Source organism: Petromyzon marinus, chromosome 8, assembly GCF_048934315.1.
Source record: "Petromyzon marinus isolate PM22_M1 ecotype Great Lakes invasive population chromosome 8, UKy_Petmar_22M1.pri1.0, whole genome shotgun sequence".
Classification (NCBI taxonomy): Eukaryota; Metazoa; Chordata; class Hyperoartia; order Petromyzontiformes; family Petromyzontidae; genus Petromyzon; species Petromyzon marinus.
The window spans coordinates 15,328,106-15,444,687 of NC_133674.1; the positions used below are offsets into that span (position 1 = coordinate 15,328,106).

General features: G+C 44.1%; 2 protein-coding genes across 2 annotated transcripts; one reads left to right on the forward strand and one right to left on the reverse strand.

The window, feature by feature from the left end:
* Positions 1-6,113: 6,113 nt before the first annotated feature.
* Positions 6,114-66,323, forward strand: STOX2 (storkhead box 2). Its single transcript, XM_032949848.2, has 4 exons — positions 6,114-7,042; positions 57,613-57,765; positions 58,066-61,246; positions 63,988-66,323. The coding sequence occupies exons 1-4, from the start codon at positions 6,679-6,681 to the stop codon at positions 64,610-64,612; spliced, it is 4,323 nt and encodes a 1,440-aa protein (XP_032805739.2). The 5' UTR covers positions 6,114-6,678; the 3' UTR covers positions 64,613-66,323.
* Positions 66,324-78,284: 11,961 nt separating this feature from the next.
* On the reverse strand, positions 78,285-113,866 carry LOC116940275 (guanylate cyclase 2G-like). Its single transcript, XM_032949852.2, has 22 exons — positions 113,552-113,866; positions 110,531-110,945; positions 109,416-109,525; positions 106,675-106,857; positions 104,864-105,008; positions 103,193-103,328; positions 102,713-102,816; positions 101,689-101,852; positions 100,506-100,652; positions 99,465-99,548; positions 98,804-98,908; positions 96,380-96,451; positions 95,630-95,792; positions 92,598-92,753; positions 91,283-91,457; positions 90,035-90,175; positions 85,364-85,556; positions 84,596-84,770; positions 84,015-84,113; positions 81,342-81,433; positions 79,772-79,891; positions 78,285-78,897 (listed from the first exon to the last, which is right to left on the reverse strand). Exons 1-22 carry the CDS (start codon positions 113,864-113,866, stop codon positions 78,736-78,738), a joined length of 3,456 nt encoding a protein of 1,151 aa, XP_032805743.2. The 3' UTR covers positions 78,285-78,735.
* Between the last annotated feature and the right edge of the window lie 2,716 nt (positions 113,867-116,582).

Genomic DNA, 116,582 nt, shown 5'->3' on the forward strand with positions numbered 1-116,582 from the left:
ATGGGAAAAAAACTGAAAAGCGAATAATATGTATAAAGTATGTCTAGACTTAAAGCCAGTGCTTAATTGACTGTCTCACAGTTGCACAACCGTGATGCTTGTTTGAGCTTACTTTGCAAAATCTTCCTAATGAGAATGTCGCGTTGCAGAACTAAATTAAAGAATACAAATATAAGCAGATAGATGATAGCTGGTTTATTTTCCTCCTCCCCACTCCCCAAAATAACTACTCGCTGTCAAGCATTACCAATAGAAATAAACCTTTATTGAAGGGTAGCAAATGCTGCCGCAGATTTCTGGTGGCCCAAGAAATGTTCCCTTCTCAGATGTCATTAGAGAAATCTGAGCTTTGGTATGAATACTTCAGCATCCAGACAAGTGTAATAGCAAGGCCCGTAATTTCCCACCATCTATTATCCACTTCCACTATAACTTTTTATCATTCAACCACATTGCTGTTGCCACTGTGGTGTTACAGGGTAACCCTCGTTGTCTCCTATGTTAGGGTATTATGCAAACAATTATCAAACCTTACAACATGGCTCTTGATCCACAATGACCTCGCTATTGTTCAAATGTGTTTTGCGTCGGTGACAAAATTAAAATGTGCCGCACATAGGAAAAGTCACAAACCCAATTCGATGTTTTCTCCATTTTCTCTAAGCACAGTCTGGAAATCCCAATGGTTAAGGTAATAAAAATCCCAGCTGATTCCCAGACATTCCTTTCAGATTGACATCTTTTAGCGGTACAAATTATCCCAGAAGTTCAGTTCCAGCCCAAATTCTTTGAAACAGTAATATTTTGTTTGCGTAATTATATGATATGCTTGCTGTAACGCTATATCGCATTGAAATGACAAGAGTTGGTGTAATTGCTATCATTATCGGCCATTAACTTGTTTTTCGCAGTCTTGATATATGGTTACACGTGTAAATGGCTTTAAATGATTAATGAGCACTGCTGGTGTGCATATCCTTGTAATGGTCTCAGTCAGGGAATGGCACACTACATTGGAAACCAATGAAAATTGGTGGCACATCCCACGTTCTGGAAACAAGGTACGGCTGTAAAACAAAGGCAAGAGCAAATCTATCAAGATAAACCCACGGGTAAAATAAAAAAAACTTCAAAGAGATGTTAAACTACAAAAGGAAGCTAGTTATACTACTTCATTTCTACATTTCTCAATAAAGCATTTCTATGAAAGGTCACAATTTATATTTTAAATGTGCTTCTTTTGGAGTCAGGCACTGCTTCTTATAATAATGCCTGTCGTATATACATATGTGTGCAGTAATTTTTTTGTTACATTCAGTAACACAGTAGACATGGGTTATTATTGCTGTTGTAACCATACATCGGTTAATAAAGTAAATTCTTAAAAATATATATTGTTGCTGCATAAAAAGAGGAAAAGCTTTATTTTGGAGTTCATGAGAAAGAGCAACTGATTAAAAACATTTATTATTTCCTTTATAATTCAAGTGCAGCTCGGCCTCACCTCTCCCACCACACACACATTTAGTATGTCCACTTCATTCCATATTTTTGTAAAATCATTTACAGCCCTTTGTTTATCCACGGTTGGTGATATCGGTCATGGTGATATCTGAACCTGCCTTGGCCCCCTTTACCAACCCACACAATTGTATCAATACAACACGATACTGAAACTATATGTTATCAATAAGCCATTACAGTGTTAGGTGGAGGTCTTTTAGTATTTTGGTCTATTGTATTACGCTGACCAGACATATTGGAAGAGGTGGTAGTACCCACACTTGATCGCACCACACACGATCTGCTGATCGACTAAGATGCCCCCATTTATACAAAGACACAAATCCCCCGTATAACCTTAACATACTTTTGTGGCAAGTACTGTTAGCGAGCACCTACGAAGGACGACATGGCACACGAGGGAGTGGGTGGCCAGCACCACGCTCGGTCGCCTTTGTCTCCCCAGTGGCGATATTTACACACTGCACCAGGAACTCATTTAAGGCTGATTCGACCTAGGGGAGGCCCAGGATCGGTTCAGATAATCGTTACAGGTGTTGACCATGAGCGGGAATCAAACTCTGGTCGCCTGGTTCGTAGTGCAGAGCGCTAACCGTTGCACCACCGCTCCCCACATTGATATCTCCATATATATTGAAAGGCGAAGTTGTGAATGTGTGTCTGTTCAAAATGTTTAGCGTACTTCCCGACATGCAACAAACTTGAAATTTGCCATGTGGGTACTTTCCAGACTGTACACCATGCAAAAATTATAAAAATACACTTTTTTGGGGGAGGGGAGCTCAATAATGAATATTCTTTTGCACGGAAAGTGAGCTGTGACGTTCAATCTGTCACGTGACCCGCGCATGTGGAAGCGTAACGCATTGTAGTGTAGTGGTTAGCGCGCCGCGCTACGAACCCGGCGATCCGAGTTCGATTCCCGCTCACGGCCACCACCGGTGACGATTATTTCAACCGCTCCTGGGCTTCCCCTAGGTCGACTCAGCCTTAAACGAGTAACTGCTGTGGTGTGTGTGAACATCGCCACTGGGGGGACAAAGGCGTCCGGGCGAAGCCGGGTCAAGCTCGTCATTTATACGGCTGGGTGGACAGAGGCAGTGGGGTAATTTAATAAATTTTCCCATATTTCAACTGCAGTTGAAACAGTGGCCTAGTGTGCTGCTCATTCCACCAAGTCAGGATTACAGTGGTAAGTAACCAAGCTTTGCGTTTTAACAATGAATGGATAGAATGGGTAATCTCAGATGTTGGCAAATTTTCAGATACCACCTGGGAGGCTTAAGTGTCACTCTTGTATCAGCACACATCACCCGTGTCTCATACGTTGTCACGAGGACAAAACCTTAGCATCTCAGGAGTGATCCATATACATTTCATAAGTATGCCAATTTTGCATGTTATGCAAGCAAGTAATATCTAAGTCACAAGCTGCATATTTTATTCGTCTTTCTGAAAACTATTTTGCTTTGTTATATATATTAGATCTAAACATAATAGTTTGTTTTGCTTTATTTTTTTCACTCGTTGCTTTTGATTCTGAAAACATTATGTTGCCTCACTCTGTGAACATGAAAACACATTCCTTTGCTGTCTTAACGTGTATGCAATGTTACATGTGAATTAGCTCCAAGTGATTTTGTTTAGCCTGGATCAACACGATCCTGAAATTTGAGCTTCAAGCACCTGAGAAAATAGATGGTAATAATAGGCTAGGGTATATTTTACGTGTTATTTTTCCGCATATTTTTTGCTCCTTAAACGTTGAACGCTTTAAATTCTCATAAGGAAATGTGCAAATAAGTGCCAGTATATTCATTTTCAGAGAACGACACCTGAGGAATTGCATGAAATATTTGTGTTCAGTTTATGTAATCAGCCCTGACATTACCTGGGTCAAGCATTTGCAAAAAAACAACATTCTTATTTATTTTGATTTGTTATTTTAAATTAGAAGCTAATTTATGTTAACGTATTTATTGAAGACTCTATTGGCAATATGTGGGGGGAAACACTTGACAAGCATACTGGTAAATGTAATTAAAATTAGATATGCAGTACAGTACACAGCTTATACGCTTTGCAAAAGAACACTATCCTTACATTCGTTAATTTTAATTTTAAATCACGAGTGAACATTTTCATATATTTCAACACAAGGTCAGATTGATTTAAATATCCAAAAGGCACCTATTGTACAATGTAAAAAACACCAAAGCAGCGTGGACAGTGAGCCCGACTGTCGATTCAATAGACTACAGGCGCATGATCCTCACATGGTGCACAGCGCATGTTTTTATAGACCGCGTTCTGTCCCAGCTATTGGAAGCCTGCCGTCAAAGCATTTTACGGTGGCAGTAGAGTGAGAACAGAGTGCAAAGGGTGACTTACATGGAACATAACATACCTGCGAAGAAGGTGATTGAGAGTCGAATCAATGGCTCATGAAAAGTAATTGGGTTAATGTGGGTTGTACAAGGGTACAGTGTAAAGAATGGAAGAATAGAAAAAAATGTGTCAACGAGATGAGTATGTAATGCCCCTATACAGTCTTGGGATGGTTCTTGCAGTGCTCAGAATTGGGCGATTGCTTCCCAAAACGATGTCCTGTGTGTATGCACTTTGAAGTACTTGCACATTTAAATACAGATTGCTAGTGAACCCTGTATTCAAAGTGTCCACACCTTTCTGTCCATCCCACTTAATGTTACAAAAGGGTGCTCCCACAAGTTTCACTCGTTCGCGAATTTCACGTAGAACACGATGGCATACAAATTAATACTCTGGACTCGGATCGTCCGCCCTGCCTCCCAACCCAAAAACGTATCATTGCCACCGTCTCCTAAGCCTTCCAGGTTAATTTCCAGCAGTTTATTCAACGAGAAAATTCTAATTGTACTTACCCGGCATACTTTTTGCCGTACTTTTGTGATTTTGTTGTTGTTATTGTTGCCTTCTGTGTTTCAGGGCCGTGAACTAGTACTAAAGCGTAGTTCTACACGAAAACCATTCAGCACATCTTCGAGTGCGCTTGAGAGTAGTGGGACAGCTTTAGGCCCGGGGGGGGGGGGGGGGGTAATTTAATTGCCCCGGCATTGTTCGCGTGTTTTAATATGCTAATGAAGGGCCCTGATAAATACTGCCAACGCGGGGAGCTAAAGTGCTTGTTTAGAGAGGAAAAACAAACTGCAGAACTGGCCTAAACCGGCAAGGAATAGGGAGCACACTTCCTTCCCCGTCCCCATTCAGCTCATTCCGTCGGCTGAATGCCCACTTCGTAACATACGAAGTGGGCATTCACATGCTGCTCACACGGACGTGTTACTTCCAAGTCATTGACTACGACTGTATAGCCGCTGCGTATTATTTTTAGTACTGCCTCCTCTCTGGTATGAACGCGTTTGAAGACGATGCATACACATTTAGACTTTACCACACCGCAAGCGACCTGCTTTATTTTCTGTGTCCATGTATACAAGTTACAAGACGTCTGAGCAGCGTAGGAGAAAAAGGAAAATGCCCCCGAGAGGGGTTTTCTAGAGCTCCCCCGAGTGGAGGCCTATCCACCAGCAGTGACAGTGAGCAATTGTACCACGTGTTCCTCTACCTTTTACATGCACTACTCACAATATGTACATATAACGTACTGTAGGTGTACATATGAAAGCATAGCTGTTTATAAGCTACACCATATTGCAATACTGTGTATTTTTAAGCCCCCTTTTCTCTATGTCTATGACACAAAACGATCGTATGGAAATGAAGGAAGGAATGCCAGCTGCCTGTCCCCTGCTGATCAATTAAGTGCGGTATACCAATGCATGTTGTCTGGGGTGGAATGAGGAAGAGGGTTTAAATCAAAACACAAAGAACAAAAGATTCCCATCCATAATAGAGGTTTTTGGGTTAGATCGCGTAAATATATAAATGCGTTGTTAAAACCCGCCACCACCCGACACAGCCAACTCGTAAGGGTTGTCACAACTAGCTTCATCAAGTAATTAATAATTACTGGCGAAACGTCCTACTCAGATTGTAAATGTTGTGGCTTGGCTCTCCAACACACCGGTTATTGCTGCACTAGTGACGAATTGGGCACGTTCTGTTTACGTGACAACCCTTATTAGTTGGCTGTGTCGGGTGGTGGCGGGTTTTAACGCCACATTTATATATTTACGCGATCTAACCCAAAAACCTCTATTATGGATGATATTGGTCGCGAAAGCCTACGTGTTAAAAAATATTCCCATTGTTTCAACTGCCATGCCGCGAGATAGAAACGACCTCTGGATTGCAAGTCCACCGTTGATAATATAATCAATAAACCATGGCAACATTCCTGTATACGGTGGATTGTAACACACCAAAAAAAAAGACCCCCCTCCCCCAAATCAATAAGACATTAGCGAAGAGACGCGTGCAGCAACCGAACGGAAGAAGCGCTGTTGTGCACATCGTGGCCGCGGCGCATCGCGAGGTGGCAGATGAGAGGTGCCAGTGGGGGGAGCCCCAACGTCAGCTGGCGGGCAGTGTGGAGGGCAGACCCCACGCAGATTATTTAAAGGGCGGGCGAGGCGGTCTCTCGGCCATTCATTCGCCAGAATCGTCATCGGCGCCCTCCCACAGAGAGCGCTCGCTCGCACGCGCGCGTTATTATGTAGCGCGCGTATGTGTTCGTGTGTAGTTCTGGCTTTGTCCATTTGCGGTAGTTTTGAAGATCAATGTTCCGCCAAGGCGTGTTCTTTACTCGAGTTTTCTTAACGTCGATTTTTTTTGTGCAATTTTATTTTCAATCAACAATTTCGACGATAAAAGTCCGATTCGTCTCTTTGAACGGTGTAGGCAGCTGCCTGCGCTTTTAAGTGCATGGACGCCTTCATTGCAGTGGGTGTTCCACAGTCAGCTGAGCCAACCTGATGCCAGAGAGAAACACACACGCAACCATCGCACACATACACACACACACTCCAGCCGGACACACGCATGTACACACACACAGGGACATTCGCTACAGCAAAGCACTGCGCTCCGATAGGAGAATAAGACGAATTAGCGGAGGCGTACGCTTCAAGAAAACGAATACCAATTCTGTGCATTCTTACCCGAGCGAGATAGCCGCGCTGTTACGGCACGGCGCGACAACAGAGCTTGCGCATGGCTTCCCAAAAAGCGCGCAAGACGGAGCGCTTCCTGCAGCTCGCTCCGCAATGCGTGGCCATGGTGCTGAGCAGGGAGCGGGCAAGCGCCGCGCCCCAGGGGTCCGGTTCGAGCCCGGACCCGGGCGCTGAGCCTCGGCGCTCGGGATACGCGGAGCTCTTCGCCGAATTCAAGGCGGAGAACACGGCTCGCTTCTGGGACGGGCGGCTGTCGGAGAGGCTGCGGGGGCTCTACCTGCTGGGCTGGCTGCACGGCGGGGTGCTGCTGCTGCGGGGAGAGCCCGCGGAGCTGGGCGCCCTGCGGGACGCGTGGAGCCGCAGGGCGTTGCGACCGCCGCGCGGATACACCATCGACTATCTGGGTGAGGAGTCGGAGGCACGCGTGGTGCACGCTCCCTGCGGCGCATCGACTGTTGCACTCATGCGTACGACGGTGCCCTATGCGTTGCACGATGCATAGTCGGGGATTTATTTCTCACTCGGGATGGGGTGTTTTTTTCGGAACGCTGGTAGGCCTGGCTTGGAGTAGATATTATCGGCGTAAGGCACTACCGCTAGAGTAAAATTTACGCATATTCATAAGAATAATGCTGCTTATTAGTTGATGTTGCGTTGGCAGTGGGGCACACGCACAACAAAAAACTCAACACACTGGACAACAACACTGCCTTAAAATAAACGATATAATCGGCGACGTTTCGGACAATGGCCCTTCTTCAGAGCACTGTATTGATTAAATTGTTTTAGAGTGGGCGAGTGCACGGAATTTACATGCTACTCCAAACACGCACTCACACCTGAGTATATACCCGTGTTGTGTAGAACACCTAGGTTCCTTTCCCTGCATACACGCTACTAAAAACAAATTAAGATCCCCCCTTCTTTACCAGACTTTTAGTCCGGCACGGATCCAGGTAGTGTGGCCAACATCACGCCCGACCGCCTTTGTCTCCACAGTGCTGATATGTACACATCGCACCAGGTACCAGTCAACCTATGGGGAGGCCTAGAACCGGTTCGGATATCACTCGCCACTGACGTTAGCCGTGGCGGGGAATCCGACTTGGAAATCCAGGTTCGGAGCGCAGTGCGCTGACCATTCTACCACCGCTCTCCGCTGTGCAAGGCATACACACAGCAGGAATACCTGTCCTGTATTATGTGAAACGCATGGATGAGTGAACTGCATGCACACTGCTATACACACACAACACACACCTGGGGACACCTGTGTTATTTGGAGCGCATGGGCGAATGCTCGGTGTTTTCCTGCCTTATGTAAATCACATGGATGAGTACGTCTATACCTGTGTGCATCTGTATAGGTATGGCATATGGGTAAGCACGCTTAATTCACTACTATACAGGCAACATATGTGTATACGTGTCTCGAGCAAACGAGTGAGAAATCTTTGTACACAACCATTTGTTCACATGTAATAGCATATGTACTTTGGCACCTGTGTATTCCTATTTAGGCAGTGGTTGCATTGGTATATCACACGGGTTAACACATAATGCATACACAATTTAACATGCATACAGCCCTGATAGATACAACGCTGCTGAGCACATTGCATATGATATACATATAACACTTGTGCACATTACCAGGGGCTTCATTTTCAACCGGAGCTATCCAGGGCTGAGCTCCGGAAAAAAATATGCATACTCCCCGCAAAGTACGAATTCTATGAGAAATGGAATTACTGTTTGTTTAATTAATGACGAAATATATATACTATGTACACTCGATGCCTCGAGGGCATCCTATTGAGCGCACAACAAAGTATGTACGCTAATAAACGTATACCATCTATTGAGCGTGAGTGAGTGCACACTGACGCATGTAGGAAGGTGTATTGTTACCACAACATCTACAGGAACTGATCCGTGTTTACACTCCAACGAGGTCCCTAAGATCTTGGGATCCCCTTCTCCTAAGTACTCCGAGGTCAAGGCTCATTTCCTGGGGTGATCGGCCTTTTTTCCAGTGCAGCTCCCAGACTATGGAACAACGCGTTTTTGCCTTTGGTAATAAGACAATCGGGGTCGTTGGAGCTATTTAAGTCTGACTTTATAACTCACCTCTTTAAACTGGCCTTTACCCCCCGGTTAGATCTCGCCGTTTACCCTGCATGGTTCTGTTTATTTCCCGACTTCCATACACGGTGCCGCATTGGGAATGCGCCTTACAAATGTAAACTCTCATACTGTAACTCACTTTGTGCAAAATACCAATCGCTGGGTTCCACTATGCCATTGCTCTCCCACAAATGCCCATTCACCACTACGGTAATCTAAACACATCTAGTACCACGTATACTTTATACCTGTGTTCCAGAGCACCTAGACGTGCTTCCATACCTACACTACCACTACTACAATACGCATGGATTGCATGTACCTCCAGATATATACATAACTCCAATTTAGCACAGTTGGCTACGTACGGCGCGAAAGAAGTTCAACATACATACTTGGGCCACCTGCATGTCCCTGGGATGTTTACATCACGTTGTTGCTCATTCCTGAGCGTCCAACGGTGTATCCAACAATTGTCCCATCTGTTAACCCCTTCTCGCTCCGAGGGTGCCATGGTGATCTATGTAAACTTAATGCGTGTACAAGGGAAAAAAGACCTTCCCCACTGATATGTTCATTCCCGAGTTGCCGTTGGGCTATTCATTGTTATTGTCGGGAACGCTTCATCCTTCCGACTCCTTGTTATTCATCATCACACCTTTTCACACGGGGGAATAGAAAAGTGGATTGTGCAAAGCAGAATTGTGTTTTGTGTTTGCTGTAAGGGGCGCACAGATGTTTTCATCGCCTTGTATTTTGTCGCTCCACAGTGCTGTGCACACATTGTGTTTCCCATGACACCTTTGTATAGGGGTGGCATATACTCATCTCATGAAATCTCTCTCGCCTGGTTTCAATAAAGCTTCTGAATGAACTTCTTTATAAATCAGTAGACACTTACACTTTATGTCTGAACTCCTTCAGAGTCCGAGTATTGTGCACGTCTAAGCACACAGCATACAAGACAAGGACAAAGATGCCCCGTATAACCTGTACAGACTGTTGGGGCAAGGGCTGTTAACGAGCACCTATAAAAGCCGGAACGGCACACGAAGGTGTGGGTAGACAGCACCACGCCCGGCTGCCTTTGTCTCCCTAGTGGCGATGTTTACACACCGCATCAGGTGCTTATTTGAGGCTGAGTCGACATGGGAGGCCCATGACCGGTTCAGATAATCGTCACTGGTGTTGGTCGTGAGCGGGAATCGAACTCGGGAAGACGGGTTCGTAGCGCAGAACCCTACCCGCTACACTACCGCTCCCCACAGCATACGTACACACACACACACACCTGTTAAGTATAAGAAGACAATTCACACGCACACACCTGTACATAATTGAGGGTCATTTAATACAGGAACGAGCTCATAGCATTAATGCGCAAAGTACGCACAGAATGACGAATGAGGATGACGCGTTACAACGCACGTGTTACCGTAGGACACTTAAAACGTCGGTAAAAGGCATGCGTTTAGAATTCAAGACCGTAGTTCCATTGTCGGTATATTTTGTTTTATTGGGTTACATGTACTGGACGTACGTAGGTACGTTGAACTTTTTTCGGACCGTACGCAGTTAAACCGCGCTGATCGGAGGTGCGGGGCTGGGACAACACGACACGCAAACAGCAGTTCTCACGGGATGGGGGTGTGAATAAAGTAACGTGTGTTGAGTCCATCTTCCCTCGGACATCTGCAGCTGCCCGCACACGGCGGCTGCCCACATGCTGCGCATCGATATGGAAGACGGTGGCTGAGAGTTCTGGCTTTAGTGTGTGGGTGGGTGGGGGGTGGTAGAAATGTGGACTGTTCGTGATGCACCGAATGGTTGATGTTTTATTTACTGAGCAGTAACTAACGGGTAACGTAAACCTCGCTGGCAGCCAGAGTTTGAGAAATTATGGTCTAAAGCTTGTCACGTCCCAGGTCGCTGCTGACCCTTCTCTGGCTCATAATATCCATGTAGAGTACTAGCTCGTTTGCCCATCCTAGGACGGAAGCTGTAACATTTACGATTTTTTTTAGCAGAGTAATAATTGTATCTTGTGAAAATTAAATGGCAGTTAATCTTGCACAAGTATGTCATTAAACACTTTTCACTGCATTTCACTGTAGCACTGTATGTAACTGACCTTCAATTTGTTCAAATTCACTGCTCTGATACTTTATTCTCTTCTGCTTTCGGTTGCTGGGGTTGAAATAAATTGGAATTCGATACAATATCTGGAAAATCACCGAGAAATTTCTATTTTACCATAATGTAGAAGCATAAATTAGACTTACCTTTTGTCTCAAGTGCTGAAGAAATAAATAAAGACACCAAATCCACTTTGTTGCTGCGTAGAATTATTTATTAGATTAACTTTCAATAAACAAACGTCAAACTTAAAGCGAATTTGCGAAAAAAAATATTTCCGCTCGACTTTCTTCAGCGTGAGTGTAAAAATCCACCATTAATATTAATGAGGGGGGGGCGGCATGTGGAGTTACGTCACGCGCGTTACACACACACAGACATTCTTGGCTCATTATAGTAGTAATACCCACCATATATCACGTGTGTTTATAATGAATGGTTATGTCCTTTAAAAAGGCAAACGGGGGGGTATTTGTGTACGCGGTGTATTCTCTATAAGGAAAGTGATGGGAGGTGACTCACTGGCTCTGGAGGCGAAGATCATATCGGAGCACCGTGCTGGCACTGCTGAGACCCTGGTGTCAAACCTGGGCAGCCAAACGTGATTAAACTGGGTTGTCTACTGCAGTGAACTCAGTCTCAGCACGGTCACCAATAACTGCACCCAAAAAAATCGAACAATTCTATTTCGTTCCCTGCTTAATTTGGAAGATTGCAGCAATGAAAAACAAATGGTTGGTGAAATCATCATCTTGGGTCGTTTTCCAAAATAATGGCAATAAGGTTATTATTTATCCAGGAAGCCACGTTGAGTCGTCGGACTGATTTTCAGGAGGGGTCCTGTTGCATTAAGTTTTTTTTATTTTACGATGTTTTCGGTCAATTAGTGAGTGTTTATACAAGCGGAAGGAAACTGGAGTAGCCGGAGAAACCCCCCGAGCGTGAGGGGACAACACTCTATAACCGTACAGATGGAAATTGATGGCAATTAGTCCACTTACTGCACTTCCACCTGCTTGGTGAGCCAGGGTATGGCACCTCGAAGCCCACAGGAATGGAGTTTCACACCGTGTGTGCGGTGATCAACCAACCCTCGCCTCCGCAGTGCTGGATTACAGGCGTGCTTTACGCTGCTTCATGGTGCACTGTTCACTGTTACGAGTTATACTGGTAGGAACCTCCTGGTTACACCAGCCCACAGGGGATTATTGTGTCCGTCCGTCCGTTGTGCATTCAAAAATGGGAGGGGTGGGGCTGGCTGAAGAGGGGAGGGCGGGGAGGGGCTGGATGGGGAGGGTGAGGCTAGGTGGGGCTGGGTGGGGAGGGGCTGGTCACCCCGTGGTGCCCTTATAAAACTCAACGTTTAACCTACCCACGCCGGCATATTTGCGGAATACACCACGCCGCCGTTAACCCTGGCCATTGACCGAGCAACCCAACGTTCCTACCAGCTCCCTCCGCAGGAATGTGTTGAACGAAAACGTATTTGACTTACGTCACCGATAGCCTATTTAAGTAAACAGTAATTTGGAGAGAGAAAAAAGTACAGAGTGAGAAGGGGAGGGGTGGGACGATACCGCAGCCAAGCATGTTGTTGCGTGAGTGCAATGGGTAGGTTTAGCTTTCATGGAAAATTGTACTGCTTCATGCTGTCCTGGAAAGCATGTCATTAAAGTCATATTTTTTTTCATTTGCTAGTTAATTTTTCACTTGCACTGCCATAAAAATACGTATGGAACGTTTACATATAAAATGCACATTAATTATATTTTTTAAATGTACGTGTGTTACGATTATGAACAATCGATGCTTTACATACAATTGTTGTGTACAATATACGTATATAAATAAATACAAACTATATAAGTTTTCAAGGTGGAGCAGTAGTGCAGTGGCTGGCGCACTAAACCAGGCGACCTGTGTTTGATTTCCTGCCAGTCAACGTCAGTGGTGAGTGATAACAAAGTTGGTCCTGCATGTTGGAGCCGGGGCCCTTTACCAACATGCACTGAAGTCGAGTGAAATAACCCCCATGACCGACAGTGCCGGGAGGCATTTACCCAACAGTGGACTGACAAACGGCTATACGTTATCAGTTAACGTATTATACAGGTTATCTACAGTATGTGTTGTCTTGAGCCACTATTGTTTGCTTTGACGCATAGTGGATGTTGATTTGGCCATGGTGCCCTCTGTGCCATGAACGGTTACGTGCGTTACTTGACCTCTGAAACAATGAAGGAATCTTCATTTGTTTGTGCTTGGTTATTGTGTGACTATACCTGCATGCTCAATGCACCCTGCGTCTTTTTGTACCAGATTGCATACACGGTATCTCGACAATACTCATTAACATTCACCCAATGCGATGATGAAGGCGCGTGTCATTTCTGGAGGAGTAAACGTAATTCTGATCATTTGTGCACAATGCTTAAGAGTTCTACGTGGTTGAACTATTATATTGTTTGAGCACTAGATTGAGCAAGATTGGCAACGACTTGTGGTTTACAATTAAGTCTGTAGAAGGTGAGAAGATTCCACAAGAGAGGTATATTATTGCAGTCTCACGCTTGTAGTTGCCTGGGTTGGGTAATTCTTTATAATCAGCTTGCAGTGAGATTCACATCGAAATAATGATAGAACTTAATTTTATTTTTAGGCTTTCCCACCTGATGATGGACGCTTGGTGTTGCGCCCGAAACGTCGTGATTTATTTTATTTTATACCTACGTGACTTTACCGAAAGAACCAAAGAGTATGGATTCCTGCAGTCACGAAAGCTTCAAACCAAGATTCAAATCAGGATTAATTTTATTATGATTATTTTTTTTGTTGGGTGATTGTATTGCTTCATATTGACCAATAATATCTGTTTCGTAGTGCTGTATTATTGTGCCACTTGGCGCATGCATTTACACAGAAGGGACAGCCAAATGTTTTGTGGAAGGAAGTTTTAAGTCTAAGCACATACATAGATGTTGGGTCTGGATCAAATCCAATTCCTGTCAGAGGTGCTGTGTTTCTAAGATGTTAACTCTCTCACCTGGTATGCAGGAGGTCGTGGGTTCCCTCCAAATCCTGACGCCTGTATATTTGGAGTTTGCATGTTGTCTGCGTGGATTTTATTTTTCTCCGAGTCCTCCAGTTTTCCCCTCCACATTGAGAAACATGCGTTTTAGATTATTTGGCTGCTACAAATGTCCACACGATGGGCCACTTGTCACTTCTGAAAAAGAGCTATATAGCTCAGTGGGCCTTACTTGATAGAATAAAAAACAGTTTAGTTTTTCAATATATCGATGTTCGAGTGTTACTAAAGTTAGAATAAGTGGGACACGTTCACTGGTTACCCCGGCAGTCCCTGAGGCTCAGTACTGGTGCTGGGCCCCAGGTTCTTCATACTGGGCTGTGCCTCCACAATGTTTTCCCAGCTCTCTCCTCTTCTCTTCTGAGTTTCTCTGCCTGGACCACTCCAATCCATAGCCAATCCACCCTCGTGTCAGCATTTTTTTAATGAAACACCTTGAGATGAAATTCCATTTAGACGTTAATTAAATTCAAATTGTTGTTTTTAAGAATATGTTTGTACATGGCTGTACCGAAAATCTACATTAAAATTGTTTCGTAGTGTATGTTATTCTCGAAACTTTTAACTATAGCCTTACTTTTAAACATGTATACACTGTTGCCAAAACTTTAACAATAGGCCATAACGTTGAATACAGAAACTGGAAACCCCTCTTAATAGTTTATAAAGTCTTTCACTAAAAATATGAATTTTGCATTCGTGCGTATGGCTTGCATACATTAGTATTAATTTCACATGGTGATTCAGAATGTGATTAAAGCAGCCTATGCGATCACGTCTGCAACTATTTTCAAAATCATTCCAACAGGTTCTGCATTATTATTACTATTATTATTTTCTGTACGTATTACATGTTGGCATCGCCTATGTTTAATGTTATTCCCATTGCAAATATTGGCTTTAAGATCATTATTATGTCCGCCTTACAACACCGTCAAGATTTGCATGTTGAAAAAACTACAAAAGCATTTTATCTTCACTTTATGTTGCCTGCATGCCTTGCAATATTCTGTATCGTCATTGCCCTGTCCACTGCTGGATGAAGGCCTTCCCGTGCCAGACGGCCCCTCCTGATCCAGTGCTGCTACCATCTCACTCCTGCACCCGAATTGATTCGCTCATCTGGATGGCGGCCGTCCTCGTGAACGTTACTTCTCTCTCTCTCCCTTGCCTGCCACCCCCTCACTGCTCCATCTCACTTCATCCTTAGGGCCATCATCTTGCCGAGCGACGTGTCATGCCCAAGCCCCCAATTACAGCAATTTTCACTTTATTAAAAAAAATAAACTATATATATTATTTTACCACAGGTAAGGCCCACTGAGCTATATAGATTTTCTTTTTCAGAAGCAACCTGGCCGCAAATGATAGCTCAACGAAAGTGGCTTCATCATGTGGATATTTAAAGCAGCCACATACTTTAAGCGCATGTTTCTCAATGTGAAGGAAAAAGACCAGAGGACCCAGAGAAAAATCCACGCAACCACGGGAAGAACGTGCAAACTCCAAAAATACAGGCGTCAGGGTCAGGATCTAATCCATGACCTCCTGCATGCCAGGCGAGGGAGTTAACATCTGTCCACTGTGGCGCCCTCTCAAACAGCATATTATTGTCAATGTGTTGTTTCTGATTTGTATTAAAGCCCTAATCCGTGTTCATCTCACCTGTCAGTCTAAGCATGCATTTCTCCTTGCTTCTTTGTGCACCATTCAGATTCTATTCCACTTCGTTAGTGTCCATGTTTATTTATTCACATGCATATAGCTGGCGGTATGTACTCATTGAAAACTCTTTCCCTCACATACATTGGTATGTTTCTACTTTTGGTTATGTTAAAATTTTCAAAGGCACTCCAACCTGCTCTCATTTTGATGGCAGTCTGACAAAAAAATACAATTTCCTAAATGTGCCGTACACTGTTTTTGCCTTTTTCATATATCGTAATTTTATCCATATTGATGTTTTCTTTTTCTTCGGTAAAGTCACGTTGAAGGGAAACAATAAAATAGGGAAACAATAAAATAAATATGAATAAATATGAATCACTGCAGTCACGAAAGCTTTAAATCAAAATTTGATGTGTTCTTGTTTATGTCTGCGTGCTGGCCTCAATCACTGTAGAGCAGTAGAATATTTGCTTTGATATTCTGCTGTGAAATCGGCACAATGGGTGACCATTGTGATGGGTGTCATTGAATCTTATTTATCCACAGTCTAAATAAACAGCCAGGTTAACATACTCTGTGGTCTATACTGTCACGCTGCTGCAGTGTTATTACAGTGTTGGGTCCAGTCCTATTGAATCCCTTAAGGATTGAGATGCGTGCTACCCATAAAGCCACGCTCAGCCCAACAATGTATAATTGTACAATCCGTATTTTGACCACTTCTGTTTAATGTAACAACGTAGATGATTGTATTGTTTGGGGCCTGTAAAAGAACATAATATGATTCCATTGAGCTCCGTTAGGCACAATCGGGCACAACAGCTTAAAAATAGAATCCTTTGGCATTCCCCTTGTAATCTGAAACAACTACATTGCAGTTACTCTTTGCCGCTAATTATTTATTCAGATTTTTCGTATATGGTCTTATTGTGTTCGCATAAGGGTCATTCATTATGGCACACCAGCTGAACAAGGGGCTTCTGTTCAACAATGGAGATACAGTAAAAATGTAGAACATTATACACCAACTGCAGTTTAGTGGCCCACAGACGGTTATATACCAGGCTATGTTTATTGCTTTTTGTAAGAGATAAGCGAAGGTTGAAAAGGGAGTGAAAACGAGTTCACGGATACCATATCGCAGAGTTGAAAAGTAGTAACGCGTTGTGGCAGCACGGCATTTTGTCTTGGTTTCTGCACCGTGATCCGTATGTGTGTTTTGGGTGAGGCCACGTGCTTTTATGCCAAAAATATTGTTGCTTTCGAGTTTTCCCTGCAGCTCCGCTGCCCACTTCTATGAGTCGCCATTCGCAGTCCGCGAAGACTTTGAAATCCGCCGTGGATTACGGAGTCGCAATTTGCCAATCATTTGTGGATTATTGGAGTTCTGCTGTCTTAAGAGTGATATGCTGCACGTGCGTTGTGTTACATACATGTGTAGCTGTCACTGCAAACTGCGTAAAATAAAACTTCAACTGCCAGATTTGTTTCGAATGAGTGAAGCAATCCTCCGTGTCATCTGTATGACTTGAGCGGTTGTATCGGGCTGTTGAGGTCGAAAGCTATTGCGTTCGATTCAACCACAGGGTAACATACATGTTCCACCCAGACATCTGTGAGAGACATCACGTCAACTGAGAAATACATGCAGCAGGTTCATCGCCTGTTCATAAGAGTTCAAATCTGTGACGGCAGAACGACGAAAACACCCGTACACAGTGCAATTTACATCGTACAGTATTTGCTCAGGCTAGGAATTACTGGTATTCTATACCCACCTTTTTGGGGGATTTTTGTTGTTGTTAAAAGATAGGAAATAGTGTCTGGCTTGGAACAATAAAGTGATCCGGATAGAGTGGGGGAGGCCGGGTGAAAAGGGGGGGGGGGGGGTGTTTGTTGTGAGGGTTGCGGAGGAATGGGGGTGGTGATGGTAAGAGTGGTAATTGTCACTGGACTCCAGCAGAGAAGGTAGCCTTTGAAATTCCGCCAGAAAGGAATGGGCTCGTGGCATTTTTTTTAATGATGAAAACGGGGAAGCCGCCATATCTCACTAAAGCACAAACACTGAAACGAATTCATTAGGCATAGGATTGTGCCTTGTTAGGTTTAATATAACAGTGTTGAGTTTCTCCCAAAAAGTATAAGCTTTTCATTTGCAAATCTAGTGAGAGAGAAAAAAAAAGTGCATTCATTCTTGAACAAGGGATACAATACTTCAATGCACATGGTCAGTGTGTTTGAACACATTACTTATTACATCTGAATATTTCTGATCATTGTTTTCCCTTTTTTTACAGATAACTTTACCCCGATCATACATTGCCCGTACATTCAACCCCCAAATAACTTCTTGCCCACTCGTCCTTCTCTTGAACCCTACACACGCACTTAGTTGTGGTGCTTATCGTAAGTTTGAGGACTATACGAACCTAAGAGTGCGTGTGTGCGAGGCAGAGAGTTTGGGTTTGCGCTTGGGCGTTTGTGTTGTGGCTACAATGCGCGCTAAGTAACAGGCTTGTAAACGAAGCTTTTTTTATGCCACTGAGATTATTCTGTCATGGTAGTATCAACCACCCTGGAATACAAATAAACCCCTGTGTTATTTATGCAACGTCATGTAAACTGACTCAGGCGAGGTACCTGCTGCTGCTGCTGCTTGGAAATTTCAAAGGCATTTTCTATACTCGTATAGACAATGATTTACGTTGGAATTGGGGGCTAGATGTTAAATACCTCGCTGGATATACAGGAGGTCGTAGATTAGATCTCGATCCCGAACCTGAAACCTCTATATTTGGAGTTTGCGTGTTCTCCCCGTGGTTGCGTGGATTTTTCTCCAGATCCTACGGTTTTTCCTTCCACATTTAGAAATATGCTTTTAGAATATTTGGCTGAATATAAATGTCCACATGATAAGCCACTTCGTTGAGCAATCATTTGTGGTGAGGTCGCTTCCCTGGTAGAATAAAAAATAGTTTTTTTTTTAATCAAATCCACTGAAGCGCTTATCATTCTGTTGCCGTGATATCAGAATATTGGCTCGTGGGCTTATTTTTGATTAAAATAACATTCAAATAAAATAATAAAGCTGCAGCCCAGCAATGGCTTGCTCACGCTCCTGCTGGCAGGAGAGCCTCCATGAGAGGGACATATTGAGAGCCTCATTCTCTAACAGTTATTTGCCAACTCGTCCATGCCGACAAGACACTTTGTTTTTAAATGTGGAAATTACCTACACATTATTCCATCCCACACATGACATGCTGATTGACTGTGCTGTACCCAGTCATAACTGCTGGGTATACACAGGGCCGGATTAAGGCAGGGGACTTTAGGGGCTGCAGTCCAGGGGCCTCCCCCAGAGATTAAGTAACAAGTTATTTCATTTGTGAATGCTGAATTTTATTTGTTGCTAGCCTTGTAAAAAAATTCATACATTTTTTACTTTGTTTTCCTTTTCAAAATATTACTGGGGGCCTCACAGTACCTGTAGCCCAGGGGGGCTATAAAATCTCAATCCGGCCCTGGGTATACAGAGACGGTTGCCGTTGGAGGGCAATTCAAGAAACTTGCAACTGGCGGTGTAGCATAGATAGATAAACAGAAAGAGGAGACTTTTGATATTGAGACGGAACAATGTTTAAACGGTTACATACGCACACGGAAAGAAGGCTGAGAACTCTGCCACACTTAGATAGCCCCACTGATTTTCACACGTACACCCCCCCCCCCATCAAGTTTGTTTGCTCCGTGGCAGCTGCGGGTATACAGTGCCTCCCCGGTAACCCTTGTGCCACAGACCCCCCCCACACCCCCCATTGCCTCGAAACAAAGGTAACGGAGACGGGAGAATCCTCCTCTCTGCTGGGCAGGAGAGGGCTAGTGCCGCTATAAAGTCTGTCTGCAAGTAGAGTAGGGTTGTGTGTGGTGGGGGGTCCTGAGAGTGATTGAGCTGTAGATCAAGTCTCCAAGGAAACAGTTCCTCTTGATTTTGTGTGGAATTTGTGTGTGTGTGTGAAACCTTCTTTTAATTTCCAAAATCTGTAAGTGCCACAACTCCTCCCCTCTTTTGCCGGCTCAGGGCATCGAATGACCGCACTCGCTTGTACAGCAACGACATAGAACACGGGGTTTTATGTCTGCCTTAGACCAACACGGTTGATGTGCCCAGTCATCTCAGTCACCTGGATCTGCCCGGTGACCTCCTGCCAGCGGGCATTCGACGCTTCACGTGGCCTCAACGTGCACATCGCATGGCACAGGCGCCGTGGTGACGTCACCGCCACCTGGTGGCGAATGGCGGTTGGTTGTTGTATATCACAGTGAGTGAACAATTATAGACTGCCAGTACACTCACTGCAGTCTACATTAGTTTTTTTAAATATATAATTGTATTTTTATTATTTTTATCGACTTTATTTGTATCATTATTTTTCTATCTACGTGACTTTACCGGAAGAACCAAGAATACGTGCAAATGTTGTTTTATTATTGCCAACACTCCCCAACGAAAACTTTTAGAGGAATTGTGAAATACAATTCCGCAGAGTTTTGCTTTATCTGTGCATCGAGCTCCAGAGGATTGTAAAAGCGTCAGTAAGCACATATCTAAATGTTGCGCAATGTTTATGGGTTGGGCGTTGTTTGTCCCTCTGTTTTTGGAGGAAAAGAGGTGAAGTGAAAAAAAAGATTAGATCATATATCAGTAACGGACTCACGATCTACACACTCTCATTTGTTTAAATAGAAGTACAGCAATATTATGTTTGGTCCATTTGATTATGCCTGCAGATGTTGACGGGGTCAGCAATGACCCACTTTGTAAAAAAAAAACTGAGTGTGGCATTTGGCTTAGCCATGATGCAGGAGTTGGGGACATTTTCTTTACCGATTGCTCAAATACATTTGGCGAGCCAAAAACCAACATACACCTCCTTCTGGCCTGTAAAGAGGCCATTTGCCAGTGACAAAATTAGAAGCACGCAGTAGGTCGAAAATGTTTCTCCCTAAGATGCTTTGCGGTGACGGATTAATTTCGCTTGCGGGCTATTTCGAATGGGTAGGCCCTGTGTGGCCACGGGCCGTACAAAACGAAGTCACGGGTCATATACAGTGCACAGGCCGTAGGTTACATGTCCCTTGCTGTAAGGTAATCTTGCATGGCAATGTGCCCATAAATCTCCCTTGACAAAGCGGCCGCGTACTTTTCCCCTTATGTGTGCCTGCCAGCTTCGAATTTAAAGAGGATTGGGACACCTTGGGTGCATCCACGCTGCAGCAATACTATTTAATTTATTATTTTCTCTTTCTACGTGACTTTACCGAAAGAACCAAAGAGTAACAATAATCCTGCGACATTTATGCTCGTGAATTTAAAAAAAGAAAAAGGTTGAATGTTATGAGCGCGTGATGGAATGAGTGTATCTTATTTTAGCCACTTGAGGAGCCCAGCTTTACCCACCAGCAAGGATCCATTATTTAGGATGAGCTTGTTCTAATCCAGCATTTGCTGGCATTGTTAATTCCACAATGCTCTTTGAACATGCTGGGCCATTGTCGTAGTGTCCGGGAAAACTGACCCCGACCCCACGGCCCACCCACCCACCCACCCTCCCTCCACCACAACCCTTCACCCTCCAAACATTACTGCACAGAAATCCCTTATTCCCTTTGGGGTTTCCAGGCCAGGATATGAAGATTATTGTACAGGCGCGCTACACAGCCCGCAAATTACCCGAACACTTCCACGCAGCAGAAAGCGTACAAGACACAAAGCAGTTTGGAAATACACAGAGGCTAATTTCACGCATACCTTTACTTGATTTATTAGTTGTGCGTTGGGTGGGGTGGGCAGGGAAGAGAATAGAGAAAGAAAAGGTATTAATTATTTAACAATTATACTTTTCGTTCATGCATTCAGAGCTGAGAACATTAAACAAGCTGGGTCGGGTTTCATCGAGCTGTTTATGTGATTGCCGTCCGCGGGTGTTGTTACGCAATGTTCGATGCGATTGCCGTCCGGAGCTCGGGTTAGGCTGCACCTGAAAAGGATTAATGTGGATTCTGGGGTATGGGCGTAGTAAATGCCGCTTCTAGCTTTGTGACGACTGTTTACCTGTGCATACACGACGCTCAAAAATCATCCCAGGTTAGCGTTAAAGAGGAATGTGTGTGTTTTGGTAAGAGGTGGAGGTAATAGGAGGATCAAAGTGCAACTTTGGCAGGCTAAAGATTAGCCGTTGACTGTAAAAGAGATTGATTTAAATGGTTGGTGGGTAATAATTACAGCCGTGTTTTGTGGACCAGTCTGTAATTTATCATTGCATGCTCCTGCCGCACCATAATTGGCCATTAATTGTTTTCATGGCTAATTGTGCATGGCCAACTAATATTCAGTGTAATGAATGTGAGGCCTTGTACACATTGATTTTTGCAAAACAACAGTTTGGCGAGTGCTAATTTTGAAAACTTTCTACCGCTGGAAGGAAATTTGCGCTTTGATTTCAAGTGTTTTTGAACCATATTTAACAACAGCGAAATGTAGTTTTTTGTTGTTGTTGTTGCTGTTGCATATACTGTATTGTAACAGTAGGTTCTAACTGGACTTGCAATCCAGAGGGTCGCCAGTTTGATCTTCCGGCGTAGCAGTTGAATCAATGGGCAAGATTCTCAAAAACCCAATCTATGTCCACCGAGCAATATAATTGTGTGCACCACCACAGCATCTGATAAACTCTAATTGGGCCCCCATTAGGGGGAGAACAATCACCCAAAAGGTGCCGCTCCCGGTCACACGTTTCTTCGCACGCAAGTCTGCTTACACCCTGGCGATGCTCGCGCCTGCGGGTTCGGTAAAAAAAAAGCATGATGTTTTAATGCGTCCACAACTGTCAGTCCATTGACAAATTGCGTGTGGTGGGGTAAAGTGTGGGTACTCTCACCTCTGGCCAGCATGGAATAGAAGAACAATTATTTGCTAAGAGGGGGTGGGTGGCCAGCACCACGCCCGGCCGCCTTTGTCCCCCCAGTGGCGATGTTCACACAGCAGAGCAGTTACTCGTTTGATGCTGAGTCGACCTAGGGGAGATCCAGGAGCGGTTGAAATAATCGTCACCGGTGGTGGCCGTGAGCGGGAATCGAACTCGGGTCGCCGGGTTCGTAGCGCGGCGCGCTAACCACTACACTACAATGCGTTACGCTTCCACACACACACAGACACACACACAGACACATACACAGCTTGCTAACCACTACACTACAATGCGTTACGCTTCCACATGCGCGGGTCACATGACAGATTTGACGTTACAGCTCACTTGCCGTGCAAAAAAAATATGCATTATTGAGCTCCCCCCCCCCCCCCAAAAAAGAAACAAAAGTGTATTTTTATCATTTTTGTATGGTGTACAGTCTGGAAAGTACCCACATGGAAAATTTAAAGTCTCCCTTGAGCTCTCTGTAGATCCTTCCTCTGGCAGTGGCACAAGCAAGCAATTGCATGGCTGCATCTTTACTCATTGTAAAAAAAAAAAGCATTATCATACCCCTCGTAATAAAAAAAACATTTCATGCAAATGCGGAAATGAATGTCTTTCCAGTTCAGCACGTGAACTGCAGCAGTTTATATTGTTGCAATACGGTGGCACAATTCTGTCTCCATGTGCGGCCAGGTGGCTGGCGTGTGGTGTCACATTTGTTTGTTTGCCCACTGCCGTCCCCGCCGCAGAAAGGAGTGTTTTTTTGTTGGCAATGACCTGCGTCAGCCTAAACACATGCGAAAACAAGGACTACCTACTTGAAGCGTCCTTCCCACTGGGGGCACCTGCGACTGAGGTGGACACACAGCACAATGCACGCCATTCTCCAAACGGCACAGGGCAGCATTCAGGCCTTCTGGTTCACTTGAGACACCCCAGATGCCACAATGTTTACCACAAGAGCTAAACGTTATTGAGTTCCACTTGGGGTATGTTGTGTGCTCAAATATTTAGCACTCGATAACCAGAATGCAAGTGTGCTCAAGCAGGGGAACATTCGAAAGACAGTACAGTAAATACTCTGTAAGTAACCTAAGGGTGTGTAGGGCTTGTTGTTGTTATTAATAATAGTAGAAGTGCTGGTAGATGACTGAAATATCAAACATTTTCTGTTATGGTTATTTGACATTAAAGTAACATGAACATTAAATGTATAATTGCAGAAATTCTGTAAGTAATTAGAGATGAGGAGAATGGAATCTTCAGCCTTCAAGACACAACCACCCTGAGTTCATCCAAGAACAAAATAAGGTTGTGGAAATCTCCTGCAAATATCAAGCTCGCTCTTCATAAATCAAAAGCATGTGCGACGTTGAGGCAGTTTATAACCCTTGTCAAAATATAGCAGCACAGGCTCCGATACAACGACAACACGACTGCTACCATACCATTCGTAATACATGAGGAATGTTACATGGCCCGATGTATTGGCCTCAGAGGACTCTTAACGCTTATGGGAATGGGTTAAATATGAGACCACACAGGGCAGTGTGATCGCTCAAATGGCAGCATCTCACTGCAGAAGTTGTTACATTTTTGGTCTAAAACAACAGGCCTCCACTGAAGAAGAGGATGACGCCTCATACCTGTGAGAAGGTAAAAAGTGTCGAATTATGACAGCAGTGACAGCAGTTATTTAATTACTTTAATAATTGTAGCACCCTTGTCAATGCCAAAAACGTATTCAGTCTAGCCGTCACCAAGGTAGGGCCTTACCTGGTCATTATATAAGCACAACCTTATGGTAGAGACCACACTGTGGTGATATGTGTACAGTCTTAATTGGGTACTAACGTCCAACTATGACAGTTGTTGTCATGGCAATGGTTTCAATCATTTCCAAATCTTATGGAAAATCACACGGTTAGCCACCGACTCCCTTTGCTTAATTGCACAGTTCAAATGGTGGGCTCCGTGGGAAAACAGCAAAAAAATCCCGAGGCAGTTTATTGACGTAATCCTGAGAGAGCTCTTGCCATATTTTTCACGAGTCAGATAAAATTGCCCCACGTAATCAACCATCCTTAATGGCAAAGCACTGAGATCCCGAGGATTAAGACGGCTAAGCTTCCATCACACCACAGTTCGCACCCAGTCTTAAGTCGAGCTATCGCCAAGATGCTTATTATGCAATAACCCAAGTGTAAGACAAAACGGTGATCCCTCGTTGGTAATAAGCGTAGTTTTTAAATCCTTCAATCAATTGCCACTTTTAATGGTTTAGCTGCTGTAAAATATTGCATGTATACATAATGAGCTTGCTAGCACTTTTTGCATAATTCTAAAATAAATGCCATTTGTATCGTTTTTCTTAGTTACCATTTTATGATCCCTGCCACTCAGTCACTTAAACTGTAACTTGTTCCTCAGAATTTAAATTGGGCTTACAATGGGCACTCAAAAAAATTTAAATCAAGATGCAGAATATTCTAAAAATTCCAATTAGAACCACAGAGCCATAATAAAACAGAATACAGCAAATCGCCTCCGTGCCGTTGGTTACAAACAATGTGTGGTGAGTCCTTGACTACATTGGCACTGTCCTTAAAAAAAATACTTGCTCAACAATAAGCATTTTTTTTAAAGCAAAGAAAACAATTGCCGTGTCATTCCGACAAAAAACAATCTCGGGAGAGGACGCGCAAGAAACATTGGAGATAGCCCTCGAGTAACAAGGTCAGAATTACAAACAAATCCCATCAATTATCTGATGAAACAGAACTTGTAACTGACAAACTGTCGCTTAAGCAATACCTTGCTCTAGTTGATCAATCCGTCTCTCGAAAAAGTTCATGCACAGACAGGCCATACCATCTCAAACTTATGTAATGTCTCCCTAATGGATTCTCCAGAGCCGCCGCCGTAAACAACTCACAAAGCCATGTCTCTAGGGCTCTTTATTGTTTTTGCATTCTTTCAATATCACCAGTTCTCAAACCTTCCGGCAAGCCTCGTGTGAGCATCCTTGACCACAAGCTTTCATGACCACACAGTGGCCACTGTTGCCTTGATGTCCCCTTGAATAGCTGTTTATGTTTGTAAAATTAAAGGGGGGGGGGGGGCGGGTTGCAACTGTAAGGAACCCGTGATTTGATAACAAACGGTGGATTGTGTCTGACTCAATAGCCTAAAGTGAATGCCCAGCCAACTTGGCCGAAGGATATTAACATGAAGCTAAGACTGTCAGTGTAATATTCGAGTCGGGTGAATGTGCCTTCCATGAAGGAATTATTATACAAAATTACATTGTTGAGAGCTGTGATAAAATTAGAACACGAGGAGGCACATGAACTGCAACCATGACAAAAGGATGGTACAGTTGTGATGTGCCTCTGTAAAGCAGGTGGCCACCCAATCCTTACAAAAGATGATATTAGCATGTATTCTTTGGGTAAATTTAAGGGCGTTGTCTGTGCACTGCTAATAAAAAAAAAATTTGGGTCCGCATAAAACACGTCTGCCTATTTAAAGTCACCATCAGTCTTTAGCTACTGATGCATAAAGGTTTCGACATGTTATTGCCATCTCTCACGGTCCTCTGATGCCATAATCCATCTGATGTTGTCTTCTCAAGCAAATGCTCTCATTTGTCTGCCACTGCATCATCAGTCTTGTCTACCGGCCATAATATCCGATGCGTCCTGTTCAATCCCACTTGAAATAAAAAAGTCCATATGTTGGCTCTGACTTTCACTTATTTCCCTAATCCATGGGTTTATCTTTCTGTCTCCATGTGATTTATAGCATGCATACAGTATCTTCATGCGCATTAATGTACTTTTCAGCCTTGGTTACCATTGTTTTGTTTATGTGCATGTTGCTGACCCATGTCATAGCTGGCAATATGCACTGATCTAAAACACACTTTCTTCGGTCACCCTGGTATTCTGCTATCCAAAATCAAGCTTGGCTTTCCAAAGTCCATCCATCATGTTCTATTTCTTCCTTAGTTAATAATTTGACTAAATGATCTCGGTAAAACAACTGATTGTATTGTGTTTGGAAAATTATGCTTATAAAGTTCAAGCACATCTTCTTTGGTTCGTTCGGTAAAGTCACGTAGAATGAGAATAAAATAAAGAACCAAAGAAGATGAATCCTTGCAGTCACGAAAGCTTTAAATCGAAATTTAAGTTCAAGCACAGTTTGATATATTAAGCATTAGAAATGTGTTCAATGATTGCATTCTCAACTAGTTTAAATAAAGAGCATGAATCGATTTAGGACATTAAAATGTCGCAGAGTACCTTCCGATGGAATGGAGCCACATCGATAGCAGTGCATGGTGTGGGTGCCTTACATAAAGTGTCAATATAACAGCACAGGCACCAACTGCACTTGACCCGTTTGCTCTCCCCTCTACACCTTTCCATGGGACCCGCGCGCCCGTGCTGTGTCAACTCTTCACCCAAGCTCCCACAGCCCTCTTTGTGCAGCTTGTAGCGGAGCTTCTCACAACAGCACGTGATGTTCTCTCCTCTCTCTCTCTAAAGCTTGGTTTAAAAATAACTTTCCAATTCAATGTATTCTGGGTCCATATATTTTTTTTAAGTTAGTGTGTGCAAGCTGAAGCCGATTTAATAACACGGATTAGATAATGCAGTATTTTGCCGTGGATGGCAGCTGTAGTGGATGAGAGGTAATGATTGAATCCTTAAATTAGTGACATGATGATGATCTTCTCCTGTGTAGCAGACCTATTGTCATTGGTATTTTTAGAACAGTATATATATTTTTTTAGAGGTTTTGTATTTGTTTTAGTTTCTGCTTGTCTATCCAAACATGTTGGAGGTTCATAGGCATAAAAAGTTGTGGGTATGTTTCAGCAATGACGATGGTAATTCTTTACACTAGTGAGGAAACTCGTAGTTTTACTCCTGCAGTTAATGTGAAATACACGGTTTATACGTCCCTGCTCAATTCGGTTTGATGCCTCTCTGCCTTTCAACACAGATCCCTAATTACATTCTCATTTACATTGCAAAGGGAGGCCCCATGCTGTGCCTTCGTGATTTATCTGTACAACTCCAATAAGTCCCAGTCTCGGCTCCAGCTTTTTGCATCTACGCTTCAGTGTTGGGATTTGCATGTTAAAACATGCCGTATAATTTAAAACCATTTCATAAAATATAACCGTTGCACAAATCTAAAATTCAGTTTTATATTTGTAGGCCACCTACTGTGACCGAGAATTTATTTTATTCATGTTAACTCGCCTTGTGTTTTTTTTTGTGGAGGTGGGAAAGTAAAGCCTTGTATAGCACTAGATGGGGGGGTGCAGTGGTTTGTGCACTGTGCTACTAAACCTGTGACCTGAGTTTGATTTCTAGCTTCGGTTAGAATCGGTGTCCAGAGTGATGGTCTGAACCAGTCCAGGGCACCTTTCACCAGCCATACTGACCAGCGTGATGATGATGTTGTACGGTCAAACAACCCCCCCCATGACTGACATGCAAAGGGGAGGTCTTCATATAGCAGTGGATTGACAAAGGGCTATGTAATATAATTAATATGTAATATGCTATAATTCAGATCTGTATATTACTTTTCTTGTAATAACTATCATGGGCAATTTATTACAGAGAAGTTATTCCGTGTGACCAACTGCTGTATGGATTATAGTGAATATCAACCACGTCACCATAGAAGCGAAGTAAATTACTTTTATTGTTAATCATTCTTACCTGATGATGGCTGCTTGTGTTGCAACCAAAACTTCGTATTCTATTATTATTTGAATTGATTTTCTACGTGACTTTACCAAAAGAACCAAAGAGTAATTTAGTGTAGTGATGTATATAACTTAAGTTATAGCTTTGTTAAATCTAGGAATTTTTATCTACGGTTTATTTAACTTGGGCATCTCCACTTAAGTGTTTATAGTTTAATATGTATTCAAATTGTCTCTTGAGTCTCACGTGCCGTTCTTTGGAGGCAACACTGTGGTCCTGATGCTTGTGGATGCAAGCTCACACTATAGGTATTAACCACGATGTGTCAGCAACATGGCCATCAAAATTGTTTCTCACTAAACATGCCTTGTTGAAATAAGATGAATAATTAGTGTGTGTGTGTGTTTTGTATTAATGTTGTTGTTGTTGTTGGGACATATGGTCGAAGAATTAATGTATGCAGTGCAGCCTTGAAAATACGCACAGCAAACGAATTGAACTTCATGTGTAAGACACAAACAGGGGTAGAAAATCCCCACTGCTGTCAACATTGTGGTGAGGACAATTGACACCCCTGGATTAGAGCCTGGCATAAACTCTGCGTGCAAATCCGTGCTGGTTGCTCGCTTTCTACTGTGCAGGAATGTGGGTTTATTGAATTTGAAAACAAAAGGGTGAGGTCATGGTGTTGTTGTCCCGAGTGAGACGTGAGATGGCCAGGCTGAACTGCACTGGCCTAATGGGCATACTCGTACACACAACAATCACACGTGCGTCCACAAATAATGTTGAGGTTCATTTTTGCAGACTTTAGCTTTCTAAGATGTATGGAAAGGTGTGTTGAAGTTACTTGTATTTTTATCTATTTACTTTAACGTTAACAGTGATCAATTGTGTCGTTTAAAATGATTATTTAAGTGGCAAATTAAAACATTTGTGAATACAAATGAGCACATTTAAAACTAAGTTCAACTATCCGCAGGTGTGACAAAAATTACGTGTGCTTGTAAAATCCGCACATTAATCATGCACATTCTTTATGCTCTATATGACTTAACAGACAGTAATACATACTAGAATTAAATACAGCATTTCCCCAGTCCAATAAACATTTGAATGCATGTAAGTCCCTCGATCAAATTGTACATTATTCAAGCCATTTCTCGACGTTATTGAGGATTTGGAATTACAGAATTAAACCTCCTGTTTTGCTGCTTACATTAAAATTTGTTTAAGTGTGTATACCTACTCAATAACTGTGGTTGGTCGTTTGTTTTTTACGAAGGGTTATTTTAAAAGTTTTATCAACGTGTTTGAGGCAATTGCAGAATGCCCACTGTCAAGTCAAGGGCAACTAACCTATAACTATTACAATCATTTGGAAACCAATGCATTTAACCGTTTTAACCACTACAGTTGTAACTGATTAAGATTAACATTGTTTTAGTTGTTTTATATTATGTACTATATTATATTACATAGCATGCATCGTTCCACGCTCCTTTGTGCATTAAATATTCGCATTGCCTTCCTAAAGTGAACGTTATGATGCATTAGTGGCGAGTTACATACGGTACCTCTGAATTCATCCTTAATGCCTGTTTCAACCAGCCCTGGCCAGTGTGGCGTATATATTGTATATCGAATGATATCTTTAATTAGCACCCAAAGTCAATCTGATATTCCATGTACACTAATGAGGTGTATGAAATATTTACTTTGTCGGGTGTAATTATAGCAAACGTAACGTCTGCACACTTTGGCAGTTTCACGCACCACATCATGCAACAAAGATTGTGGTACACTACAGGTTAATACTATGCAGTGGAAATCTATGTGTATACAGTATGTTGAACTTCTTTCGCACAATACGTAAGCCCCATTTAACCATGCCACCTAGTATCCATTTGCCCAATTAATAAGTCGAACATCATTTACACTGGAGATAGTCTGCCTATTTTCTGGTTAAGAAGAAGGCCCTAGAAATAACGGCAAATTAATCTTCTTATCCGCGCATATCTAACAAAAGGGTTTTTTTTTGCAGATATGCGGCAGATAATATAATTCACAAATTGCGCATTCAATAAGAGGTGGTTCTCAATCCACGTGACATACAGTAATGTGTATTGTTGCTCAAGAATTCCGTCATTACAAATCGTTTTCCTTTTCATGGACAGTTATTGCAGTCAATATTGTTGGTAACGGCCATATTTAGATCGCCAAGTAACAATCTGGAACTGCAGCAAATGCTGAAATTATGCTCGCTCTGTTCAAAACTATTGGAGCGCCATAATTTATTTCGCCCCATTTTGGTTGAGCAGTTATTCAAGCGGAAGTTGCTGCAAAAGACCACTTTGAAAGTGTTTACTTTAGATGCCGTAGTTTGTTGAGCAACCCCTCCGCCAGCTGTGGATATCCATTGTGCAGCGTGGCATAGTAAATACAACTGCAGTTCATCAAGTTGGCAGCTATGCCTGCGATACAGGAATTCGTGGGTTCGATCCCGACCAATGACGCCTGTAAATTTGGAGTCTGCATGTTCTCCCCGTGGTTGCGTGGATTTTTCTCCGGATCCTCCGGGTTTTCCCTCCACATTTTGAAAACATGCATTTCGAGCATTTGGCTGTTATAGATTTCCAAACGATAAGCCACTTCGTTGAGCGACTATTCGTGGCCAGGTCGCTTCTGAAAAAGAGCTAAACAGCTCAGTTGGCCTTACCTGGTAAAAAAAATATATAGATTATAGTTTAATTGATAACGTGGAGTTTGTATTTTAATTCCCATTATTGGTTGTCATACTGTATACAGTAAATATGATACCGTGCAGTTTGAACCCCATCACAGAGATGTCTTTGTCTGAGACGCTGTCATATGTGAACAGGAGCTGAGCCAGACTAAGTGCTCTACTGACTGCTGTGTGTGTGACACAACCACTCCCCAAGGGACGAAATATTAATCTTTGTCTTTCTGGGTGTATATATATACACGTGCGTGCGTGTGTGTGACCATATCATGCATGCCATGGAATTGCAGTGTTTTTCACTCTCAAACCATGTACTTTGAACTTCCTTCGCACCGTACATAGCCAACCGTGCTAATCAGAGATGCGAGGGAAGGACAAGCCAAACACAAAAATCAGTTTTCAATAAATTAGTTTTCGATCTAGATTTAACAGTGCATAGCTCCAGTGGCTTCCTAATATCGGAAGAAAGAGCGTTCCAGATGGCACAAAAGTACATCTGACAGCGTGCGATGCGGTGCCCGTCTTTGTTCGATGGCTAGCCAAGAGCTGCTGCAAGGATGACCGGAGTTTGCGTGATGGTTTATGCTTCTTGACGAGATCAGCAAGGTATTGTTCTTCATTTGTGGCAAGCATTTTTTGTGCGCACTCTAATGAGGGTGACCTCACAATGTATTCGTTCGGCAATCGAGAGCCGATGAAGCTCAGCGAGCATGGGACGTGACACGGTCATGTCATGCACAAAAAGCAATGTCTGCTGTCAGGTCCATCGTGTACATGTCAGCATACGCGCGTGTGTGTGTTGACAACAGCATGGTGGGTGTGTATGCGCAATTTGTGTACGCTTGGCATGGGAGGGAACTCGCCAGAGAAGACTTCACTGAAGAGATGGACCAATGACTTCAGCTCGTTTGCAGGTGCTGGGTGGATGGACTGTTGCATCGCAGGTCTGAGGAATTGCAAAGGACACGGAGGGCCTCATCCAGCAGTGAATTAATTAAGGCTGATAATGTAATAATACGTTCCGACTTTTGTAGCATGCGTCTCTCGCTAAGTATGATTTTTTTTTTAAACGCACGTTTGCTTAAACGCGTGTGTGTCAGAGGAGTAGTGGGCCAGCGCGCTGCGCTACGATCCCGGCGACCCGTCAACAATTCCCGCTCATTGCCACCAACACCAGCGACGATTATCTGAACCCGTCCTGGGCCTCTCCTAGGTCGACTCGGCCTCAAATGAGTTTGGTGTGTAAACAACACCACTCAGGAGACAAAGGCGGCTGGACGTGGTGTTGGCTACCCACCCTCTCGTGTGCCATGCCAATCTTCATAGGTGCTCACTAACAGCATTGCCCGAACAGTCTGTTAAAGGGTATATGGGGGATCTTGTGTTTGTATGTGTCTTTAGGCCTGTGTGTGTGCATGCACAGGTGAGCAGTTTTGCATGTGTTCACCAGTTTGAGACCGTCTGGCGCAAAGCCATGTTGTCAAACGCACTGGCGTGCGTGTTTTGTGCATAAAGCCTGAGATGTCGGAAATAATAGGCATGTAATTCAGGCACTGCCTTACAGCAGTTCCCGCTATTCTGTCCAGGCTCCATGAATAGAGCCGTTATGTGCAGAGATTATTCATACTGTTTTCTTTAATAGTGCCCAGCTGTGCTTAATGTGATGAAATTGCAGTGCACAAGTGAATATGCGAACGTGCATGTAGTGGTGTGCGGAAAGTGGTGAGTGTGTGTGATTGGTAGAGGTGTGAGCGGTGGTGTAGCAGTTCGCGCGCTGCACTACGAGCCCGAGTTCGATTCCCGCTCACGCCCAACACCAGTGACGATTATTTGAACCGGTCCTGGGCCTCCCCTAGGTAGACTCAGCCTCAAATGAGTACCTGTTGCGGTGTGTAAACATCACCACTAGAGAGACAAAGGCGGACAGGCGTGGTTTTGGCCACCCACCCCATCGTGTACCGTGCTGGCCTTCATAGGTGCTCACTAACAGCACTTGCCCCAAAAGACTGTTAAGGCTATACGAGGGATAATTGTCTTTGTAGAGGAGCGTGGGGAACAGTGAGTGTAAGTGGTGGAGGTGTGTATGTAGTTACCATAAAGTACAATGATTTCTGCGACTCGGGGTTTATCATTGGCTACACCAAACCTGTTCTGAGGCCCTATTAGCTGATGTTACTACGTAGTTTTTCAGGATTGTGTTGAACAACTGTCGGATGCCATTGTATAGTTGTACCACAAGCTTTTTCGGGCATGATATCCGACGTTTCGCTCCACATGCTGGCAGCTTCTTCCAGACATGGATAATTGATACTCTATTCCTATTGTTCACACCGGCACTCAGTGCGCACAACATTCAATTAACTGTGCATCGATCGATCCTTCCTATGATTAACGCCTATCTGTGGATAAGAGGAGCGCGGTAGGTTGTGGGTACTACAAACTCATCCAAGACGTCTGGCCAGCGTTGAAAAGTAGGCCAAATACCCTCGAGTAAATGATCTCTCCTCCAGCAGTGTCGTGACAAGCAATTGCCATTGTTGTGCCCTTCAACCTTTTATATGCCATTTGTCTGAAGTTATTTTTGAGAAGATGAGCACACAGAAAATGACCATTCTCAAGAGAGTGTCCTAAATGGCCACGCATAATGCTATTTACACTTCTCAATGAAGCATCGGCCGTATTTTATAGTGTTAGAGAAGTACAGTTATTTGATTATGAATATCGCCAAGGCTGTACTCTCAATCGGGTTGTTTCTCAATGTTAAGCACAATATGTTTCCTTGCCCTTGAGACTGAAGATGTCAGCTGTGAAAAATTGCGAGAGGAACGTCTGAAATAAACATCACTACGCAGTCTGATAAGTCATGCTGTCCAAATGTGGAAAACACACATGGCTTCTGCGTCATTCTTCAGCCTCTGCATGGCTCTTCTCAATCCAACCACCAGCTGCAAACCACCAGGACATTACAGCCATCATGAAACGTGCAGGAAATTAGACAATTTGCCGGCCGTTTATGAGATGTCCCATTTTGAGTTTTGCCACTGCAATATAGCCAGACCCTCTCCGCTTCTGTTATATGTGTCGTTCTTAAACATATTCTGTTTAATGTGTTGACACCCTTTCGCTCTAAATCAGTCGTACAAGCCATTTTTATCTGGGTCACCATTCAAAAAACAAGAGTTCTTGGCTCAATGGGCCTTTACCAGAAATAAACTGACTGAATGCGGTGTTTTCATAAACAAAAAAAAATAATGGCTGTTGTTTGATTACAGAATTCTCATTATGGAAGAGAGATCGTTAATTTTAGCGTAGTTCCCCTCCCCCTGCCACTTCGTATCGAGCGGGCGGCTACGTAATTGGTCTGTACATGTGTGCTGGCAGCTGATGGAACACAGTCCTGTCACCAATGAAAATCTGCCAACCTCAATTAATGCAAAATAACTTTTAAATCAGCCTGCACCCTTGCATGGGAAGATTTTCGAGTTTAAAATTAAATGAATAGATATTTTGTTTATGGTCGCATGAACACAGTGGTTGTTAAAATTGGTTTAAAAGTGGGTTATGTACAGGAGGTAGAGTGGCCTATGGATTTCTCATTTTGCTTGCCCATCTAAAACAAAGCTAGCTGAGGAATATATATATTCTACAACAAAAAAAAACTTTGATCTCGAACCAGCTCTGTTTTTTTTATCTTAATTTTACATTGCATTTAAGGTAGTTGAATTTCGTTCACTTTTCCAAATTAAGAATCCTCCTGTCAAGGATTTGAGGAAAACACTTGTATTGGGAAGGCCCGTGACACCATTTAGCCCATTCATTAGCAGTGCCATTTGTCACATCATCAGACGGTACTCTGGGAGGGCCTTGAAAAAATAGGACAGGACCAGCACATCCAGGATGATAAGGGAGTGCATTCAAATTCGGTACTGTAGTACATGCTCAGGGCTGACTAGTTCTGGCGCTGAAGCATGACTGGAGCTGCTGGCCTCTGGGACTACACATCACATGGAGTGGCCTGCCTTTTTGAGTGTGTCTTGTCTTTTTTTTCCAGGCTGGCTGGCTGGCTCAGCCCGTGCTATGTGTCAGGGCGAGATATGTCGTGGGCAGATGCGCCTGTTGCCCTTGTGGATGATTACTATTCAATGTGCGTTCTTTTTAAAATGCTTGGGCTGCCTCGCTCGTTCGCTTTGCTTGTCTTCCGTGTCTACTGTATACATTTTATTAAACTATCGCTGCGGAGTATGGAATTCTCTACGATATATGAATAACGATTCTGCAGGCCTTCACAAATCCGCTGTTGGATGAGGGCCACCCCTACACTGTGGTGGACATGGTGGGTTGTTTCACCATACTTCACCATACCATACTTCACCATACTTCATCACACGCTGGTGTTAGGGGGGCCCAGGACCAGCTCCAATATCCCTCGCCACTGATGCAATCCGTGACTGAATCGAACTTGGGTCACCGGGTTGAAAATGCAGTGTACCAACTACGCAACAGCACTCCTGCTATATAATTACTCAACTGCCATTTTTATTCCGATTGTTTACCCATGAAAGCCTAATTGAGTCTCGTCACTTTCTTTTAGAAGGAGCCTGCCAAGTCTTGCAGTAGGATGCCAATGATTGCAGTTTTCATTCCGATTGAGAAATTCACGAGTAATTTTTTTTAAAAATTTTCGACCATGACACCAGCACACAATGGCCTACTCTTGCAAGTGACAGCATGCGACCTTTAATGTTCACTGTGAAGCAGACAGCGCGTACTTGTGCAGTAAATACATCGGAAGTATTCATCAGGGTGGCCCGTTGGATTTGAACCGCGAACTTCTGAAACAAGCGGCACTACAGCGCTACCGCTAGGCCATGTCAACAGCCCAAATAACACATTCCTGCGGAGGGAGCTGGTAGGAACGTTGGGTTGCTCGGTCAATGGCCAGGGTCAACGGCGGTACCACGTGGTGTATTCCGCAAATATGCCCGACTGTGAGGGCGGGCACAAGCCGACGTGAGTAGGTTAAACGTTGAGTTTTATAAGGGCACCACGGGGTGACCAGCCCCTCCCCACCCTCCCCTCCCCACCCAGCCCCTCCCCACCCTCCCCTCCCCACCCAGCCCCACCCTCCCCACCCAGCTCCTCCCCACCCTCCCCTCCCCACCCAGCCCCACTCCTCCCATTTTTGGATGCACGACGGACGGACGGACACAATAATTCCCTGTTGGCTGGTGTAGTAAAATGTATAACGTATGATATATATTGGATACACATGGCCAACAGTGGCATATTTAAATAAGACATGGCTTAAACTTCAAACAGATCGTACAGGGATGGCAGATACATGTTTAGAATCAGGGAAGAGATCCTTGAGATACAATATTATTTTTTCAAGGGAGGCTAGAAGGTAAAATATTTAAAACAATTAAGATTCCTTCTTTCATCAAGTCATAATGGTAGAAAAAGTTTTTTTCTCTCAATCTTAAGATAACCACTCGAACCGTGCTTTATCCAATATTCCACAGCAAGGTGTGTCGACTACTACACTTCTCTACCCTACAAGTGGAGGCAGATTGCTGTATTATCATGATTGCACCGTTTATATTGACTGTGGCAGCAACACACGGCTTGAGTCATCAAACGGATATGTGTGTGCCCTTGTTTTGCGAATTGCGTGAGGGGTTCATTAACGGAGGCCGTGACCGTCAACGTGTAAATAACACCGTCCGTTGCTACGCTGTGTCGTGTTCAGCAGCACAATGGATAAATTGGCAGCACAGTTTGCTACCACGGAGCGTTGCCACACGCACACAGTGCCAGATTATCCTTGAAGGAAAAGTAGCTACATATGTAGTAGCTATGGGCCCCGCACTTTCAAGGGTCCTGCGCTAAATGCTTTCAAGCTATCAATTCTGGTTCAGTGATTCTGCACTAGCTCTATTACTATAGTACTATACTATATCCAACTTTTATGAACGACTGGGTGTTTAAGGTTAGTGATGTGTCGTATTGTCTGGCTATATAGCAAATGAAAAAATACAATGACTTTACTATGCAATTAAAAAATTGTTTTAATATGTATGTGTTTTTTTTAATATTGAGGGCCCCTTTATAACATATGCTACAGGCCCCGCACTAGCTTAATCCGGCACTGCACACACGCGCACGCAACTTATGAATAGTTACACCGAATTGGGTGGCATTAGCCTTGTGACAATGCTCACGAAATTGATGTCATTTACTGGCTTCCGCTTAACTATACGGTAATTTCATATTTTAGAAGAGCTGGTGACTGAATGGATGCCGAAGGGTCATCACATTTGTGCTTTTTTTAGATGTAAAAAAATGCTTCCATTGGAGAAGGCCCTTCGTGAATTGTCGCAGCGTTCGCTCCAATGAGAGAAGTTACGCACATGCTTGGAGTTAGAGGCGCAACAGCGTGGGCCCACAATGTGTGTGTGGTGGGGGGGGAGCTTTGAGTAGCCCCGGAGTGCGTCCCCGAGTGCTAAATAAAACATGTCCCTGTGGAAATATAATACTGTATACATCACACCCCATTATTCAAAAGTGCCCGCTTGTACTGTGTGTATATAGTACGTGAGGTTCTGCTTTGAAGTTTAAAGGGGTCCGTGCAGGGAAGTCTGGTAGGGGGAAAAAAACACAAAAGCATGGATGCAGTATTAGTGTAATGCAGTCACTTTAGCAGATGTGGGCTCATGCATTACTTTTAACATGTTTTGCAGAAGTGTATGCGCATTCTCGGGGGGTATTTAAACAACTCGTGTGTTTCCGTGTGCTCGGGTTTGTTGGTAATGGGACCTCCCACTGGGCTCTGAGCTTGCCCTGTGATTAACCTGTTTGGAAAGTATCGTGATTCCGAATGAAAGCAGACCGAGTATGGTTGTGGACATCACGATTCGGGTAGTGATGGGATAAGTGTAACAAAGGATGCTGAATCGTTGTCTAGTTATTGCGGGGGGGGGGGGGGGGGGGTGTGTACACTCTTTATTTTTTTCACTTTCACCTCAAAACAAAACTCCTGTCCCTCCATTCCTCCTCACACGCTGGGGCATTCGCGCCCAGCGTCGACACCTGCCACTCCTGCATTCCCGACGAGCCGAGGGGTGGCTGGATGCACGTGAACGTTTGCGTCGCGCGCGCGAGCGTGTCGAGATTGTCACATCGAATGGCTAGAATGCACGCGGACAATACGTGCGAACATTTCCCTTGTGCGCCTTGAGATTTCGGATATGATGCCAAAAGCACAGTTTAAATTACTTGGGGGGGGGATGAAAAATAGGAAGTACTTTATGTAGTAGGCCTATAAACAAATAATACAAATGCTCCCACTTTATTCGGATCTCAGAAGTTGAGCAGGATGGCACCTGGCTTGTGCTTGTATGGGTAAGACGGGTGTTATAATAGGTTGCTGCGGGGCTAGCGACATTGCAGTCAGCAAATGGCAGTTCAGAAAAATCCGTTGCTGTAGGACACTACGCTCGCACGTCTATAATCTCCTCATTTTCACCAACGCACGCTAACAAGTGTGGTGAAGTATGGCAAAGTAACTCCCCTTTATTCAAGCGGTGCAATTGACAGGGCTGTACGTGCGCATCAAGTAGTCCAATTAAACCACTGTCCTTGTTGATCGCATCACACGATCGTTGTCATGAGCATCACACCTGTCCCCGGGGAGGCTTTAACTTGTAAGATTTAAACGCACATCGCACACCACCTGGACTGCTCGAATCACCGGGCCCCAGACATGCAGCGAGCCAGCCAGAGATAAACCCCAGGCACACTCGAGCTCGTGGATTCATACCGCGCTTTGGACACCAAATATTCCAGGGATCTCAGCCCACTTCAGCCCTTCGGCTGCAATTTCCTGAATACAGCGGCAAAATTGTATTCCGATGTGGTGGTGGTGGCAGAGTATCGCACCACAGCCACGGGGTCGCCGAGCGTCGGACTGTATGGTCTATACGTTTCAGCCCCAACAGTTGGGGTTCATTTTGAGGACAACGTGGGGTTGGGGAAGGGTTTGCGGCGGTGTCTTTTGGGGATTAAGGGCTAAGGGAGTGCATATTCGAGAACTGTGGGACTGGTAGAGGCAAGTGTTGCTAACAAGCAAGTGAAAGCTTGTTTCTTGGCCTCCAACACAAAAGGCTTGAGGTCGCGCAATGCCATTTGACTCGGGGATCTCCCCGAAGCCACAGTGCCAATTACATCGCGTTGAGACAACCCGATGACAACCTTAAACATTTGTCTGTGGAGACGCAGTTGTGTGCAGACCATATAGCAAGTTGCTTAGAGTCTGGGACCTAAATTCTTGAAATAATCTGATATCAGCTGGCAAGATATTATGGATTGTGTTTGTCTACTGTAGAGTCAAATGGAAAGGTGCAGCCCTTAAATATATTGCTCACAGCACTGCTGAAAGAAGGGCCTCAACTAAGTTAAGTAAGTGGAGATCTGGAGAGCCCCCTCTGGAGGGTATGTTGGCCTCTTGTTCCACGCTGCCTAGACGGCATTCCGTTTAAACTGCTGAGGTGACAGAGGAAGGGGGGATTTCAGAATATTACCTCTTGGTTCTTTGGGAGGTGGAACTGGCGACCGCTGGATTGCAAGGCCAGTGCTGTAGCCGTCACCCCACGCCAGCATTCATAGTGTATATTGCGTCATTATTAGTTTGTTTACGCAATATTTCGTACAAATCCCAAGCAAGGAGCCGCAGTGGAGCATATTGGGTATAAAAACGGCCGGTTTTTTTTCTGTATCTCCACGCATATACAAATTAAATGCAGCCTATCAGCTTATTCTGGCCTTCCAGACTCATAATAACCAGTACAATTTGTTAAGCACACAACTCTGGACCGGATTTGTCCTTCCAGGGCTTATTGGGAGTCGGGCTTGCTAAACAAATACTGCTGGTTTCTCAGATGTTGTTGGCGAGTGTTATTTCTCTACACCATGGGCCACCTGGACACAAAGCATAATTGTGCGGTAACAGTACGAACATGTCTGGTAGACCATTAGCCTAATGTACAATGTATATTTGTGTGGATCTCGAGCAATGAATGGCTTGTTTTCCACATACTTCACACACAACGAATTCACTTTAAAAAGCCTGGTTGACAAGCTCCATGTTTGTTTAGAACATGATGATGTATTTATCCATTCACCACCGCACCACCTTCCTTAGGACTCCGTAATGTTTGTGGGGACGTCCAGGGGGTTGGAGGGGGAGTCTCATCCGCCTCCTAAGTGGGGCTCCATCATCGGCGTCGCTCCTGCTGTCAGAGCCTACTGAAAATAAACGTCTGGTCACTTGCAAATGCCGCTCCGGTCTGCCGAGTAGAGGCGTCCCTACCTCTGACGGAGTGGAAACCTTTCTGCCTCTCGTCCTTCTAGTGCGCATGTCTGCGTTGTTCTAAGCTGACGGCATGCCCAGCGCAGTGGCACAAGTGTCTGCAGGTGCACGGAGCGGTGTGCCAATGAATCTGCAGGATTTTTTTTAATGACATCCTCATTAGAGAGAGAGAGAGGGGGGTCCATTTTCACATTAACTCCTCTTGTGAGCCATGGTGTAACGCTTAGCACACTGGAATTGCAACCCAGACGTGCAAACACATTGGGCAAGTTTTTTTTTAATCGCCCCCTAATCTTTGTACACCTAGCAGTGTACATACGTGATGAGTACACTACAGTTAGTTGGCAGCTTATGTGTGGTGGAGTAAAGCGTGTGTTCTGCCACCTCTTTCAAAGCATCTGGACAGCATGGAGGAGTAGGCCAAAAAAATACCGTTGAGGCCCTCTCTAGAGCTCCCTCTTGCGGAGGCCCTTCTGCCAGAAGTGGCGTGAGCAAGCAATTACCTTTACGATTGCGATGCCACGTTTACAGCACCCACGTATTATTGCAGACAGTTGTTAAGAGAAATGGCAGGGTAGTTAGAGTGTAAGGTGCCATTGTGCATACGGTATGTGAGTATTGGATGGGATGTCCGTAAGTGGATGTGGACTATTTTTGGGTGCCAGCTTGTTACGAATTCCCTGGGTGAGTGGATTTAGGTTAGGGTCAGGATGCCCGTGCATCATATTTCAGGCTTTAAAAAAATGCACATGTCATCATACATTGGCAGTGCTGTACAAGCATAGTTTAAAATATTACACAACTATTCTTTTATTTATTTATAGCACAGTGCTAATGACAATAAATCCTATTTGTTTTTTCAATATCGAACAATTGAATAAAAAAATTCCTCGGTTGTCTGAGGATCCACTTTGGGATGGAAGGCATATAAGATGTAATAATCAAACCTCTTTGTATTAAATGGGGGGGGGCAGGGGGCTGTAAGTGTAAAACTCCTTCGCTGGTTAATTCCATTGGGGCACTGTGTTTTTCCACTACTGAATGGAGTAATGAGCACATTCAGCTCCGCTCTTGTGTACTTAAATCCATCTCCCCTATCTCCCCGGCTCTGCTGGAAATTTGCCACGCTGGAAAATTGGCCTGGAGGGGAGCACAGGTTGTGCGCGTCAAAAGCAAGACGCTGGGATCTCCATCGTCTGGCAACAGGTGCCACAAGACAGCCACGTGGGCACCGTATTATCGCCATCATCGGACAAGCACTGCTGCCCCCTTCCATGTTGAGTGATTTGTGATCTTACAACCCCTTCGTAATTGGCTGCAGCTCTGATGAACTGAGGCAGGTGCGAGCATGGCAAAATGCTGCAAGGAAGTACAAGTACATTACTGTACAGGTGAATGTATAATTTCCTACTGTTGTGGTGTGCAGACCATTCTGCGGTGGCTTACAGTGTCTCTTTGGGTAAATGTTGATTTTAATTACAAAAGTGGTTCACATCGTGACATTGGCCATGCACATATAACATGTGCCCAAGGCCTAATTTCATATTCAATATTTTCCAGGGCACCCCTACCCCCCCCCATTACTCCCCCCTCCTACTCCCTGCCCAGCCACCCAAGGAAATATTCAATTAATGAATCACTGAGAGACATACTCTGCTGAACAATAATATAGTGGGAGGAATGGAATCAGAAGCAGAACCATGATCCAGAGTCTAGGCCAGTGGTTCTTAAGCTTTACTTCAGCCTTGGCACCCCTTTGATTCCACTATGTAACACAATTTTTGTTCCTTGGTAGTAAGTGTTATTTCGTAATTGCGTATGCCTAAAAAGTATAGAAAATAGGTATTATTCCCCACAAACTTTGCTTTTGTGACCAGGACAGTGATATTTTAAAATGTACCTATTTTCAATGAGAAAATGGGTGAAATTGTGTCTTTTCGTTCACATAAAGTCAGAAAAAAACTACATATGAAGTAATAAAAAAATGACTTAAAGATTTTAGAAGTGAGTAGTTTTTCGAGATTTACGATTATACTGTAAACGACTTTCACGAATCAGCCCCCAAATGTAGTCTCCCATCATGTTCGCTCCCATGTTCTCCTTGAATTTATCAAGATGAGCATCAATGATATGGACTTTGAGGGACATCCTACAGCCCATTGTGCCGTAGTTCTTCACCAGTCTCAACCAGCTCCACAGTTGTCGACCTTGTGATTGCCCAGGGATCCACGAACCACTGTGACAAAGCTGTTGCAAGCCGCGTTCTCCTTACTAGTGAGCTTCTTGGGGAATTCATTGCACTCCAGGATCGTCTTTATCTGTGGTCCACCGAAGATACTGGCTTTGACCTTTGCCTCAGACAGCTTAGGGAAGAAGTCTTGAAGTTACTTGAAGGCTGCAGACTCATTATCTACAGCTCTGACAAATTGTTTCATAAGGCCCAATTTGATGTGCAATGGTGGCATCAGCACCTTCAGGGGGTCCACCAGTGGCTCCCACTTGACGTTGTTCCTCCCCACAGAGAACTCGGTCCACTGTGGCCAGTTCTGCCCTTGGTAGTGCGCCTTGGTGTCTAAATCTTTTGTAGTCATTTTTGTATTACATCAGTATAAATAACGTTAACTTTGATTCATATTGTTTTTTTCTGACTTTATGTGAACTAAAAGACACAAATTCACCCGTTTTCTCATTGAAAAAAAGTAAATTTCCAAATATCATTGTGCTGGTCACAAAAGCAAAGTTTGTGGGGAATAATAATAGCCATTTTCTGTACTTTTCAGGCATAAGCAATTAGGAAATGACACTTATTACCCAGGACCAATAAGAAAAAATTGTTACACAGTGTTCTCAATCGTTAAACATGTATAAAGTTAATAAGTACATAAGTTTGACGAAACAAAGTAGTTGTATTTACATGCTCGTGCTTAATCGTGTTTAGATTATTTACCTTATAAAAAAAAATCTGGCCATGTCTCAGACCGCCAGAAAGGGCATCTCTCACCCCAGGGGGGTACGTGTACCCCAGGTGAAGAACCACTGGTCTAGGCGCTCGATGGGCAACCATAGATCCAGCCCATCCCGCCTCCATGCTCCTCAACTCCACCCTTCCCCAGCCCTTTGTGGCCAGTGACTGGTGGTTTGGAAAGTTTAGCGATCTTAAAAAAATGGTTTTACACGTGCCAAGTACGTTGTAAGCGTACATTATATTCGGATAAGTTGGGTTAACAACTAGTGTGTTTTGCGAATGTCCACCATGTATTTTAAATCCCAAATACAGTCGGGAAGTTACACCAAGCTCATGAGTGACACCAATGTGTGCACGCCTGTTGGCTGCTAATGGAGTCGGCCCGGCTCTAAGTGCATACTTCTGTTTGCGAAGGGAGCCCATGGGCCAGTGTGTTCTGGGATTAAACTGCAACTGTGCCCTTGGGACCAGAGCAGGGCTCAGATTAATGCACAGGTGCTTCTGGGGCTACAGCCTGGGGACCTTCCATTTGAAAGGGAGCTGCCAGAAATAGTACTGTTTTTTAATAATAATGGTTGAAATGCAATGCTATAGCACTGTGATAAATCGTATAGGTAATTTGGTCATTGAAGCCACTTAATCGCTATGTTTATTACTGCCAGTTGTGGACCAACATTTGTATATTGTTGTTCCTTTTCGCTTTGATTCAGATGTATAATTGTATATCACATTTTAAAATCGAGAAATAATATGACCAGAGTAAATACCAGTGGGGTGTTTGGCATCAGGCATGGAGTGCCACAGTGGCGAGATGTTAACTCCCTTCCAGGAGGTCGTGGAATCGATCCTGGCCCTGACATCTGTATATTAGAAGTTTTTCATGTCCCCCCCGCCCTGCGTTTAGAGTATTTGGCTGCTATAAGTTTCGCGTAAGCCACTTCGTTGAGCTATTTGATTTGTGGCCAACTCGCTTCTGAAAAAAATAACTAATAGCTCAGTGGGCCCTGTCCTGGTAAAAAAAAAATAGTTAATAGTAGTCGTGGTGGTAAAATGGTAAAAAGGGGAAGCAATTGAATATGCCATATAAAGGGCCTCCCAACACCATAACAGGCCTCGGCCGTCATCAAACTTAATCCAGTCCTGGATGCCAGAAACACCCTTCCAGCACGGTTCCTGTTGGCCACGGAAACGCAGCGAGAGTGAAATGTCTGCCAAGTCTTGCCTGGCTGTTACATTTTTGTTCATCCATAACACTCAAGGTTTCTAGGTGTGGCATCCTTGCACACACACAGTTTCGAGTGCTTCGGTCAACTAAGACAGTAGGGTAATGCAGGTGGAACATCAACAATTTAACATGTATTCCATACCAATTATATAAAGTAATCTTATGCATTAGCCTTTAACATGAATACAGTGATGTGATTCTTTGAATACTATATCAGTGAAGTTTCACCTCCTCGTGTGTGATGAATGATTCATAACAGAAAATTGGTTATACATATCTCTGTGATGCTCACTTATTGGCAAATCTTTTCATAGGTGAATTCATAATGGTAAAAAATAACGGTTACATTTTCCAACCTTTTGGATGAATTCGACTGCAACCACAGGTGAAACGAAGAGCTTCATATTGTCATTTCAAAGTAGACCGGTATTATTTAACGTTATCTCAGCCAATAGGTTGATGCACTGTAATATAGTTGGAGACAGAATCAAATTATGATATATTGAATGTTTTTACTCATAGGGCTCCACAATAATGCATAATATTTTGTATACCCTGTTGCTTTCATGTGTTCATGTGTTGTGAGAATATTATTGTGTTATTTTATTTTATCAATTTATTATTTTATTCTCATTCTACGTGACTTTACCGAAAGAACCAAAGAAGAGGGCCCCATAGTTTAGATTGCTCTTGCCAATACAATTTTGACATCTCAAGGAGGATGCTTTTAAATAAGCCTAATGCTGCTGTTGAGACCCAGAATGTCAAAACCGTTGTAGAGGTTGCTTGCTTGAACAAAAACGGATACACAATAATGTTTTGGAAAACAAATCGTCCAACAGACAAAAAATAAATACATTTAATTTGTACGTGAAGACACAGAACAGAGTTCTGCTTACAAATGCTCTCGCTGATTTTGCCTTTATCAATTAAAAAAAATGTAAATGTCTCTCTGAGATGCTGAAAGAAATCAGGTTATGTTATGCACGCAATTTATGTAACCAGGAGATCGGTGCGGTTTTTAAAACACTTCATGCGGAGTTGAATCCGTCAACGGGAAGACAGCTGTGAGGCCTGGCGTTGAGCAACTCCCTCCGACACGTAGCCAGGTTCTGCAGTAATGACGACAAATTTAAAAACGAAAAAAAATTGGGGGATTTACTCTGAGCAGCTTGCAAGCACCATCATATCCCCGGGAGGGGGGAGATTAGCTCATCTCTCATCGTCTGTGAGAGGAAAACGATTGACTTTGCAGTCCCTCGCCATAGACTGTGCAACTACTGAAAGTGTAGAATTTGAAGATGTAGACAGACGGTATAAAAACAAACGCAGGAGCATTTTTAAGTGGCTCTCGGTGGACGAAGGCACACGTTGTTCGGTTAATTGGTCGTCGTTGTGCACGGCACGCCTGAGGCAGAATCGAGCACGTTATTACACCCCGTCTTCTCAGCCCTTTGCTATTCATGTTTAGCCTCTTTGAGGGGGGTGGCTGGAGTGGTGGGAATTCTGATTACACTAATTAGCGCTGGTCAACCATCACCTCGGCGCTTTAAATGCTCAGATATGCTTGCCGCAAATGAGTGTACCCTCAGCCTGTCACGTCTCAAGCCTAATACATCATCCTGTGCTCTGCGCTGTGTGATTTACATTTGGGAAACTGTACACGTGACACGATGGGAGATTTCCCCTGAGTTTTTTTTATCACATGAACTACTGTAGAGGTGATCATTCGAGTTCAGGATCGCTACGATATCCGAAACATTCCATTCATCGTCATTCTTATTTAAGAGGCAAGTAATAATTCTGCATCAGTTTAATAGGCAAGTAAAAATTCTGCATCAGTTTGACCGTGAACAATCTCATCTTATTCTTGGGATGCGTGCATTGAATAGTATGTGTCAGAGTAAATCATTTGCAATGCGTGCAATTTCTTTGCACGGGTTATGCTAATGCTACATTTATTAAACGAAATTGTACAAATGAGACAGAAAGGAAAAGAGTGAAAGAATACAGAGATGACAGTAATCGCTCTCCGAAAATACGAGTTTATTCTTGAATTTAAACGTGGCGCTGGCTTGACAAACCATCAAATTTCTCGGGGTTAATTAGTTACATGCCTAAGTAATGAATGGCAATCTTTTTTGGGGGGAATTAGAACATGTTTATAAAGTAATGAAAGAATAAGGTATAAATAAGGACCTCAGTATGTCTATATATTTAATACGGAACTACGTTTTATACCCTCAGTCCCGACAACCATCACACTACACCCCATTTGTTGTGCCAGTTTGTGTCTATGCCACATCCTTATGACAGCTCTCAACCTCCCATTCTGCTTTTAAAGTGGCCAGTGGTTTGCACGTAATTATATAAAGGTGCTTAAATTAAGCTAAATGGATTTGTAACCAACAGCATTGGCTTGGTATTTGTTCTCACGGGCAACAATATGGCCTGTGAAACAGGTAATTAAACAACTGAAAGAATCGGTACAAAATTTGCTGTTGCTGCTTGTAACTACAGCTGCAGAATCATGGTCATACAAAAAGTGAATATATTGGACTTAAGTATAAAAAACCTTTATGTATCCATGTCCCTCCTCGACAGAGCTTCATAGGATCATTTACAATAATGGGTTATCCTCCTGAATGTGCCCCACAGCTCTGAGGGAGAGTTCTTGCTGATAGCAATATCAGCGTGTGTGTAACGGACTCGACTTCGTGCAACGATGGGACCTTTGGCTTAGAATAAGTAGAGAAGGAGCTTAAATGCTTCTCAGGCTGAAAAAAGAACAAAGCTGGTCCCAGAGTTTGCCACCTTGAACAAATGTTGCCGAAAGACATTCGTCCAGAAGGGCCCTAAGGCTGAAGGGCCCATAGGCTGATGGAACCCATTAAATGCTGCATTTGTTTTTTTTTCTGTAGAAAGAAATGGTTGATAAAATTAGTTATTTATTTAATATTTATAGAATCCCACTTCCAATTCCAGGCTACGGTTGTCAACTTTGAGCTATTTCCTCAGTCCGTCTAATAAGTGTAATGTTTGCCCTGCTTCCGAGTTGTTGGCCAGGACGATTGTATGTGTGGACAAAGCGTAGGTGCCCGACACCTATTTAAACAAAACCTCAGTAATGTGGAAGACTACGGTCGCTGCAACAAACAAAGGATGAAAGCCGCGTCCACCTGTAGGCAGTGTAATTGTGTTGGGCTATGATTTACTGGCGCAAGGGTGTGTATAGCAATCACCATTGCTACTGGTCGCTTGGCAAAAAATAATATATTGTACGGAAGGCACATTGTATAGGAGAGTGGATGGGGATTTTGATAGCAGAAAACTTATGGGTATCCCATTACAGGAGTTAACTTTCGGTGTGTCATAGTTCCTTTGATTTGCTTTAACGCTTCTGTTTTATATCTATTGTGCAATTGACTTTTGGTCTGCCTGAGAGGATGGCAAACATGGAGATGGAGCAATGACATCAGCTCGTGTGCAAGAGCTCGATGGATTGTGTGGCGTCATTGCGGGGACCATGACGAATGGTCAAGATCTTGGGGAGACATTATTTCAGCAGTACAGTGGATATATCATGGTGGATGATTATTTTAGATTGTTTTTGCTTATTTAAATTAAACCTGGTTTTATGCTACGTTGGTTGTCACTGGTTGACTCCTGAAAAGAGGACAGTCTAACAGGTCTACTATCTGGTAAAATATAGTCCATCAATCAATAGGTATTGTATCACATTTTGCCTTTAATTAAAATTGAGAGCGTACTTTATATGCGTATGTCTTGCCTAATGTAGATTTTACCAAAGCCTCATCTTGTTCAAGACACATTAGGGCATGACCTTGAGACATTTTGTAGTCTTACAAAATCGAATTCATATATTGCAATGCCTTTAATGTGAGTGAAAGTCGAAGCTGCCAGATTATTTAAACGATATTTATTTTACCAGGTGAGGCCCACTGAGCTCTTTCGCTGACTTTTTAGAAGCGAGCTGGCCATAAATAATTGATAGCTGCATGAAGTGGCTTATCATGCAGACATTCATAGCAGCCAAACACTCTAAACGCATGATTCTAAATGTGGAGGTAAAAACCGCAGGACCCGAAGAAAAATCCACGTGACCACAGGAAGAACTTGCAAACTCCAAATATACAGACGTCAGGGTCGGGTTCGAACCCACGACCTCCTGTATACCATGCAAGAGAGTTAACATCTCACTGCCGTGGCGCACATTTTTTTGTATTTCCCATGGTTATAAAAACATTTCAAATTATATATCTTCATAATATATGTAAATTTTCATATTGGTTTTCCAATGTACTTGGCTCCAGGTCAGTTTGAATGGGTTTGTCCAGTACTTGACTATGATCAAATCATCTGGAATGTGCCCAATTACATCAGATCTTGGAAGCTAACCAAGTTCGAGTGCTTGGTTGGGTGACCACCGTGCATAAAACAGGTGTCATAGGCTGCTGTGGGGCTGCATTGTAGCCATCGAGAGTGCGGTGAAGCATACTACATTGTTGTATTGTACTACGCTCCCACATATATGCTCCCCACCTTCACCAAACTGCACTGGCGAGCATGGTGAAGTACGGTCAAAAAGTCCCCATGACCCCAACGGCGTGGTGAGGCCCTCATCCTGCAGTGGATTGACAAAGGGATCTACATGTAAAATACTTGATGGGAGTGCCTAAAGTAAGTGAACCTTTCACTCCTTTGTGCAAGTGTCCGAGTATGGTTGCCACTCTGAGGCACAACAAACCAAGACTAATCATGGGATGAAAAATATCTCACAGGGCAGAGCTACACGTAAATTCATTTTGTGGTGTATTATTACGCGATTGACAAAAACCGAGACTTTTATTACCCCGGGAAGACAGACATATTTTCCATAACAGCTGCCTCAAAAGAGGACTATCCTGCAAAAACCAAACAAAAGCAGAGCCAGGATCCCAGGATGTTTGTCCGGCAGTGGGAAATATGCTATGTGCAGAATGAAAACAGAAAGTGTCAAAAAGTCCACATTCTGTGTACACTGGGTTTAATTTATGGTGCATTCAACGTATGCATTGCACGTGTGAGTTACACTGTTGTGCCAAGCTGGTATGCAGGAGTAAAATAAATAAAATGTGTAATTATTCTTTAAAATGTGTTTTTAGAGTATAAACACTTTTCACAGACGCACAATTATTGCACATTTTTCTCCATATAATGAACCAACCCCCATGTAGTTTTATATTAAAGCTTGCAGCCCACACGTCCTTTGGACGTTACCCACCATCCCACCCCGCCAGCCAGCGAGAATAAAAACTGTTTGCTCTTGTAATACTGCATGAGATTATGATAGTACTGCCCGCGCAATTTCGCGAGATACACGGCCAGGGCGGATAGTGGGCGTGGGGGGAAAGGCGTGACTCACAAATCCGGCTGGACGCTGTGGGAATGCGAGCGACGGACGCACGCGCGCTTGCCTGCGAATCCAGCCAGCCGCGAATCCAGCCAGCCGTGAAACGTTGTTCTCAAATGGCATGATCTGAGAGTTTATCTGGATAATCCCTTGAGACGGAACATCTCGTTTGCAAGTCTCCGACGTGTCGAGTGGCACGTACGCAGCAAATATTGTAACGACGCCTGCACACCTTTAAACACGTGCAGTGTACGTTTATACAATGTCAACTACATTGATGCAGTATTGAGAACAGGGCACCAGCCAAAATGCAGCGCACGCGAGTGTCACATCGCAAATCGAACACGTAAATGGACGGAGCACACCGCCAAGTTTGTACGACGTGTTCTCTCTCCAAGCTGTAACGGTTGCACTTTATTTCCACAATTGTAATTGTTATGCTATCTTGACGATGATGTGACAGTGGCAATGAGATCGGAGCCGGGGCGGAGCAGTGGAGCTTGGCACGCGGCTATTGCCGTCTAGCTGAAAGGCAATTTTTGGCTTTAGGATAATGGATACAGTAATACATTTGGCGGGGGGGGGGGGGGGAGAAACACGTGTTAAATCATTTTGTGGGCTTCACTGAATTTGGTTTGAAACACCTACTGTGTCGTGGCCCATAGCAATCACAATTAGGGAATTGTAATTTTAACAAGTGCGTAATTGGTATGATTTGTTCAACAATTAGTGTAATTTTAGCGGTGCACCATTGGTACTCCAAAGATGATTCCTTTTGAAAAGGACAATGAACGCGCTTCCACCGAAGCTGCACTCGCACGATTAGTCTTGCCATACGTCGTGCAAGGCAACGTATTAAAATGTACCAAGCAAGGTTACGAATCTTAGCGAACTGCGTGCCGTATTGCTTTGCTGTACCGTACTCAATGTGTGCGCATTTTAAATTGGATTACATTTCCTTACATTTAGAACGAGTTGCCCCGTTGTTATTCGCGTCGTCTATTTTTACAAGGCGATCGAGCGTGACCGTGCCAGGACTGTTATTCTTTTAGAAGCATCATGTGAGCGCTCGTTAAGATGAAAAATCTATTTTCATAGAGGAGTCGAGCAGTACAGCCCAGGACTGCTATTATTGAATAGTTTTTAGTGGGCAATCATTAGACTTGGGGATTTGTGCTTGACATTGGCACACTATGGCCCCCTCTTGTTCAGCGTTTATGTAAACGAGGGTGACCAGGATGTCAAGGGGACTCATACCATGTCGGAGTAAAGAAGGCAACGCCTCTGTGTACATGGGGCTCGAAACCGGGGTTCGACAAACCATCTTGAGAACGGGCACGTGGTGCGAAACGTCACACAGCACGCAGAGAAACGTGCGGCACGACCCAAAAAAACCGCAACCGAGATGATTTACCACCCGCAGACAGCTACGGGAATCAAACCATCGACCCTGTGTCAACTTGCTGCTGGGGCAAGCGCGCACCAACCACTCGGCTACGCCAGCAGCTTCTAATGTTTAAACGCAGCTTTCTGTGTTGAAAATGTTTAGCGATTTGTAATTTGAAACTAATTGGTATCCTGCCTCGCACGACGAGACGGCAAGACTGCAGCAAGTCTCAGCTTGCGTTATCAGCGGGTGATAAATGAACTGCGTTTGTACCGTTTGCTCGCGGTGTGTTTGAACAATAGTAAAAACAAACTCTAAACGTGGCTTAATTCCATGAAAGAGATCTTTTTTACTTGCACACCTTCGGAGCCGGTGTGCATTTCCATCATCGCATCATTGTGGCCACAATTGGCACAAGGAGTGCGCATTTTCGTTCATAAATCGGTCATAAAATCAGGTTGTGCTAGTGTTCGGCAGTACTGTCATAATAATAGCTTTCATCAGAAATGGGCCCGATTTTATCTAAGTAAGGTTGAGTGGGGATAGTCCGTGGAAGGGTTGATATAATTACCGTTGTTTCACAGTGCACGTGCTATAGGGTGTTATGGGGAGCGGTAGTGTAGCGGTTAGCGCGCTGCGCTATGAATCTGGCGACCCGAGTTCGATTCCCGCTCTCGGCCAACACCAGTGACGATAATCTGAACTGGTTCGGAGCCTCCCCTAGATCGACTCAGCCTGAAATTAGTACTTGGTGTGTACCGGGCCAGTACAAGAGGGAGTGACGAATTAAGGTTCTTGCAGGTCCAAGGCGCCTCTGTTTCATAAGCCTTCAGTGATAACTTTCTACAGTTGAAACTGCTGCCCTATGTTACTATCGCCGCTGTTACTCCGCTTGTTTCACGCGTTACTTTGTCCAGCCACTGGACAGATGTCCTTACTAACACGTTTATTATTTAGTCTGCGCTCTAAAAAAAAACAAGGTAAGCCTAAAACTATTATAAGCGAACATTTCTTCAAATTTGTTTTACTGTAATGATCATCATTTCGTATAACGCAGCTTTAAAAGGATGGCGTAAATTTGTATCGATAACAAATTTAATGTTCTGACATGACGACCGCATGGCAAGCGCCATGTGTCTTTACTTTCATTTAAGCTTAAATATGTTTGACTGTTATTTTAGGTGCAATAATCCTCACAACGAGTCACGGCTTGCTACCACTGCAAAGAAATTGCAACGAGCAGCCATATAAATATATTTATTCAAGAAGATATCTTGGTTACATTTTTGTTTATCATATAAACAAAAACAAACATGGTCAAAATGTGTTTTCGTGGGCCCTTTAGTCTTCGAAAACAGTTCCTCCTGTGACTATTGGATAATACGGCCCTGACAAGAGGGGTGTATGTGGGGGGAAGAGTTGATATTATTTACCGCACGTTGACACAATTATTGGGGCGTGCAACAGCTCATTTAGCCAGAGAGTAGCACTGGTGCGTAGCTCATGTGGGAAAGCTGCTGCAGCTTTCCCAGGAGTTGGTTGTTGCCACAGGTGCTAATGGTTAATCTGCTTGAGCCAAACTGGACTGACAAAACAGACGTGAACGGACCCGTGGAATGAATGCGACGCTTGGCTGCGCAGCGGGGGATGGACCCATGCTGTTAATTATTAATGGGCCTTCCAGGGTGCCATCCCGTGCAGTATTGAACTGTGGCTCACCGGACATCCCATCACACGAGCAGGAGTAGGGACATTGACTGGTGTGAGGACGGCTCATGAGGCACCTCAACTAAAAACGAAACTATTATTTAAACTAAACTATTTGTTTTTATTTTACCAGGTAAGGCCCACTGAGCTATGTATAGCTCTTTTTCAGTATAGACCTGGCCACCCACGATTGCTCAACGAAGTGGCTTATCATGTGGATATTTATAGCAGCCAAATACTTTAAACGCGTGTTGATTCTACATGTGGAGGGGGAAACCCAGAGGACACGGATAAAAATCCACACGACCACGGGAACAACATGAAAACTCCAAATATAGAGGGATCGAATCCACGACCTCCTGTATACCATGCGAAGGAGTTAACATCTGGCTTAATCAAAACACATTTTGTGAACGTGGAGGGCAAAACCAGAGGACCCAGACAAAAATCCACGCGACCACGGGGAGGGAATGTGCAAACCCCAAATATGCAATAGGCGTTGGGGTCGGGTTCGGTTTCGAACCTACGACCTCCTCTATACCAGGCGAGGTCGTTAGAAACTCGCTACCGCGACGCCCATCTAGCTGGCTTTTGCAGGGGTTGTTTTTGTGTTGGTTGCATCTTCATTTCCCAGCGTGCACCCAGCAGCAGTGTGAATGGGTACACCACGGACAGTGGATTTGTAGGTGACGTGCGATGGGGTAAATTGTGGGCGCTCCCATGTTTCCCAAGACAATTGGCCAGCATGGGAGAGGACGCCAAACGCGACTCTTGCAGGGCTGCGCCTTTACCTGTTTTGTTGCCTCACCACTTGTACAATTGTACAAGATGCTATATTGGCCACGGCTTTGCTCGTAATATTGGTGCAGTGCGGCCACAGTGAGTAATCAAATGTCGTTTTAATCGCCAATATGGGATGTGGTCAATAGAGCTTATAAAGAACATTAAATAATGCGCTCATTGAATTGCGTGCACATTTTTTGACCACAGTTCCTTTCGCTTCCACGTACACGGGCGTGGTCCAGATGTCTCGTGACCCCCAATTAATTGATCCCTAACATGGTTTTTCCTTCGCATATTCACTCCTGTTCGAAATAAAACCCATACGCAAAATATATATTAAGCTTCATATAACTAAACGGGGGATCACAAGACATCTGGACCACCCTGTACAGGACATTATCGTATTTGATTGCCATTTATATACGCAGAGGGTCTCCTTTGTGAGAAAGCAGATTTGTTTAGTCAAATGAGTCCTACCTGATTTAAAATAAGAGGTCTGTTTTAAATAATTTCACCGCGTGTATAAGTCATTTTGCAAAGGGCTGTTACAATTCGAAAGACATCGAAATAAGTCTATCAGTGTGTGAAAAACACACACACACACACCTTTCATAAGGAAGGACGCCGTGACTTTTCAAAACGACTATAAATACGCACCGTAAATGTTTATCAGCATCTCCTGAGCAACATCGCTCTGGCCTGTGCCGCTGGGGGGTTAATTAATTATTGGCCGTGCAGGATAAACAAAAGCGTCAGCAGAGTCGTCGTGTGCACAGCCGTGGAGAGCCGACCACGCAGCAAGGGCGCGCGTCCATTGTGCAGTTTTTTCCCTTCCCAACTTGACGTCTTCTTCTTCGTCTTCTCTCTGTTCTGTCCGTGCACATGGTCCTTGTCCGTGTTTCACCTGATTGTGCCGAAAAGTTAATCCCGTTAAGGTGAAGTGTAACAATGGCATTTTGGTTTTGTCCACAATTATCAAAGGCATCTAAGCGCGGCAAAGAAACATGGGCCAGATGCACGCTTGCAATTGGTTTGTGAGACACAAAGAGGACTATTATACATACACTAAACTATTATATTCACCACTAAGCTATTAGCTAATTTTCAGAGCTACCCTGGCCCCACGTTACAGCTTCATCGAAGTGGCTTATATCATGACATGTGGGACTTTACAGTCACCGCCAAATAATCGAAACGCAATGTTTGTAAATGTGGAGGGCCCAGAGAAAAATCCACGCGGCCACGGGGGGGGGGGGGGGGGGGAGAATGTACAAACTCCAAATATACAGTAGCAGGCGTCAGGGTTGGGGTCAAACCCACGACCTCGTGCATACAAGGCGAGGGAGATAAAGCTGCACCACGGCGCCTTATAGAATAAAGAACGAATTAGAGACATATTAAATGTAAAATAAAAAAAAAATTGGTGCGCTTGTGCAGGATACGTCGCCTGTTCAGGATGATGACCAGTGGTCGAGACGAAGACCAGATTGGCAGTTAAAGGAGGGAACACGCATTAGAGTGTGTCCACCATGGAGACGGAGCGATGAACTCGGCTTGTGAAGGGGTGAGGTGGATTGTTATATAACAGGACACAATTCTTTCCTTCCATGTTGGTCTGTCTCCCATTGCTCTCTTGATATATTTTTAAACCAGGTAAAAACCCTACGAGAAAAAAAAACGTGTACCCGTATTCTCCAAGGAGACTGGTTTTTGTCCTGCTGCACGCTTTTTTCCTGGGTTTATGTAAGCAGCTGAGCGAGTGTTCTTGACTGTGACCGGCCTGGAGTCTTGGTGGTGAAGCTACTTCCACCAGATCAGCATTTGCCCGAGAAGTTTTTTTTTGCTGAAAATAGCTCCTTGTGAAATTGCTTACATTGCAAGGAATCTATTTTTACTGCAGAGTTAAAAATAGACCTTGCCACTTACAGCGAATTTTCACTCGACAAAGAGTTTTTTTGTGCCGTTGCAATGCGGTGTCCAAAATGGTCCTTTGCAGAAAGCCGCATTACATGCATATCCCCAGCTGCTTGTACCTTCCGCTTAATGTTTTCAAATTGAGTTGTATGAATCACACTCATCTGAATTGATGTGCTGTGCAGTAGACTCATAATTTAAATATCTACAGATTCCTCACTTTCCCCGAGACTGATAATCTATACCGTATTTTTATTATTTTGCTCACTTTTAAAATATTAAATTTGCGTGTGACCGTTCAGCCCAATCTCATAATGTGGGTGTATTTCACTACGACATATGAATAACCGTGACCCCAAAAAATGTAGCTATTTTTTAACGATTTGAAAGTTTATTCGTGCCTAACATATATTTCCCCCCCCCCCCCCTCTGAAATGTATAATAATTGCACGAGTGGAAATGCTCTGTGATCATAAATGCAAACTGATCGGTACAAGTGCCCTTCCATGCCACCTTTTGTTCCTCGCTGTGTTCACACTTGCACAGCACAGCAAATGGTAAATTGCCGTGAAACCATTTTGGCACGATGCTGTAAAGCACAACTCCTAACATTTTGATTTAAAGCTTTCGTGACTGCAGTAATTCATATTCTTAGCTCTTTCGGTAAAGTCACGTTGAAGGGAAACAATAAAATAATAAAATATATATAAAACAATAAAAATTCTCACGACGTTTCGACCATAACGCGTTATCGTCGAAACGTCGTTATGGTCGAAACAAAAATATTACAGTGTCCAACATTCAGTCGGCCTCTTCTAAGTGCACACAGATGCCCGGAAATTGAGCAGTAATTGAAACGGCAGATGGCGGGAGCTTTAAAGTTGCGATGCACAGTCCTCTCGGTGTCCTGCTGCATCCGTGTCCTCTGCATCTCAACACAAATCCATCTCCGCAATACCTCCCCAAATATTGCGAAATTGTCGCCACCCCTCGTTTGCATATAAACGGGCACCTTCACTCCAGGTTGCAGACAAATCTACAGTATCGTCGTTTTTAAATTTGCGGTTTGTGGTAGATCAATAAAAGTATGTGCTGTCACATTTGGTTTTGTGAAGATGTTATTACATGAGTTTCACCCCTCTAAACCATGACCATCCCTCTGCTGTGGTGTTGGCATCACACTTATTATTGCTTTGAGACAGTCCCAAGCGAATGCCATCATCTCAGGCGTGGTCGTTTCGAATGCTACTGTAATGTGCTATTGTAAGGTCACGCAAGATTTTCAGATTAAAGTATATACACGAAATATATTGCCAACATTTCAACAGTGCAACTCTTGTCTAATTATGATTCTTTATGATTGAATGATACCTATAAGGACATCCTTTCTAAATATAGTCCGGTTATTCCCTACTTTATATGACAGTAACTTTTCATCTGGATTCAGATTCGGTAGGCTACAAATTCCATCCTTGGTTTTCCAATCTTAGTTGCCGTGTGCAGGAGGATTCAGACTCAAGCTTTATTTTAGCCGATAAAGAAATGCTAAGCAGCAGTTTTACTCAGACGTCCAGATTCATTGAGTAGTGGTTTCATCTTCAGCACACATTTGTCAGTGTGCATTACCCTGTCATAAGTTTATAAATATTCTACAGGTGCCTTCTTACTAATCTGCCACCTTATAAGCCCACGTTGCACTGTGTGCTAATGCCGAGCCATTGGTTGTACGTTAATCTCTACAGGTGAGGTGGGCCCTATCCTGATGTCGCCCGACAGCCAGTCGCAGTTCATCCCGCTCAGCGACGTGCTGTGTGCCGCCATCAGCCACCTCAACTCCAAGCAGCAGGCAGTCACTCAAGACTCGCTGCTCAAGCACCTGGCCCACAAGTTTCCAGGTAATGATGACCAGATGCAAAAACAGCCGGGAGATCCACGGAAAAGGGAAAATGTGTACGTACGTGTGGAAACTAGCTGATGGCTTGCATACATTTATTTTGAAAAAAATTCTGCCAGCATCTATATATGTTGAACTTCTTTCACACAGTTCGTGTGTATGTTTAACTTCTTTTGCACCATACATAGCCAACCATGCTATTCAGAGGTATGTGGGAAGGACGACAAAATAAACACGCAAAAAAAACCCGACGTATAATATTAACAGCTGGCAACGGTTGACATTTCTTTGTGCATTTCAGGCGTTCCAGTTCCGAGCAGGGAGATCCTACACAACATGCTGAGCAGCTTGATCAAGGAGCGCAAGATCTACCACACGGGGGAAGGCTACTTCATCGTGACGCCACAGACCTACTACATCACACCCTCGCTAATCCGTGACGAAAACAAGTGGGTGAGGCCAGAGGGGGACAACCAAGCCACCCCGTTTCCAGAGGTGACTGTGTGCCACGACCTGCCGGAAAAAGACGCGCAGCCATCACGGGCTCACTGCCGCTCGTGCCAGTGCTTCCTGGAAAGTGGGTACGTCGTGGAAAGGTCTCGCTGCGACAAACAGGAAGGCGGCCATGCTCATGATTCCAAAGATGCAAAGCCGCCCCAACTGCTGCGCGTCGTGTCCGCAAATTCTGGCAAGAGCAAGAAGAATGACAAGAGCGCTGCCCATGCCAACAAAGACTCAAAGCAGCAGCACTCCGCCGCTGTCAATCATGCCGAGTCCAGTAGAAAGGTTGACGGCAAATCTGCGCTCGAAAAGGACCCGAAAGTTTCCCACCAGAGTGTTCACGTCACCTTCTGTAACGATAAGGGCAAAAAGTTGGAAAAGGGAGTGCAAAATGATTGCAAAGATGTGAAAGGTGTGCCAGTCGCAGTGGTGGCAGTCCCTTGCACAGAAAAGGTGAAGGTGCCAGAGGTAACTGTGGGACGACCAGAGAAGGAAAAGGATGGAGAAAAGCTGATGAAGAAAATCAGCCTGAGACTGTTTCGGAGGGGCTCCCAGCGGAAAGAGAAGATCCTGCAGAAGGAACTCGTGACATTCTCCGCCCAGTTCCCGCCGGAGGAATGGCCGGTCCGGGACGAGGACTCTGCAGAGAACCTCCCGAGAGACGTGGAGCACCAGATTATCCGGCGCATCAACCCTGATCTGACGGTGCAGAACCTGATGGTGCACACGGCGCTCATGCAGCGCGTGCCAACGGACGGGCAGCAGGCGATGCGCAGCACGGGCACCTGCACCGAGCTTCCGCAGTCCCGCTCAAGGGTCAAGGTTCGCAGCCACTCGAAGAGGGTGCACACGAGCTCACGGGTGTACAGCAAGGGGGGCCACCTGCCTCGCAGGCGGCTGAAGGCTTCGTCGAGAAGCAGCCTTGACGAGGCAAATCAGCAGAACGGGAAGAGAGCCACGAGGAGGCGGCACTCGCAAGCGCCCGGAGAGAAGGCCATCTTGAGGAACGGCAACAATGAGGGCCCGTCAGAAACGTGGCAGGCAGTGGAGGAGGTCAAGCAGACTGCCGCTGCTTGTCAGCACGAAGAGTTTTCGGGGGTTAATCAAGGGGACCTGAGAACGTTTGATGCGAAAGAACAATTGGAAAGGAGCGATCCCTCCAAAGTTATTGGCAGTGAGCAGAATGTGATCACGTGGCCTAAGAATGCGAACGTATGCCAACCGGAAAGGTTAAAGTTCAGGTGGAGGGCTGTGGAACACACGAAATCTACTGGGAGCTCGAGCACGGATCCGCATTCCCCGCAGGTTCCAAGCGAGCAAGCGTCCCTGCATCGCCGCGGCCGGCACAGGGAACAGGATAGCGACCTCTTTAAGAGTGTCTCCAGAATGCCGACCATACTGAGCCCCAGGCTGGAGCCTGCCAGGGTCAGGACTGAGGACCAGGCGTTGACACAAAACCCACGACTGTCAGATCCGGTTTACATGCAGGAATTCGGACAGCCACAGCAGCCCGCCGCCCAGGAGCTGATGCGCACGGGTCGAGCGCACTGCCGGGTCACTTCCGACCGACACACGCTGGATGGCAGCTGCGAGTCTGCGAATGGGGCTTTTCACTCTCAGTCGGTATCCTTGTCAGCCTTTCCGCAGAGCAGGGATTGCCCCTATGGTGATCACCCATGTGGCATGAGCACAGCGGATTACTTCAACTACAACGAGTCGCGGGAGACCGTCCTGTGCGCGCCAGTGGCAACGTCGGGAAGGGCATTCGCGGACTGCAACTCGAATCGCCTGAAGCACGAGAAGCCTGAGAGGGAGTGCGGCAAACAGAGGAGGCAGCAAGAGAAACTCCCGGCGCAAAACCCACACTCGAGTGGAGGCCTCGACAGAGCCAAGGCCGAATTCGAGGTGCCGCTGCCTAAGAGCGATGCCTGCGCCGGGAAGTCGGTGAGGCCCGAGCAGAGGGAGAGGGCGAAGCAGCAAGAGCCTCACTTCCTCGCCCAGGACCTGCGCTCGGTGAGCGAGAGCGAAGGCATGACCGATGATGACTACTTGCTCTACACGCAGGAGGTGCCGGACGACAGCGAGGGCAGCTCGCTCTGCATCAACGACGAGGACGAGGACGACGGGGATCTGAGCCACCTGAGCATCCCGCCGTTCAATTGCGGCCCGGTGAGTGAGCAGTTCGCACCCCTGGATAACAGCGTCGATGGCGCCAACGGCGTCCCTCCTGATGCGTACGCCCACAGTATGCAGTACGGGCTCTTCCGCTATAACTACAACCAGAAGAACCAGCGGAGTTCCAGTGAGGAAGCGTGGAATGGAAACAGCAAGGGCAGCACTCAAACCCTGGAGGTGGGAATTGACAACATTGATCCACAGCAACGTCCCGGCAGCGGGAGCAAGGGGGGCGCAGGCACTTCCAAACAACGCTCTCTTGAAGACAGCAACCTGAGCGCCGACTGGGACAACAACGAGAAGGGGAATTGGAAGCAGATACAGAAACAGCAGCAGCACCAGCAACATCAGCAGGGCTCCATTCCCTACTCGCACACGGTGGACGAATCGACCACGATGCTTGAGGACAGCACCGGCGCGGTGGAGGGGAGCATCTTCGACTACAGTCCGGGTTCGGAGGGCGACTCGTGCGGAGAGGCGGCGCACGACGAGGAGATCTCAGGCATCTTCGCCTGGCGCGGGGTCGGCGGCGGTGGCGGTGGTGGCGGTGGTGGCGGCGGCGGCGGCGGTGGCGGCGTCCGGGACCCGGAGCGGTGCCTCCCTCACAAGTTTGCACGCGGCGTGGATAGCGCGCTGGAGGAGGAGGCCGTAGAGGCAGAGCTGCAGCAGCGGTTCGAGGGCGCCTTGACCATCGCGAGCCCGGACCCGAGCGTGACGAGCACGGCGGACAGTGGCGTGCCGCCCAGCCGCCTCGACCACACGGACATGAGCAGCGTGACGGGCGACAGCGGCTTCAACTCGCCCAGGTGGGGGGGGGGGGGGCCCGCTGCCCAATGGGGCCAGTTAGGTCTCGAGAGACACAGAGAGAGAGTCGGACCTTTCACGTGACTCCCATTCAAATCTTTGTGGTCTCCTAAATGGCCACTGCAGGACAGTAGAACAGAGGGCAGGGAAGGCAGTAACATTTCCCAAAGGGTAGTGGAGGCAGTTGGTGTGGAGTAGTGATGCGGGATTCGGCGCACTGGGCTATGAGTCAAGCGGCCTGAGTTCGATTCCTGGCCACGGCTAAGATTAGTGGTGAGTGATATTTGAAATAGTCCTGCTCCCTTTCCCACCCCACTTCACGAACTGGCATTGAACACCATGGTGGAGTATGGGAAAACAGCTCCCATGACCGACATATTCGTTTATATTATGTTGAAATTCTTTCACGCCGTACATAGCCAACCGTTCTGATCGGAGGTGCGGGGGAAGGACAACAAACTAAACACATAAAGCAGTTCATGACTAGTGGAGGTCTCCACTTGTCAGTGGATTGACAAATGATGCGAAGGAGCTGGAAATGTTTTGCCATGCAAGCATCCCAGTCATAACCAGCCTGTGCTTTGTCATACAAAATTAACTTAACCTATCAAACGCTCACATAGGGTATGGCGGCTGATTTATTCCTTTGTTCGTTTCTGAATCCGCTTGTCCTGGTGAGGGTCGTGGTGGCAGCATGTTGAGTCGTGCAATCCAGACTTCCCTTTCCTTGGCGACGGACTCTAGCTCTTGGGGAATTCCCAGGCCAGCCGAGCAACATAGTCCCGCCAGCATGTCCTGGGCCAGCCCCGGGGTCTTCACCCAGTGGGACGTGCTGCCCGGTAGAGTTCCAGGGGGAGTCTATCCTTACCAGGTGCCCGAATCAGCTCAACTGGCTCCTCTCGATCCGGAGGAGCATCGGCTCGACTCTCAGGCTCTCCCGGATTACCGAGCTCCTCACCCGATCACGGACAGTGAGCCCGGCAACCCTGCGGAGAAACCACATTTCGGCCGCTTGTACCCGTGATCTCATCATTTCGGTCGTTACCCAAAGCTTGGGGTGGGAAGCTACGTTCCCACCCCATAGGTAAGGGTGGGAACGTAGCTTGATCTGTAAATCGAGAGCTTTGTTCGAGAACTCAGTTTCCGCTACACTACCACGGAACGGTACAGCACCCGCATCACTGCAGACGCCGCACCGATCCGCCGGCCGATCTCCTGCTCCCACTTATCATCACTTGCGAAAGAGACCCTGAGGTACTTAAACTCCTCCACTAAGGGCAGCTGTTCCCCCCTCACCTCGTATTTGCTTTCACTGTGCTTGACAACCAGTCCACACCACATTTTTCTAAAAACAAACCATTTCCTACAAGGTTAATGAATTTCTACTTTCTTTATATATATAAAAGTTGATGTTAAAATATTTATCTCATCGGCATGCTTAGACAAAAGCAACGTTCCCCTGGAAATGTGTTGATTTAAATGTTACTTATATATGTATGTTCCTGGTGGCTTAAACTTTACATGTACAATCTACGCATTACACATGCGGGGTGGTCACAAATATGTAATGGCTATTAAGAGTGCATGCATTTTGGCATATTATATATTTAAAATATCAATACAAAACACAAATAGAAAGAAATTAAATTAAATAATAATAGAATACGACGTTTCGATTGCAACAGAAACAACCATCGTCAGGTACAAATGAATGAGAAAACAAAGTTGTAAACTTGGAAATATAATGCAATACAACACAGAGAGTCGGCCAACACAACAGTCAACACCCTACTTGGTTGATTACGTTCTTCCAAAGATTGATGAATTTGAGAGAGAGACAAAAATAGACACGGAGACACACAGACAGACATACAAGCAAAGAGAGACTCACACAGAGACAAACAGAGAGAGACACACACATAGGCACACATAAAGAAAACGTCTCTGTGTCGAGGCCTTAAATAGAGAGATAGGGGGGGGGGCAAAGGGGGAGTTGTGTGGAATTCCTGCCCATAGCGAACGGACGAACTGGACACTGGACTTCTAAACAAACAAGCACGGAGCGTTGTGTGGAATTACTGCCCATAGCAGCCGGAGGAGAGAATGGACTTATAAACAAGCACGGAACAAGCACGGTAGAAAGCAAATTTAGTAAAATTAGGAAGTGTAATGCAATGCAACACAGAGTCGGTTAGCACACAGTTAACACATCGCCTGGTTTATTACGTTCTTCCAAAGATTCCTAAATTAGAAGTTAAGTGTGAAACAAACAAGTATGGAAAACCCGTAGAGGTGGTTCAAACCAGGCTATGCGTTAACTGTGTGCTAACCGACTCTCTGTGTTGCATTGAATTACACTTCCTAATTTTACTAAATTTGCTTTCTACGTGACTTTACCGAAAGAACCAAAGAGTAATTCTTGCAGTCACGAAAGCTTCGAATCTAGTTTAAAACACAAATAATCTATTCTAGCAGTACATAAAAATGGAATTTGAAAATAAGTAAGAATTATAGCCAATATGGGTTTTTGCATAACCTAAAATCATTGTAACGTCTCATCTCCATGATACATGAAACATGAGTATAATAGTGTTCCAAATTGTATTAATTCACTGGTCAATATTTTTTATGTGAATGTTAAATGTGAGCGCCTTGAATGTGGTGTAATGAATATGGGCACGAACCATGAGCGTCGCAGCCTCTGATGTTGCCCGTCAATCAATGGGTCTGCTTCCCATTGCAGGACCCGAGAGAGCTTGGCATCCAACACCTCAAGCCTGGCCGATGGTGTGAAGCGGCACGGGCAGCTGGGCCTGTCAGATGGCAGGAACGGCGTTACGCTGGCCGAGCAGCAGCAGCAGCATAAAACCGCGAGGTTGCAACCAACGAACCCCATGCAGCACAGCTCTGCGCTTCCTCCCGCAGCAAGGACGAGTCACTTCAGCGGCCTCGTCGCCACGAACGCCAAGTTCGGCTGCGGCCAGGCACTGCAAAAGGTGCCTGGCGACATGAGTCACAGCGACTGCGCGAGTCTGCCGCGGCACACGCCTGGCAAAACGAGCGCGGACGAAATGCACGCCGCGCAGAAAATCAAGCAGAGTGTACGCGGCCCCCCGGTCACTCAGCAAGGCAGGCACCCTCCTTTTCCGGTCTCCTCCTCGGAAACGGACCGCTCGAATTCCTTCTCCAGCCTCGCTGCAGCCGAAGCATCGCGCTCCGTGCAGTTCGCAGAGGTGGCGAGGTCCGGGGCGGATCGGTGCACTTACTCGGCCGCGTACAAGGGACAGGCCTCATTCGGCGACAAGGACGCCGACGGCGAGAGCCGAGAAAGGCCGCTGTTTCCGCTCACTCCTGCAATAAACGTGTGATTCGACCGCATGTCCAGCAGCAATCGAAGCTGCCTGTTGGTGCAGCAATATCGGGCTGCTCGGCAATGGCTTGGGTGGTGCATGCAGGCAGTTTTGTTTCCAAATGTTCACGGGGGATATCGAGACTGGCCTTCATTTAAACAGTGAGCTTTGGGTAATTTTTTTTTACACAGGTCTTTTCCTGATTTTAGGATAAATTCATTCGCAGGTAGTCAACATGTGGACCTGTATAGTTAATTCTCAATATTTATTTTTTGTAACCCCTCCTGCTATGTGTGTGGCTTTCCAAGGAAACTCGAGCGTGAGCATAGTTGTGCTTTGTGCTTTGCCTGCGCGGTCTGTGTATGCGTGTGCGCGTGTGAATGAGTACGTGCGTGACGTTGAATCGAGTTTAATGTGTGCATTCGCTTCGGTGGAAATGTGCTCATTGCTACCATTGCCCAATTAAAATACGGTGACATTTATTGTAAAATGTCACTCTTTGCTCTCATTCTGGATTTGCATGTTCCTTGCAAAGAAACAAAAAAAGTTCCAATTCTCAATACCCCCACAGGACATTTGTGGAACAAAATCCCAAGCGCTGTGCATTTACTGAGCTTGCGCATATATTCCAAGTTCGTGCGAAAAGTATTTCCTAAGCATACACATGTTGTTAATGTCATAACTGAACGATCATTACATTAAATAGTGTTTGGCGTATTACTTGTACATACTATTTACCCTTGTTAACCATGGTTAGATATTGTTGCCATTGTTCCCCAACTCATCTGGCAATGATGAGATACCTCCACCTCGTATCCGTTTTTACCTGCTTCTATCGATTATTAAAATATAGGTACTCTTTCTAGTGCCACTGTCTCCGGAGGTAGGAGCCAAGGGATAGTTGGACAAGTATAGCTCTAATCGTGCATGTGTGTAAGACCAGTGCAGTGGCAAATCAACAGCTGCCAAATATACAATGCACGCCTTCCAGTTGCAAAATAAGTAATGATGTCAAGTAGCCTTTCGGTACCGTCGTAATTTTGAGCTTGAAATAGGCTGTGTCATATCTGCGTGCAAGCTGCGGGAAACGTAAAAGAAGAACGGAAAAATAATGTTTCAAGGAACGCGTAGGGCGAACAGCAACGACGCGACCAGGCACAGACGCCGCCCTGTTCACAACCACCTCCGTCGTCTAAAAAGACCACTCACTGGGCGGGATTGATCCGTGTTCTGTGCACAGTGAATTCACTTGAAACAAAGTGGAACGCTTTACGGCGTGGGCGAAACACGCGCACGCTCGAGCCACCTTCCTGAGCAACAATGTGGCGCTGAAGGAAAGTTCAATTGGAACCGGCTCGCAGGAGACAAACCTGCGAATTGGACTACCTTCGGCCCCACTTAAAATCGATGCCGACGTAAATAGTGCATAACAATGAAGGGGTATGTGTTGGCTACGTGCGTTGTTATATTTGGCGTGGATTTTTTTTTATTTCTCCATAAGCAAAATCAGCACGTGAGATATTCGTGTTACATTTTTGCAACGATTATTTTGTTTCAACTGATAAGTCTGTGGATTATTATTTTATGTTAGTACAGTACATTGCTCTCAGAGTTTTTGTATTAGCTTGACCTTATTTTACGAGACTAAATGTAAAGCTGTAATGGATTTGTACCATATTTATCTGCTCATCACTCTTTTGTAATAAACTTAATGGCTTATACCTGACAACAGTTAGTTGATATTTCCATCGCCGTTGAATCTTACGTTGGGGCTTTCCACTACTCGCAGCAGTCGTGAACGGCTGGCCGCATACGTTGAAAACTCCTCTCTATATCAACACAGATTGAGGGAGGGATTCCAAGATTTCCCGACGAGAGACGCAGCATGTTTGTTCCTAGCATCACAGGCAAAAAACACGCACCATATCTCGAGCTCCCTTACACCCATTTCCCCAGCCCAGGTATTGGAAAGGAATTCACAGCAAAGAAAAATTGGCCCCACCTGCAATTAATTAATTTTCCAAAATCTCAATTTCTACTTTTGAGTGATCAACTTTCAAAGACGGCTAATAACATAATCTTAACCAGCTGGCCGCTACAAACCGTACTTTCTGGATTATTAAGATGCAACATTTTTTTCCACATCTTTAAAAGCAAAAGTTGGGAGGGCGTCTTACAATCCAGGATGCACGTGGCTGTGATTAGATGTGTAGAACTGTATTAACACCGAGAACAGGTTTTTGGATGCATCTTTCTTTCCGGAACGCCTTTATTACACTATATAACACGATTTTTGTTCCTGGGTAGTAAGTGTTATTTTCTAATTGCTTATGCCTCAAAAGTATAGAAAATGGCTATTATTCCCCACAAACTTTGCTTTTGTGACCAGGACTTTACGTGAAGGAATTACACAAATGCACACCACGTTTTCTCATTGAAAATAGGTAAATTTCAAAATATCACTGTCCTGGTCACAAAAACTAAGTTTCTGGGGAATAATAGCCATCTTCTGTACTTTTGACGCATAAGCAATTAGGAAATAACACTACCCAGGAACAAAAAAATGTTTTTGTTACACAGTGAATTATCCAGAGAATACGGTATTTTACCCCCTCCCCACCTCCCCCCAAAGCCATCCATCCACCTTCCCCCATAAACTTCCCGTCACGATACCTTTACCCAAAAAAAGCAACAGTTGCCATCAATTAAAAGCTAAACTTGCAACCTTTTTTCATATGCCTGCAAAAAATTGTACCGAGTAACGTGACAAAACGTTAAACCTTGCTAATGGAGAGCAGATTTGTACTCCGTTGCCCAGCCCCCCGTGGTTATGCACTTAGGCCAATAAATTGTCAACAAGTCTGCCGTGGGGGGTTCCTTGCAAGAGCCACGAACCCAGCGGCACTCTTAAGCGTGGCTCTGGGTGCATATTGCAGGGCGGCACCGCTGCTCAAATGTGGGGCAGCAGACCCCTGATTATCTAAAACCCGCAGACAAAACCGTTAAAAAGTATATATGTGCAGTGGAGTACGAAGGTGTGTTTTGGAAACTGCGCGATTGCATGATCACACGGAGAGTGTGGGTTTATCTGGGGTCAGCCTGTGGAGAAGGCGTAAACAGTGTGGGTCGTGTTAGGACAGCCAGGTGCAAAGGCTGGGATGATGAGGTAACGGTTGGGCCAATTAAGCCAGAGGATCAGCAACGGCGGTGATTGGCTGTGGCTCTTGTCAAGGGCGAGGAGGCGTCGAGATGTCTGGAGAAGGACAGGTGTTCTGAGGACGCGAAGCGTGCGGAGCACGCGGGCCTATTAATTAGCGATAATGAGAATGGGGAAAAATTGTGGGGAGACACAGAGAGGGAGAGTTGGAAGCTGGACGAGGAAGACGTGGAGTTTGGAAACAGAGTAGAACCGGAGTTTGGAACTGAGTGTGAAGCAAGACGAAGTAGTTAGCAGTGGAGTGAGCATAGCGATAGCGAAGCTGAAGCAAGACGAAGTAGTTAGCAGTGGAGAGAGCGTAGCGATAGCAGAGCTGAAGACGCTGTGTGCGGAGTGTGCGAAGTCGCTGTGTGGGAAGACTCTGTGTGCGGAGTTGCTGAACGGGGAGTCGCTGAGTGCGAAGCAAGTGAAGTGATAGTGGGGAGACAAAGGTGGTGAGCGAGACGAGCGGAGCACGACGAGCGAGCCGTGGTGACCAGGATACTGTGGAGTGTGGAGGACATGTTGAATGATGTAAATAAAGCGGTGTTCGAAGAAAGACAGAAGTTGTCCGCGTAAAGTCGAACACTACATATGTATAATTTGAGTCTCGATTAAATAATCTTCATATAAGAGTATACTGTGTGTATATATCATATGCACTGAAGTGAATCGTGCCATTGCATACTTCTGTTGTATTAAATATCAAATTGGGCAAAATGTAGATAAAGTATTAAGACACGTAGAGGACCCGTTTCAATATATCACAAACAGTTTAGTAATGCAAGAACACGGCTATCATGCATCTTATTTGTTTTACACTCAATTCTAAAAGTTGTAATACAATGTTTCCAACTCCTATATAAAAGTATAATCATAAAAATAATGAATATTTACATCCTTCTGTCAATGCTGGATGAAGGCCTATTCCACACTATTGGTCATGGTGAGTTTTTTGACCATATTTCACCGTGCCGGTCGTTCCCAGTTGGTCAAGTGGAGGCACCCAGGACCGATTGTGGATATCACTTGCTACTCATGTTGGCCATGGCCAGGCATCTCTGGGTTCAAGGCACATTGTGTTTACCACTGCACCTCCACTCCCTCGTATGACAATATTTTAATAGTACTGTCACATACAATAACTTGCATCATTTAAACTTTGCAACACCAATGTGTTGAGTACATTTAGTTTATAATTTGGCTTTTGATGGCAGGATCACCACTGTTATAACCACAAAACACTCATAGAAAGCGACCCCACATAGACTTTGGAGTGTTGATGCAGGCAGCCTTTGCCAACACTGAATGGCAGGGTCCTAAAATAGGATCATATGAACACAAACCCGGATTCTTTTCAGAGCTATTCACAACACTGGGGCACTTCAGCCTCCACAAGAAGTCTAAAAATATAATATTCTTTGCCCGTCCTCCCTTGTTTGAAATAACAGGCATCAAATGTTTCTGAAAGTGCCTGCGCTTACCTTGCATCCTAGGATACGGAAGGCCGGGAAAGGGTCCAACCAAACACAGCTGTTTGTCCCATTAAGTCTCAAGATAAGTAAGTAAAGGTCAAAGTTTGCGGTGGGGGGGTGGCAGATTTTAGTGCTTCGTCTGGCTAAAAATATTTACTCAAGCAAAGTTACCATCATCATTCTCCGATTACTGCACGTACATACGTGTTTACACACACGTACGGCGTTTTTCGTCAAGCCACTGCTGGATGAGCACGTCCCCACCAAATGCAGGTTGTGGAGAGTTATTTGACCATACTTCACCATACTGGTCAGTGTAGGGCGGTCAAGGCAGGGAGAGCACAACAGACGTGGCAGCAACGACTATCGATGCAACAATAGATTTAACTTTTTACTGCACTCCCACTGTGTTAGCCCAACAGCCTGAAACGCCTGTTATGCATGGTGGTCACCCATCCAAGCACGATCTTCTGAGATCTGATGATATCGGGCATATTCTTGGTGATTTGGTCACAGGCTCGTTGCTGAAGTCTTCTAGTCACAGTATCGCTAGTAACGTTAGACGGACGTTTGATTTTAACCCGGAAGAATCCGTTAAGCGATGAAGGTAACTTTCACAAGTGTCCTGCATGTGTGTATGATTCTACATTACCTGTTAGCACAATTATCTGGCTTGCATCGCTGTTCATCTGTTTGTTAGCCCTTTTAATATGTCCATCCTTTCAAACACCTTGCCACGACTAAAATGACTTGAAAGATGCACTGGGTCCATAAAAAATGATTGGTCAGCTGCGAGTAAAACTTCTCAATCTTTGCCAAACGTCACAATACTGCATATGTTCGTATGCCGTTCAACAGTGCTGTCACACCTTTCCCCTTATCTTGGGGTCATGAGAAAGGTCTTTGTTAGACTACCGAATACCCTCTGAGCACATTGGCTGATATCTACTGTATAGCGCTCGCAAGTGCCCGCTGGAAGAATGCTGAACTGTCATGGTGCAGCTCGCCAGATGCTTTAAACAATGGCCTGTGGTTTTAAATGTTTGTATAGAATTTCAGTTTTAATGCCTTCATTGTACTTTTACAAAGTGTAGCAGTTTTTCATTTCAAAAGTCGGAGACACAGGGGAATTTCTCACCGCTCCATACACTGGTGCTTTAACATAAACAACTGGCTTTAAAAAAAAACATTTCTGTAAATCCTAAAACTTTGTTTCTCTTGGCAGTGTGATACCATAAACATTTTATACATGTCTAAGAGCTTCATACAGACCTTTTGATGGTACGGTATTTATATACCCTCTTATTTTAAGTAACTAAAATGATCAATTCTCTTTGACTCCTTGCGTGCAGACAACAGTAGGCCATTTTAATCACATTGTGGGTTCCTCAAATAAAAAAAAAAGGTACGTTAATAAATATATATTTAAACCAGTGGAAGTAAATTTACCCAGCCATGTCGCCCAATTACTTCCTGAAACCTGCAGTGGGATCTCAGCAGAAATTTTAGGATTTTGTAGCCTGGTAGTTTTATGCAATTAGGTTGATCTCAAACGTCACAATTCCCCTATGCACTCCCCCATTTGGTTTCCTTTGGGCTGGTGTGTGATGTTGACTGCACTTTCTCAGCTGTTAAAGGACCCAGGCACCACAAATGCCCATTAAAGAAGCAAAACAAAACTGGAACTCTCACAGGTAAGTACAAATGTTTTCATCCCAGGCGTGTATTTTTCCAGTATAGCGAAAGACAAAAGAAACTAACGCGTAAGCTGAAGCTGTTCTGTGGCTATAGCTTAGGTTTCTTAAGAGCATATCGCGTCTCTTCACGAGTCTTAATAATGCAGCGGCTGGTGTGAAGTCAGCACTATGAATGCAAAGCCCTTTTGTCAATCCACTGCTGGACGAGGGCCCTCTCCATGCCATCCGGGTCAATTTTCTTTTTGTAACCATACATTAATTGGTCAATGTGGATTGATGAAGGCAGGGACCATATATATGGGAACGTAGTACAGAGCAAGGTTGGATTTTTCTGTATTGCCCTCTACTGCCCACATAGCCCCACAGTAGCCTATAACACCTGTTTGTCTGCACGGTGGTTACCCATCCAAGCACTCAGAAGGCTCCATCCTGCTTCGCTTCTGAGGTCTGATGAGACCAGGTGTGCTCGGGGGTTATAAGGTCACGGGTAGGTCCACTTCAACAATGTTGGTTCATTGTGGAACTTTTAACAATAGCGCTCATGCACAGGTGCTGGATGGAATGTTAACATCACAGAACCATGAGAGATGGCAATGTCTTGGTGAGCCCTTCATTCAACGGCAGACTGATCATGGCTGATGATTATGTCACTTTACTCATTTATATGTAGTAAAGCAAAGGCTAAAACAGCTTCAACAGATGCTTAACTCACTTTTTAATTTGCTGAAGGAATTACAAAAACATGTTAAGTCCTGGGTCAGAGATTTTATGGTTTGTTCTCAGACTTTTAAGGCACTTGACAAAACACACCTTTCAAACTCACCATGATAATAATAATAATGCCGTACATCTAGGGGGTCGTATTTCTAACACTGCTGCGACGTGAATTAATTCCTTTGACAAATATCAAGGAAATCAGACCTGGGCCTACCTCCGTGCCCATTATTGCAGTGTGTCTCTCAATATGCCACCATTGTGCTGGTGGCTGTTCATGCCCTTCCTGTATCACAGCAACTTGTGCCGTCCCTGCTCTCTTGAGCTTGCGGCGGCTTGTAACTAGAGAGCCAAAGGTGCATTAATGTGTGCGCTCAAGCCTGTCATCAATATACATTTCTTGCCCACTCGCTGAAGTGACCTTTGTTTGATTAGGGTTGCCAGCTTGACTCCCATCTCAATGTGGGAAAATATTTTTTTCTTTTTTTTAAGAATGCCCCTGATGTACAGTATTGTCAGTATGTGAAATGTCGGAGTTTTTTTCCTCTCTCTCTCTCTCTTTGCCGTTCAATGTGTTTTTGAGATCCACTGTATGTTGTTCGGAATGGAATTAATTTCCTGCAGAAGCTCTTATCACGTGGAGCGAAACATCGGACATCATTCCATATTCAAAATACGCGGTACTCCTGGACAGCGCATCGGAGAGAGCTAGCTATGCTAGCAAAACCTGCGCTGTGCGTGGTTTTTGTTTGTTTGAGGATATCCTTTTATTAAGACAATTCTGTCTTAGAAAAAGGATATCAATTGTGATGTGATTGTCCGTGGTGGAGAGACACGTTTATGGGCCCATGGATAATTGTAAATCCCAACCCTTCACTTCCTGCAACGAAACCGCTGTGGGGTTTAGTGCAAGGTGTAACGTGGTGTTAATCTACCAACGTCCCTTACGAAGATCCACAGTCTGCATTTGTAGGTTTCATAGTGTGGACTATTCACCTTGCGTCAAATATGACACTGTACTGCACTTGGGGTTAAACTAACAAACGGTGGTGTTGAACTATGTTGCATGGGATTTGATAAAATGGTCACTGTAATACATTCCACCGAAAATCTGTTGATTCTAGGGAGTCTTTCTCACGAAGTTGGGCAGTCCTGCTAAAGAGCTGGTTAGCTCTCATAACCTCATGCAGCGTTGCTATCACATTATCGTCAGCCATGACCAATCCACCGCTGGATGAGGGACCTCCCCCACGCTATCGCAATTTTCTCACGATCCTGCGACGTAACAAACAATCCATTTCGCACCCGCGCACGAGCTACGTAATAATCCCGTAGTCCCCTCTCGAATGCAATTCTCTCCCCTTGAACCGCGCCAGTATTTTAAGCCGACGGCTAGACTCCGGGCCAGCCAACCCGCCGGCCTCACCGATTCGGGTGCCACTGAAATAAACCGCGCCCACACGCGCGCCTCAATGTTCACGGAGAAGGTCGCGCTGTCTTGCATGGGGGTTGCTCACGGCCCATACTCATTGCGGGACTTGCGCAGCTCTCGGGGCTGATATTTGGATTCCATCCCTCGTTAGTTACCGTAGACGCGCTGAAGTTACACGCACAAAAACAACTGGTCTGATTATCGCCAGGTGCAAGCGGATTGCTCTTGCTGGCAACTCCCATGTCTGCTGGGAATGCTGCTGTTTTTTTTATTGCCTTTCCTTTTGCTGTTCCCACCGCCTCATAAATCCAGGCCATTCCAAGTAAAACATTGGACTTCCCCTTCAAACTTCCTCGTCATATTTACCTTCAGAGTGATCGAAATTAAACACATTACACAACTGCGAGTTATGCGCTTTATTGAAATGAACCCAATTTTATTTTCTTCGAACCAACGAAGGGAGAGCCAGTGTCATTGTTCATGCTCAAAAATATTAAGAAAAATGTTGCTGGTTATGTTTTTTTTTTCATCTTATCACAACACGAAGACAGCCAACTTCAGTAGATCCTGACTAGACCTGGATAAACTAGCAGGGACATTTTCCAATGAAATTTCAAGTAAAAATTCTACCCGGATATATGTTAAACTGTAATACATTACGTGAATGCAGAAAGCACCAACGGTTGTGCTCACCGATCTTAAAGTGACCCAAGCTTCATCCGCGACGCAGTACGTTGTTCCTGGAATTCCAGCCTTGGCGAGCCCTTTGAAAGGTGCCGTTTAATTCTTGCAAAGTCTCTTTTCATTACGTCGTTGAAGTTGTTGTAAAAGATGAAAGAAGTGCGAAATAAATTGACTTCAAATACCAAGAAATCGTTCTGTCATGCAATGCTTCAATGGTGACACAGGCCATCACTGCTCACTGGAACATTTATTTTCATTGGCTGTTTTAATGTGTCCAACTTTTAAAATGATATCATAAGGAAAGTAAAGCATAAGTGACGCATGCATCATTAATAGGTTAGCACAACACAGAGAAATGGCGTCAAGTAGCAAAGATAAATTAAATCCCATGCAAAGCAATCTGCACTATGTCTTTACATGTTTACCTTGTTCAGTGAGGAAAAGCCTTTAATTAAACTATGCTGTTATTTAAAAAAAATGCCACTCCTAAAATGGATAAGGATCATTTTAAGAACTTATTTTTGAAATACCCCAATTTCATCCCATTGGGCTATCGGCATCATGTCATGAGACCAAGTATCTCTTCTGATCTCTCAGAGCCATACACTGCTTCATGTTAGTGGCTAGCCCGTGGAAGTGGATATCGCAGAGCTACTGAGATCCGTTCAAGTGACCCTGCAGTCCGCACAGTAGTGGTGGCGGTGGTTGCGAATGCCCCGTTATTCAGTACAGTGCAGGCGAAGGTTGGTGGATCACAGAAATGTTGCAAAACTCCGACCCAGTGGGCGTCCAGGTGCCATAACCCTGCCTTTCCAGAAGCTGGTAGATCGAACTGCATCTACGGCGGTGGTTGCATCTGTTGCTTCTGTACGGGATGGAATGTTACCCCCCCTTGCACACGTGGGTTTTCTTTGGGTACTTCCATTTGCCCCCGGGGTCATGTAAACACTCATGATTGATTGGTCGATAACACTTTTATATGTAGAGGACCGCAGAGCGTGGCAGAGGGGGGGGGGGGGAATTTGGCGCTGGATCACTGCCTGGTTGCCTTTCGTGCTTGTCGATGATTCCTCACGTCTGTGAGCGATCATTGTGCGCGTTACCAGAGGAGAAATTATTTTTGATGGTTAAGAGGCAGCACCTTTTCACACGCTCTGCCACTGAGAACAATATTTGTCACATGGCAGTCAACCGATATTTTATATACTCTGAGCTGGAATGTAGCCAAATTTAAGTGCACAAGCATATTTTATGTGATGGGGGGGGGGGGGGGGAGTTTGGCGAAGTCATTGGTGGCTGGGCTGAGACCATTGAGAACCCATTTGAGAACCCGGTTTAACCACAGGTCGCTGCCTGGATTCAAATCCAGGATCTCAGCAGAGTGAGCTTAGTGCTCTGACCTCTTGAGCCACCCAGCCACCTCACAGTTGTAAGCCGATTGCGTCAACAGGGCCCCAAAAAGGGTCTAATGTGGAAGATAGATTGGCTTATGTGGATAAACCATGAACATTTAATTTGATTGTTATTATTATCACTACATGTGTTTATCCATTGATAACATCAAACACTTCGAGTGGCAAACAGATGAGATGAAAATGTCACTAAAGTACCACATTGGTAAGACTATAGGATCGCTACAAATGATCTTTGGGAATGCTACACTGATTACTAGAGATGTACCTTTGGCTTGGTTTGTAACTGGATCGACCTGATTTACTCACGCAAAAAAAATATAAATAATTGGCGATTTAGACCCGCAGAGCTTGTGCCCGAATGTGACACGATTGCACCCCATCGTAATCGGCTGATGAGATGCATTTTTTGTAACCGATAATCTAGAAGTAAACAAGTAGGAAAAATCAAACATGTTCATGGATATTGTGTACCACAATCCAACATGAGTTTGTCTTCGGAAGCATTAGCAGAGAGATATGATGAAGATTGGATAGAAGCTCTGCAGCGGAGAGTGTGGGCTTGTTTTACAGGGGTGGGCAAATTTTTTGACTCGCGGGCCACAATGGGTTCTAAAATTTGACAGAGGGGCCGGATCAAAGTGCGCCATCTAATGGGGAAATGGGGGCATTACAGGAGAAAGGTAAAATTTAATTTAATAATAATATTTGGACAAATTCGGCGGGCCGGATTAAAAAGCCCAACGGGCCGTATACGCCCGGGCCGTACTTTGCCCATGTCTGGGCTAGTACGTCTCTAATAGCGGCACAACTTCACACTGAAGTTTCGTTGAGTTTGAAGTATCTTCACGCACGTTATCATACCCCCTCCCACCTCATTATAGACAGATGCATAGAGCTAATAATGCATGAAGGCTTTCAACCTCAGCTGGAAAGTGTTTTAAAAAAAGGTTGCAGGAATAATTATTCATTTCCCTAAGTTGATTCTTGTTAACCATGTACGGTACTGTATTTACCATTGCAATTTGTAGCAGTTTGCCAATGTCATAGATCAAATCACAAGTCGTTTGTTTTTTGTACTGTTTAGTGTTAGAATCAAGAGTTTTTGCTACATTAAGACTTATAATCATCGATTATTATGCTGTATTATGGATATGTAGTTACACAACTGCGAATAGATAACTTTGGAGGCTGTGGGCTGCTGGAGCGATCGCGTAGAGATTTGTGAATTTTCACATAAACCGGCTCGGCTGTGAGGTAGCTAGAAAATTGTCAATGGGCCCTCCCTCTCAAAGCTTGTATGCGTTATCCCCCTCGTGCACGGTCAGTTTCCTCCTCCCACGTGAAGCAAAATATAGATCGTTTAGATGGCAATATCCAAATTATCCAATACAGAATTTATCTTGAAAAAAATTATTCAGACTCCACAAGACTTTTTTTAAATAAATAAAGGAATGTTTGGTAATTGACAGCAACAAAATAACGTCACGTGCTTTGTGTTTGCTATTTCATTATGAACATGTTACAAAATCTATTGTTAAGCAATACATGTAAATCCTGTTCCATTTGATCCAGGATCCGATCGAAGGACCAATCCAGATCATATCCAGGTAAAAACGTGGATTCATTTGGATGGATTCAGAATGGGATTATGGCCCAGATCCTCAATCCAAACACGTGGTTGGGATGAATTACAGTGGACTGGAACCATGCACTTTCAGTACACAACATTCAGACTTCTAACGATGCGTTTTTTTATATATATATTAGGACATTCAACATATCACAACGTCCGTGGAAAATGTTGCCTTAACTGGGGCTAGAAGTGGGTCTTGTTGCACCAACACATGGCAGCTCATTTGTTATCAGCATTAATCTGTAAGCATTTACTTCTCGTTCAACTGATATCCGTATGGTCATGCTGGTGGTGGTTTGGTATGATCAACATACACAAAACTGTACAATACCTTAAAATAAATAAAATGAATGGGCAGCGTATGAAGTCCAGTCATGCTCGGAAATTATTGCACCAAAATTCCTCGTCAATCTCTGGGGGCCTGGAGGTGGCACAACTGCTTTTTGTACGGCGTCTTGCGATACGTTTGTTTAGATGTTGTACGAATCCAAAATTGATTAAGCAATTGTATCGTCCGTGCCTTTATGCTTCATGCAGACACAGTCAGTTGTGAAATAAGGTACTGAAAAAAGCTACTGGAAAATGTACTCTGTTGGACACGGTCAATTTTTCTGTCTCGAATCAGAACACAATGGTATTATTATGCTTTAAACGATCTAAGAAATCGAGATGCAGATGCATGCTTGCATAGTCCTGTACGTTTACACCTGTATATCGTCTTGTCTGTGTGAACTTTGCATGTCAATGGATTAATTCTTCGACATGCACAGTACGTAACTTGGTGTCTATGCTCTCTGCTGGACGTGTGATAAAATAGGATGCATTACGTTTCAACAGTAAAGCTTATTCGATGGCAATTGAACGAAACGTTATTTCAGGCACGTACTGTGGCATATGGCTGTCATTTCAGTGACGTGAAGGTGGGGTAGGTGGATCATGCAACAGGATGGCAACGATGGGTGTGCGTGACACCAGAATGGAGGGCAATGGGGGGGGGGGGGGGGGGGGCCTTACACGCGAGGCAGCACAGCCAGTGCATTTTTTGCCCTGACATGTTTGTGTTTCCCTTTACACGTGTGCGTTTTGCCTGCGCCATTCGGTTTACTCTCTCTCTTTCTGTGCAAAAAAAACTCCAGTCATCCCAAGTAGGGGCCCCCGTGTAAATCAAAGGGCTGAAGATGTCGTGGGGATCTCCTGTGTACATACAGTTAAAATACAAATGATGTTGATGAAGCTCTGTAAAAGGGGCAATTTTTTTGGTAAATTAGGTGTTATATATAATTGTATTCTCTTTTTGTTTCCACATACGAAACACTCCCGAAAAAGGAATTTGCATAAACTCAAAACGCAGGCCCCCTTCTGAAAAGGCTTTCGTGGATTATGAAAACACATTAATATAATTAACTTTCACAGAGATTAAGAAATTCAATGCAGTGGAATCCTCTTATTCACGTATATATGTTTATTGAACTTCATTCGCACCATTTGTAGCCGACCGTGCTAATCCACGGTGATGTAAGGAATGGACATCGTGGGATCCTGTTATCCGCGATGTTATCCGTGAATTTAGCCACTTACAATCACAGATAATAGCATTCATTTGCCGATGCGCTCCACTTATCCATGAAAAATGTGTGACTAATAGGAATCCATTCCTCAACGCAGGATGTAAAAAAAACACTCAGGATGATCGCGACGAACAGGAACAACTGAGGCACGGACAATACACGAGTTTTCGAAGATCCTATTGATCTAACGGATAACAGGAGTCACAGGTGTAATAAGGCCACGCATAAGAGGAGTTCTAATGTTCAGTGATGGGTCTCGCTCAACACAAGACGATTGGTAGCTGACCCATTGACAATCTATTGATTCCGTTCGGACTTGAGAGCACCCTACTGGGTTGCGGCCCACACATGATCCGTGGCGGTCACAGAGGAGGGGAGGGCATTCTCGGTGCTGCACCCTTCCACGCTCTTCCCCTGCGGACGCATTCTCTGCGTCAGCTGGAATTTTTCCAGCTCCCGCACCATTTCCTCGGCTTTAGACTCCACAATCTGTGGTGGCACACAACGGTGGTGGTGGTGGTGGGGGGGAATGCCGTGAGTCCGCGTTTCCCGTCGCCAAATTTGTAACCGAAATCGGCGATGAAAATATTTCGTCAAATTCAGTTTTCTTCTGTTCAGTCAACGACGACCAGGACTGGAACAAAATCATCAAGTGTGGCAATGGCTACAGCGATGGCGACCCACAATAACCTTAATATGACTGACCGATGATGAGATGAAATTAACTATTCTGAATAAACATGAACTATAAGACAATTTAGCGATGTTATATATAAGTGGTTGTACCGAGAAATACTAACAATGATAATTTACTCTTTACCAATTAACAACTTTCTTGCCGCTTTCACGCTCGCGTTGTTCATTGCGAGGTCTTCAATAATTTTCTTTTCCGAATGGATTTAGGATTTTCGTGGTTTCAGAGAGATTGTCATCTCCTCTTTTTACACCCCCCCCCTCCCCCCCGACATTCAATAATGCACTGTCCATGACGATTTCAGTTACCACTTTACAACTGTACGAAAATATACTGAAATAAAATCATTGCTATTTCTACAGGAGAGAGCTGTTTTGGGCTTGAACACCATCTCACCTTGCATACAAACACGAGGGTACACACGCATGCATGCATTCATACGCACACACTATACAGTATTCGGAATTACTTTAGTTGATGTTACACACAACACCAACCTATACTATTCACGCCCGTGCAAAATATTGCAAAAAGTCCAAGACGGCAGGCTTAAAAGCAAAACAGGGTTATTGCTCGCTTGATGATAACAAGGCCATTCCCCGGCCCGTTTATATTTAATACACAGCCATCACTCATGCTCCGTCATTCTTGGGATTATGCCCACCGTACCTGGCTACTCTCAGTGCTGAGCTTGCTCCTCATGATTTCCTCCATGTAGTCAAAGTCTGGCAGAGGCATGTGGAACCCAAACTTGCCGTTCAGCCAGTACGTCAGCTGGCTACCTTTCCCCTGGGACACGCCACACGGTGAGCATGGCACACTAATCACAAATGTGTCGATGCGCAAATGAACACTCAGGTCGTGGTCATTGCTGCTGGTGTTTCTTCAATGTAAATTCCACATTCCTATGGTGGGGAATTTATGCATGGTGTGCAAATACCTATTGATAAATGCCGTGGCAGAGGCCAACTGTTTCTCAGATTGCTTAATATTTGCACGTGTTCATAACATTTTACATCCAAAATGCAGAGAATGAGGCTTTGCAATACGCGTATACTTATTTTTACTCCTCTGTTTTCAACCCTTTTTTCAATATCAAATATATATGCGTGTATGTAGTGCATCTGTGCGTGTGTGTGTGTGTAATAATACTACTACTACTACAAAGGGGATTAAAACAATTGAAAATGTTTAAAGTATCTGATTTCTCGAAGCTAATACGATCACTTGAACAAGCGATCAAAGCAAAATGATCTCAAGGAAATACACTGATATGCACAGGGCATCTTTTAACAATGGTCACTCACAGCAAGCTCCATTACACTGGGTGAAAGAGTGCTCTTAGGTGGAGGTGTATGAAAGGTTTGTGTGCATCGTTTTGCTTATTGAAAACCCAAATCAGATGTGATGCCTGGTTGCCCCAGATTAAGCGCATTCACTCTGCAAGGGAAGTATGCTCTTATAATATCTGGCTCAGGCTCCATGAAAACATTGGGCCACCCAGGCAGGAGAGACCATGGCTTGCTTGCATGGTGTGTTTAGAGCATAGCATTGTCATTCCACGTCATGAACTTTTGTATCGCCAGGGAATTCTAATCTAAGCGTGGCGATCAAGATACATATTTCTTTATTTAAAAAAAAAATGTGCGGAGAAGTATTATTTACAGAAGGGTTTTCTTGTCTTGCCAGATTATTGTACGTTATATTACATTAGCAACCTACATTTTTGTTCAGCTGTAAGCCATACCAGGCAGTATGCAATTCATTGAACAGCAATGTGTACCCTGATCTGTTCCATCTCCAGTCTACCTCATCTTCCAAGTTCATCTGGCCCTTTGAGAAAGTTTGAAAAATAGTCGGAGACAAGTTATGTCTCGAGAAGGAAATGCATGCTTTCAGATTCAGCGGGTGTGGGTTTCCCTGGACTTTTTATCACCATCAACCACCCACGCCGCATGTTCTTCGAGCACTACCCACTTTTTTATGGCCATCACCATTGCTATAATTTTTTAGTGAGAGTAATGCACCTACAGAAAACTTTATGAAATACCAATGGATGTTGACATTTATAGCCGCCAAATCAATGACAAATGTTTATTTTTTTACTTAGGCAGCCTTATGGCCTTAGATAAATGCAGTAGCCACATTTTAAGTGATAATTTAGTGGCCATTTTCCTCTTGAGGCCATACAACTTTCTCAGAAGCAAATGAGAGGCAATATCCACATCCATGTACATACCTTTAGTTGGATTGCTCCCCTCTCAACCAGTTCGTAACCTCCAATCGATTTCAAGAGAGACGCGGTTGATTCAGAAACGTGGATGCGCAGAGCTGTCACAGTGTTTAAAGGACAAATAAGAGTTAGCGTACCATCTACGATCTGTGTGCGCACATACTTCAATGTGTCTCCGCTAATTATTTTTTTTTCCCGCGGCAAACCGCTCTGTTTAAAATAAAAAATAATGAATCTCAACCAAAAAAATATTTTTAGTCTCTTTTTTCTCTCTAATAAGCCACTTGGCATACATCGGTACACCGATGTCTTATTTTGGGCACATTGCGGTGTTAAAAAAACAATTTCCATAAAGCGTGCGCATATTTTGTAAACTTCTCACTGGACTCACTGCCTTTTCTCATCCAAGGCGAATGCTAATAGGTACGAGGGTTTGCGTTTACATTTCAACGGCAAAATAATCAGCCCAATGTAAAGTGTTCCTCTATTTTCTCACATTCCTATCCAGTCAGCACGAACTTATAAACAAGGAATTTGGAGTTAAAGGAGCAAAACTTAATTGCAATTCCAGACCGAGTACAAAGCACGGTTCACAAATATACGTACGGTACACGTGTACGTGTGTGCTGGCCCGCACTTGTCTTTCCAGTCATAATGGGGGGGGGGGGGTATTTTATGTAGCCTAGGACAAAAATGTTCAAAAATGTTTGTGTTGGCTTTAAATGCATACTGTTGTAAAGTCAGATTTTAGTGTGTGGCTTTAGCTTGCTCCATATTCATTTGCCTCATCAGGATTATATTACAAAATTGGCTTCACGGACCCTAGGCTCTATTAATTACTAACTTCCCGAGTGCCTCGGCTTAATTCCTACAATCAAGGCTCTGTTTCTGGTGATTCCAAGTCAGGGTTCCGTAATTACAGGGCTGTGACAAGGAGGACACATAATATGCAATGGAGAGCAGGATTTCTCCATTGCCTTGTCAATGTACCATAAATGAATTACTTCATTAGAGTAACAAACGCTTTATTATAAACATTTACCATCAAACCCAAGAGCTATTCATGAAGACAGCAGTGGCATCTATTAGAATGTTTACTTATGCACGGTGTTTGCTCACTCTCGAAGACAGATATCAACTCATAGGCGCGCGGAGGAACCACACACGAGCGGAAAGGCTGCAACCTGGCAGTGAGCCGGCAAAAAAAACAATTGCCCAGGCTCTGCAGTCCTCTATATATTAATATGTGTTCAGCCAATTAATTTGTGTTTTTTTTTTTTTACATGTGGGAGGAAACTGGAGCACCCCGAGGAAAACACATATATGTGAAGGGACAACACTCTATCCCACACAGATGGAGCAGATGGAGATAAGTCAACATTTTCCTGTACCGCCTTCTCCTGGAAAGCCAGGGCATGGCAGCTCGTAGATGCCCAAAAGAAGGGAGTTTCACAGCATTTGCGTGATCCACAGTACTGGATTACAGGGGTCCACCACCAACGCCTGTGTAAGTCTAAAACCGTACCTTATTAACATGGGTATATTGTGTCTGTGAAAAGCAGCGTTTACAAAGGAGTCTGGAGGATATTTTCCTCACTCGATATTCCTCGGGAGGCTTCATACGAGTGCCGTTTACATTGTTCACAGAGCACTGTGAAGTTAGCACACACATACATTGTTTTCCCCGCAGCTCCGAGAGGGCCTAAACAATGCTCAAAAGCGAGTGCCTGCTGCAAGAATGCAGCCACTAATGTCATGGAGCCATGAACACTCAAGCAGCCCAGCCACGAAGTGCACGCACACTGCCAAGTTGAGAATTGATGCTGCAGTTCGGTCAATGCTTTCTTTGTGCTGCAAATTATCGTCGGACCTGGCTGCAAGAGATTCTTTACCAAAGCATCAAAGTGGAAATTAATTAAAGTTGAATTTGAACCGGAGGCTCAGAGATGCCAACACGGTTGTCTGACTGAGGAGATGCACAAACCACCCAGATGCAATTTTAATTACTCTCTTGCTAATAAAATAGTTGTTTTTGCGTGTCCGTGTCGAATAAATGTGATATTTTGTGTGAAATTTACATTGTTAAATTATTGCATTTTGTCAGTGACTTGCAGTGATTGTAAGTAACCCTAACATAAAGGTGAGTTATGTATTTCACAGTTATAGACCTTGCAATTTTGAGATGATAGAATTTGACCACCTGCCACTCGACTTGTCGGCAAAAACAATTCTTACGAATAAACCCACTTGTTATTAATATATATTTTCCTATAAATATTTTCTGGCCTGAAGTCATTCAAGGATCACTTAATTTCCATGACAAAAAAAATATTAATGATCTCACAAATAATGCGTGAAAATAATGCATCGATGTATCAATTATAATTGCTTCTTATGCTTACGATCAATACGTGCATCGAAATGCATGCATAAGACCTGACGTATCTCGATTTTTATTTGCTGCATATAATGGGTTTGTATCACCCCTGTAGCCACTAGAGGCGCTACCATTCACCCCTGTGCTAAACAAGAATGTTGAATTGAATCGTGACCCTGAATCACGACGGGTCATCGTATCGCCGCGGTGATTCTGTAAAAGACGCGACATGTGAAAATCTAAACGGTGTAAATGTTCACGAATGGAAACGGCCTCAACGACATTGGTCGTGCTCTGCTTACGGTAACCGGTGCTCTCCATGCGTGAGGCCACGTTGACGGTGTCTCCGAAGAGGCAGTACCTGGGCATGGTGTTCCCCACCACTCCTGCCACCACCGAACCTGACGGCATTAAAACGGCAAGGTAATAAACATAGCACTCAAGTAAAGCACTTCGCGGCACACTATCCGCCGTGGGAAATCCCACATTTTGTTGAAGTGATGGGAAGTTGTTCTCTGCCAGGTGCGATAAGTTACAATGCATGCTAAAGTCAGTGAGGATGCATCATTCCATCGACTCTTAACACTCCCCAATTAGTGAGTGGTGTAGCTATCAAGGGTGCAGGAAGTGCAACTACACTGAGACCCACAAGCCGAAGGGGCCCGGGTGCTGAGCTACGAACAGGGGCTCAGGCAAACGGGGAGGGGGGGGGGGTTTCATAAATTTCACCAGGGCCCATGCCCTGGTGCATGCCGGACAACATGCGACACAACCCGAAAACAAATCGGAGAGTTGGTTTAGCAAAAGTGACTCGTGACTGCTAATGGGAGGTCGGGCATTACCAATGCCTCCTTCTCCTCCTTGCTATAATCAGCTCAATTACCACTGTTGACGCCGATGCGAATTTTGAGCTGCTCCTTGGGAAGGTGGCGGATGCGGAAATTTATGATGGAGCTCAGGAAGTGCAGGGACATGATGGAGATCTCCTCCACGTGCCGCACGCCGTTGCGCACGGGGAGGCCACTCGCCACCATGTAGGCGTCCCCGATGGTCTCCACCTGCGGCGGGGGAGGGGGGAAATCCGATTGAGGTCAGTTCACCGGCCGGTGCCCAATGCGCGGGAGAGCAGCACAACACGTATTGACTGCGTTTTAGGCGGAGGGGTTGTGCGGTGTCCAAGAGGTTTAGAGTGCAGCAACGGCCTCACTTCACAAACGATTGGTCAAATATTCCACGCTGTAGGACCTTCATGAAAACGAGCCCTGCGATTCAGTGGTGCTCGTCCTTGGCTAAACAAAGGGCGTTATTGTCCGTTTTGTATCAATAGTAATAATATGTCCACCCACAATACTTAGTGGGAGTCTGGCCAACGCGAACACTTCGTTGGCCATATCAGAGGCGGTCCGGGGTCTCCCCTAAGTTTACTCGGTCTTAAAGTTAGTAACCCCCCGGTGTAGTGTGTAAACATTAGCACTGGGGAGATGAGGGTGGGTGGGCATGGTGCTGGCCACGGCACACCCTCGCGTGCCATCTCAACCTTGACAGTTCCTCTTCAGCAGCACGTGCTTTTCACAGTCTGCATAGCTTATATGGGAGATCTTTGTGTGTGCGTGTGTGTGTGTTATAATGATTCCCGGACAATGAATGAGACCTTGTAGACATCGTATTCCTTGATGATGTCATCGAGGAGGTTGTAGAGGTCGTTGAGGAGGGTGATGACCTCCAGTGGGCTGCTGATGGCGCTCATGGCCGTGAAGCCCACGATGTCGCAGAAGAAGATGGTCACCTGCTCAAAGTGCTCAGGCTGCACGGTCTTGCCGGCCTTCAGCTGTTCCACAACAACACTGGCGCAAAGGGAGGGACCCCACAACACTGTGAGCCACGGGCAGCGCCAACCTTTTACCACTGACGCCGTCATCATCGTCACCGTCATAAGTCATAGTCAATCCAGCGCTCGATGAAGGTCTCCCAAGCTGCCGCCACCTCTCGCTATCTTGCCGTTTGATGTTGTATACTTTACAGGGGGCTAAGTGACCCCTTGGCAGATGGGGAAAGGAGGCCATTAGGGCAGCAGGCCCAGGGCTGAAGCGATCCCGTATGTTTTCCAGTAGATCTTAAGCTGGGGAAAAAATAACCACCTTTTGTTTGGAGACGTTGTAGACGCAGGGACCAGAACACGAGGCCGCTTCCTTCAGCAAACAGAAGGCAAGGGTTTGCATCCCCGGCTCTGATTACCCTGCTGGGGTTTTTTTTTTTTATCCAACGCACTTAGCTGTAGGGTCCGTTCACTGAGCAATGCCATTTGTAACCTAAATAATTCACGGTAAGCGGTGTAGCGTTGACACGGTGGTTGGTACACTGCGCTATGAACCTGAATTTGAGTGACAGCCATGGCTAACAACAGCGGTGAGTGATACCTGAACTAGCCCTGTGCTGTCCCTTCACTAACTTGCACCGGCCAGCAGCTCAGTGATGTATGGAACAAACACTCCAGTGATCAGCACGCTCTGCGGAGATTAGGATCAAAATATTTAGGCTTGAGGCATCCGATGAGCTATGAAGCCCCTTTTTCACAGATGTCCAGTAGGGGCCGCTGGGAAAGTTCCAAGAACAAACAATACAAAAAAAACCCTTAATCCAGCAGTGGATTGAGAATAGGTGAATATTACTTTAATTTAATATAATACCTTTGATTTTAACAGACGATAGCCAAGCGGAGGGTGGAGCGGGGGGGGGGGGTAACAGAGCCCTTATTTCCCTACCCCCACAAAGCAAAGATGCCACCTATGCTGAGTGAATAATGGGAAACAGATGCCAGCACCGTGAGACTTGAAAAGTGTGAAAAGCAATTTCACAAAATATGTACATTTTCACACACGTGTGCTCAGCCACCTTCCACTGAAAATGTGCATGTTTGACAGTTAACTTGCAAAACGTTACATGTTAAACAAACTGAAGTATTACTGGCATATTGTCCAGCCACCATACAGTGAGGGAAAAAAGTATTTGATCCCCTGCTGATTTTGTACGTTTGCCCACTGACAAAGAAATTATCAGTCTATAATTTTAATGGTAGGTTTATTTGAACAGTGAGAGACAGAATAACACAAAAATCCAGAAAAACGCATGTCAAAAATGTTATAAATTGATTTGCATTTTAATGAGGGCTTAGTACTTGGTGGCAAAACACTTATAGGCAATCACGGAGGTCAGACGTTTCTTGTAGTTGGTCACCAGGTTTGCACACATCTCAGGAGGGATTTTGTCCCACTCCTCTTTGCAGATATTCTCCAAGTCATTAAGGTTTCGAGGCTGACGTTTGGCAACTCGAACCTTCAGCTCCCTCCACAAATTTTCTATGGGATTAAGGTCTGGAGACTGGCTAGGCCACTCCAGGACCTTAATGTGCTTCTTTTTGAGCCACTCCTTTGTTGCCTTGGCCGTGTGTTTTGGGTCATTGTTATGCTGGAATACCCATCGACGACCCATTTTCAATGCCCTGGCTGAGGGAAGGTGGTTCTCACCCAAGATTTGACGGTACATGGCCCCGTCCATCGTCCCTTTGATGCGGTGAAGTTGTCCTGTCCCCTTAGCAGAAAAACACCCCCAAAGCATAATGTTTCCACCTCCATGTTTGACGGTGGGGATGGTGTTCTTGGGATCATAGGCAGCATTCCTCCTCCAAACACGGCGAGTTGAGTTGATTCCAAAGAGCTCCATTTTGGTCTCATCTGACCACAACACTTTCACCCAGTTGTCCTCTGAATCATTCAGATGTTCATTGGCAAACTTCAGACGGGCATGTATATGTGCTTTCTTGAGCAGGGGGACCTTGCGGGCGCTGCAGGATTTCAGTCCTTCACGGCGTAGTGTGTTACCAATTGTTTTCTTGGCGACTATGGTCCCAGATGCCTTGAGATTATTGACAAGATTCTCCCGTGTAGTTCTGGGCTGATTCCTCACCATTCTCATGATCGTTGCAACGCCACGAGGTGAGATCTTGCATGGAGCCCCAGGCCGTGGGAGATTGAGAGTTATTTTGTGTTTCTTCCATTTGCGAATAATCGCACCAAGTGTTGTCACCTTCTCACCAAGCTGCTTGGCAATGGTCTTGTAGCCCATTCCAGCCTTGTGTAAGTCTACCATCTTGTCCCTGACATCCTTGGAGAGCTCTTTGGTCTTGGCCATGGTGGAGAGTTTGGAATCTGATTGATTGATTGTTTCTGTGGACAGGTGTCTTTTATACAGGTAACAAGCTGAGATTAGGAGCACTCCCTTTTAGAGTGTGCTCCTAATCTCAAGTCGTTACCTGTATAAAAGACACCTGGGAGCCAGAAATCTTTCTGATTGAGAGGGGGTCAAATACTAATTTCCCTCATTAAAATGCAAATCAATTTATAACATTTTTGACATGCATTTTTCTGGACTTTGTTGTTATTCTGTCTCTCACTGTTCATATAAACCTACCATTAAAATTATAGACTGATCATTTCTTTGTCAGTGGGCAAACGTACAAAATCAGCAGGGGATCAAATACTTTTTTCCCTCACTGTATGTACAGTAAATGTGAGATATTTTGCGTTCGGTTTGAGAATGTTGATTTTATCTTGAACAGACTCCCAAAAGCTTTCTGCTCAAACGCTTTGTAAATATACACTGCGTCTCATAAAATGGTAAGTGTTGCCGATAACCACTTGAATTTGGCGCTGTTTTAAGACTGACAGTTATAGTTCTTCTTTACACGTCTCAAAATGTTAAGCATTTTTTATTTTTAATGAAAGCACGCGACAGCTAAAATCTGCCGTACTCCTTTTTCATTGTCATCAGCCGTATTCTATTCACTGCTGGACGAAGGCCTCCCAAGGCCATTGCCACAACTCATCTCACTCCCACACGTGAGTTAATCTCGACACTCCCATCAACCATTGTAGTGACATGTCAACCATTCTAGCGACGTGTCCAGCCCCAACTATGCGATCTGTGATTTTAATTTGTTCTCTGATGCATGCATTCCTCTTACTCTCTCTCTCTCTCTCACTAAATATCGCAGGATGCTTCTGGATGTACTTTTTGAGATTTTATTATATTTTATTTGTCAGTTTCCAATCCCTCTATATCATCGTAGGAAATGTGAACTGATTGAAAACAAACGTTCTTCTTCAGGCAAACTGTTCGGTTACTTTTCCTACTCAAATTCCATTTTTCCAAAAGTAGTTCAACCAATTATAGCTTGCTTCTTGGTTTCACCATTTAGATCCTGATCCACCATAACTAACTGGCCGCATTCGACTTCTTCTGTCGTGTTTCCCAGTTGGGTCCCTCCAATAATTATATTGCTCGGACAACTCATTGTACATTACTTTTGTTTTGGCCATGATTCACATTAGCCCAACTTTGCACCCTTATTGATGAGGAATTTTTCTTATGATTTCAAGAGTGCATTTGCATTAGTTGATATGATCACGATGTGATCAACAAATCTGAGATGTTAAGACTACCTCAATTTATTTAGATGCCTTTAATGCTCCAATGTAATATTTGTAAAATCGATTTTAATTCACCGTGAATAGCCTTGGTAAGAGTATTCATCCGTGCCTGACCCGTCTTTTAAACTGTAGTTTGTTACTTTTTTAATGAAATCTCACTGTGGGTGGTTCATAATTCCAAATGTCTGTAATACGTTCTATACATTTGTTCATGAAAAAGCTGGGTCAGTTGTTACATCAATGTTACCAGACCTATGTATCGTGGAATTGTATCTCCATCATTCCTATCATTTACAACTGGGCGATGGCGCTGATTTGAAGAATTGCAGACACATCAGTCTGCCATCACACATGCCATTTATAACTTGTTTGATGAAGCTCATAGACAACCGATTAAAACACTATTTATAGGCGAACCAACAACGACTGCAGGCTGGATTTAGGATACGTATCGTATACCATGAAACACACAAGCACAGTACTATGAGTCTGATTCTCAAAAAGAGAAAAAATGTTAAATATCATTTTGCGGTAAAAATAATGGGCAAAGCGTCTAAATCCCACCTCCACCCCCGTCTCTGTCCATCCAGCAGTATAGATCGATATTACATAGTTTGCCGATCAGCAGGTGGTGTGTGACGGGGTAAAGTGTGGCGTACTTCGACCTCTTCCAAGACTTATGGACAGCATGGCAGACAGAATAGGATAAAATATCGTTTAAAAACCTTTTATGTATCATGCACCATGCATGTATGTTGAACTTTTCTCGCACTGCACGTAGCCAGTCGCGTTAATCGGAGGTGCGCGTGGGAAGGATAACGAACTATAGCCGGTACCTCGGCAGCAGGCTGGACAGCAGACGGTCTGTCTTCTTCTTCTCACTCTCCAGCTGGGCCGTGCGGTCTTCTACCACCTCCTCCAGGTGATTGGCGTACTTCTCCAACTTTGAAACCATGTTGTCCAAAATGCTCCTGTGTCTACCACGCCCCAGCATCAGGTACCCAGTACGTAACAGATGCACAGGATAACTTTAAGACTTGGATGCAGACGTCGTTACGATGCACGTACATATGCTGAACTTCTTTCGCGCCGTACGTAGCCAACCGCTCTCATCGGAGGTGCGGGTTAAGGACAACAAACTAAACACAAAAGGCAGTTCTGAAGAAATGCGTTTTAATTCTAGATTTAAAAGTGCATAGCTCCAGTGAGTTCTTCCGACACACAACCTGAGACGCACCGTAACATTTCTGTGTACGATGCCGAGAGCGCATATTAGATTTGGAGAACATTCCTTCACGATGTTTCATGAACCTCAAACAATATAATGCCTGTTTCACATTGAACGACTATGGCATTTCAATTTAATGTCGATGAATGCAAATGCTTTTAAATCGTCGCCTCCTACCTCATCTACTATCTCTCTTGTGTATATTTACCGATTTATATAATTAATGTATACAGTTTAAATTATCTCACATCTAACTCATGGGGTTATTTGCTGTGTTGTTAGTTGCTTCTGTAATTTATATATTTTTGTAACCAAGGTCTCCTTTGAAAAAGATACTCGGTCTAAATGGGCCATCCCCTGGTTATCAATAAAAAAAATTTTTTACTATTAAAAGTACTAAACACAACATCTCACCGCACAATCGTATCCATTTCAACTGTAATCACAGCAAAGGTTGGGGAACACAAACCGCCGTTGACGATAGTGACGGAAACTGCAGTGGCATGGACACGTGACACAAAGAGGGCGACAGCCCAACACTATCTTAGCGGGCATGGTAAAAGAATATAAAAGGAGAGGATGACGCAACATCAAGTGGATGACAAATGTGATAACATGGACAGATTAACCGGCACAACACCTGACAACAAAGGCTGCGGTGGACAAAGAGTGCAGAGAGAGAGAGAGTTGTTGACAGCCGAGGCATCAGCGGCGCATCTGCCACGATTGTGGTTCAGCGAGCGACGGCGATGACGGTGATGACGATTACGATGACGATGGAGACAGCCACTACTGGGAGTGCGGTGGAGCCTGCGCTGTTGGAGAATCAATGTCAAATCAAGGTCAATGTCAATACCCTTCGGGGCTGGCGGAGCGCAGCATGCGTGCGATAGAGTGGAAGTCGGGCCGGCGGTCGGGAGATTCGTCCCAGCAACGCTGGATCAGGGCCTGAATGCGCGGCTCACAGCGCTCCGTGAGCAGGGGCCGCAGAGGAGGCGAGCATTTCCCCTCCCGCACCTGGTCGATTATTTCTGGAGCGCCGTCACGTCGTGCCATGCGCGACCACGGACAGTCAGACACAATGAGTTGGGCAGTGAGCATAATCTTCTCCCGTTCTCAGAACCCAGGAGTGCTGAGTTCAGACTTTGGTCTGCAGAATTTCTGTAACCATCACCCACCCCTCCCTTATTACGGTTCGTGCCTTTTACCAAGCTCGTGTCAAATAAAAAATGAAAAAAGATCTCCTGCGTAGCCGACACAGATTTTTGGAAAAATTATTATGAGCGAGCACACGAACAAAGACGGTCATGGCATTGTGCACTTTCAGGTGCGCTTCTGCGGCAGTCTGGAACGCTCTTCCTTCCGATATTAGGAAGCCACTGGAGCGATGCACTTTTAAATCATCGAGATTGAAAACTCATTTCTTTAGAACTTCTTTTCGTGTTTAGTTTGTTGTCCTTCCCCTGCACCTCCAATTCGCACGCTTGGCTATGGCAGGCTCAGGATTGGTTCACATATAATTTGCCGCTGATGTTACCTGTGGCCGGGAATCAAACCCAGATTCGTATCGCAATTTGCTGGCCACTATAGGAATTCACTGTTGAACCCAAAATAACTCTGTATTGAGCTTAACCATGCCGAAGTGCTTAGAGAAAAGAGCTACGAAGTGCATACCGTATTCATAATAATCTTTGTGTAATTAATTGTTTCGTGCAATGAGCGCTCTGCACGGTGTTGAGTGGCGCACAAATGCACCTACATCCTTGTCGTGTACCCTGCAAGTACACTGCCATGTGAACCATTGTCTGGGGAAACCAAAGCTGCAACTAGCTGACCAAAGCGTCATGATCCCGGCCAACACGTGACTAAAGTTACACCTCCTGTCCGGGCCTCGGGCTCCGGGGCTGTGGAGCCAGCACTCCGTGTTCTTTCAGCTCAATGTGGAAGGACCAACTGTGGCTAGACGTGATGTCATTCATGAATTGTCCACTGCACGCAATGTAGACGTCATCTGTTGACAGGAGACCCATATTTTAGATAGCCAGGCAGGACGTTTCCAGCTAGCCGGATTATGACCTTGTCCGTTACTCACGTCACCCACAAAATACTTCTTGTGTATGTGGCGCTCTGCGCGAAAGCAATTCCCTAAAGGAACGGCGTGCGTCGAGCACCTTTGGGCTCCATGTCGACGCCGACGTAGGGCCCCTCGTCCTCGTGGTAGATCATCTCGCGCATGAGCACGCCGAAGCTGAACACGTCCCCCTTGGGGGTGCCGTTCACCGGGAAGATCTCCATGCGGAGCAGCTCCGGTGATGTCCAGAACAGCTCTGCGAGCACAACCACACGGGGCAGTCGCTTCGTCGGGTGTTTGAGTTCAGTAATAGGGGGGTTTGGTTGTTGTTGCAAGATATGGTGACGATTGCATTGCAGTGGTGTATTACAAAGGGGGGAAGGAAGGTTTAGCACCTCCAATTAGCACGGTTGAGCTACGTACGATGGGGAAGGTCAACATGCATGCATACATAATGTTCATGGCGATGAAAGAAGGAAACATTTTTGGGACTTGTTATTAGACAAGAAGGACCTGGTCAGTACGGTTTTGTGAAAGCAGACAGAACAGATGCAGGAGCACAGAAGCACAGTACAATGACAGATTTAGTTTTAAAGCTCACGACGTATCCACACAGCCTCTGACAACTGTTATTCGTGGTGGTCGCTCATTCAAGCACTATCCAGCCTCAAATATACTTAGCTTCTACGATCTGATTAGATCAGACGCATTCTGGGTGATTAAAGTCTTACACAATCCAACGTAAATTGACTTTAAACAATTATTGCTTGTTACATTCTGTATCTATCCTGGTCTGAAGTGTTAAGTATGGCGTTACAAGTTTGTCTACAGAGCCCCCTCTGGAGGGGTATTGGGCCTGCTCTGTTGCCTGGGCCAGATGTCCTGGAAGAGATCCGAGTACCGACACTTTACGCCACGCAGTGCCGGACTAAGCTAGTGCGGGGCATGTTGCATATGTTATAAAGTGGCCCTACATTAAAAAGAACACGTAAATATTAAAACACATGTTTAATATTCTTGGTTCTTTGGGTAAAGTCATGTAGAAGGGAAACAATAAAATAATACAAATATAAAACAATAAAATTATCACGACGTTTCGACTGCAACACAAGCAATCAACATCAGGTGTGAAAACCACAGCAAGAAAATTTGAAAAAGTGGTGGTTATTTTTAACGTTAGCACCACGTAGAGCGATTTGATAGTTTGTTCAGATGGACGAGTATTAGTCCATCTATGTTCGGAAAAGAGGAGGGGGGAGACGAAAATTATGGATGCGGTCTGAAAGCCACCATAAGCGTGAACAATCAATTAAGACCCGAAATGGTTGATCAAATCCGTCCAATGATTGCTAAGTCAGAATCCATCTTCTCGGTTGAAATTGTCTCTGTGTTTGTATATGTGGATAGCCTCATGAACGAATCTCTCATGATATCCAGATGGCTTGCAAAGAACCTCTGTCTTGGAGAAGTCAATGTCATGTGAGCCTACTGAATTATAACAGTGATCTGCCAAGGCCGAGGTGTTGGTCCTACCGTGTTTTAGGTCTGCTTTGTGTTCACGAATGCGGTCCGAGACATGTCGTTTGGTTTCTTCAATGTAACTACTACCACAGAGGCAACTTAGTTTGTAGACACCAGGGTACTGTATGTCCGGAATCACATCTTTTACAAACGGAACCAGATCACGGATTTTATGTAATGTGTTGAATCGGACCTGGATCTTGTATTTATTCAAGATTTTGGAGATCTTTTTTGTGATCCCTGCAATGTAGGGTAAAGTGATGGTTTTGAAAGGCTCCTCAAGAGGGTCCTTCTTCATGGTTGGAGTGATAGCTTTGCGGATTGTGTAGTCGGAGTAACCATTAGCCTTAAGAGCTTGGTGTACGTGCTTGAGTTCACTGGCTATTTGTTCCTGGTCGGATATGCATTGGGCTCTATGGTACAGAGTCTTGATGAGGGAATTCTTCTGGGATGGATGGTGGTGGGAATCCGGCTTCAGGTAAGCATCCGTATGGGTAGCTTTCCTGTAGACAGAGTGGCTTATTGAACCATCAGGTCTCTTTTTTATTAGGACATCCAAAAAAGGTAGCTTGCCATCTTTTCGACTTCCATGGTAAATCTGATGGCTGGGTGTATGGAATTGATGTGGTCGAAAAATTGGTCTTGAGCAGGCCGGCCATGTGGCCAGATGACAAAAGTGAACACAAAGCAGACCTAAAACATGGTAGGACCAACACCTCGGCCGTGGCAGATCACTGTTATAATTCAGTAGGCTCACATGACATTTACGTCTCCAAGACAGAGGTTCTTTGCAAGCCATCTGGCTACCATGAGAGATTCGTTCATGAGGCTATCCACATTTACAAACACAGAGATAGTTTCAACCAAGAAGATGGATTCTGGCTTAGCAATCATTGGAAGGTTTTGATCAACCATTTCAGGACTTAATTGATTGTTCATGCTTATGGTGGCTTTCAGACCGCATCCATAATTTTCGTCTCCCCCTCCTCTTTTCCGAACATAGATGGACTCGTCCATCTGAACAAACTGTCAAATCGCTCTCCGTGGTGCTAACGTTAAAAAAACCCGCCACTTTTTTAAAATTTTCTTGCTGTGGTTTTCACACCTGATGATGATTGTGTTGCAGTCGAAACGTCGTGATCATTTTATTGTTTTATATTTTTATTATTTTAATGTTTCTCTTCTACGTGACTTTACCGAAAGAACCAAGAATACGAATCCCTGCAGTCACGAAAGCTTTAAATCAAAACATATGTTTAACTTGTATAGTAGAGTAATTGTTTTTTTTTTATTTGCTATACAGCCAGATAATGCGACAAATCGCTAACCTTAAACACCCAGTCGTTCATAAAAGGTGAAGGCGGTATAGTACTATAGTAATAGAGCAAGTGCAGAATCACTGAACCGGAATTTATAGCTTGAAAGCATTTTGCGCGGGGCCCTTGAAAGTGAGGGGCCCGTAGCATTTGCTACTTTTGCTACAAGGATAATCCGGTACTGACAGCACGGCATTCCAGCTGCCGATTGACTAACCGCGGTGTCACCCATTTACACTGCCGTGTGGACACGCGACAGCGGAGCTTTGTAAGACAAAGGGACAGTAACTCTCACTATCTTGATTGTTGACGTCCATGATCTTCCCCTTCTTCCCGTGGCGGAATTCCCAGATACCGAAGCCGGTGAGCTTGATTTGCAGGCGGCTGTCCAGCAGGCAGGTGGACGGCTTGAGGTTCCCGTGAGATTTTATGGGACTCTTGTGCAGGAATATCATGCCCTGAGAGAAAATTGGCAGGTACGCACCGCACACACACGCACACACAAGCTTGAGGGATGAGTCAAAGTCATCGTTGCCATGTGATTTGCTTCAACCTATGTAAGCCGAATGTAAGACATTAACTGTTTTTACATGCGAATCAATTGCCCTCCATGTTACAATAATTACGTTGCATGTTGCAATAATTATAATCAAGGGAATTACTTTCGCGTGTTATTGATTACGTAGCTCTGACACTAATTATACACGCTCAAATGGAATAACTGTGATGTAGGATCTTCAGCAGTTAATTGAACTTCGCAATGTACGCAGACGACGTTGATGTGACAATAATTAAAAATGAGAGGAAGTTTGGGTTTTAGTTTTGACTTTATTCGATCTGTAGCACGATTGCTCCCATTTAGTTATGTTTTCTGGCTATTTAACAAAGGGAAATCGGTGGTGTGTGAGCACAGCAGCAATCGTTTTGCTACGAACGAAGAATACACCGCACCGTTATCTGAAGCCTCATCCTTGAGTCTGTATTCAAATGCATGTATGAGGAATGACATCTGGAAAAAATACGTTTCCGCACTCATACTTCTTACGTTCACAATGTCATAAGCAAAGGAGGTCTTGAACATCAAGTCCAGCTCAAAATCAGAAGTCTTCAGCACATCCTGAACACAGGGGCATTGTCAACAATTATCAACACTGTTTTTGGATATCTGGATTTCTGCATTAATGGTTGCCACCCTTTCTAAAACAAACCCAAACAAATGTTTCAACCTAAGTCTGTCAAAAACTGTGCAGTACATTACAATATCGTTCAAGATAATAGCACCAGATCTCAGCACAAATTCAATTCCTGCCAAACCCGGGACAGGTGGCAACCCTCGCTCTTTGTCAAAGTAACTTATTAATTACGTCTTTGCTTTTCTGCATTAACTTGAGCCATCGAGCAACACGTGAGTAGAAATTACTTCTTAAGTAATTCCCAAATGCGTACGCCAACATTTTAAACGTTTTTTGCTCCTTTTGAAGTTTGCGGCCTGCCCTGTTTTCTCACAGAACTGCTCTTGTATCTATGAATCAGCGAGCCTAAAAGCTTGTAAAACAAGGTAACATTCTCCCCGGTTAAACGATAGCTTGTTTTACAAGCCTCAAATAAGTGCTAATGCCTCCTTTTTGTAAGAGACCACACACGCACGCACGGCGTGTGGCGTGAGATGTTTACGGCAGCACGCTAACCGAGCCACGACTGGTGGCAGGATGGCGTCAGGGATATGATTCACGATAATTCCTCTCAATAGTTAAACAAGTAAACAGATGGTGTGTTGCTCGAAAACCATACAGGGTGGTCCAGAGGTATCGTGACCTGCCCCCCACCCCAATGAATTGACCCGAAACATTTTTTTATTTTGTATATTAATTTCTGTTTTAAATAAACCTTGCTTTAATTTTTTTATTAAGTCTCAGATAATTAATTAGGGGTCACAAGACATCGGCATAACCCTATACTTCGGAAAACGTAAAATGTCCAGATTTCGTTATGGGCAGCTCATGAGAGCAGGCGACAATGAACGTAAGTTGCCACCAGAGGGCGAGCATGGTGCTATGAGTTTATTCCATCATGCCCTCGCTCTCCTATTGTTTACACCCTTAGTAATTTACAGCACATTATTTGATTTAACACCTCTGCAAAGTTTGCCAATGCAAGCTTGGTTGTGTTTCTGCTTTTCAACATTAAATGTTTAACACGTAGTCGGGCTTTCACGACCCATATCCATAATATAGGGTTGTTTTGGGTTAGCTCGCGGAAATATAAATGTGCTAACGTTAAAAATAACCGCCACTTTTTTCAAATGTTCTTGCTGTGGTTTTCACACCTGATGATGATTGCTTGTGTTACAGTCGAAACGTCGTGAGAATTTTATTGTTTTAGATTTTTATAATTTTATTGTTTCCCTTCTACGTGACTTTACCGAAAGAACCAAGAATATAGATGGACTCGTCCATCTGAATAACTGCCAAATCGCTCTCCGTGGTGCTAACGTTAAAAAACGCCACTTTTTTCAAATTTTCTTGCTGTGGTTTTCACACCTGATGATGATTGCTTGTGTTGCAGTCGAAACGTCGTGAGCATTGTATAGTTTTATATTTTTATTATTTTATTGTTTCCCTTCTACGTGACTTTACCGAAAGAACCAAGAATATAGATGGACTCGTCCATCTGAATAACTGCCAAATCGCTCTCCGTGGTGCTAACGTTAAAAAAACGCCACTTTTTTCAAATTTTCTTGCTGTGGTTTTCACACCTGATGATGATTGCTTGTGTTGCAGTCGAAACGTCGTGAGCATTGTATAGTTTTATATTTGTATTATTTTATTGTTTCCCTTCTACGTGACTTTACCGAAAGAACCAAGAATATAAATATGTCGTTAAACCCATCACCACCCGAAGTAAGTGTGCTGAACTAGTAACTAATTATCATGTTTTGTATACGTGACAAACCTTACTAATTGCCTCTGTCGGGTGGTGGTAGGTTTAATGACACATTTATATTTATGCGATTTAACCCCCCCCCCCCCCCAAAAAAACCCCTCTATTATGGAGCATTAAATATTGTTGGAGAGATGATGTGTATTTTTCATGCACAGCGCCTAAGTGTTATTGAAGATTAGAGTCGTAAGGAGCAATGCATTAAAAATTAGACTCTTGTGCAATAGCGCAGTTGCGTTCGCTCAAGACAGAGCTGTTCATAAAGCGGAATACAACCGATGCTAAAATGTGGCCTGATAGACATTAGCATCTAAACACGACCACACGTCAAGACGCTGGACAATAACAATAGCATATTTAACAGAGAGAAAGCAGTAAAACATAGATTGAGGGGCGGGGGGGGGGGAGTATTGCGTTTGGATTTGAACAGAAGCAGGGAGTTAACAGCACTGATGGCAGGGGGAAGGTCGTTCCAGATTACGAGGGAAACAGACGAGAAGGAGTGATGGGACAATGGAGCGGTAATTACCTTGAGGCTTCCCTTGCGACAGTATTGCGTCACGATACAAATGTTGGGCATCTCCACGCAAACGCCAAAAAACACCACCAGGTTCTCATGACGAAGTTCCCGGAGCTGTTAAAACAGGAGTTATGGAGAACGGGGCCTTCTTTTCAAGATGTCAAACACTTGTTCTTCAAAGCAACAAAAAAAGTCAAATCACATTGGCGAGTGTGTGTTTAGCTCGGTATTAAGCCAAAGCTCTTCAAAGTTTTTTAGTCTTTGAGCTCTTTATTTTTTAAAAAATCTCAACGAGAATTTGCAAAGAATGTCACTTCTCAACAAATTGTTGCTGACCGTCAAGTGTTGCGAAATATCGTCAGATTAAGCGCTATGGTGATGCAGTCATACATTTAACAATTTGTAACAAAAAAAAGAAAGCCTTTGTTTCGCCTGCCATGGAGTATTTTTTTTTACATCAAATAACTTTTCCAGGAAGAGAAGGTTGAGAGTCTTATTTTTGTTGCCTGGGCTTGAGTGCCCCAAGGTCAGCGATTTTGCTTTGACAGCGGGAATGTGTAAAGTTCTCACATCTCACGACATCGTGGTTCAACGCTGTCCGTATCGTGTGTCTGCAAGGTAGCAACAATGTCAGGGTGTATTCGGTCCCATGTTAACAAAAAAAGGATACCATCTGCAGCTCCTTCAGCAAGGTCTTGCTCTTGAGGTCAGGAGGTCGGGTTCTCTGCAGAAACTTGAGAGCGACTTGGTTTCCCTGAACACCGCACGTGATTGTCATTATATTAACCTGCTATTCATCGGCGACGTAGGTCAGCTAATAACAGATTCTACAGATTGTGTCGGATTTCCCACTGAGTGCGTGCCCCCGTATGTAGAAAGTAGTAAAACATTTAGGTTATCAGTGACACTGCTTGTCTGTAACGGATAAAACTATCTTGTGACTTAAAGTAATTCAGCAGTGTTAGTGATAACAAAAAATATGTAGAGTTTAGTTATTTAAATTGAGTATACATTTGAGGATAGGGTGGCACTTTTAACACCATGCAAATGTTTATTAGATGTAAATAAATTCTGATTACTGTATAAAGAATACAAAGTAACCCACTGGGTGTTGTAATGTGAATGCTGATGCCAGCTCGTTCAAACAATGACCATATTGTGAAACTCACGCTTACGCTTAAAGTATTTGTGGAGACCAGTTCATGCAATCAATGCTAAGATTACAGGAATGTGAGCAGGCATCGGGATGGGCAATACAAATACGTTCACTGAAATGCAGAACCGATCCTCGGCAGATATTATATTTCAATCATAATGAGGGGACGAAACAGAGCAAAGCCCAGTCTTAGGGGTGCCAGGGTGGCGAGATGTTAACTACCTTGCCTGGTGTACAGGAGGTCGGGGGTTCGATCCTGACCCTGATGCCTGTATATTTGGAGTTTGCATGTCTCTCTCCCCATGGTCGTGTGGATTTTCCTCTGGGACTTCCGGTTTTTCCCTCCACATTAAGAATCATGCATTTAGAGTATTTGGCTGATATACACGTCCACGTGATTAGCCACTTCGTTGCGCTATCATCATAAGTGGCCAGGTCGCTTACATTAAAAAAGCTATATAGCTCAGTGGGTCTTACCTGGTATATATATATAAAAAAAAACTTTAATAGTTTAGTTTGAATTGGCGATGCGGGACGACTTTGAGCTTCACTGGCCTGGTAGATGCCGAGAGGCGTGAACATCTTCTCCCTGCCGAGCACTCCATGGTGAGCATTGCTCTGGTTGCTTGAGAGTTGCTCTCCTGACTTGTAGCTTCCATTTTCCACCGGAGTTTGCAGTGAGCAGGATGCCGCATTCCCTTGCTGAAGCAGGACACGTGTGTGAAAGCCCGTGCAAAAGTGTAGCGCTCTCTTGCTATGCGCAAACATCTGAACGCTAATGTGTTACCTTTTGCACGCGGTCATGGCATGTGTTGGTGTAAAATCAAACTATTGATATACTGTGAAAATGGAATGATAATACTATATATATTCATCCAAATCACATTTTCCATCATTAAACCTCCTTTGCCAGTACCAAAATGTAATAATAGGGGTTTTCCCCTTTTTTCTGGCAACAAAACTGAAACCTTTTTGTTACAAGGATTCATGTCTGCATTTTTCATGTTTATAAACCACGGACAAATGACTAATCCTGTCGTATTATTACTATTTAACACTTTATTTTGAATTTGCATGCAATTGAATTTAGCACCCTGTCTACAGCTTATATGTTCCTCTTCGACGAATTAACCTTGGCAATAGTCTTTTGAGATGGCAGCACAAATATGACAGTGATTATTCGTTAAGTACCTTAGGCCAGTGCATAAACCGCTTCCTATTGGAACAGGAATCCAAGTAACATTTTCACTTAAGTTCTATGCAACTGACCACTGTTGTGTGCTTGGTGGGGTGACGCGGCCCAGAGGTAGCACGTTGGCCACTTGTTGCAGAGGTTCGCGGTTCGAATCAAGCTGCCGCCCTGGTTAATTTCGCAGGTGTCATTAATCGTAAAAATAAGCACCGTCTGCTTCACAGTGGACGTAACATCGTTCGTAAAAGTAGGCCGTCGGCATGCCGGCGTTGTGGTCCAACTTTGCCACATTCGAAAATTGACCCGCAAACTCCTCCTTTGGGATTACACGGATCAATCGTCGCCCCCCTCCCCCCACCTTTACTGGCAGTTTGCAGTCCAGAGGCTGTGTCACCTTGCGCCCACAGGGGCAGCTGACACTTGAAAACCCCTTTTAAATTCGTCGAGATGAGAAGTAAAGCGCTCTGAGATGCCCTGACGTATAGGGCGCTGTATCCAACGCAAATCATGACCATTAATACAACTAATAATAATAATACACCGTACCTTGCTTGTGCTGACCATGACGATCTCCTCGATGTTAATTTTCCACCACATGAAATCCTTGCCGCCTTGCAAGAGGTGTCTCTGCACTATGAGGTACAGTATGTAGACAACGGAGCCCACGATGACCACAGAGGAGATGGTGCCGACCAGCACTAGCGCCAAGTCTGGCTCGTCCAACGCAGGCAGGGAGGAAGGATCGTGAGGTCAACTAGAGTTAACAACGTTCAAAATCCAAGCAAAAAGGGGTTGTGTTTTTTTTTATTATTATTTTTGTCAGTCTATTGAGCCCAGTTTCATAGCTGAGTATGCTAACCACTGGGCCACTGCTCCATCGCAAAGACCACGATAAACAATGAACAATAACTAGATAAATTCCGATTTAAAGCTTTCGTGACTGCAAGGATTCATCTTCTTTGGTTCTTTCGGTAAAGTCACGTAGAATGAGAATAAAATAATAAATTGATCAAATAAAATAACACAATAATATTATTATTTTATAATAATATTATTATTGTGTTATTTTATTTCATCAATTTATTATTTTATTATCATTATTTTATAATAATATTATTATTGTGTTATTTTATTTCATCAATTTATTATTTTATTATCATTTTACGTGACTTTACCGAAAGAACCAAAGAAAATAACGAGATATTTACTGATAACAATGTAATTCATGGCATATGTAATAAAAACGCAGTATAATATCGCTGACTTGGGTAAAAAATGTGTTTTGTTGACTGGAGCTATGCTGTGGCAAAATTCTCTTCCAAGGTAGGGATTTAAACCAAAGTCCTTCGCATGTTAAATAAAACTGATTATTGTCTTATCCTCGATGTTCTTAGCTGCAGTGTCTTATTTCTAATTAACTTTAACACAACCCCACCTGCCAATCATCGCCCTCTAATCGATTCACGTCTCTGCCCACCCCCTGACCCCCCCCCCAAGCTGTTAGCCCCCCCTCACTTGTAATATGGTGGCGGCACCCATGGATGAGAGTGACATAAAATCGGTGACTTACTATACGGAATCTCCTGGCAGAGTTCTCCAAGGAAACCACATATCGGCATGTCATTCGGAGGCCCTCCCTCTGGCCATACCATCTTCTGGTATTCTGGGGTAAAGCTGAGCAACGGCAAGTTTTGGTTACACAGTACAGCAAAAAACACGTCTGGGGTACAAGAGTGTGACTTTGGCTCTCCTAAATTGGTCGGGCCATTTGCAGGCATTGTATATATTTGGAATGCATGCCAAATTCAAGTGTAATTTTTTTCCAATTAGGTAAAATCAACAGTGGGCTCTCCACTTGTGATTGATTCAAAAGCATAGGCCCCTCCGTCAGCTCAGATCATTCACAAACGTGAACAATGCGCCGACGTGATTTCTAAACACTTTAAACGGCAGTTCACACACACAAAAAAACTAATTCCAACATTTGCGAGTTGACCCTCGTGACAAATACTTTTTGAAAGGAGGCAAGCAAAACTTGAAAATATCGTACCTGATACTTCCCTGGAAGGTGTCGAACACCATTACGGGCAGGAACTGACTGCTGTTGCCCTTCTTCTGCAGGTTGAACACAGCGTAATCTAGGAAGCGCTCTCCGTTAACATCAATGTTTACCTGTCCCGACACACCTGAAGACAGAATTATGTGCAGTACTGTATTCAGTGTCCCGACGTGTAAATGACCCTTGGGTGCTGCTTTGTGTTGCCACCTGTCCTGCGTTTCCAAAGATGGCCCTCTCTTTGTGGCAGCTGTCCTGGGAAACATGTAAGTCTTCCCAGAAGAACAGACATCAAAGATTATGCTTCATTTCAGTTACACACAGTTCTCACTTCTCCGTCCTCCTCACATGGCATGTCCAAGCTTTTGTTCTACCTCGGAGGTGGTAACCCTAGTGCTGCTGCTGCTACTGCACATTCATTGGCAGTCGTGAGCCAGAAGTGAGAATTCCATGTTCTTATGGTGGGGGTTAGTCCACCAACTGCTACAGTTGAGCTGTCACTAAGTGGTGTTCACTGGGTGGTTCATAATGTTATGAACCCCAGTGAGATGATGAGGCTGGATCAAAACGGGCCCATAGGGGTTTGAATTCTTGACACTATGATTGGAAGCATTGCTGCTGCAACCCAAGCATATCAAGGAAAAAATACATATCTCTGAACATATTTATATAACGCTATATCTCCATACAAATTTCATTTTTCCGTCACAGAACGAGCAATTTGTTATCAAACATAGTCAACTGAGAGCCCATTCTGACTGAAAGGACCCAAGGACGTATGGTATTGATTAAGAGCTACGTACAATCGTTGACCTTTGACCTCGACAAAAATGTATCCCCCTGACAAAGAAAGGTGTCACCATTCTACTTGCAGCAAGGGGTGCGCTCCCTGGTGGACAAGGCATCAGATGGAACAAGTGACAGGATGGTGGAGTGCAACGCCTAACAAGGTTTCAGGTGCCTTTCGAGGTCCCTCTTGGTAGACAGTTTCATTCACAATTGTAGTAAAGAACAGATATCATCACGTCTTATAGATGTGCTGCTAATGGCTTCGGTGTGTATATACAGTATATATAGAAACCAGAATGTCATGGGAAGTAGAATTTGCAATCTTAATTACAGCCACAAGCAGTGTTGCCAACTCCGTTCAGATACATCTCGCCAAAAAGGAACCTCAAAAATCCACTAGATGTTGCTAGTTAGACCTTCTAAATTAATCGAAAATATCACGATACCATTTACCTACTATTAGACATAGTAAATAGATACAGGATCTTCAATATACACCTGCAATCGCTCGCAAATTTGCTTAATGCCCTCATCCCAGAAAGTTGCTAGATTCGTCATTAGGCCCTTTGCAAAAATTACATTGCCAGGGGAAGAGAAAAAATCCGCAAGATCTATCGAAAAGATCATTAAGTTGGCAACACTGGCCATGAGTGCATCATGTGCCTTCAGATGCGCTTTTGCGGCCTTCTGGAACGCTCCTTCCGATATTAAATTCAAAACTAATTTATTAAGAACTGCTTTTTGTGTTTAGTTTGTTGTCCTTCCCCCGCACCTCCGATTAGCGCGGGTGGCTACGTACGGCGCTCAAAAGAAATTCAGCATGCATACATACATACATTACGGCGAGGCTAGTATGGGAGGTCACACGAAGCTCACCATAGAACTTGACCTTGGTGGAGCCCTTGATGGTCCTGACAATCGCCCGCCCGTCGCGGGGGTTGCCGCCATGCCTCAGCAGCTCGCGCACGGCCATGGCGTACAGGATGGCTGCGTCGTGCAGGTACGCAGCGTAAGGGCTCACCTGCGGTGGTAGCAGCAGCAGCAGCAGCAACAGCAGCAGCAGCGTCGTCGTCCGCGTTAGACGCGCACCTCAAAGGAAACGGCAACGTCTTTTTTATTACCCTTGGACTACACCCATTTCAAATCTTTAAAACAGCCGGCCTCAGCAGCTTTTTCCCCCTTTTTTCTCCTGATGACGATTGCTTGTGTTGGCGATAGAAACGTCGTGGTATTTTTTTTAAATTCACTTTATTTTTATTATTTTATTCTTCTATCTACGTGACTTTACCGAAAGACCCAAAGAATATGAATTACTGCAGTCACGAAAGCTTTAAGTCAAGGGTCTTGTTAAGGCTCGAGGAAAAGTGGAGTGTCGTTGCAGTGCCCGTCTGTATTAGAATCAGAATAATAATATGTACTGGAGGAATCCGATGAGCTATGAAGTTCATTTTCACAGATGTCCAGTAGTGGTGAAAATTCCACATTCTTATGGTGTTGCCAGAGTCAAATCAGATACCGATTCATCTATCAATGGTCACACTATGGTAAATTGGAAGCAATTATAGTGTGCACTCAACAGTTATGTTTTGGAGGTGTATTTTTCAAAAACATTATTTTTGTGAACACCCATCATACATTATGTTTCCTTGAGTTTTCCGGGGACAATTTTATGCAAATTATTACAATTTAAAATGACGAATTATATAAAACGAATTATACAATTCACCATATAAATCAGGGACACAATATAACATTAAAATGTACAAACTTAAACATGTAATTAGGATTAAAAACGATGCCCAACATCAGGTGGCCAGCTGGCTCAGAAGTCAGTTCCCTGTCACCTCCATTGATGGCACCTCCAATTAGTAAGGTTGGCTACATACGGTGCGAAAGACGTTCAGCACACTGAGATCCTGGGTTCAAATATGAGCAGCCATCCATATTTAAACTGGATTCTCAAGTCTACTGAATTGATGGGTGTCAGCTGGTCACTAATGGCTGCACCAAGAAATATCAAAATATAATATTCACTCAATCTATAGCTAAATTGTACCTTGGAATGTTAAAAGTATTTGATTCATTGTCACGTAACAAACACCAATCTCATAGCACAGTGTGTGTGTAAGTGTGCTTGAAGGGTTTTCAGATGTTCTATAACAATCTGTTACACAACTGTTCTTGGATACATGGGGTTGCGCTGCTGTGCGATTTCTGATTGGATTCTCTACGTCATAACATGACATTTGTGCTGCACAGGAAAACAACTCGGAAAAAGTAAAGACATATAAAAAAGACCTCATTGATAAATGCATTGGAAGTCAATTAATTTTAAGACATCTACAGAGGGTAAATTTCCCTAAAGGCTACATAGAATGTATCAGAGGGTCCGAGTGTCAAGGTGCAGTCAATTACATCATGGCCATCATTACAACATTGCCTGATTGCCTAATTCAATAGAGATACATAATACGTTGGTAGACAATGCGTGCCCTTTTCACGCAACAAATTCATTCACTCCTCATCCTTCTTCACAATGTCCCCACAACCTTCCCCATCCCTTCTCCCAACACTTCAGCCCCGTAGGTGAAGGCAGACCTCATTCACTCCTCATCCTTCTCCACAGTGTCCCCACAACCCTCCCCATCCCTTCTCCCAACACTTTAGCCCCGTGGGTACAGGCAGACCTCCTTGTCGCTCGACAGGTTGCTGTAAAAGGGCGGGCCGAGGAGACGGCGCCGCACTTCCTGCAGGAAGAGCTCGTAGTCGGATGAGCCGTACGCCTTGATCGTGAAGAGCATCACGGGCTCCAGCGCCTGCAGAGTCTGTGTGTCCAGCCGCTCGGCTGCCACCGACTTCCAGAAGCTATCCTGCAAGGGGTGTTTGGGAGGGGGGGGGATATGGGGGGGGGGGGTATGGCATTGGTTTGTAGTCATGGATTAAAGCCACTGCGGTGGTACAGAGGGGCCTGCGGTGGGCAACGCGGTGGCGAGATTATAACTACCTCGCCTGGTATACAGGCGGTCGTGGGTTCGATCCAGTGCCGGACTATCCTAGTAGCAAAAGTAGCTACACGTGCTACGGGCCCCGCACTTTCGAGGGCCCCGCGCTAAATGCTTTCAAGCTATCAATTCCGGTTCAGTGATTCTGCACTAGCTCTATTACTATAGTACTATACTGCCCTAAACTTCTATGAACAACTGGGTTTTTAAGGTTAGCGATTTGTCGTATTATCTGGCTGTATAGCAAATTAAAAAATAAAATTACTTTGCTATGCAAGTAAAAAAATTGTATTTTTATATTTATGTTTTGTTTATTTAGGGCCCCTTTTTAACATATGCTGCTACAGGCCCCGCTTCATCCGGCACTGGTTCGATTCCAACCCTGACGACTGCTGTATATTTGTAGTTAGCAGTGTCTCTCTCCGTGGTCGCGTGGATTTTCCCCTCCACATTTAGAATGAACGTGCGTTAAGAGTATTTGGCTGCAAATAAATGTCCACATGGTAAGGCACTTTTGTTGATCAATCATTTGTGGCCAGGTTGCTTCTGACAAAGAGCTATTTAGACCTCAGTAGACCTTACCTGGTGGAATAAATAAGGTTTATAGTTTTATAGATTGCGCGTAACGAATTGTTTCAAATTAACGTTGAACTCGCGGGTCAGGGTAATGAAAGTGGATGCAAATGCTCGCGTTTGTGAACGGCCTAATTGGGCTCCGGCACGCCACAGCGAACCTGTGTGTCCGGATCACTCACCGCTGACTTTAATTAAACGATTTTACATCGATGGGAGACAGACGTTGGCAACATTTCATTCGGCGAGCGAACTCGCACTTCGCGAGTGGCGTTCCCACTTCATTCGTCGTCGTTGTTTTTAATCTGGAAATCTGGAAGACGTAAATAAAGGGGGGCGCGTAAACGTCGCCTCGAACATCGCGGCACTTTCGCTCGCAACAACCTTGAGTCCGCGTCCGACAACCGGGGTCCTACGTTTACGACGCAGCTGATGTAACGTGAGCCCGTGAGCAGGCGGTCCGCCAAGGTTGGCAGGGGAGACCGGGATTGAACAAACGTTCGAAGAGAGTACACGCAGCAGGCAACTGGCTAAAAAGGCAATGCGCCAGGAACAACATGTTTCAGAAACGCTTACGTGAGCAGGCTTGATTAAAGCCCCAGCAAAATATTGCTCCGAAATGTGGGTCCACCGCTCTGGCGCGCACAATGATTGAGCTGCCATTATGAAGAGTGTGACCTTTTGACGTGCGCTCGCTAGACATTCCTGCGTTTTGGTGGAAGTTTAACTCGATTAAGGCACAGATGTAGCCCGGAGTGTAAATTTCACTGGCCGGCCCATGGGTGACTCCCCACGGCAGATGTGAAGATAGACGTGGTTTTTTGTGTGTGTGTGCTGGCATCGTGACAGGCTTCGTTGAGCCGAGGCTACCAAGAAGCAGACTCCCACCGACAGCTGTAGCTTTCTGATAGGCGGATGAAAACGCAAAATACTCAACAAAAAGCACTGCCTTAATGAGGTCAATATATATTCTTGGGTCTTTCGGTAAAGCCACGTAGATAGATCAAATAATAAAAATACGAAATGATTTTTTATAAAAATAAGAATTTTTTTATTGTTTTTTTATTATTTGTTCTTTCCACGTGGCTTTACCGAAAGACCCAAGAATATGAATTCCTGCAGTCACGAAAGCTTTACATCAAGGTAAATATATCTCAAAGGTGACGTGTCAGGCATTGGCCAAGATGATATCTTCCCTATGAAGAAGGGCCATTATCATGATACGTGTCGGCCTCTCTGGCAGTATAATTGACGAGTGCATTGAGTTGCTTTTCGTACTTGTTTTGAGAGGTAAATGGATGAGACCACTACTTGAGTGTTGTTTTTAAGTGTTGTGATTACTTAGTATGTACGGGGAAGGGGGGGTTATAAATGTGTTTGTAACCATATTGAAGGCAGTTGGTGATTGATCGTTACATTGTAATGCAGCATACATTTGCTGAGCACCATTACTGAGGGTGCCAAGTGTATTTGCATCCCTCATACAGAGAATGACTACAGTCATGCTTTAGTAAAATTCTCTAAAGTATTTTAATACCCCTTTTTTAACCAGGAATTATGACATGTTTTGCTAATTTCATTCGTGGATGTTTGGCTTCGTGTGGGAGAAAATAGCGCAAACACTTCAAAGCGCCACACAGATTCAAGAATCCACGCTGTAATACCATCCCCTGACCATCTCACAGCCAAAGCCAACCATACCTGGTTTTTCTCAGACAGTCCCCCATGCCTAGCTGCTAAGTTATGATGATGTTTGGCACATTAAGGGCGATTTGGTTATTATGAAAACAAAGTGCACAGCATTGTCACATATGTACCGAACCGATGTAAGCTGCTCTCAAGTGTCCACTCACCTCAAATTGCTGCACAACCAGGAAGATGAACTTTCCCGTGGCAAGTCCCAGAGACTGGGCCTCCAGAAGGACCTCTCGAGCCTCTTCCGATCCGCATATCAGGATCACAACTGCAATGCGTGAAATAGCAGGCCTCCCAATCAGCCACGTGGGCAACTGGGATTTAAAATACTCTCCTGGTTCAACTGCCCAGTAGGAATTGTTTTAATGCTGCAGAGTGTTGGTGTCACATGTGACTCATTGACATGCGTAAAGCGCTTCTGAATTTTAAATATGAGTGCATCACGTCAATTCAATTTGTCGGCCCGGGTATTGTGTGTTTTTTTTTCTCCTAAACCTGAAATGCACTTTCATCTGATGGTCACGCTGAGCTCTAGGTTTACCACTTGTCCTAGTTTTTCCAGTTTTTATTCACCACTCAAGACGTTCTTGTGAGGTATTCTACTTGCCATGATACATTCTGTTTATTTTTGTTCATCTCAAATATTGGCAACGTTACTAAGCCCAGCAAGCTGAGTTCGAATTCCGGCTACGGCTAACGTGAGTTGGTGAGTGATCTCTGAAGCTTCCTGGGCCATCCACCTTCACCAGCCCCTCACTGACCAGCACAATGAAGCATGGTCAACCAACCCTCAAGACCGACACAGCACTGGGAGACTAAAGATTACTTTGTCTTCAAATTATTCGTTTTTTTTAATCAGTCGACATGATTGCTAAAACCTGCACATGGTCGAAATTAGTAAGAGATTGATAATTATAATTAAAATTGAGTGGGTGAGGAAACGCAGGAAATGAGACATTGACTCCATTATTACTTTAACGAATGCATGCAATTTTGTGAATTATATCAATCGTCATTAGATTACAATTACTGTACTCTATATTTGGTTGCAAATTACAAAACTATTATAAAGATTAATATATATAGATATTTAATGTGGGTTTTATTAATGTACATTTAAAATGATCTACTATCGTTTTTCTGACATGTTTCTGCTTCTCATTTTGCCAATACCAATCAGAGTATTCATTTAACCCACAAAGACGTTCAGTTCGTTCTACTGGAAAAAAAAACACACACACACAAGTGACCGGTGACGCACTCTCTTACTCACTCCTGGCTTTTGTGGAAATATCCAGCAGGTTCTGTCGGTGAAGGACTTTGTCGGACGTGTCGTACTTGATGCGCGCCGTGATGGTGACGGAGCGAGCCAACTCCCGCTCCACGCTCGCCCACAGCTCGTCGATGTTGGCCCACGTGCTGTTCTGAGCCGTGCCGCCCAGCATCGCGGCACGCGTCCACCCAAAGTGGCGCATGGTGGCCTCCAGCATCTGGCCCATGCGCTGCAGCGGTGACATGATGCGGACGTACGTGTCGTACACGGCGGAGCTGTCCATGCGCTGGGTGTGGCCCACGAAGCCCAGCATGGGCACGTTCCACTGAGCGGCCAGGAGGCCAGTCACCTGAAGGAGACCATGCGCAGAGCGATGGTGTGAACATAAAAATTGCAGCAGTTCATCCAAAGAAAGCTAAGCGCCCTGTTATGCTCCCAGTCGCACCTTGAGATCAGTGAATGATGACCTATTGGTAAATCCTCAAAATAAAAATAAAAAATCAGGAGGGGCGAGGACCTTTCGTTGGTTATGCTCTCTGCCTTTGGAACTCTGTATCAAGTCACAGCAATAATGTTGGCACAGTTTAAATAATGATTTAAAGTTACATTTTAAAAAATTGCATTAGCTTATCCTCAACCTGGATTAATTGGCCAAGGGTTCTTATGACAGAGTTTTATTTTAAGAACCCTGAGATGCCTTACATGAAGAGTGCTGTATAAAATCATAATTTATTAAATTTATAACCTATCCAATAAAAATACACAAATGTGAATTATGCTAAATAGTTATTTATGCAAAATTGTGTAGAAATTATATAAAATAGTTTTTTTTATGTTTTAATAGATGATTCTGCCTTGGGAAAGTGGTCAGTCATCAACATCGTCAGCCATAATCGATCCACTGTTGGATGAAGGCCTTATATCTGAAGAATTAAAGCTTTTAGAATTTGATTAAAATTTAGCCAATTACATTGGTATTCTATGTTTTTTTCGGTAAAGTCCCGTAGATAGAAAAAATAATAACAATATAATAATAATAAAGTTCCTGATGACGACCGCTTGTGTTGCGATCGAAACGTCGTGATATTTTTTTAAATTATTCACTTTATTTTCATTTTTATTTTAATTATTTGATTGTTATTATTTTTTCTATCTACCTGACTTTACCGAAAGAACCATAGAATATGAATTCCTGAAGTCATGAAAGTTCTAAGTAAAAAAATTACATTGGTACCGAGGTGGAGAAATTGTACATTTTGTATTGAGGGGAGGAACGCGAGAGTTTTTAGCCATCAGAGACATGGATACAATGAATATATTTTCAAACTGGAGTCTCGGATGTGGAAGTGGAGGTGCCCAAATGGTGAAATTAGAAAGGAGACTTGAATCTCAAGGACAAATCCCAGATCATGAAAAAAGGAATCTGTCCTTGAGAAATTTAACACAGGAAGCAATCGCAGGGGAATTACATTTTAATAATAGCCAAAGAGAGAGAGCAAAGATAATTATTGGCAAAGTACAGATAGTTAGGATGAAAAATCTAGGTCAGGAGGTGGGCAATTTTAGACTAACTAAAAGCAACAACTTCAAATGCCTCGAGGAGGAAAATTATTAAATGGATGTCACCACTTTAAATAATGAAATAACGAGCATCGTCATGGATATTTCATTTAAAGTTGGGGGAGAGGTAAAACAAAATCAGAAAACGAATTATCTGAAATCACAAATACACGTTGAGGAAGAAGAGAGAGATATATAGAAAAAGATGCAGATGCTAAACACTCAGAACATTAAATTTAGATTTAAAGCTTTCGTGACTGCAAGGATTCATCTTCTTTGGTTCTTTCGGTAAAGTCACGTAGAATGAGAATAAAATAATAAATTGATAAAATAAAATAACACATTCTACGTGACTTTACCGAAAGAACCAAAGAAGACTCAGAACATTGTAAAATTTATAGGAAAATAATGAGATGATAAATCAGAGAACACAGCACTGCTCGCATTCATTCAAAACATCATAGTTAGCAATGTGAGCATGAAAACTTAATGGTTTGCAATCCACAAATTATATCACTTAGGAGGAAAACATGTCACCAAATGTATCATAAGCAGTTTAAGCACTCATGGCGATAACAATCTAAGAAATGATTATGCTACCTGTCATGCTTGCACATGTGCAGTTGTACTCTACTGATGCAAACCGCGTTAACTCTCTTGTTCTGGTAATTCACCTGTAAATGCAATTTCTATTCACTCCGTTAGATTTGTCTGCGATACTCAGATTGTTCTTTCTGAACATCAAATTGCACTTCCTTTATAATATTCTGTTTGCTCCATTTCAGTATTCGAGTAAAGTACATATGGAGTTTTTTTTTTATTATTATTAAAAACGTATCGAGTAGATGCAATCCAACCCTTGTAGGCAAGAGTTGATGGAACCCCAGACGGATTTGAGAAACCCATACAGTGTACCCACTGAGCTGCAAGGCAGCCAGGAAATATCAAATAAGTAAGTGGTTTTGTGAACCCTTGTTTTAATTTTTCAGTGTTATCCCCTCGTAATTTTTCGTATATTAAACCCCAGTACTCTAGGTTTCTTCCATATGCAAAACTCTGCTATTTTAAAATAAAATTGGCCAATCCTCCCAGTACGGAATCTTAAGAAAGTGAATTTTGAGAAGCAGGCTTTCCTGGTTAAATAATTGCAGGTGCGCTTTTGCGGCCACCTGGAACGCTCTTCCTTCCGATAATTATAACTAATAGGAAGCCACTGGCGCTAAACACTTTTGAATCTAGATTAAAAACTCATTTCTTTACAACTGCTTTTGTGTGTTTATTTTTTTTTCTTGTCCTTCCCCGCACCTCCGGTTAGCAAGACTGGCTACGTACGGTGCGAAATAATTTTTAACACGCACACAAATGGCATTCCTCAACCATGTTACTCCCGCTTTCTCTCGGTCAGTTGCACAGCGGGCAGTACGATGGCATGAGTATGGGGACACGAATGAAAAAGCTCACCTCGGACGCCTCGGCACACACCGGTCCCAGGAGTGCGATGATGCCCTTTTCTCGCACCTGCGTCACAAAGGAGTCGAGGGACACCTTGGCGTCGCACGCGCAGTCGGCGTACGTGAATGCGAACGTGTGGTTGGGCATGAAGGTGGGGTTCGAGTTGAGGGAATCGAACGCGATCTGCAAGGCTGCCCCGAGTCGCATCACGCTGAATGGGTTCGAGAGAGCCTGGGGGGCCTGCAGACCAATTAGAAAGCGCTCGGCCACGGTGCCCAGCGCACCCATCAGGATCAGCGTCAGGATCCTCGCTAGTGTCGCCATTGTTAGCGGTGAGCCTGTGCTGCCAAACCTCTTGAACAGAAGAAGTCTTTTAGCGCCTTGTGATGTCCTTGCGCGATCTCTCACAAGCTAGCCTAGCACACAAAATGCCATTTAACCAGTTGCAATTAGTCGTGTCTTAACAGGTTAACGGCAGCGATCTTGTCGGCGTTTTCTCTCCGCACGTCTGGAGCATTTGCGGCAATGAGGGCCAAAAATCTGTTTTTCTTGCACAAATTCCAATTGCAGGTAAAGTGTACATCGAATCGATGGCGTTGGCCTTCAGAATGTTATGATGTCCTTTAAAAAAAGCAATACAGGTTATTTCGCTTTGGAATTCGCCATCATAAAGTTACTTTAGTGGCAAGATGAATTCTGCTTATTTAGCAGTGTTACTTCGAAGCAGTGCTTATAAAAATGGAAGGGAAAAATGTCCGTGCACGCGAGAGAGCAACCTTGGTCATGAGACGCCACTTGTACTTATAGCGGCTCTCTCCTCTCCAGGGGAACACCGCAGGCATTATTTAGTCCCAGGTGAATGTAGCATGGGCTCTTTTGCTCTATTGCCCCGTCCTGTGCGCCACAATCAGCACTAATCCCACCTGGCCCAGAGTTCCGTTAATTGCTGTTAGGGCAAGTTCTCACCTTTTCAGTGCAGTATTTCTGAGAACTCGGAAGCTTGTTAAGATACGTGTGAGGCTGACAGGAAACTCTACGAACAGCGTATGAAAATAGCAGTCCATCATTACTTTAAAACAAATATTGGTAACCATTCACGATATGGCACATTTATTGTCACCATAACATGAGGTTGGTGTTCATTTTAGTGTCAAACTTTTTAGCAATGTTTCTGTACAATTAGTCAGTATTACTTAAAATAATTGCACACTAAGGTAAAAACAATTCGGCATTTTTTGTTATTGAAATGTGGCTAAAGGATTTTTCTAAAGCAAATCATAACGGCGACTGTTTTTTTTTAAACATGCTCGCCATCGATTTGTTTAAAACCACACGGCCAAAATAAGTGCCAGAATGAGCAAAAGTCATGAAACATGACATAATCCCTTTCAAAAATCTCAGCCTGGTTATTAAGAGGGCTTGACCTGATCTGGAGCGCAGACAAAATGCTGAGATACCTTTTGATACGTAATCTAAAATCTATATATATATACACAAACCATGGTAACACAACCAAAATTGTAATTTATAAAGACGTATATTGTATATTCTGACAGCCAAAATGACCTATTTCGGCTTTATGCAGCAGACATTGGCTGCAAGACATCCATCCATTTTGTATTGTATAATACTTTAATGTGGCCCAGGGTGAGCCAATGGCACCACAGTCTGAACACAGCAAGTGTGCACAGACTGCCTCCCAGAATGATAATAATTGACAAAATACATTTGTGGAGCTTTAATGGAAAACACGGAAATAGTCCGGGATCACTGCAAGCAATACGAGCATGGGCAGGGCAGTTCGACCTTTTCGCGAAAGAGCAACCTATCAGGATCACGCAGGGTGATAATGGCGTTAAGATATAACGCCAGCAGAGCAGAACTTTCTAGAGAAGCATTGTTACAATACGGTGTAATACAAATGCACAGACATATTAATTTTTCCTTAATATCATTTATTTTGTTCAGTACACATATTAATTTAACCACTTACCCTGTGCTTGTTCAAACATAACTAAACAAACTATTCAGTCAGTCGGCTAGTATTATTTATGTAATTGTCAGACTTTTAAAAAGTTACCCATTGAGAGACACATGAAACATTGCCACTTTTGCAAGAGTAATCTGGGTTCAAGCAAGTTACTTTAATTGCACGAAATATTAAATAGAAACTATATTAGGGTAACAAATCTACACAATTACCGATGGGTAAATAGCAAACACTCTGCATTGAGGAAAGTATGACATTAACTTACACTGGGAATTCATAGGGTTAGTGGTGGTATTGTGAAGGATAGAATCGAATATTTCTTCATATTGTCCTCAGTACAATTTCAATCACATGCTGTAACCGGAAAGTCCCATACGTGATGGTGAGCCATCTCAATTTTCTTCGTCCGATTTCATGATTTTCATGAATCGTAATCCATTGTTAATCTACTGTTGGATGAAGAGCACTACTATTCTGACGCCAGCACCATTGATGCTAAGATTTTACAATCCTTGTACCGCATTGTGGTTAGATTAATATTCATAATCATCAGCTATGGTTAATCCACTAAATGGATCTAAAAACAATTAAATAGAGCAAAACGCAGCAATAAGATGAAATAAGAAAATCGTGGACGTACATTTTATAACATATTTTTTTTTCTTTGACGATATGATATGGCCAATTTAAGCTTCATTTAAGTATGCTTTAATTGGATATAAGCTTGCTTTTTTCCTGAAATTCAGTGAAGATTATAAAGAAAATAAACATAATCCACTTAAATCATGGATAAGGAAACCATGGTGATGGACTTAAGCTGGTGTTCTTCACATTCGTTGAGAGTATGCAAGCGTAGAGGCAAATTACATTGAATAATACATGCTCTGCAATAAAGCTGGATTGAACTCTACCATCAAAAGTGAAAGTGATTTCCTTTTCAAATGGGCATTGAGGTGGTGATTATCTCCTGTTTAAAACCCTGAGCCAGTGGTGTAAATCTCCATTCCTACGGCATTGGCGAGTCTATCTGTAGGATGACCACTCTTGACT

Excerpts from the sequence above, each read along its gene's own strand:
- STOX2 (XM_032949848.2), top strand. The coding sequence starts at position 6,679 with ATGGCTTCCCAAAAAGCGCGCAAGACGGAGCGCTTCCTGCAGCTCGCT. Across the intron at positions 7,043-57,612 it reads ATACACCATCGACTATCTGG|GTGAGGTGGGCCCTATCCTG; the intron begins GTGAGGAGTCGG and ends TAATCTCTACAG. Across the intron at positions 57,766-58,065 it reads CCTGGCCCACAAGTTTCCAG|GCGTTCCAGTTCCGAGCAGG; the intron begins GTAATGATGACC and ends TGTGCATTTCAG.
- LOC116940275 (XM_032949852.2), bottom strand. The coding sequence starts at position 113,866 with ATGGCGACACTAGCGAGGATCCTGACGCTGATCCTGATGGGTGCGCTG. Across the intron at positions 110,946-113,551 it reads TGTGTGCCGAGGCGTCCGAG|CTTTCTTTGGATGAACTGCT; the intron begins GTGAGCTTTTTC and ends CAGGGCGCTTAG. Across the intron at positions 92,754-95,629 it reads GGACGTCAACAATCAAGATA|AGCTGTTCTGGACATCACCG; the intron begins GTGAGAGTTACT and ends TTGTGCTCGCAG.